The sequence below is a fragment of the Budorcas taxicolor genome, chromosome 17, assembly GCF_023091745.1.
Source record: "Budorcas taxicolor isolate Tak-1 chromosome 17, Takin1.1, whole genome shotgun sequence".
Classification (NCBI taxonomy): domain Eukaryota; kingdom Metazoa; phylum Chordata; class Mammalia; order Artiodactyla; family Bovidae; genus Budorcas; species Budorcas taxicolor.
The window spans coordinates 17480903-17623331 of NC_068926.1; the positions used below are offsets into that span (position 1 = coordinate 17480903).

Consider the following 142429-nt stretch of genomic DNA (forward strand, 5'->3'; position numbering starts at 1 on the left):
CCTGCCAGCTGCCGAGCCGGATCCCGCGGCTGAGCTACACCACTTCCTCCTCCTGCCGCTCTCCTTCCCCTCCTCTCGCTCCTCCCGCTGCCGTGGGCCCCGAGCCGGCGGCGGAGCCAAGGAGCCCGGGAGTCTGCGGCCGCGGGCTCGCGGGAGGCGGCGGCGCCGCGGAGAGGATGCTGCTCGCGGCGCCCGAGTCCTCGCCGTCCTCCCCGGCCGCCCGCGGGGGCTTCGCCGTGGCCCGGGCGCCGCGGGCCGCCCCCTGGTGAAGTCGCTCTCCGCCGCCGCACCTAGCTGGCGGGCAGGCGGGCGGGCGCGCGTGTGCCCGGGGCTGCGCACCGGTGCGTGCCGGACCCGACCCGCCGCCCCATTGTAAGGGAGCCCGCGGCGCCAGGGAACATGTGGGTGAACCCCGAAGAGGTGCTGCTGGCCAACGCGCTGTGGATCACCGAGAGAGCCAACCCTTACTTCATCCTGCAGCGGAGGAAGGGGCACTCGGGCGATGGAGGCGGCGGCGGCGGACTGGCGGGTAAGGACCTGCGGGTGGGGGCCGGGAGCTCTGCGGCGCCGCCCGCGGTCCTGGGCTGCGGGCACCCGAGACGCCGCCCTGTCCCTAGGGGTTGGGCCGCCCGCCCCGCTTTGCTGCGTGGAAAACATCAGGAGTCGTCATATTCAGACTGAATGAGGTGGTTTTTTTTGCTAACCCTGTCGGGCGACGGGGCCCTTCGTGTACCGGGCGCCCCGTAACTGGGTGATGTTGATGAGAATGGGGATGAGAGAGTCTGGGGTGAGAGGAGCATCATTGCTTAGGAACTGAATGCTGTACTTCCCGTACGGGCAGGAGAGGTGAAGGACAGTTAATTTTTGCTTCATTTTCTTTGCTGGTAATGGCAGGATCAGGTATAAAATGCTCTTTTGTTTCCAGGGAAGCAATCAGTAAAGAGCTGGTGTGGTCATTTCCTATGTTAGTTATGACTGAAGAGAACAGGAAGAAGGGAGGAAAAAGGAATATTGTTTTTGTTGCACCTAATTAGGCATAACAAAGCAAGTTATCTGGTTATAAAATAATTAGAAGTGTAACTGCATTTTAACTGTTTTAACTCAATCACTTCCGCAAACCCCCTCACGAGGTATTTTGTATTGTGACTAGTACTAAAACCGTGGCATCTCATTCCAGTTTGTAAAACCAGACCCCTACCCACTATCCCAAGACATCAGAAAGATCTTCCCTTACCAACTAGTTTGGGTGGTGGGAGATGACAGATAATCTTGAACTCATACTGTACTAGAGAAATCAGACCCTTCCCTCTCTCTTTTGGTTAGAATGAACAGAATAAGGATATTTTTTACTATGAAAAAGTTAGCAGAAAAAACAGGAGAGTGATTGCAGAAAAGAGATGAACCTTGATCTCTTCAGAGTTCAGAATACATCCCCCACTTGGAGCTTGTAAATTGTTGCTTTCCAAAATGCCTTGCTATAAACTAAAAATTCTTGACATAGTATGTATTTAGTTATGATTCTAATATATGAACTGGTTTTCTCAAGACTGAAATTCAAGGGTCACACGGGATCGTAGCTACTGGTTTGAAAGATCTTGCTAGTGCATCAGATCACCTCTAGGTAATCTGATTTTTCTGTACTTTTTCTGCCATAAAAGAAGGGCATCTGCAGAGTTCCAGACTGTGTTCCAGAAATTCTGACTAGTGTCCTAGAATCAGAATTTTCCAGTTCATTTTGTAGAACTTGTTTAACAATAGGTATTAATATTAAACTTGCATATTTAATATTGTTATCAGCCCAGATTGTCCTTAAAGTCTAAAGCAGCAATGTAGAGTAGATAGTTTATGGTATTAACAACATCTCCAGCCTGGAGATAACCCTTCTCACACCATGAACTACTGAGTATTTATTTTCTAGAGTCGTTTGCAATAGGTTATAAAAAATAAGGTGCAAAGCCTTCCTTTTCTTTAAGAGTTTGTTTTTGATGTGGACCATTTGGAAAATCTTTATTGGATTTGTTACAGTATTGATTTTGTTTTATGTGTTGGTGTTTTGGCCTCAAGGCTTGTGGGGTCTTAGCCCCCCTATCAAGGATTGGAAGGCAAAGTCCCAATCATTGGGCCACCAGAGAAGTCGCTAAATCTTTTCCTAGTTAACGGTTTTATTGTGTTCCCATTAACTCTCGGAGCTACAATTAACTTCAGTCCACTTGGACTTTCATCATTGATGACTTATTACAGATAGATAAACTTATCTTCTTAACTGAGAAATTATACCTGTTAATAGTTATTGCTAGAATAATTTAAATAATTGAAATCAGTAAAAATATTCCTGTCAATAAAGGTTATTTTCAACCAACATAGAAAAAAGGTTTCCCCAGATAAATTGGTGCCACATCAAATGAAGCAAGGACATTTTAGAAATTCTTGTATAATGCATAGTATTCCGTTTCTAATGTGGGCTTATTCATGCATTTATTAACCCACCATATCATTTAAAACATTGGTTAGTCACTTCTGAAGTACCAGTTTCATGAAGCTCAGAGCCTATTGGGAAAAGACAGATGCTGAGAAAATTATCCTATAAATTAATATAAAACCGCCACCGTATCAGCAGGAAACAATCTAACCTAGTTCAAACGAAGAGAGTTTAGTGAAAAGGCAAGTTGGATGGAGGCAGGGTTACCAGAACCAGTGACAGGCACAGAGAAGGTGGCAGGAATGATGCTGCTGGAGACCAGGTGAGCTCAAGCCAGGCAGGAACAGTTTGGGCCTCCAGAGGAGCTGCCACCCCCAAGAACAGAGGCCCCAGCAAAAAGGGGGTGTGGAGGACATGCCCAGCTTCTGTCTTCTCCCTGCCTCCAAGTTTCTGCCGTTGCCTCTCTTCTGTGGGACCCAGTAGAAACTGGCTGGATGGGCTGTCCTGGTGATGGAGGACTCAGCCTCCCAGGAATGGATCTGGGAGAGAGGTGCAAACAGAATGACCAGCACTGAAGTCCAAGGAGAGGAATACCGTGTCAGTTACCCCTTTCCTGGTGGGAGTGGGAGGAAGCAAAGGTTCCCTGTAGAAATGACACTGGAGCTGAGAACTGAAGAAAGAAAATCAGCCTGTGAGAAGAGGAAGGAAGAGCAAGTGTTGGGTATCAGTTATCGGAGATTTTCTGGAAGATCTCAGGACCCTTATGTAATGTGCATTATCTGGACCAGTGCTGATCAAATGCATGATGGATGATTAGGTAACCTGAACTAGTCAGAAGTGCTCAGTGGTCCAGGGTGCTTGGTAAGATGTCAGCACCAAAGCTATAAAAACAATGGGCCACAGTGAGGATACTCCCCTTCCCCCTTAAGAGTATTCTCTTTTTGATTCCGAACGGTACACATAGGTATTGACAGAATGAGATTTATTTTTTAGATTGTGGATGCGTTTGATGTATTAATCCCCTTTAACTGAAATTTCATATACATATATGCACAAAATAGCGATGCAGAGTGCAGTGGCTTGTCCAAGTAACGTTTTGTAACCAACACCAGCATAAAAACTGGAACGTTGCAGGGCCTCAGAATTCCCCCATGTGGCCTTCTCCCAGTCACTGCTCACCATCCACCAAAGGTGAAAAACGAACAAGAAACCTATTTTGATGTTTTTTTTGGTAACACTTCTTCCTTTTTCTTTATAGTTTGTGTGACAAAGAGCCTATCTCTGAATACAGTGTTTTGGTTTTGCTTGTCTTTTTTGATCACGGAATGAATGATTTGATCACATAATCGTGGATTATGTATTGACATGTATCTAGATTCTTTGTGACTGGAATTCATTTCCCCATGCTGTGTGGAAAACTGTTAGGCAAATTTATCCACTGTTCTGTTGGAGGACCTTGAATGGTTATTTGGGGGTCTGTGGGTAAGGTGGCTGTTGTCATTCTGCTGCACAATGGGCCAGTTAACCAAGAGATGAAGTGTAGAGGCAAGAAAAACAACCTTATTCAGAAACAGTTCATTCTGTGGCTGACAGACAAGATGGAAGACTAATGTCTCAAGATAAACATCTTGTTGGGGTCTGGAATCCAGTTCTTTTATGGGACAGAGAAGGGGAGGAGTTGAGGAATTAAAGACTATTATCTTGCAAATATCTTCTGGAATGGCCAGCCTCTGGATGGGGATGTGTTAATTTCTTTAGGCAGAGCCACAGGGCTTCCTGAGGCGGGTCATTATGTATGATGCTTCCCTAGTGGCTCTGACGGTAAAGCGTCTACGTGCAGTGTGGGACACCTGGGTTCAATTCCTGGTGGAGAAGGAAATGGCAATCCACTCCAGCACTCTTGCCTGGAAAATCCCATGGACGGAGGAACCATGGGGCTACAGTCCATGGGGTTGCAAAGAGTCAGACATGACTGAGTGACTTCACTTTCACTTTCATAATAACAAAAGCAATGAAAAGCAAAGGTTATAGTCAAAGAGACAGATCCATCATGGAGTCCTAAATGGCTCTTCCTTGGAGCAATTCTTGTTTGTGTTTTTTGGGGCCAGGGGAGGAATTGTCAACTTGTACGTTGTATGCCTACAACAGATGGGGAAACAGTGGAAACAGTGTCAGACTTTATTTTGGGGGGCTCAAAAATCACTGCAGATAGTGATTGCAGCCATGAAATTAAAAGACGCTTACTCCTTGGAAGGAAAGTTATGACCAACCTAGATGATAGCATATTCAAAAGCAGAGACATTACTTTGCCAACAAAGGTCCGTCTAGTCAAGGCTATGGTTTTTCTAGTGGTCATGTATGAATGTGAAAGTTGGGCTATGAAGAAAGCTGAGCGCCGAAGAATTGATGCTTTTGAATTGTGGTGTTGGAGAAGACTCCTGAGAGTCCCTTGGACTGCAAGGAGATCCAACCAGTCCATTCTGAAGGAGATCAACCCTGGGATTTCTTTCGAAGGACTGATGCTAAAGCTGAACCTCCAATACTTTGGCCACCTCATGCGAAGAGTTGACTTATTGGAAAAGACTCTGATGCTGGGAGGGATTGGGGGCAGGAGGAAAAGGGGACGACAGAGGTTGAGATGGCTGGATGGCATCACCGACTCGATGGACATGAGTTTGGGTGAACTCTGGGAGTTGGTGATGGACAGGGAGGCCTGGCGTGCTGCGATTCATGGGGTCGCAAAGAGTCAGACACGACTGAGCGACTGAACTGAACTGAACTGAGGTTGTATCCTCATCAACTTTAATAGATAACACCAAACTGTTTTCCAAAGTAGTTGTACCAACATGCTCCCACCCACAGCAAATGGGAATTTCCCTTGCTCCTTATCCTTGCCAACATTGTCAGTCTGTAATTTTAGCCTCTCTCTGGTGGTTTTTTATATTGTGTAGTTACTTTGCTTTTTCCTTACTGATGAGATTGAGCACCTTCTCATTTTGTGACATCATCGTTCAGGTCTCTTGACCACTTTGCAGTCGGGTTGTTTGGGCTTTTTTCTTACTGATTTGTAGGTATTTTAAATATATATATATTCTGAATATGAGCTCACTGTTGGCTGTACATGTGGCACAGTCTTCATTCAGTAGCTTGCCTATTCACCCTTAAAGAGGAAAAGATGTTCTTGATTTTAAAAAACCAAGTCCTTAATAGTCTTTTTTTCTTTATGGTTAGTGTTTTATTGTGTTCTGTTCAATAAGTGTTTTCTTACTCTGAGGTTATAAACATAGACTTCTGTGTTATCTTCTAGAAACTTTTCCGGGTTTTTTTGTTTTTTCTTTTCTGGCTGTACCATGTGGCGTGGGGAACTTCCCCAACCAGGACTCAAACCTGCATCCCTTCAGTGGAAGCGCAAAGCACAGAGTTTTAACGAGTGGGCAACTAGGGAAGTCAAAACTTTTCAGTTTTATCCCCCCAATTTTTATTTACCCCAAATTTATTCATTGGGAATTAATTTTTGCATACTGTGTGAAATAGGGTTGAAGTTTTAATTTAAAAAGTATTTATGGACATCCAGTTGCCCCAGCATGATTTACTGCTAAGTCCATTCTGTTCTCATTCCGTTCTTATGAGATAGCCCCTGCGGGGCTACCGTGTTTGTAAATCACGTGCTCCAATATGTGTTTGGGCTCTCTAGCCCATTTCTTTTGTTTGTGAGAATATTTTTGCACCAATAGCACACTGCAGTTTTATAGCAGGGTTTATATTCATTAGACCAAGTCCTCTTATCTTGTTCTTTAAGAGTTTCTTGGCTATTCTCTTTTACATTTACAGAACATTTTGGAATCAGCTACTAAGTTCCACCAAAACAGAACAACAGCAACAACAAAAACTTACACTGTTGTGATCTTGATTGAGATTGCATTGTTTATAAATAAATGACCAAAATTAATATCTTTATAATTTTGAATCTTCTGGTCCATGAACATGGTATTTTCCTCTATTTAGCTCTTTCAAAATTTCTTTCAAAGATATTTCATAGTTTTCTCTAAAGGTCTTTCACATCTTGTATTAGATTTATTACTAGATATTTTATTCTCTGCTGTATATTGTTTCTTAAAAAATTTTTTTTCTAAGTTCTTTGGTAACCTATAGAAATATATATATATCTTTAATTGACTTTGTATCCAGAACCTAGCTAATTTATGAAATTAATTCTAGTTATTTATATATATATATGTATGTAGGAAATGGTAACCCATTTCAGTATTCTTGCCTGGAAAATCCCACGGACAGGAGAGCCTGGTGGGGCTACAGTCCATGGGTTGGCCAAGAGTTGAATACGACTGAGCAACTAAGCACACATGCATATATATATTCTTTTCAGATTATTTTCCCTTATAGATTATTATGAGATATTGAGTATAGTTCCCTGTGTTATACAGTAAGTCCTTGTTGATTATTTATTTTATATTTAGTAGTGTGTATATGTTAATCCCAGACTGCCCCCTGCCTTTCCCTTTAGTAACCGAAAGTTTGTTTTTGCTGTGAGTCTATTTCTGCTTTGTAAATAAGTTCATTTGTGTCAGCTTTTGGGATTCTGCATATAAGCGATATCATGTGATATTTTTATTTCTCTGTCTTCACATAGTGTGATAACCTGTAGATACATCCATGTTGCTACAATTGGAATTACTTCATTCTTTTTCGTGGTTTAGTAATATTCCATTGTGTATATATATCACATCTTGTTTATCCATTCATCTGTCAGAGGACATTTAGGTTGCTTCCATGTTTTGGCTCTTGTAAGTAGTGCTGCAGTGAACACTGGGGTGCGTGTATCTTTTCAAATTATAGTTTTCTCTGGATTTATGCCCAAGAGTGGTTTTGCTGGATTGTATGGTGAATCTTTTTATTTATTTAACTCATAATTGCTACATCACTTTTTCTTTTCATTCAAAGGGAGTTCTTATCCTTAGTTTGCCAAAAGTTTTTAATTATATGTGGATGCTGAATTGTTTCAAGTGCTTTTCTATATATATTAAGGTAATCATTTGATTTTTCTCTTTTATTCTGTTAGTGTGTTGACTTATTAACTGATTTTTCAGGTGTTAAGTCAAACTGGCATACGTAAAATAATCCAACATGGCTATGATGTTATTTTTTATATGTTCATTAATATCACTTGCTAATCTTTTATTTAGAATTTTTGCATCCTAATAAGTTAGTAGAATAGTCCCATAATGTTTCTTTTTCTTAACATCCTTGTCAAATTTTGGTGTCAAATTTTGGTATCATATTATACTGACCTTAAAAGTAAGTTTTGGAGTTCTGGAAGATTTTGTGTGATAGTAGTATTATTTCTGAGTGAACTCCAGGAGTTGGTGATGGACAGGGAGGCCTGGCATGCTGCAATTCATGGGGTCGCAAAGAGTCGGACACAACTGAGCGACTGAACTGAACTGAACTGAGTATTATTTTACCGTGACATGTTTGGCAAAACTCACAGGTGAAGTTGTCTGGCCTTGAAGTGTCCTTTTTCGGTTTGTTGAATGGTATTACAGCATTCAGGTGTTTAACATTTTTTCTTTTACTGTCAATTTTATAAGTTTATTTCTTGTAATTTTCCATCTTAGATCTTCAGCTATATTGGCATAAGTTTGTTAAAGATATTCTCCTGTGTTTAATGTCTGTAGGATGTACAGTAATAGCCTCCTTTTTTATTCTTGACATTGGTTATTTGTGCCTTCTTTTTTAATCAGTCTTTCTGGTTATTTGTGCCTTCTTTCTTAATCTTTCTAGGAGTTTATCAATTTTGTCTTTTTGTAAAGAATCAACTTCTAGGTCTGTTGATCTTTTTTGTTTACATTTATTTTCTGCTTCATTAATATCTGCCATTTGTTATTTTCTTCTTTCTGTTTCTTTTGGGTATGTATTATTATTTTTCTAGTTTTTGAAAATATTAGTTAACTGATATTCAGTTTTATTTTCTAATATATACATTTCAGATAATTTTCCTTCTAAGTGTGGCTTCACCTGCGCTGACTTCACTGCTTTAGAATTTAGTAAGATTTGTTTTACTCCCTGCTGATGGTCAATTTTTGTTAAGTGTTACATGTTGTGCTTGAGAAGAATAACGTGTTCTGCAGTTGCTGGATAATTGCTCTGTTTGTTCAGTTGGCCAGCTTTGCTGCTTGTGTTTGGGCGTCTTTGGTGGCTCAGCTGGTAACGAATCTGCCTTCAGTGTGGGAGACTTGGGTTCAATCCCTGGGTTGGGAAGATGTCTACACTCCAGTATTCTGGCCTGGAGAGTTCCACAGACCGAATAGTCCACAGGATCTCAAAGAGACAGACACGACTGAGCTGCGTGTGTTCCATTCTTCTACTCTAATTATGGTTTTAGACCATTTGTCTTTGTAGTATACTTCCAATTTTTGCTTTTTATGTTTTAATACTTTATCTTTAGGACTGTATACATTTATAATTGTATATTTCTGGTGGGTTGAACATTTTATCATTAGGGAGTGTTTGTCTATATCTCCAGAATTGCTTTCTGCTTTATCATTATAGTTAATGAGAGATTGATTTGGCTAATGTTTGTATGGTTATCTCTTCCGTATTTTTACTTTCAGCCTTTCCATAGCCATTTATTTTAGATGTCTTTCATAAGTAGTGGATGTTGATTTCTTTTTCTTAATCCAGTTTGAAAATCTTCACCTTAATTGGATTATATAGTCAATGTATTAATACATGTGACTTGGGTTTAAATTATCTTATTTCAGTGCAGTCACTCAGTCATCTCCGACTCTTTGTGACCCCATGGACTGCAGCACGCCAGGCCTCCCTGTCCATCACCAACTCCCAGAGTTTACTCAGACTCATGTCCATTGAGTTGGTGATGCCATCCAACCGTCTCATCCTCTGTCCTCCTCTTCTCCTGCCTTCAGTCTTTCCCAGCATCAGGGTCTTTTCCAGTGAGTCACTTCTTCACATCAGGTGGCCAAAGTATTGGAGTTTCAACTTCAGCATCAGTCCTTGCAATGACTATTCAGGGCTGATCTCCTTTAGGATGGACTGGTTGGATCTCCTTGCTGTCAAAAGGGACTCGCAGGAGTCTTCTCCAAAACCACAGTTCCAAAGCATCAGTTCTTCGGCGCTCAGCTTTCTTTATAGTCCAACTCTCACATCCATACATGACTACTGGAAAAACCATAGCCTTGACTAGATGGACCTTTGTTGGTAAAGTAAAATCTCTGCTTTTTATAATCTCTCTAGGTTGGTCATCACTTTCCTTCCCAGGAGCAAGCATCTTTTAATTTCATGGCTGCAGCCACCATCTGCAGTGATGAAATGTTTTCTATTTTTTCTGTCTGCTCAGTGTTCTTTTTTGCCTTCCTTCCTTGCCTTTGGTAGAACATGGGTTTTTGTTTTGTTCTTTTTAAAAATTATTTGTTTATTTAACTCCATCTGGTGGCATGTGAACCCTTAGTTGGGGCACATGTTATCTAGTTTCTTGACCAGGGATTGAACCCAGGTCCTCTGCATTGGGAGCTTGGGGGTCTTTGCCACTGGACCACCAGGGAAGTCCCATTTTGTTTTGTTTTATATAGTTTTTTAATGCGTACATTTTTTAAGCCTCTGTTAGAAGTTTTATATTCACTTCTCTATTCTTTCAGTGGTTACTATGGAGATTGTAATGCATTCTTGGCTTAATATATATTGTTAACTGATATATTCATTTTATTAAACATTTTTTTAAAATCGGCACTCTTAATCTTTTCCTAGATAATACAAGGACTTTTTGACTTCTTTCACTCCCTTTAGCCCCCCATTCTGCAATTTATATGCCATTGTTGTAATGTATTTTATTTTTTATATATTTTCAACACAAGAACATATCGTTACCACTACTTTTTAAAGTCTGTATTTAGACTTCTGCATATGTTTACCATTTTTGTTGTTCTTTCCTCTTTTCTGTACTTTTTTTTGGAGTCATTTTTATGCTGCCTGGAAAATATCCTTTACTCTTTCCCTTAGTGAGAGTCTACTGGTGACAGATTTTCTCAGGTTTTTTATAGCTGAAAATGTATTCATTATGCTTTCATTCTTAACGTACATTTCTGGTTTGAATGGTTGACAGTTAATTCTTTAAAACTTGGTTAAGATACTGATACATTGTCTTCTGATTTGTCTTTTCTTTTTCTGGAAAAGTAAACTGTCACTCTGTTGATTGCTGCTTTGTAAGAATATGTCTTTTCTTCCAACTGCTTTTATAGTTTTCTCTTTGACCTTGGTTTTCTACAGTTTTGGTAGGATCCAGCTATTTGTTGATTTTTAAAGAACACTGCATGAGGTGGTAGGACTTCTTTGATCCATCCTTATTAGCTTTGTAAACTTCATCCACTGCCTCTTCAAACAGTGCTTTCCCCCTGTTCTCTTAGTCGTTCTTTCTGGAACTCCAATTACATGTATGTTAGCCAGTACTCTTGCCTGGAAGATCCCATGGATGGAGGAGCCTGGTGGGGTGCAGTCCCTGGGGTCGCTGAGGGTCGGACAAGACTGAGCGACTTGACTTTCACTTTTCACTTTCATGCATTGGAGAAGGAGATGGCAACCCACTCCAGTGTTCTTGCCTGGAGAATCCCAGGGGCGGCAGAGCCTGGTGGGCTGCCATCTATGGGGTCACACAGAGTCGGACACGACTGAAGCGACTTAGCAGCAGCAGCAGCTAACATCATTATATCTTCTATGTCTGCTACCTTCTGAATTTTACTTGGTCCATTTTGGTTATTTTCTTCTGATCTGTGTTCAAATTCACACTCTATTTAACTGTATTTAACCTGTTAAGCCTACCCATTCATTAAAGTTTCTGTGAACTGCAATATCTTGAGCCTGTGTGGCCTGTGCTATTGCCTGTCAATGTGGTCTGTTCTATTGCCTGTCACTTCTTCTAATTTTCATTCGTGCTGTTATGCCTGGTTGCATTTCATTATGTACTGGACATTGTACTCTTACTTTGCAGAAGTAATCTGAAATAGAAGATGGTGTAAGAGAATTTTTTTTCTTCCAGTTAGAAACCAAAATAACTGTTTTTAGGTGTTGCTGTATTTCAAAAGTGAACTCTAACCTGGGAAGTTTTGCCTACTTAAGATAGGCATTTATGATTAGGTTGTAGATCACCAAGGTCTCAACCCAAATAGAGAATCATTACTTTCCCAACTTTTGCTGGTGCTGATAGCTTTCCTTGTCTTTCCAGTCTCTACTTCTGCTAAAAAGTGAAAGTGAAAGTGTTAGTCTCTCAGTCGTGTCCAACTCTTTGCAATCCCATGGACTGTAGCCCGTCAGGCTCCTCTGTCCATGGAATTCTCCAGTCAAGAACACTGAAGTGGGTAACCATGCCCTTCCCCAGGGCATCTTCCTGACCCAGGGGTTGAACCTGAGTCTCTTGCATTGCAGATGGATTCTATACCATCTGAGTCACCAGGGAAGCCACTAAATTATGCTAAAAGCATATCCAGACTTTCAGCCACTCAGAAGCCCCTTTGGGAAGAAGCAAATAATAGTGCCCCCTACCCCCAACAGGGTTCTTGTCTCTGAGCTACTTTCCCAGGTGAAATAATTTGTCTCTTTTTAATTCTTTGATTTTTTAAAGTATATTTTTGTCCCATTTGTATAGCTGTCCTCAGTAGTGGGTTGTCATGCGAATTACCTTGTCTACCATTGTAAAGTGGTGCTACTGTTACCTCCATTTTATAGAAAAGGAAAGTAAGGCATTAAAGAAACTGAGTGACTTGCCATGGGTCACACAGCTAATAAGTGGGAGCCTATTTATATCTGAATCTTTCTTTACAAGACTAGCTATAGTGATATGGGTTAACTTTATTTTCCTTATTGTCCCCCTTGAGAATCTAGTAAAAGTGATTGACTCTACCTTCAGAAAAATGAAAACACTGAAAAATTTTACATGCAGTTTTAGGAGCTTCACAGATCCCAGGTGAATTAGAATATAGGTGCTTCAAGTTAGAGGACGTCACGAGATTGTGACAGTTTCTCCAAACCAAAAGTGTGGTATTCTCAACTTCTCATTACCCAAAATCAAAAGCTGTTCTGTCAGAAATGTGTTGAGTACTGACTGTGTTTCCAGGGCTGAACTTTATAAAGATACAAAAGAAAGAAAAGGCAAGTTTTCTTGCTGAGCCATTACTAACCTACTGATCAAACTGGGATGAACAGATTTGGGAGAGCTAAGAACATAGGCATACGGGTGCAGACTCAGGCTGTATCCCATTGTTTTGATCTGAGATTAGCACCAGACTGTCTGGGAATTGGACTTTCTGCATCACATGGAGATCATCACAACTAGGGGAATGCACCATTTAATAAAGGAAGGCAATTAAGAAGCAGTAAACATAGAATCTGCCTGCAACACAGAAGACCCAGGTTTGATCCTTGGGTCGGGAAGATCCGCTGGAGAAAGGAGTGGTAACTCACTCCCGTATTCTTGGAGTGAGAATCCCATGGTCTGAGGAGGCTGGCAGACTACAGCCCGTGGGGTCACCAAGAGTCTGACACAACTGAGCAACCAACACTTTCACGTTCAAATATAGAAAAAGCTCCCCCTTCCCTGCCTAAAGGTAGGAAATAAATTTTCTTTTTGCTAGAAATAGACTCTAATCAGCCTAGAGCCAGCACCAGAGGACTCTGCAAATAAACCTTGTTGAACTAACACTTACCTTCCTCGTTAAAGAATATACAGATTAGCTAGCCCTAGTGGAATTATACCCCTAGTTCAGATCCCTGTGTCTTGCCAATTCTTCACAAATGTATTGTTTGTTTGTCTAAAAGGTATAAGAGCTTCCTCCTCTGGCCCTTCTTTGGATCTTCATTCTCTTGTGTAGGTTCTCATGTACATGTACAAATACAGTTTGCATGGTTTTCCCCTCTTAGTCTGTCAGCTTTAATTTTTAGACCCAGCCAGAGAAGGCCATGGCACCCCACTCCAGTACTCTTGCCTGGAAAATCCCATGGGCGGAGGAGCCTGGTGGGCTGCAGTCCATGGGGTGGCTAAGAGTCGGACACGGCTGAGCGACTTCACTTTTCACTTTCATGCACTGGAGAAGGAAATGGCAACCCACTCCAGTGTTCTTGCCTGGAGAATCCCAGGGACGGGGGAGCCTGGTGGGCTGCCGTCTATGGGGTCGCACAGGGTCGGGCACGACTGAAGTGACTTAGCAGCAGCAGAGACTAAATGAAGGTGGAGGAAAACTTCCTCCCTAGTCAAAGAACTCACAGTAGTGAAGAAGAGATAAGAAAGCAAATGTTCTAGAAGCCCTCACTAGTTAACGAGTACCTATTTTTAGGGTAAACATACTCATCTTGCTAATTTGTAAGTATTAGCAAAGTTGCTCCTTGTTGCACTTAGCAATTAACGTTTTTTCTTGTAGATTAATTATATATAAAAGGCACTAAAGTGTGTTCGTGCCTAATGGAGCCTGATGTGAGCGTGTTTTGGGGTGGGCAGTGTTCTATAGCTGTGTATGCAGTGGCTCAATCACTTACTTAATGAGCAAGTGCTGCTGGCATGGTTAGACAAAAGCAGATGTTGCTTGCTTGTTCCATGAATTCCTCCCCGCTCTGCTTATCACTTCAAGAGAATTTTGTCCAAGAATGATTTAGTCACCGGTTCCAACTTGTCTTGAGACTTTACCTTTTTCTACAAAGCAGCTGTGAGAACAAATGCATGTGGTGTGTGTAGGATTTGAGATGGCTTTTGACATCTTCTGGGTGTTTGTAAATGGATCTCCAAAAGAAGGGAAGAGAAAATGTACCCCAAGCTTCCTTTCAGAAATTTGAGAGAATGAGGCTGCCTTCCTTTTTTAGGGATATTGCGGTTATTTTCTTCTTTGCCATCATCACACACAGGTGTGCGTGTGTGTTCCATTGTATCTGACTCTTTTGTGACCCCGTGGACTGTAGCTGGCCAGCCTCATCTGTCCGTGGGATTCTCCAGGCAAGAGTCCTGGAGTGGGTTGCCGTTTCCTCCTCCAGGGGATCTTCCCCATCCAGGGATCTAGCACACATCTCCTGCGCTGGCAGGCGGATTCTTTACCACTGAGCCACCAGGGAAGCCCCATGTGCAGAGGGGACTCATTTTATTATTTATTTTCTTAATTGGAGTATGTTTGATTTACAATGTTGTGTTCCTGCTGTAGAGCAAATTGAATTAGTTTTTAGATTATTTTCCCGTATACGTCATTACAGAGTATTGAGCAGAGTTCCCTGTGCTATCCACAGGTGCTTTTTAGTTATCAATTTTATATACCAATTTTATGTTGTTGTTCAGTCCCTAAGTCATGCTTGACTCTTTGTGACTCCGTGGACTGCAGCACCACAGGCTTCCCTGTCCTTCACTATCTCCCGGAATTTGCTTAATTCATGTCCATTGAGTTGGTGGTGCCATCCAACCCCCTCATCTTCTGTTGCCCCCTTCTCCTTCTGCTCTCAATCTTTCCCAGCATCAGGGTCTTTTCCAGTGAGACAGCTCTTTGCATCAGGTGGCCAAAGTGGTGGAGCTTCAGCATCAGTCCTTCTAGTGAATATTCAGGGTTTATTTCCTTTAGGATTGACTAGTTTGATCTCCTTGCTGTCCAAGGGACTCTCAAGAGTCTTCACACAGTTTCGAAAGCATTAGTGCTTAGGCGCTCAGCCTTCTTCATCTTACAATTCTCACATCCATACATGACTGCTAGAAAAACCATAGCTTTAACTATAAGGACCTTTGTTGGCAAAGAGATGCCTTTGCTTTTTAATATGCTGTCTAGGTTTGTCATAGCTTTCCTTGCAAGGAGCAAAGCTCTTTTAATTTCATCGCTGTAGTCACCATCTGAAGTGATTTTGGAGTTCAAGAAAATAAAATTTGAAGTCCAAGAAAATAAAATCTGTCACTGCTTCCACTTTTTCCCCATCTATTTGCCGTGAAGTGATGGGACTGGTTGCCATGATCTCAGGTTTTTGAATGTTGCCTTTTAAGCCAGCTTTTTTCACTCTCCTCTTTCACATCGAGAGGCTCTTTAGTTCCTCTTTGCTTTATGCCATTAGAGTGGTATCATTTGCATGTCTGAGGTTATTGATAGTACTCCAAGCAATCTTGATTCCAGCTCATAATTCATCCAGCCTGCCATTTCGCATGATGTACTCTGCATAGACGTGAAACAAATCGGATGACGATATACAGCTTGCTGTACTCCTCTCCCAATTTGGAACCAGTCTGTTGTTTCATGTCCGGTTCTAACTGTTGTCCATACAGGTTTCTCAGGAGACAGGTAAGGTAGTCTGGTATTCCCATCTCTTTAAGAATTTTCCATAGTTGGTTGTGATTAATGCAAAGGCTTTAGTGTAGTCAATGAAACAGTAGATGTTTTTCTGGAATTCCCTTGCTTTTTCTATGATCCAATGGATGTTGGCAATTTGATCTCTGGTTTCTCTCCCTTTTCTAAATCCAGCTTGTATATCTGAAAGTTCTCAGTTCATGTACTGTTAAAGCCTAGCTTGAAAGATTTTGAGCATTACTTTGCTAGCGTGTGAGATGAGTGCAACTATGTGGCTGTTTGAATATTCTTTGGCATTGCCTTTATTTTGGATTGGAATGAAAACTGACTTTTTCCAGCCCTGCAGCCACTGCCGAGTTTTCCGAATTTGCTGACATATTGAGTGCAGCACTTTAGCAGGAGCACCTTTTAGGATCTGAAATAGCTTAGCTGAAATTCCATCACCTCCACTAGCTTTGTTCATAGTAATGCTTTTGAAGGCCCACTTGGCTTCATGCTTAAGGTTGTCTGGCTCTAGGTGAGTGGCCACACTATTGTGGTTATCCAGGTCATTAAAACCTTTTTTGCGTAGTTCTTGTATGTATTTTTGCCACCTGTTTTTAATCTATTCTGCTTCTGTTAGGTCCTTGCTGTTTCTGTTTTTTATTGTGTTCATCTTTGCATGAAATATTCCCTCGGTATCTCAGTTTTTCTTGAAGAGATCTCTAGTCTTTCCCATTCTGTTGTTTTCCTCTATTTCTTTGCATTATTCACTTAAGAAGGCTTTCTTATCTCTCCTTGCAATTCTCTGGAGCTCTGCATTCAGTTGGGTATATCTTTCCCTTTCTCCTTTGCCTTTCACTTCTCTTCTTTTCACAACTATTTGTAAGGCCTCCTCAGACAACTCCTTTGCCTTCTTGCATGTCTTTTTCTTGGGGATGGTTTTGATCACTGCCTCCTGTACAATGTTAGGAACCTGTGTCCATAGTTCTTCAGGCATGTAGTGTTTATATGTCAGTCCCGATCTTTCAGTTTATTCCTCCCCATCCCTTCTCCACTCTCCCTGACCCTGTAACTGTAGAATTGTTTTCTACGTCTGTGACTCTGTTTCTGTTTTGTAAATAAGTTCATTTGTACCATTTTTATACATTCTGCTGCTGCTGCTAAGTCGCTTCAGCCGTGTCCGACTCTGTGTGACCCCATAGACGGCAGCCCACCAGGCTCCTCTGTCCCTGGGATTCTCCAAGCAAGAATACTGGAGAGGGTTGCCATTTCCTTCTCCAATGCATGCATGCATGCTAAGTCGCTTCAGTCGTGTCTGACTCTGTGCGACCCTATGGACAGCAGCCCACGAGGCTAGATTCTACATGTAAGTTTTATCCTATGATGTTTGTCCTTCTTTGTCTTAATTGACTCAGTGTGACAGTCTGTAGGTGAGGGCACTGTGGTACTGCAACCTAATAGTTGAGAGTCATGTTTTATTCCGTGGGAACTTTTAGGACTTCCAACCTGGGAGGCGGTACTGCAACCCAAAGAGAATAGCTTAGAGAGGCTAAACAGAAAGCCAGATGATACAGAAGTTTTGCAACAAGGGGCAGATATCTGAATGTCAAAAAAGTATTGTTAATTAAAGGAAAACCAGATATCTCAACTTAAGGCATTTAGAGCTTTTCTTTGCATAGGAAGGTGCCGGAGTTTGGTCTCACTGCAGTCTTTCCTTTGATCTGTACCTCAGCTATCTGGGGCCAGTTTCCTGTGTTTTTATATCCTGAGTTCCCTCAGGGCTCACCTTAGGGAGTGGACTCAGTCTGATGGCTGCTAAATGGTAGGTTTTTCCAGTAGTCATGTGTGGATGTGAGAGTTGGACTATAAAGAGAGCTGAGTGCTGAAGAATTGGTGCTTTTGAACTGTGGAGAAGACCCTTGAGTCCCTTGGACTGCAAGGAGATCCAACCAGTCAATCCTGAAGGAAATCAGTCCTGAATATTCATTGGAAGGACTGATGCTGAAGCTGAACTTTCAATACTTTGATGTGAAGAACTGATTCATTGGAAAAGACCCTGATGCTGGGAAAGATAGAAGGCAGGAGGAGAAGGGGACGAAGAGTCGGACACGACCGAGCGACTGAACTGAACTGAACTGAAATGTATTATTTCCTTCAGGAGTTCCCTCGGGGCTCAGCAGCTCACCATCTGTGGTTGTGGCAGGGGCAGTTGCTGATGACTGCGACATCCTTGTTTGCTGTTAAGGCAGGAAATACTCCATTTCTCAGGATCCACATTTTGCAGAGATCAAGTTTTAGACAGTGGGATGCTCCTCAGGCTTGCACACAAAAATGTGTCTTGCAATTTTGTCCAAGTCAGGAATTTGTAGTTTGGGACTGGGCAGGCAGTAATGCTGCCGGCTGTGGTGGGGACCACTTTGTGGTCTGGGTCTGGGTCTCAGAGACTGAAGCCCAGGGGAGCTTTCTGGCACCCTGAGTACATGGAATGCCACAGGTAAATTAGGAATCCCCCAAGCTTGCTTTTCTCACCTTTTCTTCTGTGCTCTCTGCTCCCTCCCAGGATTCTACTCTTTTTCAGCCCTTCCCTTCAATAAGCACACATCTGGCTTCAAAACTGGATTCAAACCCCATCCCCATCTGTTACCAAGTGATGTGATTCAGGAAGCGTCTCTTCCTTTCTGATTTCCTTATATAATATAGATGAAACACCTTTCAGCACTGATGGTGACGATTCTGTGACGTAAGTTATGTGGAATGCAGGAAACACAAGGAGCTCTTCATAGATAATGGCTCATCATTGTTCTCCAGGGCCACTGGCTCTGAGTAATTCACACCGATGTGTGAGCAACCCATGTCCTGCAGTTAACAGAGAAGTTGAGTAGGCCTCGCGCGCTTTAGTCCATGGAGTCGCAAAGAGTCAGACTCGACTGAGCCGCTGAACAACAGTAAAGCAAACGGTTATCTGTCCGATATTTAAGCAACTTAAAAACATTAAGTCAATATTCAGGCTTTTGGGTGAAGGGAATTTTTGATCAGCAACTTTAAATCCTTCTGCCTGCATGCCTGCCTCCCTCCCTCCCTCTCTTCCTTCCTGGGGATGTACATTTTAAAAGCTCAGTCAGGAAACACAGACCTCTGTCTCCTGGCATCAGTGACTCTGACTGGCAAACTGGAACCACTAGGGAGAGGATAAAGGTTGGAGGCAGGGGAGTGGCCACCTTTTCTATTTATCTCTCTCTCTATATATATATATTTATATATACACACACACATATATAAATTTTTTTAATTTAAAAAATTTCTGTATATAAAGATATGTGTCATTAGTTATTATTATATGTTTATTATATATATATTATTATATGTTATTAGTTATTAGTCATTCAGAGATTTGTAATTGAGAAATATCCTCACTTGGTAGTTGGTTTAACCAGAGAACCGATGAAGAAATCATTGACCCACTTTCTCTGTTGCTTGGTTTTTCTTTCCTGTCAGGCGATGAATTCAGAGGACAGGCCAGTCATTTTTCAAGTCATTCTGCAGTTGCCTCTGGCTTCTTGTTTGCTCCAAATGGCCTTTCACAATGTGCTGTTGATTACTTACAGTTGCTTTCAGGGAGCCAGTGCTCTCTGGCTGTGGGATCCAATCAAGAGATCCATTAAGGTCCTCCTAACTGCACAGGAGATCAGGATTGCAGACTGTCATTGGGATGAATCAAGTCTTCTTACTTTCTGTTTGAGACCAAGAAGAGGTGAATAGCTATCCAGCCCCTCTGAGGTGAGGTCTGTAAAGTGCGTGCCTGCCCACCTGCCAGCTCCATTATTCTAGGCTTGCTGGGCAAGTATTTGCTAGAGGGAAGGTCAAGTAGGTGAAGGACAGGGGAGTCTGGCATGCTGCAGTCGGTGAGGTCGCAAAGAGTCAGACACAATTTAGCAACAAGATCAAGTAGAACATTAAGGATTTGATCTCTGTTTACACTCTAAACAGAAAATATGAACTGTTTGTTTATCTCAGTTTGTTTAATACCAGGAAACTCTATATTTCAGTAACACAAATGGATTTTAAAAATCTTTCTATTAACCTAGGAACCAGGGCAGTCTCTAATAAAAGTAAGCAAATCTTCACAGATTTATAGCTGGACTCTGTAACTAAAGCTTTTAAAGAAGAAATCATTCAATTACTTTTTTACACCATTGATATTTTATAATATTTGCATATCGATTACTGTCAATATAATGAATAAAGTACATTATTGCTTAAAGCGTCTTTTTAATAATGTTCAGTTTGTGTGGTCTAAAAGCTAATTTTCAAAGTCATTGTTATTATGGTCCTATTGTTCTGTATTTTCTGTTCTTTTTGCAATTAGCGTAGAGTGTGAAGGCAGAGGAGCTAACATTTGCTGAGATTCTCCTGTGGCTCAGGCATTCTGCTGAGACCCTTTCGCACGTCACTAATTTGATGTTCATAACAACCCTGCAGGTTAGTTTATCTCCCCTCTATTACAGATGAGGAAACTGCCTGGAGAAGTTAAGTATCTTACTTGAGGAGACCCTGCTAGTAACAGACAGAGCTTGTATTTGTACTTAGGTTTGACCGCATTTGGAAAGAAAAAAGGATGGAAAGGCAGATAAAAAGGAGAGAAGAAGATGAAATTGTAATGCACACTTTTGATGCCAAAAGCTCAACTTCTCCATTCACTGGTGCCGAATCCAATCTCAGAGACAAGAGTTTTGGGCGAAGTAGAAAAGGATAGGTTTATTGCTTTGCCTGGCAGAGGAGGCCACAGTGGGGTAATACACTCAAAATCCCATGTACCAGCTTAGAAACAATAGTGAGAATTTCACGCTAATTGTTCAAAGAGGGAGCTATCAGGTCGTTCTGAGGGTTGGTGGTGAGGTCAGTAGGAGTCAGCACCATCAACATTCAAGTCCATCTGGCCTGAGTCTGCCTGCTTGTGGGCAGCACACCATTGTTAATCCCCTACTGCTCCCACCTGAGAGGGGTTTCAGTGTCTTCAAAATAGCTCAAAGATATTGTTACGAGTTTAGATTGATTGGGAACCAGGACGTTGCCCCAAGGTTGCGCTGTTGTTTCTCTTGACTGTTTGTTTCTCTCTGGCTTGGATCCTCTCCTTACCTTAATTAAGAACTGCTTGAATCTACCTATGGGAACTCAGGGAAGGTCATAGAGGCTAAATGAAGGCTGTTTCCTATAATCAAAGAAAGGGAGGTCACAGAAAATCTCTGGGCCTAGGAACCTCTCGGGACCTGGTACCACTTTGGAAAGCTAAAGGAAACCAAGGCGAAGTCAGTCTCAGTCTTAGGAAAGCAGCCTTGAGCTTGGAAAGAAGGGAGGCGGCAATGCCAGGTGTTGTCACTGCATAGTGGTTGCCATGGTTACAGCCAACTGACTGTATGCTAGGAGGAAACCTGAAAACTCTCTCTAAATTTTCCTAAAGTAGATCTTCAGACTTTCTCCATATCCAACCTTCCAGTGAAGCTGTCTTTGGGACCATGATATGGAGCCATTCCAGTTTATACAATTGAGAGGGCATTGAACCCTTCCTTGGATGGAGGACCAGGGAAGGAAATACACCTGTGTGTATGGATCCTCCACAAAGAAAACCAGTCTCCATGTTTATTGTGTGCAAGGTCGACCTCAAAAGGATTACGGTTACCAAAGAAGGAAAAATATATATTTGTCATGTTGTATTGATTTTTATTAATGTAATTTGTGTCAAATGTCATAAAGATTTTTTGAATGTAATATCTGCTTCTTTTTTCTTTGTGGATATAAAAATATTGAGTTTTTGTAATAGGATTGTTTTAATAGTTTGGCTCCAAAAACTTTTTTTTTTTTAATTTTGAAGATACTGTAAAAGAAAACAACCTGAAATTATATACAAGCTTAATGGAATTCATTAGGAAGGTGTATTTTTCTGAAACTGAGGTTCCACCACTTTCATTGGCCCCTTAAAATGAATTGTGAGTCAAAAAAAAAGGAAGAGCCTAAAGTCTTACTTTTCTCAACTCTGAATTTCCTAACCAAAGTGATTTTCAAGAATTTATTGCTGTTGCTTGCAGTAGGATTTTAAATTTTTATTGGAATATAGTTGATTTACAATGCTGTGTTAGTGCTTCTATCTTACTCTCATCCTGAAACCCAGATAGATGACCCTTCAACTGTAGTTCTCAGTTTCTCATTGTGGGGAAGGCCCCCGGGGGGTGTGTGTGTGTAGAGACAGGACTGCCTTCGTCTGAGGACTGATGTTGCCCCGGCTGCTCGCTTCCTTGCAAATGCTTCTATCAGGAACGTCTCCCTAGGATGCTCTATAATGTCAAGTACACAGCTCTGACAGCTAAATGCTCTGGTTCTCCCTTAATTCTCCTTCTCTATAGATGAATGGAGAGAAAGTGAAGTGAAGTCGCTCAGTCGTGTCCGACTCTGTGCGACCCCATAGACGGCAGCCCACCAGGCTCCCCCGTCCCTGAGATTCTCCAGGCAAGAACACTGGAGTGGTTGCCATTTCCTTCTCCAATGTATGAAAGTGAAAAGTGAAAGTGAAGTCACTCAGTCATGTCCGACTTTTAGCGACTCCATGGACTGCAGCCCACCAGGCTCCTCCGTCCATGAGATTTTCCAGGCGAGATTTTCCACTGGAGTGGGGTGCCATTGCCTTCTCCAAATGGAGAGAAAAACTGGGTCCAAATACAGAACAGTGAGGAGGCATCTCCCTTTTTCACTGAAAAATGTAGTTATCACTTATTTTGCAAGATGTAGAAGCAACCTAAGGGTCCAGATGAGTAGATGCATGGATAAAGATGTGGCGTAGACAGGCAGTGGGATAGTACTCTGCCTTAGAAAGGAATGAAAGCTTGTCACTTGCAACAGCATGAATGGACTTAGAAGGTATTATGCGAAGTGAAAGAAGTCAGAGAGAGAGACACGCACTGTATGCTAGCACTGAAATGTCGAATCTAAAAAACAAACTAGTGAACATAACAAAAAATAAACATAAGAATAAAGAGAACAGCCTGCTGGTTACCACTGGGGAGAGGGAAATGGGCAGGGCAGGAGGGCGGTGGGGGATTAAGAGGTACAATATGTATCAAATACGTATATATAAAGTAAGTTACAAGGATATACTGTACAACAGGGAATATATACATATAGTCAATATCTTATAATAACTCTAAATGAAATCATAACCTTTAATATTTGTGAATCATTATGTATGCCTGAAACTTATAATATTGTGTATCAGCTGCTCCCTCAGTAAAACCAAGAAAATAAAACACAATTCAGCTATCAACCTAACCGTTGTTCAGTTCACTTCACTTATTAAACAACCCTCATGATACTGACCCCCAGACTAGGAACTGCAAACCCCTCTTCCTTCCTATTCTCTGTTTTGCGAAAGAATCATCTCTTGTCTCCCAAATACGGCCCTGCTTGGGTGTAACCTGTGAGCTTTAGGAAGAGGGTTCCATATGCCCTGTGACTTTCACTGGTTTCTCTGCACCCACTGTCCCTTTCCCATTCATTCTCTCCTTGATAAAAGTCAGTATTCCTCTCTTCTGACAGCCCCCATCTTCATGGCAAATTCCATAGAGCCCTTACAGAGGCACCGTGTGGTTCTGCATTTGAAGAGATTCATACCTTTATGGACTGTTCTTTTCAGAGCCCCGCTAATCTTGTCCATATGATTCCAACTTTGGGGGTGTGTTCAACCAAGCAAGCTCCCTATGACTTTTTCATAACTTAGATAGCTTGGGTTGTACCCTCAATAGAAGTATCTGTAGTGAATTGTGATCTGTTGTCTCCTTTATTAGTGCCTAGAAAAACTTTGGCAGAGGACACCTCTTACTTTTTCACTATTTGTGAACATTTCAGTTTGTCGCAGGGACTGGATACAATTGGATTTGACAGTTGTACTAAATAAACTTCGGCAGGTGTGCTTTTAAAACCACTTTGCAGATTTCTGCTTCTGTGTGCTGATAATCCATGTCTTTTAAAGTTTAGATGAACACAAGGATTTTATAAAGTCCTGAGATGAACACATTTTTTTTCCTTGCTCTCACTCACCATCTAGATCTTTGTCTTACAGAAATCCATAACATTAATACCTAGACAGAATGGGAGAGAGTATTTTCAAAAAAGCTGAGTAGATGGGATCATTCATTTATGGAAGTGCCTTGGAAATGTCCTTCAAATAGAACATAAATGTCAAAGAGAGTGTCTGTGCTTATTTAGGATCGTTTATGGCACATAGAGTTTGATAAAAAGAAATTCTGTATTACCTTTCATTATAAGTTGTCTTTGGGATGAAGGAGTTTAAACATCTTTGGTGGTTGCTGTCTTAAAAGGGACTTCCGGGAGTGAAAGGAGACCCAGCAGTGTCACGGTTTTTAACTTTGAGACTAGTTTTCAACCAAAAGTGGGCATGGTCCCCTCTACCCAACTCACATTTATTGTCAGGGCCAAGTGAAATACTGAAAACCAGAAGTGTCAGTTTAACATGGTATTAGGATTCCACGTTTTCAAATGAAGTCTTCTTTTGTCAGTATCATCCATCTACCCAGCAAAACCAGGAACAACCCAGTGACTGTATAGAAAGTCTCCTGGGCAGCCTATCAGTTCAGTGGGAGCATGCGTCAAGGAAAGGGTGTGTAAATAAAGCTGCCTTGACCACAAAGGAGCAGATGGTCACTGAAAGAAGGAAGGAAAGAATGAGACGAGGAAAAGGAAGGGGAGAGGGAAGGAGGGGTGGAAGAAGAAAAGGAAAAAGAAGAGAACACAAGGGAAGAGAAAAACGTTCTGTTATAGTAACTGTCTTGGAGAAGGCAATGGCACCCCACTCCAGTACTCTTGCCTGGAAAACCCCATGGATGGAGGAACCTGGTAGGCTGTAGTCCATGGGGTCGCTAAGAGTTGGACACGACTGAGCGACTTCACTTTCATTTTTCAGTTTCTTGCATTGGAGAAGGAAATGGCAACCCACTCCAGTGTTCTTGCCTGGAGAATCCCAGGGACGGGGGAGCCTGGTGGGCTGCCGTCTATGGGGTTGCATAGAGTCGGACACGACTGAAGTGACTTAACAGCAGCAGCAGCAGCAGCAGCTTAGCAGCAGCATAGTAACTGTCTGGGGTGGTAAATTGTCAGTTTTTTTTTTTAATTTTCCTTTGGCTGTACCCTGGCTTTCTCTAGTTGCAGGGATTAGATCCTACTCTTTGTTGGGGTGTGTGGGCTTCTCATTGCAGTGGTTTCTCCTATGGAGCCCAGGGACCAGACCACAGGCTCAGAAGTTGTGGCACATGGGCTTAGCTACTTCTCAGCATGGGGAATCTTTGTGGACCAAGGCTCAAACCCGTGTCTCCTGCATTTGCAGGTGGATTCTTAAATCCACTGGACCAGAGATGTCCCAGGTTGTTTGTTTTTTAAAGCTAAGTGAAACTGGCTATTTCTTTTATTTCTTTGGAAGTGGTTTAATGCCTTATTTCTACATCAATCATAGAGTCAAAAAGAAGCGTGAGTAGTTCCCTATACCTTGAGATTTCTTGTACCTTGGATTCCCTGTATGTTGTTTATAGGACAATCCAAGAAGGAAACAGAATGCCCACCTAAGTGTTCTTGGGGAGCTTTTTGCCCAGGTACAATCAGAAGAATCTGGCTTTATGAAAATGAGTGCAAATTCAGGTAGTAAGAATTTGATATCATTTAGTTTAAGGGTGTAGGGTTTTCCTGAAATTAAGACAGGAAATGAAGATCCAAGCATTAAGAAGCATCAAATTTACAATCCCTAACATACCTCCTTGAAGGATCTAGAAAACCTCTATCTGAAAGATTTCCTTGGAAACTTTTTCTTATTTTCCTGGGCAAGTCTGGTCCTGATACCAGCTAAATAAAGGAGAGATTAGTACCTAGTATTTAATAACTCCTGGCATTTAATACTCAAGTAATTATTTTTGAAAGGATTGAGGAAGGATGGAGTGGAGGGAAGAGGCTATTGTCTACCTTGTAAAGGTCAATTTTTAAAAAGCACTAAACATTTAGGAATATTCTTTATTGCACAAAGAACTATCTTTTCCCAAATATTTTGAAACTTGGAGTTTCTAGTTTTGGTGGAGATGTAGTTTATGGCAGGGGCCTCCAACCTCTGGGATCTAATGCCTGATGATCTAAAGTGGAGCTGATGGAATAGCAACAGAAATAAAGTTCACAATCAGTGTAATGCACTTGAATCATCCTGAGATCATGGCCCCGCGCCTGGTCTGTGGAAGAACTGTCTTCCATGAAACCAAGCCCTGGTGCCAAAAAGGTTGGGGGCTGCTGCTTTATGGTTGTAGAGATACATTTCTTTCCTATAAACAGTTATTTTAGGTTCTTTTTAAATACAGTGTGATAAATGGAAACTGGTGCTTGGCTCCAATCTCAGCGGGGTAGGGAGTGATGAAGACCAGGGCAAGTTGGGGAGTCCATGCCTCATCGAAATGCCTAATCATGTAATAAGAACCTGCTGTATGGCACAGGGAACTCTACTCAATATCCTGTAATGACTTATACAAAGAAAGAATCTAAAAAAGAGGTGATGTATTATATGTATAACTGAATTACTTTGCTGTACACCTACAACTAATACAACATTGTAAGTCAGGTATACGCCAATAAACGTTAACTTAAAGAAATAGCTAGTCAAAGGCTGATATTTACACTGGAAATTGGACAGTGTCACCATGATGCATTATCATTATAATTTATAAATAATATGCTGTTGGTTGACTTGTATCAGTAGCAATGTTCATTCCCTGATATTTGTTCAGCATCTTTGAAATTAACTCCGCAGCGTTATAGATTTAAATAGTCACACTTTCCACAGAGAATTGTTTTTTTTTGATAACAGCTAGGGGATTCTGGGGCTTGGTGGATTATTGTGTTTTAACTCTGGAAAGATTTGAGTTCTATGTTGAAACTGGCTTTAACTGGCAATGGTGTGGTTACTTGACCAAGACTAGATTTCAGTTCAGAACTGAGCAATGTTTATTTAGGACTTGGAGAACATGCGTGAATTAACAATAACAATAACTTAATTGGGAAAGGTGTCCTGGTTTTCTCAAAATCTTCATGTGTTTGAGACGTCTTATGTCTGGGGCTTCCCAAGTGGCGCTAGTGATAAAGAACCTGCCTGCCAATGCAGGAGACATAGGAGACGTAGGAGGGTTTGATCCCTGGAACTAGTGGGAAGATCCCCTGGAGGAGGGCAAGGCAACCCACTCCAGTATTCTTGCTTGGAGGATCCCATGGACAGAGGAGCCTGGTGGGCTACATAGGGTCACAAAGAGTCAGACATGATTGAAGTGACTTAGCACGCACACACGTTAGTGTCTTGCTATTAAAGCAGAATGCAGTCACAGATCTGAATATATTTGCAACTGAACAAAGGTACTGTTAGTGTTTGGTTTTCTTGATAAACCAGACCTGTAATCAGTGTCTGACAGGGAAGTCAGCCAGAGAAGTGTATGTTACTCATACATTTTTCAATACTCTTGAGTTTATATTTTCAACTGGTACTGCCTCTGAAGATAGCAGTCAGTTGTTTAAATGTGAATGTAGACTTGTGGTTAAAGAGCATGGCTTTGAAGCCCCTCTGTGAGCAGGTCCCACCCAGGGCCCTGTGCACTTAGAAAAAGAAAGAAGTGAAGTTGCTCAGTCATATCCAGTTCTTTGTGACCCCATGGACCATAGCCTACCAGGCTCCTCTGTCCATGGAATTTTAGATGCACTTAGCTTCTGAGCTGTGCCTCTGTGAAGACACAGCCCCCGGGGCAGAGCTGGGGCTGGATTTCAGCCCCACCCGTCTCTTTTACCAGGTATCTTTGTGCAATGCAGAAACAGCTAAGAGAGAGAGAATAGTCTTGTATTTGAGTTTCAAACTTACTTCTCACATTCAAGTGGTATGATTTGGGGCCAATGGCCTGTCCTTGTCTCAGTCTCCTCAACTGTATGGTGAAGATGAAAGTAGTGCTACATGTTGGAGTTGTCTGGGTGTTGGAGAAGACGCTTGAGAGTCCCTTGGACTGCAAGGAGATCCAACCAGTCCATTCTAAAGGAGATCAGCCCTGGGTGTTCTTTGGAAGGAATGATGCTAAAGCTGAAACTCCAGTACTGTGGCCACCTCATGCGAAGAGTTGACTCATTGGAAAAGACTCTGATGCTGGGAGGGATTGGGGGCAGGAGGAGAAGGGGACGACAGAGGATGAGATGGCTGGATGGCATCACTGACTCGATGGACGTGAGTCTGAGTGAACTCCGGGAGATGGTGATGGACAGGGAGGCCTGGTGTGCTGCAGTTCATGGGGTCACAAAGAGTTGGACGTGACTGAGCGACTGAACTGAACTTTTCTAGAAGGAAATCATTGAGAACAGCTGTTGGATCCCAACAAGAGCCCAATGCATCATGGTGATCATTATGAGGAATGAGTCGGGAGGCCCATTCTATGTCACTGGGCTCTGTTTGTTTTGGGTGATGGTGTCTGTTAGCTGGAAGAAGTGGAAACTCAAAAGGAGTACTGCTTCTTACTGAATTCTTACTGAATTTAGCCTTGAGGTCCCAAGCACCAGTTAAGGAACAGTTTCACTTCACAATATAGTGGGGAGAGAAGAGGATTTGGAATAAGTTGATCTGCCTTTGAGTCCCACTTCTACTAACTTTTTTTTACATATAGGTAGAAGGTGAGAAAAATAATACCTACTTGGGATTTTTGCTAACATCAAGTGAATAATGAATCTGAGCGTACAGAAGCACTCTGCTGATGTTTCATTTAGTTTTACTGTGGGATCACATAGAGTTTTAGACCACGTGTTCCTAGGCACCAGCTTGGAAACCGTTTACTCTTTTATGAATTGATTGTTTTGGTGGTTTCAAAGACTTTTTAAAAAATGGGTTAGTTAGAAGAAAATTTCTGGATTTTTGGCAGCAAGATTCCTCATAATAACTAGTGATCCTAATAATAACAATACATAACATCAGTTGAGTGCTTACCAAGAGTTCGGCACTCTGATTTGACCATCACAGTGATCCCAGTGCACTCCCATTTGATGATCAGAATGACTCCAGTAAGTAGCAGTTAACATTATTCCTATTTTGCAGAGGAGGGTTCTGAACCTAAGGTCACGCACACAGCCAGTAAGTACTTGAGGTGGTGGTGTGGGAGCCTGGGCAGTCTGCCTTGAGCCCACCTGCTTCATTACTCTCAGCCAACTTCCCTTTCCCCCGTGCATTTCTGGTACCTCAGAAGCTACTTTAAATGGCCCCCTGATCTGAGAAAGAATGTGGCTGACTTTCTGCATAAAGGATGGGTGTTGGTGTCATTCAACTTGAGTTCATTGAGGATAGACAAGTACTGTCTCTTTGATTGCTTAGAATAGCAGCTTAGAGCATATCCAGGGTGGAAGTAGTTGTTTGGCAGTAGGAAGGGCTGTCTGCAGTGTTCTCTGTGTTGGGTGGGGAGCACCCACTGTTCATACGTGCTCCTTGTGCTCAGCTGCCTGGCATTGTTTCAGTGTCCTTGAGGTACAGGCAGATATTGTTATTCAATCACTCAGTCGTGTCCGACTCTTTGTGACCCCATGGACTGCTGCACGCCAGGCTTCCATGTCTTATTATCAACTCCCGGAGTTTACTCAAACTCATGTCCATTGAGTTGGTGATGCCATCCAACCATCTCATCCTCTGTCGCCCCCTTCTCCTCTTGCCTCTATCTTTCCCACTATCAGGGTCTTTAACAGTGAGTTAACTCTTCACATCAGGTGAAAGCATCCTGGTGGACCCTTGCAGGCTTACTAGTCATATCTTGGACTGAACTCTCAGACAAAGCTTTTTAATACCTTGACTCAGAATGGACCTTAAGGGTGAAGCTACAGGAAGTAACAGGTGAAGTTACAGGAAAAGACCAAAGTAGTTGGAGGTTTTTGATATCTAATTAGGAGTCCATGTGAGAGAAGACATAATCCCTGCCACTCACTAATACCAAAGTTTTTAGCCCCAGAGAGGCCACAGCAAAATGTCTGGGTGACTTGGTCTTGTTATCCCCCCAAAACAGAGTGCTTGCTCACATTCAAATAAAATAATTGCTCAAAGGGGATTTTCACTAGGGAACATAGTAAGGGAGAAAAACCTGTTGCATCATTGTTTTTTATTCTGTTTTGAAAACCAAGAGGAAGGAGAGTACAGCCTGTTAAATGGAACTAAGTTTACCATCTCTCTGATGCCTTACTGGGCTCTTGGCTGTTGTGATGGACAAGCTGAAATTTGGGAGTGACGTTGAATGCAATCTCATTCCCACATCATCAGAATCCTCAAGTGCTGGTTATAGTAGCAGTCGTGGCAGCCCTTGGTCGCTTAGTTGTGTCTGACTCTTTGCAACACTTTGGACTGTAGCCCACCAGACCTCTCTGTCCATGGATTTTTCAGCAAGAATATTGAAGTAGGTTGCCATTTCCTTCTCCAGTCGATCTTCCTGACCCAGGAGTCAAACCTGAATCGCCTGTGTCTCCTGGGTTGCAGGCAGATTCTTTACCCACTGTGCCATCAAGGAAGCTCTGGTACTGGTTCAGTTCAGTCGCTCAGTTGTGTCCGACTCTTTGCAACCCCACAAATCGCAGCACGCCAGGCCTCCCTGGCGTGTCCCTCACCAACTCCTGGAGTTCACCCAAACCCATGTCCATTGAGTTGGTGATGCCATCCAACCATTTCATTCTCTGTCGTCCCCTTCTCCTCCTGCCCTCACTCTTTCCCAGCATCAGGGTCTTTTCCAATGAGTCAGCTCTTCGCATCAGGTGGCCAAAATATTGGAGTTTCAGCTTCAATATCAGTCCTTCCAATGAACACCAGGACTGATTTCCTCTAGGATGGACTGGTTGGATCTCCTTGCTGTCTAAGGGACTCTCAAGAATCTTGCCCAACACCACAGTTCAAAAGCATCAGTTCTGTGCTCAGCTTTTTTTTATAGTCCAACTCTCATATCCATTAAACATCTTTTAATTTCATGGCTGCAGTCACCATCTGCAGTGATTTTGGAGCCCCCCCAAATAAAGTCAGCCACTGTTTCCACTGTTTCCCCATATATTTGCCATGAAGTCATAGGACCGGATGCCATGATCTTTGTTTTCCGAATGTTGAGCTTTAAGGCAACTTTTTCACTCTCCTCTTTCACTTTCATCAAGAGGCTTTTGAGTTCTTCTTCACTTTCTGCCATAAGGGTGGTGTCATCTGCATATCTGAGGTTATTGATATTTCTCCCGGCAGTCTTGATTCCAGCTTGTGCTTCATCCAGCCCAGCATTTCTCGTGATGTACTCTGCATATAAGTTGTGAAAAGAAAGTGAAAGTGAAGTTGCTCAGTCATGTCTGACTCTTTGCGACCCCGTAGACTATAGTATACCAGGCTCCTCCATCCATGGGATTCTCCAGGCAAGAATACTGGAGTGGGTTGCCATTTCCTTCTCCAGGGGATCTTCCAGACCCAGGGATCTAACTCGGGTCTCCTGCATTGCAGGCAGATGCTCTACCCTCTGAGCCACCAAGGAAGCCCACAATAGAAGTTATCTCTCATTAAAACTGCAGGGATTTGTGTTGAAACCATGCACATCTCTGAAAACTTAGGAAAAACACATTAGCTAATCCATCTTTACCTTTCTTACTCTGATGAGAGCTTAACATTCTAAAGGCCAGTGAGGTGGTTTCACTGTGTTGACATGTGACAATGGAAATGTCAGCTGAGGGTAACCAGTTAATGGCTCTTCACAGCTATGGTGAATGGAGACTGTATGACATAGAGAACACCCAAAAAGGAGGAAAAGGAAGAATTAAGGATACAGAGGGAGGTCCCTGGTGGTCCAGTGGCAAAGACTGTGCACTGTTGCTTCAGGGAGCATGGATTCCATCCCTGCTCGGAGAACTAAAATCCCACATAACTGAGTGACTTGGCCTAAAAAAAAAAATTGGAGATACAGAGGGGAACAGAGCAAAACCAGGACCCCATGGCACTAAATGTTGCTGTTTATTTGCTTTACACATGTCTGCATTCTTGTCAAAGGAAGCAGATTTCTACCATTTCTTCCATGGTTGACTTAAATCAATTGAAAGCTTGGGAGGATTGTTTCTTCTTACCATTTAAAGTAAAAGTAAACAGGGATTTCTCTGGTGGTCCAGTGGTTAAGAGTTCACCTTCTGGTATAGGGGTGCAGGTTCGATCCCTGGTGGAGGAGCTAAGATCACACATGCCTTGGGGCCAAAAAACCCAAAACAAAACAGAAGCAATGTTGTAGCAAATTAAATAAAGACTTAGAAAAAAATGGTCCACATTTAAAAAAATCTTAAAAAAAACTAAAGTAAAAACAGAAGAAATTCTTCGTGTACCTCAGAAACTACTTGAACTTGAGAGAATTGTTTGCTTTTCACCTTGTCTTGGGTTGTAGCCAACATTCCTGACTGACCTTGAACCTGTTTTCGAAAGAATGTGCTTGAGAGATGTAGCCAGTGACCTTTATAACTCACTGTATAAGCTGGATGGGAAAGTGTTTACCATATTGCATTCTTTATTAACTTAAGATTGTAGCATCTACTTGTTTTAGCTTTAGCCTTGGCGACCAGCCCACTGGTAGAATGACTCCTTACACTGCACTTGCAAATGCTTTAAAAGTAAAGACCCAAGAGAACCCTACTACATTTTTCCAGTAGACTGTGATTTTTAAAGGACATCATATGTAAAAAGATTTCAATTAGAAAAGAGCACACTGCTTGTGTGTAAGCAAAGAAAGGCCAGCTGATGTCTCAGGAGCATGCAGCAGTTGGATGAGCTTTTTGTTTTTGCCCTTTCCCTATCTTTACTCTGTAGTTCATCACTCATTTTTATTCATGTATTCATCCATTCACTCCCTCATTCATCTGCTGGACAGATATTAGGCACTTACCACATAGGCACTGAGGATGCAAAAATGTATGACATCATTCCTTTGCTTGGGAGACTGGATTCAGCAAGAATCTGCACAGATGTTTAATACCGAAAACCAGTTTCTTGAGTTTTGCTAAGACTTAATGAGAGAGGCTTTGAAATGCAGATTGAAATGTGTGTGCCCTCCGTGGGGAGTTGTTATTTGTGCTAAATGGGGATTACCCATCATGGATGGGCTATGGGCTATGCATTCATCCCAGTCTATTGGAGACTGTGCCTTAGGCTGGGGTTTGAGAGCCTGCAAATGGGCACCAGACTGGGGCCCGGCTTCCCCACAGCCATGGGCAGTGACACGAAGACGGAGTCACCGGTGAAGGCAGACTCAGGGAGCATAGAGTCTGACCCGTCAGAAGCTTCAGCAGCAAGTCCAAGACAAAGAGCCTTCAGCTGGGCCAAGAATATTCATTAATTTGGCTGCACGGGATCTTTAGTTGTGACATGTGGGATCCAGCTCCCCGACCAGGGATCGAACCTGAGCTCCCTGCATTGGGAGCCACTGAACCACCAGGAAGGTCCCTGGGGTGAAGAACAGAGGCTCTGCCCGTCATATGTATTAACTAATTACAGCTGTGTTTTGCAGCTCGTTTTGTAGCTCGTTTTGCTGCTGTGAACAACTGCTGGGGGTCTGTGTACACTCTCAGTCTGAGTTCTCTCCAGAATTTTAAAATGTGATATTTTCATTTTTATTATGCTACTAATTAATAAGATGAATAAAAATCAATACAAGTTATTATGGGTTACGGGAATGACCACCATATGTCTAACACCAGTGTTATTGCTTAAGTCAACACTTGGATTTAGGATTGTGATGGTTCTGATATCAGTTATTTTGGAGCTGTTGAGAAAGTGGCCCAGGCACCCTGAATGGTACAAGATGCGATGCACTGGGTCAAAACAAGGTTAGATGATGTCACATAAAGGTGTCCTGAACCTGAAGAGAGGAAAATGGTGGTGGAGTCACCGCATTGTATAGCAAAAAGTAATACAGTATTATAGGATTTCCTCTGAGCCTGTACACTGTTCCAAGCGGCAGGTTATTGTCAACAGAACAACCCTGTCCTTCATAATACGTTAATGTGGTTATTTCAGAATTCCAGTGGGTTCATAATTTTGCAGTATTTTGTTTGTAAACATGGTTTGGTTTTATAATTGTAAATGAGGTGAGCATGAGAAGTTTATACTTGGTTTTATGTGTGTATATATTTAAGTCACACCATTTTAAAGAAAGGTGTTGCTGAGGGGGTTTGTGAGAATGTTTCTACTTAAGGTCTATAATTCATGTTTGGGAAACTTTTGAGAAAAGACTACAGTTGATAATACTTAGCAGCTTTCCCTCAAGCCTCACCTAATTCTTCTTTTAAAAAATTTTTTATTTGACTGCTCCAGGTCTTAGTTGTGGACTGTGGAATCTAGTTCCCTGACCAAGGATTGAACCCCGGCCTCCTGCATAGGGAGTGTAGAGTCTTATAACCACTGGCCCACCAGAGAAGTCCCTCCTCTAATTCCTGAGGTTAATACTTTATTAATGTGCTGAGCAAAAACAATGCCTTTGACATAGTCACAAAGACACTCTTTAAAATTTAAATAAATTTTGAATAATAATATATCCATATGGTTCAAAAAAGCCACAGATGATATTATTATAAGTCAACTATGTGCGTGCATACGTGCTAAATTGCTCCTGTCGTGTCAGATTCTTTGCGCCCCTGTTGGGCTATGGACCATAGCCCACCAGGCTCCCCTGTCCGTGGGATTCTCCAGGCAAGAATACTGGAGTGGGCTGCCATGCCTTCCTCCAGGAGATCTTCCTGACTTAGGGATCAAACCCTCATCTCTTGTGTCTCCTGCGTTGGCAAGTGGGTTCTTTACCACTAGCGCCAGCTGGGAAGATCATAAATCAACTACACTTCAAATTTTTTTTAATGAAAAAAATTATTTAAAAATCCAAAGATGTTTAAAGACCTACAGTGGAAAATATCTCAGCCCTGTTACTCTTGGTAACTGCTGTATTCATGTTTTATGTATCCTCTTCAGATACTTTTTGTACATTCAAGCAAATACCAAATCTAGCTTTACCCCACGCTTTCCTAGCCCTTGGTACAGAAAGGTTTCCTGTATTACAAGACCCTTTCAGTGAACATGTATCTTCCTTTAGCAGGACACAGTGGCTTACCTAAAAAGCCCATTTGTGTTTTTCTGTAAAATAGTATGGAAAAACCTGAAAGAACTATTGGTCAGTCCAATAGAATGTTGTCATTCTTTTCTTTCTTTTTTTTTTTTTTTTTGGTATGGCTGCTTATTATTCCATCAATACTATCATTTATTTAACCCCTTCCCTATTAACAAACTTTTTTGATGTTTTCATACATTTACTATAAAACTAATGCTGCTGTAAGTAACCATGTCCATGTCATTTAGCCAAGTAAAACATATATCTGTAGGACAAACTCCAAGAAGTGAAATTGCAAGGCCATTGGGTCCATGTACTTAGAATTTTGATAACCTTGCCAAATCACCCATCCTTGAGTTTAGCTCTCCCATGCACTGTGTGAGGAATGCCTATTTTTCCAGTCTTGGTCAAGGGAATGTGTTATCAGACTTTGGATTCTCACCATTCTGATAAGTAAAAATGGTATCTCAGTGTATTTTTAATTTACATGTCTCTTATGAGTGATGTTGAACATTTTTCATCTATTTACAAGCTATTTCTGTTTTCTCTTCTGTAAACTGTTTTTGTTCTTTGCCCATTTTTTATTAAGTAGCTGCTCTTTTTCTTACCAATATTTAGCAATTATTTTTAGGGACATGAGCCCTTTAAAAGGTCTGTGACTAAGTTACATCTTTCGTTTGCCCCCAGTTTGTCCTTTGATTTAATGTATGGTATTTTTGCCATGTGGAGGTTTGGGGCTTTTATGAATATGGCTTTGAAAAAAAAATGTTTTCTGAATTGTGAGGCATGGCTAGGAAGCCTTCGCACTTGCAGATTCAAAGGGAATTGTGAAAAAAAAAACACAAGAACTTTTAAAGACACTGACTCACCAGTGCTTAGTTTAGTCTCCAGGGCTGGGTTGTATCGTAGCCCCATGACCTTGGCACTCACCATGGCTCATCCTGTGTCATTCTTCTCTATAGCATAGCTTTGGAGACTTAAAGCTGGATAAAGGTATTTTCAGCTATCTATCGAGCCAGTAACAGACCAACTCTGTTCTTAGCCTGTATCGTATTTCTTTTTCTTGGGCATTTTTTTAAGAGGGTAGTAGGAGGGAAGGGTAGGGCAGAAATGGCCTGCTGACCCTGGAAACTGTGGTGACCTTCCACTGATCATGCCTGTTTGCATCAATGAGGCCATTTCACAAATATACCAGCATTTGTTATTTTTGTGATTTTTTTTTGTTGTTGTTACCTGTTTTTTCTTTCTTTCCAGAAAGTCATACTACTTGTGTGGTTAAAAGGTAGCACTTTGATCATTAACCTTGACATTTTTATGGAGCCTATGCATTAATATTCTTTTATTCCAGTCGTTCTAAAGGCCTGTCTAGATTGGAAGGAAGCTGTCAAAGATTGGAAAGTAACGATGTGAATTAGTTAGTTGGAGCCTGACTCTGTTGGTGATGCCTTCTCATATTAAATCCTTCAGAGAAGACCGTAATGATTAAGTTGTAGCCTATGGTGTAGTGTGTGTAGTGTCCTTATCATCTTTTTCTTTATGCCAGCCCCCCAGGACCTGGAGAAGAGAAGCTGTGAGTGTATGGCATAGAGGCGTAGAAGGGGTAATTACTGGGAGTTATTAGAGTTTGTAATTCAGAACGCCATAACCACTGAGACATAGTCAGGCCTTTGTTATTTGAAAGAACTCTAATGAGTAGGTACCATGCTTTCCATCATACAATGTAATTTAATAGTCTAAGAAAATAAAAAGCTCCCCCCCACCAAAGGAGGTTGAAAGAAATAAAGAAGAGGGAGGCAAAGAGGCGGGCAAGGGGGAAAGAGGGAGTGAGACATGATGAGAGAGATCCCCAAAGAGTCATTAGCCATGATTCAGTGACCGGGGAGGAGAGGTAACAGCCCAGTGGTCTGAGAAGGAAGGATATGGGGAGCACACTTAGACAGCATGGTGTTAGGAGGCTTTTCAAAGTAAAATGAAAACAAACAGATAACTCCAGCATGGAGCAGAAAATCAGGGTCTGTTTTAATAACAGTCAAAAAGTGAAAAGAAAGTATAGAATGGTACCACTTTTAAGAATTACAGTTAGGTCAAAATCATAGCATTATCTGTCACATATTATTTGCCATATTCCCCACTAAGCCAAAGGCTTCTTAAGATCAACATAGCATTGCCATGACCCAGCCCAGTACCAGATATATGTTAAGTCACTGTGTAAATGTTTGCTGGGTGAACGAATGATTGGAGGATAAATGAATATTTAGGTCTCTGACCTCAGTTCAGTCTGAATAAATATATTTTTGGTCTTGGTTTTATTATGACCATGATTTACCTGTTTGTAGAAACAGATGCAAAGGTTAATGGAAAGGATTTCAACAACCACACTTGGGTGCGGTTTGCATTGGCCCTGCTTATTCTGTATTTCTGAGGCATGTGCCCATGGTCTCATCCATCAAATAGGGATAAGAGTTGCATTCATGTCATCGGATATTGTGAGGATTAATTTAAAAATGCATGTAAAGTGATTAGGGTAGCAACACCATTATTGGTGTTGTTTAGTTGTTGTTTTAAGGTCAGTTGGGAAAATATATGTATATGCGTGGCATATAGAGTACATTTCATTCCATTTCTCCAACCAGAGTATAAACAAGTCTTCTAATGTAAATGTGAACTCTGTTCCCCAGTCCTTTGAGACCTTTGGAGTCTTTCCCACCTTTTGGGTCTACCTGTGTTGCCAGTTAGGTGTCAGGATAATTCTGGAAACTTCCTTCAAAGCCTGGTCCCTAGTAAGATCATTTATCTCAGAGGGAAAGCACTTTCTAGGAACAAGCTGTGCTGTGGGCAGGCTAACTGGACCACAGTGGCTTCCCTCTGGGTGTTCCCACAGGAGCTGGTCTCCGGTCTCAGTCACAGGGTCCATCACTCCATTCTGGAGAATAAACAGAAAACACTAAACTTGTGAGGCCTGAACTTGCCAGTATTGTCAGAAGCTTTGGGGCCACCTGGGAAACCAGCTCTTGAAAGGTTAGTCCCTTCTGGGAGAAAGTGGATTAAGAAGGCTTCTCCCTAATAGAAATAAAAACAGCAGAAAATGAATGTACCGCTTTCCCTGGAGTGGCCAATGTTTCCACGCATGGAACACAGTGGTACTGAGTTTCTCTTGCTGCACCTACCTGTCCAAGGCCCTTGTCATCCTGTGTGTGGGAAGCAGGTTAGTGGACTTCCTTGGACAGGTAAATGGGATCCTGGCTTCACTTGCTTAATGTCTCTGAGCCTCCACTTGCTCATCTGTGAAATGGGGATTTCACCTGGGTTTCTGCAAGAATTAAAGTGGTGATTTTGTGTAAGGACAATTACTAGTATAAAGGGGCTCAATAGATCACCTTCTCCTCATAGTTTTCTAACTGGCTTTCCTGCTTCTGTTACCCTAACCCTAACAACTACACACTGTCATCAGAAGGGCTTCTACACAATCTGTGTGACTCCCCGCCCCTCCTCCAGTCCCGGAACTTTCACTGGTAGAATAAAGTCCAGACGGTGCAGCACAGGGCTGCCCAGCCACAGTCTGATCTCTATTCCAAAGCTGCTGTCACTCCCCAGACATGCCTGGTACCTTCCCGCTGTGCTGGGTCACCTTGCCACACTCAGGCAGGCAGTCTCCTTAGTCAGGACTATCATGGAACACCAAGTGCCATGGGCTGGCTGAATGTTCCATACGCCCTCTCTGCTTTAATCACCACCACAACCCCATCAGGAGTACTATCATCTTCATCGTATGAATGAAGAAATTGTGACTTTTCGAAAGTATATATTACCCGGCTTCAAGGTCATGACCCTCGGATGCAGTCAAATGGGGATTCCACGCACGTTCTTGGTGCTTTTAAGTGCTGTCTTGTACCAAGCCCAGCTCCAGGACGCTGTGCGGAACATTCTTGAGTGAGCACCCCAGCTCTGGGTGATCACCCTCCAGGTCCGTTCTGTGTACCGTTGAACCAACTGGGCCAATGAGCATTTTACTGGTTGCTGTTCGTATGTGCTGCTTCTGGCTTCCCAGCTGGGTCCTCAAAGACAGCGGAGATCGGTTATATTTCCAGTGGCCAGCCTCATCTCTGTGGCGGCTTGGTGTCTGTTTCATGATGACAGAGATGGAAACCGTGCCTCCAGGTATTCATTGCTTCACCTCTTCTAGGCACTCATAACCGTGATGACTGTTTACTGAGATTCAGAACATAACCATCACCAGCACTTTTTTCACCCACTGCTTAGTCTCCTTCGTAATGGAAGATGGAAGAGCTGTGATCTACAGCCCCTTTCATGCTGTAAAGTTAAAATTTTTAAAAAAAATCCTGCATATATTACATAGACAAGATACTCCACAGTTCATGTAGTGTGTCATCTTCCTTGAACAGTATGTTACCTGAATTTACCCAGCAACCCTGGGAAATGGGCAGGGAACATAAATGATCCCCGACTTAGTGGCAGTTAACTGTAGCTCAGAGAGTCCGAGTGATTTGTCTGAAATCACACAGCTCGTGAGTGGGGAAGTGGGAACTTGAATCCACCGCCTCCAGTTACTTTGCACAACACTGGGTGGGCCCTGGCATGTTAGAAGCATTCCCATTCCCATCAAGGAGATGGACCCATGCCATCTAAACATTCCCTTGTATTCCTGGCACTCTCACAAATTTAAAAGAGCTTAGTTTTGTTTGTTTGTTTGTTTTCCCTAGGAGGTTTCCCTGATGAACTTTTTGGAAATTATTTGAAATAGGTATATTGGTAATTTCTTAGTCATTTGGCTTGCTTACTGTGAAAGCGTTTAGTGATTGTGGTCATTTACTCACTGGGCCTTCTGGGGAGGCACTGGTTACATGGAGGCTCTGACTCACATTTCCTCAGTGTCCATTCAGAGGAACACGGACTAAGGGTCCCAAAACATTTACAAGGAGGGGATTTTTCTGTCCTAATAAAAATTTTCCAAGAACAAGCCCAAAGAGAAGTAAAGATCAAGCGCATGTCCCATGAGTTACCTCCCTATGTACAGAGTGAACATAGCCAGATGTACTATTTTCCTATAAAAAAGAAAACATATGTACATAGCATTTAAATAAAATAGAGCACGTTTAGTGTAACTTTGTAGGCAAATTCTTGTAAAACTCCATACTATCAGTTCAGTTGAATGATGTCAGTATGTATCAAAACTAAATGTATAGAGCTTTTGTAATGTGGTATTAATCTGAAATGTTTATTGTGCTTTGTTTAGTCTAATCGAGAGCTTTCCACCTATTTTCACATCAAGGCACGCTTAGGAAATGGTTCCCTGATGGCTCAGATGGTAAAGAATCCGCGTGCAGTGTGGGAGATCTGATTTTGATCCCTGGGTTGGGAAGATCCCCTGGAGAGGGGAACTCCAATATTCTGGCCTAGAGAATTCCATGGACAGAGGAGCCTGGCAGGGTACAGTCCATGGGATTGCAAAGGGTCAGACACCAGTGAGGAGAAGGCAATGGCACCCCACTCTAGTACTCTTGCCTGGAAAATCCCATGGACGGAGGAGCCTGGTAGGCTGCAGTCCAGGGGGTCTCAAAGAGTCAGACACGACTGAGCGACTTCACTTTTGCTTTTCACTTTCATGCATTGGAGAAGGAAATGGCAACCCACTCCAGTGTTCTTGCCTGGAGAATCTCAGGGACGGGGGAGCCTGGTGGGCTGCCGTCTATGGGGTCGCACAGAGTCGGACACGGCTGAAGTGACTTAGCAGCAGACACCACTGAGTGACTTTCACTTTTCACTTTCTTTCAGTATATGCAGCACACATGGGGCCAGGCCCCACTCAGCCACCCCCAGGGCTGAGGAGCCTGTGTGCTGTCCCTCGTGTGTCACTGTTCCTGGGCACCCCCTGGGAAGCCTTGTCATGACAGGGAGTTGAGGGCTGGGCACCAGCTCGTCCTGAACCCTGCTTTGCTGTCTCAGAGAATGCACTAGCTGCACCCATTGGAAAGCTGCGGTGCATGAAGCCTCCACCATTCACAGAATCTACATGCTTTGACAGAGCCGCGGAAAGGATCTGTTTTCCTGATCTGCGTTCTAGATTTCAGAGGCCCTGGCCCTCAACCAGCAAAGGAGAAGTTCTGAAGCTGGAAGGGCTGTGCTGGGATGCTTCACTCTGCCTGCTTCTCAGCGGGGCCTTGGCCTCACTCAGCACCATGGGTCCAGTATCTTTCTTGCTGTTTCTGGTTGTAGCTGACACACTGCTGGGAAATTAGTCTGCAAGCTGTAAATGAGATATTGTCACAACAGGGAAAGGGGAGTCGTGTCGTAAAGCATAAAGGCTGGTGAATTAGCCATCAGGGAAGAGTCATTAGCATTCTAGAATCATCTATGTACTAGCTCTGGAATAGGAAGCCTGTTCAGTTTGAAGAAGCATCTTTCATATTGTTCATTTCCAACTGGAAATTTTTTAAAACTTGGACTTTCCCCTTTCCTTCTCTTTCTCCCTCTTGTCTCTCTCAAAACAAGTGACAGAAAATTAGGGCCAAAATCTTCTGTCTGTATCTTCTGGTTTCAGGGAACATATGCTGATTCTTTCCAGTCAGGATGTTTAGGGTTGAATAAAAGAATCTAAGGAAGAGAGGGTGGAACTTCTTTAAGTGTTTTCAAAAAGCGTATTGGTTGAGAAAAGGAGATCCTGCCTGTGATTGATTATCTTTTTTCAAAGTTTTGAAATGCTGATTTTCATATAATCCTATTCTTTTATTGCATATTGTGTTTCATTAAATCCAACAATAGAAATCCAGATTTGAAGATTTCTTTTTTAAAAAGCCACCCCTGCAGGACAAGAAGCAAGAGTTAGAACCATACATGGAACAACAGACTGGTTCAGAATCAGGAAAGGAGTATGAAAAGGCTGTAAATTGTCACCTTGCTTATTTAACTTGTATGTAGAGGAGCACATTATGCAAAATGCTGGATTGGATGAATCACAAGCTGGAATCAAGACTGCCAGAAGACATAGCAACTCTAAGCTCATTTTGAGTTGGCATGCTTTAAGTGAGCATGGTGCAGTTAATGTGTGTGCATATATCTGTGTCCGTATGATGTGTGTGTATACATCTGTGTGTGCATGTGTCACTTTTGCTTGGAGATTGAAAAGCTAGGCACAGAAGATGTAATTCTGGGTGAAGGAAACAAAGCCTGACTTTCACTACTTTCATTTTCCCCATGCATGAATAAGATAATAAGGTAAAAAATAATTCCCCCTACCTTTCATATTTCTTCAGTCTCTGCTTGAAGATACAGTGAGCCAGTGACACTGATAAAATTACATAGTTGGTTTGCATCCTTCTCTGTGTCTATTATGTCTGGTTGATAGCGTGAAAAAAGAACAGTATCTTGGAAATGACTTTGAAATCACTTTGCAAAGAAGCCCCCCAACCCCCATCTACTGTTTTTCTTATTGCCAGTGATCCTTTTTTCTTTTTTTGCCATCCATTATTGATATTTTTCAGAGAGATGTATAAGGACTTTTGAGGCCATCCTTGAACTATTTCTGAAGAAATCTTAATTGGGTTTAATATATTCCATAAGGGACTCACCTACATTTGCAGGTCATTTACATATATTGAAAAATACATCAGGTCATAATACACAGTCTGATGAAATAAGGGCATTACTTGCCGCTGCACAACACCCAGCTTTGCAAAGTCAAATCATCGTTGACAGGTTTGTTGGTCTGACTTCTCCCACTTGTTGGTGGGAGATGTTCTGGTGCCATGATGTTCTGTTTATTTTCCAGTCCTCCCAGCTCGGTTTTCTCTTTAAAGCTTTATCTGGACCTCAGGTGAAGATTACTTTCACTTGATCCATCACAAACTGAAATGTCTCTGTGAAATAGCCCTTAGTCTTGTCCAGGTGACTTGAGGCTAAGCTAGAACCGGGATTCTTCTGAAGAGGGCTTGTGGGTGGAGTTGGATGCTCTCAAAGTGAAAAAGTCGAGACAGAATGTCCAGTGATGGAGTCAGGCTGCTGCTGTACCTCCCCCCTGTAAATAGCCTGACTGTTTTAATTACAGTTCTGCAGCCGCTATTTTTATCTGTTCTGGAATATTTGGATGCACAGCTGGAAAGTGTATTATTAAACTGCTGTTAATGCCTTGACATTTTCTTATATAATGCTTGCCTTGCTGTCGTACAGAAGAGAACATTTATTCAAAGTCTGTCTTAGATGGAGCCAGATGGAGTTAGGGTTTTAGTTGGACACTTCTGGTTACAAGGACCAGAGACTCAGGTTACCTCGGGCACCTGGATTCCTTGCCAGGATACATATGACCTGGACCCACGCATGGAGACTCAACAGGAGGCCTGTGACAGTAAAAAGCGGCTCCCCGCCTTCCCCTCACCTCACTCTCTTGGGTCCTGCTCATCTGCCCTCTACGTTTCTGCTCTTTTCTCTTGAGGCTACCTGGCTTCCTCAGCCTCTGCTTTATTATAATATATGTGCATTGTCAATAATATGAGTACAAAGTTTTACAAAGTAGAGTTCCAACAGCATAATTATTACTTTGAAAAATACAGTTATAATAGTCGAAAAAGAATTCCTCGCTCCTCCCCTGTGGAGCATCTCTTCATACTGCTGTCATTCTCCAAAGAGAACCATTATAAACAGTTTGATCCTTCCAGCCATTTCTTGTGTAGGTATAAACACATATTGCCTGATTGTTTGCCTTGCTTGTGTGTAGCTAAAGGCAACAATGGGGATACTTAAAATATAATAAATACTCAGTGATGAAAGTAGCGAAACTAATTTCATTCATTTAACTTTTATGGTTTTAAATTTAGGACTAGAATCTGATTTAAGATAAGCTAGTTGTGAAACACCTAGTCACTACAACTGAGTTAAGCCTCATATGTATGAATATGTATCAGTTTGTTGTATTCTGTGCTTTATATACTAAAGGGAAAACAATGTAGTTTAAAAAAAATGTCTAAAAGGACAGACCCCTGTCCAAGGAGTGTGTTTTGAGAATGCCGTTCATTCCAATATTGACCCCTAGCTGGCATATTGCATCCTAGCAACAAGATTACTAACCTGTGGTTGTGAAGGAACAGCTTTAATGTAAACACAGAAACCATCTGTTTACTTGATGCCTTGATCTCTCTTTGAGTAAAGAAAACCCAGACTAGGAGGTTGGAAGTAATTGAGAAAACAACAAAAAAAATTTTTATATCATAAAAATATTGAATGTACATTTGAGAAACTTTTAGAAACTTTGAAACAACACAAAAGGAAGTAAAATTGTTTTATCCACCAATATGTTCGTTTTTGCAATCTTTAAAAATGTTGCAATTCATAGCATAGACAATATTGTACTTGTAACTTGACAGTTACATATAGACCATATAGGACAAAAATTAGAGCTTTGTGTTTTTTTTTCACGTAGCACACTAAATATGTTTTGCCATCTCATTAAATAATTATTTGAGGATATGACTTTAAATGTCTAAATATTATTTAGGTGTCCTGTAATATAGATAGACATCCTAGATCACTGACTAGGAAGGTAATTTTAAATCCATAACTATTTCTATTGTTGTTTAGTTGCTAAGTCGTGTCCAGCTCTTTTGTGACCCCATGGAATGTAGACTGCCAGGCCCCTCTGTCCGTGGAATTCTTGAGGCAAGAGTACTGGAGCAGGTTTCCATTTCCTTCTCCAAGTGGTCTTCCCGTCCCAGGGATCAAACCGTTGTCTCCTGCATTGGCAGGCAGATTCTTTACTGCACAGCCACCAGGGACGTGATATTATTTCACTGTGGAGAAAAGGTTTGCTGTATTAGGAGGAAAGTGGGCTGTTGTTTTGGGACAGTAAGTGGCTTCTGCAAATTCAGCCCACCTGACAGAAGGGGTCCTGGGACCATCACAGTCAGGTTTCCTCGAGGTGGTGGGTGTGGCTTGTCTCTTAGAAGCAGTGGGCTTCTCACCAGCACCCAAAAGGACTCCTGCACCCTTGCTCTCATGCCTGACCTTGGCTGACCTTGAGTCATCAGTTTCAGGTATTTAGACCTCCTTCTGTAGACAGGATGAGAATCAGTACACCTTCCCATCATATAAATATCATGAATATCCATCTATCTTCCTCTTCCTGGGTTGAGAGCTTATTTGAGGAATTGGATCACCCAGGTCCCTCGGGTGCTTCTGAATAAATCCAGTCCATGGTCCTCATTGGTCTAGATCAGAGTAGACCTGAATCCCTGATTAAAGTCTGAGAACAACAAGCTTGTCTGTGGAGATGACATCACCACTGCACTGCCAGGGTCAGGACCGCTCCCTGGATGTGTGGTCCACGCTGGTGCACAGGGACCCACTCTTAGAAGGGCCCAGGGCTTGGTTTACTGTTCCACTGTGGCTGTCTAGGAATTCCTAAGAATTTTTAACATAGAGTACCTGCATTTCGTTTTGCACAGGGCCCCACAAATTGTTATTGGTCTCAGCGATTGTGTGAAGTACAGTATTAAAGAGATATTTTAACGGTTCCTTCTCAGACACCACCTCCGAAGAGAAGGAAAAATCAATTCCACCTGCACTCCCTTTTCTGCAGGAGAAGAAGGTGCATGTGACTTTAAGAGACTGGCCTGCAGGGTGAAGTGGAGCAACTCCTGTAAGACTTGGCCTTCTAGGGTGCTTGCGAGGTTTGAGCAGCTCAGAACTAATTGGCTACTTGACAGAGGCTCCGCAGGCGAAATGCTCTTCCGACTTCGGATTTCTGTCCTGTTTGTTTAATAGTAAACCAGCCTGTGTTTTATCTTTTGTGGCAAATATGAGCATATATTTTGATCCCTAACTTTTCTGGGTGCAAAGACCCTGCGATCCAGAATTAGTTTGAAACATTGCAGAAGGGGTGCCTCGCCTCTCTGAGCCTCATCATTCAATCCCCTCGAGCCTGCTCCCCTCTTGGTAAAAAATGAGTCAACGGTCTCTTCAGAGACCTCCAAATCGGCTAGTTGAGATCCTTCACACTTGTACTTATTGTTTATTATTTTAAAAAAATGAAGTAGAGTTGACATATGATATGTTAGTTTCAGGCTGGTTCTCCTCACTTTTAAACCCAGGCCCCTTAAGATAAATGTAGGACACAAACCTCATGCCTTTCCTTATTCATGTATTGGGGCTTCCCAGGTGGTGCTAGTGGTAAAGAACCCGCCTGCCAGTGCAGGAGATGAAAGAGACGCAGGTTCGAACATGGAAACCCACTCCAGTCTTCTTGCCTGGAGAATCCCATGGACAGAGGAGCCTGGCCGGCTACTGTCTGTCTGGTTACACAGATTCGGACACGACTGAAGCAACTTAGCACATAGCACATTCTTGCTTTCAAGTGAGAAATGATTTTGTGCACTTTTATTTTAGTTTGCAGTGGCAGAGCGATAACTTTTTTCATTTCCCAAATAAAAAGTTATAGAATTAAATGTACTCTTTATACGTGATTCTAATAAACATAGACCCTCCAGCCTCCCCTTCACCAATGCAGCGCTATTTAAAGTGCCTGTTTTGCAACCTTTTTGTTTCAGCTGCCTTGAACTAAAGAATAGAAATTGAGATTAAGCATTTAGAAAGCTAGAGGCATTTGTCTGTTAAATAATGAAAAAATCGGAGGTTTTTATTTTGTCTCTTTTTATATTCTGTAGCTATATTTTAGTATTTCACGGGCTCTGTACTTTACAAAAGTCTCAGTCCGCAACATACTGGAAACCAGAAACAAACTGATTCTTACCAGGAATAAAGTACTGTCCTAATTGACAGAATCAGCAATGTATTTCCTCCATTAGCAGAATTCTCATTAATTCATCTTTCCACAAATGGTCAAAAGGTCGTGTGTGTGTGTGTGTGTGTGTGTGTGTGTGTGGATGGACTCCCTTCCCTCTAGTAACTTGTCCTGCTGCTGTGCTCAGTCGTGTCTGACTGTTTACGACCGTATGGACTGCAGTTTGCCAGACTCTTGTGTCTGTGGAATTTTCCAGGAAGAACACTGAAGTGGGTTGCTATTTCCTCCTGTGGTGGATCTTCCCAACCCAGAGATTCAGCCCGCGGTTCCTGTGTCTTCTGCATTGGCAGGCAGATTCTTTACCTCCTGAGTCACCTGGGAAGCCCCTGACTTGCTTATTTCACTGCAGTTGTGATATACACCTGGCTGGACTTGTGTCCTGAGGCACAGCAGTGTAGGTGAGAGGGGAGAATCGTGAGGGGCCTGTTTCTACCAGTAATCATGGTTTGAACCATGTTGAGAAACCGTTTTCTACCTAAATATGCTAGAGGAGTTGGAAAATAAGCAACATTTATGAAAACAGAACACTCCCAGACTGTTCTGAGCTGAAAGTAGAATGCCAGCTTTGGACTGGTCTCTGCCTTTGAGCCAGCAGTACTCATGTCTGAGAAAGGCCGTTAGAGTCTTTGAGGTTGTTGACACTGAGAAACACATTGTCTCCATCTCCAGCTGCAGCCACCTCACCCCGCTAAACCTCCAGGACCCGTCCCTCCTTCGGCAGAGACCAGCCATTGCCTGGATTTCTCTCTCACCCACTGTGACTGGCCTGCAATAGCCCAGGTGGGCCATCACACTGGGGGCATTACAAGCTCAGGTGCAGATGTAGGTAGGGAACCAATGCTCACCTGGCAATTCCAGCCTTTCCCTTCCAGGCTGTCTACACACGCCAGTTCCTTCATTTGGTCTCCTGGCCTGTATGGTAGTGCAAACAGTGTTTACCAACCTGTGGGGGGGTGGGGGGGGGGTGCAACAGTTGAAATTGACTGAATCTTTGAGTTTTCTTATGTTTTTTTGGCAACAACTGCTAATCTCTGGACTACTTCCCAAAAGTAGGAGAATGGAAAGACAATGCTTTCCCTAAATAGTAGTAGCTCTAGTCTTGATCCAACTTCATTCCAGATCATTGTCAATATTCATTAAAAAGTGACAATTACTTTCAGAGCTTAGAGAAGTTAATTTCCTATGATGAATTTCAGTTTCAGATCTGAGTTTGGTCTGTATCACCCCGCTCACTCTCTGAGATGGGATTTTCTAGCCTTTTTCTCAAGTCTTGGTCCCCTTTTCTTGTCTGATTCATAGGCAAATTTAATTATTTATGGCCAGTTTACTAGAACTTGTTATATTGGGGCCTGTGGGACAGATAATGAATAAACTCTGAAAATAATTCTTGGTTTCTCCCAGTGTTGAAAACTTTGTGGCCTATTTTGTAAATATTCATCACGATGTGGGGGACGTTATTCCAGGCTTCGGGAATTCCAGGATAAATAAGGCTCTGCCTGCCTCAAAGAACTCACAGCCCAGTGGGAAGAAACCACTTTTTTCCCGGAAGCAGTGTGATAGTTGCCTAAGTAATGTGAAGTGCAAAGTGGTTAGCAGATCACAGGCAAGGGAGTAGTTAATTGTTAGGAGATTTGGGAGTGTTGAGAGGATGGGGAGAGTGTGTGAAAAGAGTAAAACAAATGCTTTAGGTGACTTGACCTGGTTATTGAGGGAAATAGACATTTTCCAGGAAGAAAAAAAGGCATTCCAGATCAAGTAAAACAGCTTGGGCACAGCCTCGAAGGCTTTAGAAACAAACAAGCAAACGAGATTTATTCAGAGAAGTGTAAAAATTATGATGTGGCTGATAGATACGTGTATCTATCAGCAACTGCTTCTAGATAATTGTTTAAGTGTGTGTGTGTGTGTGTGTGTGTGTGTGTGTGTGTGTGTGTGTGTGTGTGCGCACGCACTCGCACGCAAGTCTCTCAGTTGTGGCCAGGCTCCTTTTTCCATCGATTCCCCAGGCAAGAATACTGGAGTGGGTAGCCGTTTCCTTCTCCAGGGGATCTTCCCGACCCAGGGATGGAACTGGGGTCTCCTGCATTGCAGGCAGATTCTTTACCATCTGAGCCACCAGGGAAGCCTTGTTATTGGTTAAGTGCTTTCTGCCTGTTATCACAGTCCACCTAAGTGCTAAGACATACATGCTCGGTACCGGTGACATGGAGGCAGCAGCGGGAGAAGGACAGATGGGCGCCTGTGACCTGTAGAAACTTACATGGGAAGGAAAAAGAGGGCCTTGCAAATACTGATCCCAAGGTCTTGCATTTATATAGAACAAATACAGAGACGGTGGCTCAGATGGTTAAGCGTCTGTCTACAATGTGGGAGACTTGGGTTCGATCCCTGTGTCGGGAAGATCCCCTGGAGAAGGAAATGGCAATCCACTCCAGTACTATTGCCTGGAAAATCCCATGGACAGAGGAGCCTGGTAGGCTACAGTCCATGGGGTTGCAAAGAGTCAGACACGACTGAGCGACTTCACTTTCACTTTCAAATCCAAATGTAACAGAGAAGTAAATCCGAGTATATTGCCTCTCTGGCTTTAAAAATATCTGGGTGTATTTGCTGAAGTGTATTGAAATCCAGTGTATATATGAGTGGAAGCCTCTAAATAGTAAACTCTGAATTTCTGACCTAGAAATTTCAGCAAATGTCAGCACAGTAGGAAAGGTAAGTAACTCAGAATAGGGAACTGGAATGACCAATAAACAGGGAAGAGATACCCAAACTCATTAATCATCAGAAAATGCAAATTTCAGGAACAGAAACTTTCTCACCCTTGAGATGGGTGAAAAAGTTAAACAAATTTCGTAATACTAAGTGTTGGAGATATTAAGGATAAACAGATATTCTCTCCCTTCCTTGGTATAATGTAAATTTCCTGGTATGAGTGTAAATTGGCACAATCACTTTGGAAAGCAGTTTTGTAATAACTAATAAGGTTTCAACAGACATGTGGCCTATGACCCAACAATTTCATTTTAAAGAAAGTGCTTACATACTTAAGGATCATGTACAGAGAATGACTACAGTGCCCATTATAGCCAAAAAAAAAAAAAAAAGATAAACCCAAATGTTCTTTATTAGGAAAATAGGTAAGTTACAGTGTATTTAAACAGCAGACTATTACACAGTACTCAAAATGAATGAATCAGATTTATAAGAATAACCTGGTTAATTTTTACAACCATAGCATTGGGTAAAAAAAAGATTGCAGAAAAATATCAACTCTATCATTAATGTAAAATTTTAAATGTACATCAGTGCTAAATTATTGATAGATTCATGTGTATACGTGGGGGCCAATAAAAGTATAAGGACGTGGATGGGAAGAGTAAAAATACTGGAGGGGTTTGGGTGCCCCCTCGGCAGGGGGGGCGCCGGAAAAATACTGGAGGGTGGTGAATGGGGAGGAAAATAGGATTGAAGGGAACACAAATAGGGGAGCTTTGCTGGGTGTGTGATGTTTTCTTTAAAAAAAAAAAAAAACCAGGGACTTCCCTAGTGGTCAGGTGTTAGGACTTCACCTTCCAATGCAAGGGGTTTGACTCCTGGTGGGGGAGCTGAGATCCCACATGCTTCCAGGCAAAAACCAACCAACCAGCAAAGCATAAAGCAAGCAATATTGTAAAAAAATCAATAAACACTTTGAGAAAGGTTGACATCAAAAAAATTTTAAGCAGATAAGACCAGTTGTTAACATCAGAGTGGTGGGATATGTATTTTGTAATTTTCAGGGTTTTTCTGTCTTTTTGAAATATTTCATGAAACAATGGTGCTCAGTACATACTGGGCACTCTTGTGAGTGGATACTGTCCTTCTTATTTTTGATCGTGCTGGGTGGCTTGCGGGACTTTAGTTTCCCGACCAGGGATTGAACCTGGGGCAACAACAGTGAAAGCACTGAGTGCTAACCACTGGACCGCCAGGGAACTCCCTAGCAGGTGCTATTGTAGCTTCCGTATCAGCAGCCAGCCCATTCCCCAGACTGCTCCCGCAGGGTCTCTGTAGGGCTCTGTCTTTGACAGGCCAGAAGGCTGAGGGAATGAATAGAGGGAGGCCGAGAGAGCTGTGGATCTTGTCCACTTTGACATTAAATTATCCCAGGTCATCAGCAGATGGATTGATTGTTGCCACCGGCACGTCTGTGGGTTTCGCACCCTCCGCTGACACATCCCTCCCTCTGAAGGGCGAGGGGCTGCCCAGGAGTGGAAATGCCTCTTGTCTGCATCGCATAGTGCACACAGCGGGGGGAGGCCTAAAGGTACCAGTTTTGCAGAGTGTTTTCTGAATCTCCTTGCAAACAGCACTTTAATGTTATAAGATGCCCTCGAGCTAATGTAATAGGTAGATGCAGAGAAGAGTTATTTTGAGGGCCATAATTTGACTTAGTTATCTCAGGCGATCAAAGATTGTTTAACACCAGAAATAGCTGAGTAGAACAGCTGCTAAAACAGTGCTTTGTGTGGGAAATGATGAAAGGTTCAGTATTTTGACAGCCATTTCAGAGGGATGAGTAATAAGACTTCTAAGAAAATCCTGATTACTGCTTTTGGAGAGGGGGTGCTCTAGACTAGATTTCATATTTCCCATTATCTAGTGTTCTGTGTGGACATAGAGTGCAGAAGCAGTGTTTTCTCTTTTCCAGAGTCTTGACTCCTTGTCTCAGTACAATTTAGGCAGCACGGTAAATGTTTATGATTTAAGTCTTCTAAAAATACATAACTTGTCCTTTCATCAGACATGTGTTTAGGTCTTACCGTGCTCCAAGCAACGTTTGGGGTCTAGGGGCCCAAAGCGATCCATCAGACCTTGTTGACATGGCAAAATGTGCAACTGATTTTAAATAAATGCAATAGGTATTACAGGAGCAGAACTCAGAGGGAGATCAGGTTAGAAAGAGGTGGCGTGAGAGAATTAGGAGTTTGTCATTTAGGGTGGTGGGAGTTGGGCGTTGATGGACAAGTACACTATCCCAAGTGGAGGGAAAATCCTGGTCAGTGTTACCAAGTGAATGGATATTTTTAAGTGTTTTTATTCATTTCTTTTTCTTTTTAATAATTTTATTTATTTATTTTGGGGTATGCTAGGTCTTCATTGCTTCATGGATTTTTCTCTAGTTGCGGCAAGCAGGTGCCAGTGGATATGGATGTGCCTGTTAAGTGAAAGTGTTAGTCAGTAAGTCGTGTCTGACTCTTGTGATCTCACGGACTGTAGCCTGCCAGGCTCTTCCGCCCATGGGATTCTCCAGGCACGAATACTGGAGTGGGCTGCCATGCTCTCCTCCAGGGGATCTTCCTGACCCAGGGGTCGAACCTGGGTCTGTTGCGTTGCAGGCAGGTTCTTTACCACCTGAGCCACCAGGGAAAGACGATGTGACTATTAGTGTTCATCTAAATCTTCATGGAATTGGTAGTGCCAGCTGTGAATGCACACACACAGTTGGTGAGCTGGCATTTAATCAGAAGCCCTCACTCCACTGGCATCCCCTTGAAGGCCACTCAATGTTCTTTCCCTCTGAGTGATACCAAAGGGTTTTTTATTTGAATAGTGGATGGTATAGATGATTTGTAGTTAGGGACATTTGTGGTCAGGACATGGGGATGGGATTGGACGTTTTCAGAGGTCGTCTCTCCTTGGTGTCACAGAGTACAAGACTAGCGAGACATGGGGAAACTGAGGCTTGGAGGGGCAGGGTCTGGGAGGTGGCCCAGCCAGGACTGAAGAGCTCAAGAATCTGGACTTCCTCAGTGGACTGCTCTGCCTGCCCTTGGAAGAATCTTTATCTACGGTGATGCTCTCTTAGAGGCTCGTTAAACCACAGAGGCTGGGCTTCCCTACTGGCTCAGACAGTAAAGAATCCGCCTACAAGTCAGGAGATGCAGGTTTGATCCCTGGGTCAAGAACATCCCGTGGTCAAGAAGGGAATGGCACCTCACTCCAGTATTCTTGCCTGGAGAATCCCATAGACAGAGGAGCCTGGTGGGCTACAGTCCGTGGAGTCGCAAAGAGTCCGACATGACTGAGTGACTAACACACACACAAACCACAGAGACTCATCCTTGACTGTGAAACAATGGACGTACCACTTCCAGTGTTTGGATTCTAGGAAAGGAGAAGTATTACCAGCGCTTGCCTATTATAAGTGATGGACTTGTATTTCTGGATCACATGTGATTCTAGTTAACATAGAGAGCAATCCAGTTTAGCTGGCGCTCCTTGCTTTTCCTATTAATACACTCTCCCATCTGCAGATAATTGAAGAGTAATTAGAGGTCTGCAGTAAATTCTAGTCACAGTAGAGAACAAAAATGCACACGTGTCGTATTCTATGGAAAATGACTCCTAGGAAAACTCTGCAGACACTAAAGACTTGATTTTTGATGTATTTCATACAAGCCAGAGCAAACACATGAATTCATTTACCCTTTAGTGAAAGTGTGGGCTTCCCTGTGGCTCAGATGGTAAGGAGTCTGCCTGCAATGCGGGAAATCCAAGTTTGATCCCTGGGTTGGGAAGATTCCCCTGGAGAAGAAGATGGCAACCCACTCCAATATTCTTGCCTGGAAAATCCCATGGACAGAGGAGCCTGGCAGGCTACAGTCCACAGGGTCACAAAGCGTTGGACATGACTGAGCGACTTCACTTTCACTTTCTTAGTGAAAGCATGTTGCTCCTGGTGTATGCAAATCAGCTAGTGATCACTGTGGTTCGCAGTGAACCTAGGTGGACTCCTGACTGTGGACAGAGACGGAAAGGACAACTGTGGGGCTTCCCCATGTAAGCCTCCCCAAGGTTTCTTGCTTAATACCTCAAGTTCGGGAAGGCAAGGGCTATTACGGCCACTTTACTAATGAGGGGGTGAAAGCCACCAGAAACTCAACGGCCTGTCCCTGTGACTCAGACCAGGAGGGAGCTCTTCTGAACACTAGGTCACTTGACTCCAGGCTGGCAGAGCAGAAGGAAGCGATGTCAATAGCATCATGCATATTACGGTATTATTCAGGAGGGACGGAGCCAAGCCTTAAGATGTTACTGGAAGACAATGCATCAGGAGACAGGTGGTGACAGTTTCATAAGAACCCGTGGTTCAGATTCAGTAGAACTTCATGAGGAGTTGGGGTCAGGGGGCAGGCACTGGGCTTGGTGCTTCCTGTATCCTAGTTATTTGCAACTGTGGCAGGACGAGGAAGGCTGGGGCCTTTTACTTTCCCCTCCCTGCCTCGACTACCATCAGTTCCATCTCCAAGTTGTTTTTAATCACCATGTGACGAATAGCAAAGGACTTTGCCTTTGAGATGGGGGAAATGCTTGCTTCACAGCCCTTTCACTCCTAAACGCAGCCCTAATATACTGCTTGGCCCTCACCCTGACTGGATTATACATGTCTTAGGGACTCTTGTCTTATTCAGCTTCATGCCCACTGGGTCTGCTTTGCATCTGAAAGTGTGAAAGTGTTAGTTGCTCAGTTGTGTCCAACTCCATGACTGCGTGGACTGTGTCCCACCAGACTCCTTTGTCCATGGAATTCTCCAGGCAAGAATACTGGAGTAGGTTGTCATTCCCTTCTCCAGGGGATCTTCCCAACCCAAGGATCAAACCCGGTCTCCTGCATTGCAGGCAGATTTTTTACTGTCTGAGCCATCAGGGAAGCCCCACCTTGCGTATAGTAGTCTTTTATTGTTTGCTGAGCTGAACTGTACCTGTTCAATACAAAAGAAAGGTGAGAAATATTATTATTATGAAAATAACACGTGGGGCTGCCCAGCACGTGGACTCAGATGTACATGACTGGTTCCTGTGGTTTTGTTAGGTTACTTAAATTAAGGATTTGTTTGCAGGATGAAGAAGGGGAGAAAATACTACACACGTTGGTAATAATGGTAAAGCAAAGACCCCAGAATATCAGTGCTTCATACCTTACTTTTTAGTTTGAAACAGGTGTCGATTATCAATACCACCATGTGTCAGGGACTGAGGTAGGAGCTCTGTTGGTTTTGTTTTGGAAACCAGTGCTGTCTTTCAGCATATGCACCCGAGAGGAAAGTTTTGTCCAGATGGGATGTGATGGGAGAGGGTTTGTTGACAGGCCTACCAGAAGGGGTGTATCCACACTGCTGTCTCTGGGAATTTGGAGGAGACCCCTAAACTTTTCTCCCCGCTTTCTGTCCTCAGGCCTCTTGGTGGGCACCCTTGATGTCGTGTTGGACTCCAGTGCCCGGGTCGCTCCTTACCGAATCCTGTACCAGACTCCAGACTCTTTGGTTTATTGGACCATCGCCTGTGGTAAGTGCAATATTTGGAAATACGGGAAGTGTTATGATTGACAACTTTCAGAAGGGAAGGAACATTTCATTGTGAGATGCAATCCATGAGTCATTTAAGACAAGTTACTATAGCCATTTCAGCAGATAAACCCTGAATCTCAGCAGTTTAACACACTAAAGGTTTCTTCCTCAACCTGCTGAAGTCTTTTTGGGATCCAGTGGCCACCTCCATCTGTAGTAACACCAAAACTTCCAAGATCGACTTCCAAGGAGAAAGCGGGACGTGGAGGCACACCTGTGTTTCACTTGCTTGGCCAAGAGGTGCCATCACCGTCACTCACACCCCATTGGCTAGATGGAATCAGTCAACATGGCCCCAGTCTATCTACAGGGAAGCTGGGAAATGACTACGAACACGTGAAGTCCTGGGTGGACTAAGGAATACCTATCCTTCCTACCGAGTAGGGATTATTTATTTCTCCTGACGGTAATATGTAATAATGTACTGGGCTTAAGGACTTCCCTTGTGGCTCAGCTGGTAAAGAATCCGCCTGCAATGCAGGTGGCCTGGGTTCGATCCCTGGGTTGGGAAGATCCCGTGGAGAAGGGAATGGCAACCCACTCTGGTATTCTGGCCTGGAGAATCCCATGGGGTTGCAAAGAGTCGGACGCGACTGAGCGACTTTCACTCACTGGGCTTAAAATAGTGGTAAACAGTCATGCTGTTATTAGGTCTCTCACAAGAACTGCTAGTCCAAAGTGGCTAAGGTTTTTGTTTTTGTTTTTTTTTTTTAGTTATTTGTTTTTTCAAATAACCCTAGGAAGAGCAGGGGCACTGAACACTTTTTTGTGTGTGTTTTTTTTTTTTTAATTTTTTGCCTCCACATGATTTTTTAAATAATTAATTGATTTTATTCTTTAGTTTTAGATTTATAGGAAAATTGAATAGATAGTTTGGAGCACTTCCATATCCCCTCCATATATATAAGTTTCTCCTGCAGTTAACATCTTACTATGAAACATTTGTTCCAATGGGTGAACCAGTGTTGCCACATTATTATTGAATAGAGTCCATACTTTATTTAGATTTCCTTAGTTTTTACCTGATGTCCTTTTTCTGTTCCAGGACCCCAGCCAGGGTACTATTTTCTGTTTAGTTGATATGTCTCTTTAATCTCCTCTTGGCTGTAGAAGTTACTCAGACTTGCCTTGTTTTTGATGACTCTGCCATTTTTTAAGGATGATGGTCAGGTGTATTATAGAATTGTCCTTCTGTTGGAATTTATCTGATGTTCTTCTCATGATTAGGCTGGGGTGATAGATTTTTGTGAAGAAGATCACAGAGATAGAGTGATCAAGCAAGGGCACCTCCTATCAAGCTGACTTATGACCGATGATGTCCTTGATCACCTGGCTGGAACAGTATTTTTCGGGTTTTCCCACTGTCTTCCTCTCCTTCCCAAACTGTCCTCCTTGGAAGTAAGTCACCATGCACACTTACTGAGTAGGGGGTTTTAATTTGTTCAGTTATTTTTATCACTGTGAATGCATGACTATTTGTTCCTTGTGTTACAATCCAGCACAACTTTATTTTGTTGCTCAAATTGGTCTAGCTTTGACCATTGGAAGCTCTTTCAGTTGACTTTATTTAGGTTTTAAATTGATCTCTGCTCGGTAGGAAGTGCCATGCTGGGATCTAAAGATATAAAGATAATTAGATCCGGCCTCTGCTCTTGAGAATGCAAGGAAATAGTCAGTTACAGCCCAGTGTGAGCAAGTACCAAGCAGTGCCATTGGGCGATGGGGCTGCCAACTGGAGATAGGAACCTTGGCTGGCCTTCTACAAGGGTAGGGGGAGTTCTGTGGGTATGATTTCAGACTGCCGGAAGGCTCTGGTACCCTAGCAAAACACTCTCAAGGATTCAGCACCTGAAATCCTAACATTGTAGTTGCGTCCCTTTAAAGTTATTCTGGTTCAGATGCAAACAGGAATGAAGTGACTTGGCATTTAAGCATTCCAGTGAATGAAGGAATGGCAGTGTGAGTCAGGGCAGGGAGAAAACCAACCAGGCAGGCATGAGGGCTGGGGATTAGAGCAAGAGGAAAGGGATAAGGATAAAGGAAGAGACAAGCTGGACCCTGAGAGTGTCATCCCTCTAAGATAGAGTTGTATTTCACTCCACACAAGGGGCAACACCCGGTAGCCACAGTATAAAGGGAAAATGTCACCTTTAGTTGGCAAACAGTGTAGAATGGTATTAAAATAGACATTGGAGCCAGCAAGTGAAGAAAGAGAAAGGAAATCAGGCAGAACTGCCAGTACCCCTGGACGTAAGGAGGCTTTGACACTCTCATCTTCCAGCATTTGCATCACTTGTTCCGGACTTTGAAAGACCTGTAGAGCCTGCAGGTTCTCAGAACCCTTAGGATTCCTGGCCTTCCCAGGTCATTGCACGCGTACGGGGCTGTGATGAGCTGGTTCCTATCTGTGACTGTTTTTCACTTCCCCTGTTATCTGACATCACTACTGTTCTCTGTTTCTGAGGTTTTGCCGTTCTATGGAGCAAAGGCTCCAAGGAATGCTCGTATGGGGAAGAGCCCAGAGTTACAAAGACCCGTTATTCCCGAGTTATTTGCCAAGCCAGGGCTAAGGAACACAGGGCAGTAAATGCTGATGTCATAATTTATACCTCAAGGAGATGATGCCTGTCATACCTGCATCATCTCATTATACTAAGCCTGGAGCAGTTGTAGCTTTTGAATATATTGATTACCCAGAATTTCCTTGTGGAAGACTCCACAGAAGTGAGACTCCACAACCTCTGTTAAAGTTCATTCACCCACTAATTGCTCCTTCTTATCGATTTCTCTTTATAACCCAAATGCCTGGCTTCCTTTCAGGAGATTGTAAGAGCCAAACTTGCTAGCTTAAAAAGGTTCTTTTTAGTTTGTAATTTAAAAAAAAAATTTTTTTTTTTCCATAAGCTATAAAGTTGATAATTTGGTGGGGCTGTCTGGCACGAGCTTTTTAATATGCTCTTTTTTTTTTTTTTTTTTTTTTCCGGTTGCGCCTTGAGGCTTGTGAAATCTTAGTTTTCTAACCAGGGATCAAGCCTGGGCCCTCTGCAACCTGGGCCGTCCACAGTGTAGTGTGGAGTCCTAACCACTAATTTGCTCTGATTTTATGAATCATTGCTGTAAGAGAAGTTTCAACAGGAGATTGTCTAACTCACTGCCCTGTAGAATCCACAGGATTGCAAAACCTCTGTTTTTATGCCACATGCCTTGTGAATCTTTGATTTGTGTAAAGTGAACTAAGGGCACGTCTACAATCAATGTCTTCCGCTTTCTGTAGGAGAGTAGCTGTCTTAGTGGTAAAGTCTACTCTTGTGACTGTCTTAGATTTGAGCCACATGGAGCCAGGCAGGACCTAGTCTTAGACCTTGTATGACTTACTCCAGTATAATGCTCACTGGGTCATTGACAGTATGAACAGAAAGAAGAAGGGAGCAAAAACCAGGAGTTATTTATTGAAACACTGTTTCCAGATGCTTCTTTTTACTGTGTTCTATCATCTGTATGCAGATTGACTTGAAGAAATTGCTTTATTATGTTTCTTTGGCACTGATACCTTTCATTCGGAAGGGGAGCCAAAAACTGCGTAAATAATGACTTTTTCTTTTCCCTGCTACTTCACAAAAGGAAGCCACTGTTGTTTTTAGCGGATATTCCATTGTGCCACAGCCTGCTGACTTGCATTTTGTTCTGTGGTTTGTGCAGTAACATCGTTTTTGCTATGTATTTTTCTTTCTAAATTGTTTACTTTATTATTATTATTTTTTTACCACAACATGCAGCTTGCTATATTTTAATTCCCTGACTAGGATTGAACCCAGGGCCCCGGCAATGAAAGCTCAAGCCCTAACAACTGACCACTGGGGAATTCCCTGCTATTTCCAAGAACATAAAGGAAGTAGTGCGTTAGGAATTGGTCCAGAGTACTTCATTGAGCTGATTATACTCTGACACCTGCCTGTCTCCCACCAGTGAGTGTGTATTTTACACTTGTGCTCTCACTGGGGCACTAAACAGCTTCAGAGGTTCCCCCAGCAGCTGGTGTCTTGGCCTTGGTGCCCCAGAGGCAGGAGAGAGCTCAGTCCTTTGCCCTCCTCAAACTTCAAGGGTCTTAAGCAGAAGGCAACCCATTTGGCTGTCCCCACAAGAAGAACTAAGGGCTTCCCAGGTGGTGCAGTTGCAAAGAATCCGGAAACACAAGAGACCTGGGTTCAATCCCGGGGTCAGGAAGATCCCTTGGAAAAGGAAACGGCAACCCACTCCAGTATTCTTGCCTGGAAAATTCCAAGGACAGAGGAGCCTGGTGGGCTACAGTCCATGGGGTCACAAAGAGTCAGACACAACTGAGCATGCATGCACACGATCAGAACTGGGAGGTTCAAAGAGTAAGAAACGTTAGACAGCCTCATAAGAATATTCTGCTGTACTGTTTAGTTGCTAAGTCGTGTCTGACTCTGCAGCCCCGTGAACTATAGCCCACCAGGCTCCTCTGTCCATGGGATTATCCTGGCAAGAATACTGGAGTGGTTGCCATTCCCTTCTCCAGGAGATCTAACCTGTGTCTCCCGTGTTGGCAGGTAGATTCTTTACCACTGTGCCTCCTGGGATGCCCTCCAAGAGAATATGGACATATAGAATTGCAGATAATTCCAAGGCCCTGGGACACAAGAGTTACAATTGGAGAGACAGAGGGAAAGGTCGACAGTTCTCTGTGGGTACATCTGACCTTCCAACGGGACTAATAAAGGAAATGGGGTGGAGGTTGTGTGCTTGATGGCACCTCACAGATAACACAGCCCTGAATGGTGCCTTGATTCCCCTGCCCATTGATTTGGTTTCCCTTTTCTTCACCACCTTAGAATCTCATCTGGGCCCATGTAGGCATTCCTTTTCAGAACGGAAAGATAGAGTAGCCACGGCCTTGTCCAGGGCTCTGATTGTGACAGGGTACAGAGACAAAGTAAAGTGCCCGAGTTCACATGGCTGGTTACAGCCAGTTAGTGCAGAGCTGAGGTCAAGTTCTCAGCCCCCTCCACTGCCAGCCCAGGCCTTTTTAAATGCTACCATGCTGGCTTTTATGATTAAACATTCTTTTAGTCAGCAGCTACTGAGACCTGGAGTTTAATGAAAGGGTGCTAATTGGTTCTGCTTCTCCTATTTCTCTACACTAGATAGCGAAATGCTGGGTCATTTAGTTGCCTGTCACATGACATACATGTAATGTGGAGGTTGGCCATTATTCATGTTTGCGTGGCCTGTGTACCTCAGGAACTATTCCTGTATCCTTGGGAACATAGCAGCTTAAATAAAAGAACTTACTTTTTAATGTATAAGCCGTACAAGTTTATTTCAGGAAATTAGAAAATATAGATAAGCAAAGAAAGTAAAACATTAAAAAACAATAATGCGGCTGCTAAGTCGCTTCAGTCGTGTCTGACTCTGTGCGACCCCATAGACAGCAGGCCACCAGGCTCCTCCATCCCTGGGGTTCTCCAGGCAAGAATACTGGAGTGGGTTGCCATTTCCTTCTCCAAAAAAACAATAATACTGCGTTATAAATCTTCACCGTCCAGATGTTATATATATGTGTGTGTGTGTCTATATGTGTCTGTTTATACTTTTGTATATCTATAAGACACGAATATGTATATATATGTATACCTATATATGTATATACATGTATGCTGCTGCTGCTGCTAAGTCGCTTCAGTCGTGTCCGACTCTGTGTGACGCCATAGACAGCAGCCCACCAGCCTCCCCCGTCCCTGGGATTCTCCAGGCAAGAACACTGGAGTGGGTTGCCATTGCCTTCTCCAATGCATGAAAGTGAAAAGTGAAAGTGAAGTCGCTCAGTCGTGTCCGACTCTTAGCGAACCCATGGACTGCAGCCTCCCAGACTCCTCCATTCATGGGATTTTCCAGGCAAGAGTACCGGCGTGGGTTGCCATTGCCTTCTCTGTATACGTGTATACATATGTGTGTGTGTGTGTGTGTGTGTGTGTGTGTGTGTGTATACATACATACATATGTGTATCTGATATACATATATGGCTAGTCTTTCTGTGTCAAGAAAATAATATGTCTATCCTGTCAATTTTAACAGGTAGATAATATTTTATTGTGTATATAATGTAGTTTACCTAGCTGATGTGCTGTTTTTGGGAAATCTAGGGTTTTTTTCCCCTAATGATAACTGCATTTTGAAAAATCTTAGTATTCTCTAACCAAATATTTCCACCTTCCTTTAATTATCACCTTAGGATAAATTTACAGAAGTAGATATGCTGAATCAAAGAAGGCTTTTAGTGTCATTAGCCTGATTGCCCTCCAGAAAGATAGCCATTTACATTCTGTCCATCAAGGTAGGAAAGGACCTTGGCATTTAAGTAAAATAAGCAAAATAATGACATCAACCACTAATTCTTACTGCCCAGGTTGAATGAGTTACCTGAGCCTCTCTTTTCTCAAGTGATTATAAAGCTATGAGCACACTGTTATGACCTGTAAGAGACTGTAAGCGGAGTTATGTAAGAAGCTTATAATAGTTAGACAAGGATTGCTAGGCTTGCTTTACTTCAGTCGTACGTACACTCTGCAATCTAAACATAATGGTGTCCGGGCCAGAGAGATTTGTGCTGAATGTGCGCTAGTCAGGCAACAGTTCAGCAGCTGGTTGTTAGTGCTCTGACATCAGAAATGAGAAGTATCTTCAACATCAGAATATCTTCTACATCACATTTCAAGATGAGATCTTTGTGTTTTCTTATGATGGTCATAACAAAAGTAGCTAGTTAGTGATTTGTATTGATGTATTCTAGACCTGTGCTAAGCACTTTACACGTATTATTGTCCTTAATCTCCAGCAGAAGCTCTTGTGGTAGGTGTTGTTACCCCCATGTTACAGATGAGAAATCTGAAGCACAGAGAGATTAAGTAACTCTTCCATGGTCATAGAACTTTCGTTTGGTATGGAGGGGTTTGAAACCAGGTGTACTTTTTTGACATCAAAGCCTGTGGTCTGAGCTATTACGTAATATTGTCTCACTGATAATCAGGCTGTGTATTACTCCAGATAATCTAACCTCTAGGGATATTTAGCCTCACTTCTAAAATATGTCAGTAGGTAGAACTGTAGCAATTAAGAGCAAGCATTTGCAGGCAGAAAAAATCTGAATTTGATTTCATAGGATGTGGAAGTCTCAGCGTCCTCATCTGTAAAAGGAGGGTGATTGGATCTACTTGTAGGAGTGCGGTGAGATTACATGTCTATGGTGAAATCATGGCACCTGGTCTTGGTAAATAAGCACAGATAAGTAATAGAAAACACATCATTATCACTGTTTAACTTGTTTAAAATTTTAGCTTTAATTGGATGTAGGTTTTTAAGTTTTTATTTAATGTTGGAATATAATCAATTAACAATGTTGTGATAGTTCAGGCAAACAGCAAAGGGACTCAGCCGTACATATACATGTATTTCCTCTGCCCCAAAGTCCCCTCCCATTCAGGCTGCCATGTAACATTGAGCAGAGTTCCCTGTGGTATACGGTAGGTTTTTGTTGGTTATCCATTTTCGATATAGCATGGATGTCGATACATGTCGATGGATGTGGATTTTTAAACCATAAATTTCCCTTTTGTTTCTGCTGCTGTGTCACTTCAGTCGTGTCCGACTGTGCGACCCCATAGACGGCAGCCCACCAGGCTCCCCCATCCCTGGGATTCTCCAGGCAAGAACACTGGAGTGTGTTGCCATTTCCTTCTCCAATGCATCAAAGTGAAAAGTGAAAGTGAAGTTGCTCAGTCGTGTCCAACTCTTAGCGACCCCATGGACTGCAGCCTGCCAGGCTCCTCCGTCCATGGGATTTTCCAGGCAAGAGTACTGGAGTGGGGTGCCATTGCTTTTGTTTCTGAAACTGTTCAAATCAGTGCATTATTTTGGGGTTGTATCTCTTGCCCTCTCCAGAGGCAAGTTTGTCCTTTTTCTGGCTGTAGGTAGTACAGTGGTGGCTTTGTAAATCCTACAGAGACAGCAAGTATCACTCAGGCATATTGGGTATTATCCTTTACTTTATTTTGTATTTAAATTACAACATTATCATCTTTGGGGCTAAGGTTGCATGTGTCTGAGGCCATAAAATAGATGGTTCCCTTTCACCTTTATTTAAGTAGCTTCAAGCACAATTCTTTTGAGAACTGGATCAGTTTTGGGATCCAAACAGCCTGTTCTGGTATCTGAAAATACTAGATTGGTTGCTTTTTAATCCCTGGGAGGTTTAGTGAGTTTGTTTTACTTGTTTTTTTTTTTTTTTCTTTTCTGCCTGTCACAAGAGGTTTTTATTTTTGCCTAGACACAGACATATGTATCTGTACATGTGCATACATACCCTCTTGATCAGAGGAAATATACCATCTTAGATACAGTTGAATTCAGGTTTTTAAGTCAGTGCTACAGTCCCAGAACCAAATTTTGTTAATATCAGTCATGCACCACAAAAGATATCCACTGAATCACCATCAGTGAAATTGTACGCCTTTGTTCTTAATCCTCAGAGGCCAGATACAATTGAATCCATTTTTTGGGTCCATTTTAATACCTCTGTCTTTTTATTTCAAGTGGACTTCCTGTACTCTTAGGTACATCTCAAACCAGATGAGAAATAAGACTAGGCTGATTCAGTATTTTCCATCATCGTAGGTAGTTTAAATTTCGCCCAGATAGATACACGGGGCCTGTGCATAGTATTCTGAAAACAAAACACAACCCTGCAAATGATAAAAGATTCTCATTTTTCCAAAATTAATTTCTAAATTCTCTCAAGGCCCTCAAGTGTTGATCCAGTTTTTCCAGTAGCAAAAAGCTTTATCTTAGGTTTCCTAAAGGCTTCTCCTACCCGACACAGCTTTCTTTGTTGTTTCAGCTGATTGCACATCGGGTCAGCTTGTTGTTCCTGCTGTATCTCTGTCGAAGCAGCCTTGCCAGAAAGTCGACTGCCAAGTCCTTCCTTTCTCTTCTGAGTGCCTAACACTTCTTGCCCAAATGGTTGGGCAGATAGACCAGCCCTCTCTGAGAGTCATAGCAGAAGAGCTTCCTGTTATCTCACTCTACACAGTAACAGAAGCAAAGTTCCAGGCTCTTAAACATTGTAGCCCTTGTTCTTACTTTCTTGAGAAATGAAAGAGCCGTGTGTAAGGAACAGTCAGGATTCCAACGGAGCCTCCCGCTTTCCTAAAGGGTGATCTGGCAACAGTGTCCGTTGCTCTCAGACTGTTAGCAGGACATTTGCTCTGTGGTCTGAGCAGTACCCTCTGTTTGTTCTGAGATGGGAAGTGGACACCTGCTTTCAGAGAGAACTTTTATTTGATTGACATCTTCAGAATGTGCCTTGTCTGCTGGGGGAGGAATCCAGCCCTGCCTTCTATGTAGGCATCCTCCTATTTCCTGTCTCCAGAGCCTGGAGCCTTAAACACCTGTCCTCACTTATTTTTTGTGCCTTTAGGAAAGTGATCAGAGAATATGGTGCATCTGCAGAGTAAATATAAATGTAAAAGGTATATTTCCCTTCCTCTCCCTGGCAAGTGTCTGTTGGGTATGGATCAGAATCCATAGTTAATTCCTGAAACTACTGTTGGCTGATGGCATCTGTGTCTTTTTCTTTTCTCATTTATGCTGATAATGGTTTCTTATAATGGTATGCAGAGTTCTTTCTTATCTATAACCCTGTTTTCTGGAACTTTGTAACCTTGCTCCTGGATATAGCCAGAAGAAACCTGAAACCTCCTTGGTAGCACAGAAGCAGGCCCAAAGCATCGCGCAAAGAACTGAAGACCTAAAGATACTGAGATTTGGAATTGAAAGAGACACATGTACCCCAGTGTTCATTGCAGCACTGTTTACAATAGCTAGGACACGGAAGCACCCTAGATGTCCAGCGGCAGATGAATGGATACGGAAGCTGTGGTACATATACACAATGGAATGTTACTCAGCTATAAAAAGGAATGCATTTGAGTCAGTTCTAATGAGGTGGATGAAACTGGAGCCTATTATACAGAGTGAAGTAAGTCAGGAAGAGAAACACCAGTACAGTATATTAACGCATATGTATGAAATTTAGAAACACGGTCACAACAACCCTATAGGCAACACAACAAAAGACACACAGATGTAAAGAGACTTTTGGACTCTGTGGGAGAAGGCAGGGGTGGAATGATTTGAGAGAATAGCACTGAAACATGTATATTACCGTAGGTAAAAGAGATGAGCAGTACAAGTTTGATGCATGAAGCAGGGCACCCAAAGCTCTGGGACAACCCAGAGTGATGGGTTGGGAAGGAGTGGTGGGAGGGGCTTCAGGATGGGGGGACACATGTACACCCGTGGCTGATTCATACCGATGTATGGCAAAAACCACCACAAAAACCTCCAATTAAAATTAATAAATTAATCTAAAACAAACAAAAAGTAAAGATACTGAGATTTGCCGTCTCAACACTTCTTCCATAAAGGGAGCTGTAAGTGGCTGGTGATGACTCCAAAAGGCCAGCCTCTTCACGTGACAGTGACTAGAATGAGAGAATCCGCAGGAGGTGAAGGAACACAAGCAGCAGTGGGGGGTGGGGAGGGGACACTGGTGGTGATCACAGACAGAAATGTGGGGAGTTACATCCCAGGCAGTGAGGCGTAGAGAAAAGAGCCAGTGGTGAGAATGGCGTCAGGGGGTGGCAGGCAGAGACTGTGGAAGTGACGGAACAGTGGGGCAGACTGACGAGCAGGAGGCCGTAAAGCAGCAAAGAAGGCGATAGAAGGGAAACAATGTGGATAGAGACCCTGAACTCAATATAGAAGTGCTCAGACGGCTGCTTAAAACCGAGGGTCAGTCGTGAAGACCTTCCTGTAGTACCTGTGAAAACTGGAGGCAGAAGTGCACGTTTGTTGAGTGAGTGTGCTGATGCATATACTGCTTCCACCGTGGCTGAGTGTGTGTGTGTTTCGGGGGGTGGTAGGGTGGGCCTAGAGGAATAAGCACACGAAAACTGCAGGCGGTGTGTGCAAAGGTGAAGGCACAGCTGGGCTGCCCCGGGCCTTATAGCTGATGGGTTCTGTGCAGGATAACCAGGGAACAGGGAGGCTGACTTGCGGTCAGTTGCCACCACAGCCTAACAGTGACTCTCAGGTCAGGTACCTGGTATGACCACCTGGTAAAGGGCAGCGCAGGGCGGTATACCGGTCCACAGGCAGACTGTCCCGGCTCAGCCGAGGGACGTGTGCAAAGCAGCCTCTGGAAGGCACATATACTAATGACATGGGCAGGGTCAGAGGAGGGGCAAAATCAGAGGCTGGGAACTGCACCCGGTGGGTCTGCAGAAATTCTTTGATCCCCCGAGTCCCCAGAAGTGCCTGTGTCTTGAGGTGTGAACATCTGACAGTTGCCAGCAGGCACAGATGGGACGGCGGGGGGAGGGCACGTGGCCAGCATTGACTCTGGATTGGGCTCTGTCTGTATCGCCCAGCCAGCCGCAGCTGGGGATGGTGGTGACCTGTTTACAGGCAAGGAAGGACACAGTATATTTTAGAAAATTTTCCAATGCCTATTTAAAATTTTAAAGTCTAAAATGTTCTCTCTGGCTAACTCCAGAATGACTCATTCCCGACATATTGCAAATGAGCATTGTATTTTGCATTTGGACAGTGTTTTCTACTTTACAAAGTGTATCTATAGACATTATTCCATGTGATTTTCTATAACATTTCTCTGAAATGAGTAAAGTATTTTTTTTTAATTTGTCTGCATTTTACATGTAAAGAGTTTGAGACAGAAAAAGATGAAACAGACTGTCTACAGGCACCCAGTTGGCTGCTGGGGGAAAGGGAGGGGGACCCAGGTTTCATGAGCTCTAGCTCTTGCCGTGACAGCGTAGTGCCGAGTCGTCGATTGCGTTTCCACGTGGTTGACTGTGACCCCGAAAGAGTGAGCCGTGGAAAGGGCCTGTGAAGAGCTCCAGCCTCTTCATTCGCGTTTCCATACGACTGCCTCCTAACTCAGAGATTTAGTCTTTATCCTTTACAGAACCATTCCACGTGGGCAGTTTTGGTGTTTCGGCTCAGAGTGAAAGAAAATGAATGTGGGTTTGTTTTGGTTTTGTCTTTCCTCGACCAGTGGATCTGAAAACCCTCCAAGTGTGAAAGTGTTTGTCACCCAGTCATATCAAACTCTCTGCTACCCCATGGACTGTAGGTAGCCCCCAGGCTCCTCTGTCCGTGGAATTCTCCAGGCAAGAATACTGGCGTGAGTTGCCATTTCCCTCTCCAAACGTGCCTCTTATTCCCCAAGAGATTTGAGTCCTGTTCCTGACAGTTCTGAGTATCACAGGACACATTTCTATCTCCTTCTTTTCCCAGTCAGTTATCAGAGTGAGATTCTGAGATATATACAGTTACTGGTGACAAAGAACAGAGAGAAGCTGTTTTTAAGAAATCAATTAAAAGGTAACTTGGAAATCTTAAGGAGACATTTGAAGGAATCAATCAGTAGAGGTGCAAAATCTTTCTTTAATTCTGGAATGAATGGTACGTACAATTTATAAACTAGGGATGGCTTCTAACAAACTGTTTTGCAAGGTCATTAACAATTGCAGGGCAAGAAAAAAACAAAAGAAGGGAATTTGTTCTAGTGTCTCGACAAGGACATTGCCTTGGCATCCCTGTTTTACCCTGCAGCTGTGGGCAGAGAGCAGGGTACCTGTTATCTACTCTCCCAGGCTTGGGTTGATTCAGTTTGCAGGTTGGCCGGCGAGATGACTCTCGCTTCTTGTTTCTGACTTGGATGGAGGCTGTGAGGATGACCTCATCCCATTACGATTCAGAGCAACGGCGCTGGTGAGGACAGGGCTGCTATTCCCTAGTGATAGTCCATTTTCACATCTCATTCATAATTGAAGGGAGGGAGGATCATTTTTTGCCCATTATAGGAGGTGGTTACATCAGATCTCCAGGGGCATACTGAAGGCCTCGTATTGTTGCAACTTAACAATTGTAACCTAGTCTCCTGACAAGATCTGCCTTCCCCTGAAAAGTGCAGATTCCCAGAGGGAGAAAAGAGGATAGGGATAAGTTCCCAACCCAGAGAAGTGAATGGGAGAAACGTTGTTGCCTTCCCTCCCTAAAAGACTGTCCCCAAAGTTTCTGGACTCACCTGGTCAGACGTGACCATACACTATACTTACTCTTGGATTTTTAGTACATCTTTCATCGTCTTCTGTGTGATTTCCTCTGACAGAGAAAAAGTATTAGAAGGCAGAGCTGATGGCGGTACATAGGGATGGGGTGAGCCTGGTTTGAAGGTATCATTTACATGCTGACGTTCATTATTACCATTTTATGTTTGTGCAGGTGGTTCCAGAAAAGAAATCACTGAACACTGGGAATGGCTGGAGCAGAATCTGCTGCAGACACTTTCCATCTTTGAAAATGAGAACGATATCACCACATTTGTGAGAGGAAAAATACAGGTAGTGTTTTATTTATTTTATTTATTTATTTTTATTAACATATAACTAACTTGCTGCACTGTGTTAGTTCTAGGTACACAACACAGTGATTCAGTATTTCTTAAGTTAGGGGAATTTAAAACAACAACTTTTCACTAGAAAGAATTTCAAACTTACAGAAAAGTTGCAAAAGTAAGAATTGTATAAAACATACCTGGAGATCCTTTACTTACATGCTTCTGTTATTAACAGTTGACCACATTTAAATTTATTATTTGTGGGAAACATTGAAAAGCATCAGTAAGCTTAGAAAAGATGGCGGCTCCCAAATTAAAAAAAAATATATTATTGAATAACGGAAAGCTTGGACTATAAAGAAAGCTGAGCACCGAAGAATTGATGCTTTTGAACTGTGGTGTTGGAGAAGACTCTTGAGAATCCCTTGGACTGCAAGGAGATCCAACCAGTCCATCCTAAAGGAGATCGGTCCTGGGTGTTCATTGGAGGGACTGATGTTGAAGCTGAAAACTCCAGTACTTTGGCCACCTGATGTGAAAAGCTGACTCATTTGAAAACACCCTGATGCTGGGAAAGATTGAAGGCAGGAGGAGAAGGGGACAACAGAGGATGAGATGGTTGGATGGCATCACCAGCTCAATGGACATGGGTTTGAGTGAACTCTGGGACTTGGTGATGGACAGGGGGGCCTAGGATGCTGCAGTCCATGGGGTCACAAAGAGTCGGACACGACTGAGTGACTGAACTGAACTTATTGATAAAACCAAGCAGATTTGATAAATCTTCCTTTGGTTTAAGTCGTGTGTCTGAATTTCTGGGAAGTAATATAAGTGGGGGAGTCTGAGGACTCCATAGAGGGGCTGGGTGAAAGGGGGCAGTGGTTGGTGGGGAAACAGAGACAGGAGGGGTCTTCTCCTTCCAGGAGTCACTGCTGAGGCTCTCAGTTACCTTTTTGTCTTCGTTGTTCAGTCTCTCAGTCGTGTCCAGCTCTTTGCGACCCCATGGACTGCAGTACGCCAGGCTTCCCTGTCTTTCACTATCCCCCAGAGTTTGCTCAAACTCATGTCCATCAAGTCAGTGATGCCATCCAACCATCTCATCCTCTGTCATCCCCTTCTCCTCCTGCCTTGAGTCTTTCCCAGCATCAGGGGTTTTTTCCGATGAGTCAGCTCTTTGCATCAGGCGTCCGAAGTATTGGAGCTTCGGCTACAGCATCAGTCCTTCCAGAGAATATTCAGGGTTGATTTCCTTTAGGATTGACTGATTTGATCTCCTTGCAGTCCAAAGGACTCTCAAGAGTCTTCTCCAACACAATTCAAAAGCGTCGATTCTTCGGCACTCAGCCTTCCTTATGGTCCAGCTCTCACATCTGTACATGACTACTGCAGAAACCATAGGTTTGACTGTGCAGACCTTTGTAGGCAAAGTGATGTCTCTGCTTTTTAACGTACTGTCTAGATTTGTCATAACTTTTCATTGTCCTCCCTCAAGTGTTACTGTCTTTGGGAAATAGGCACAAATCAGAAGTGGTAGGAAGAAACTGAAGCTTAAAAGTGATAAGAGATGGCATGGGGAGGGAGGTAGGAGGGGGGTGCAGGATTGGGAACGCATGTACACCCGTGGCGGATTCAAGTTGATGTATGGCAAAACCAAGACAGTATTGTAAAGTAAAATCTTAAAAAAAGTAATAAGAGAAATAAAGCAGGAGCAAATTATGGGTCAAATAGCCATTCTTTTTACCCTTTTCATTACATCAAAAGTGTCAGGTTTCATTCCCCTGAAACCAGTTATGAAGAAGGAATTGCTATTAATGCAATTATGTGTGAAAATCATTCATGTGCAAATAGATGGTTTAAGCACTCACAGATTGTCCAGTAATGAAGGGAACCAACACACTTACTTGTTTTGAGACCTAATTCACTTTTAAAAATTATAAATGTTATAATTAACTGCAGAGGCAACCACAATCCAAACACCATAGATAACTTTTGTTTTTTTCTTTTTAGATTTCTCGTATGCTTATTTATCCTAATAGTAGTCTGGCTATACATATAACTTTATAGCATATCTTTTTTCTCCAGTATCTACTATATTGTTGTATAACTTTAGCTGTTATTATAATAACTGAATATTATCCCATAATTGACCTTACTATTCCTCCTTAAATAAATCTCCCTAGCTTTTAGACTAGTGAGAATCAGGTACAAACAATAATACAATGAATTGTTCTGTTCATATGTAACTTTTCTTATAGTTTTTCTCCTCTTTAGGACAGATTACAAAATGTTGGTTAATGGGTTAAGTTTAAATGCTTTTAATGGACGTTAGTAGATATTGTCAGTATGTTAGAATCCCTGTGTGATTATAATGTTGCTTACTTTCAGCATTATAATTGTTTAAGTAGTTTTGCAAGTTTAAGTAAAAGTTGGTGTCTTATTGTTTTCATTTTTGTCTTTGATTATGAAGTTGAGTATTTTTTCATGTTTGCTAAGTTAATGTTCCCCTTTTTATGAACTACCTATCAATGTTCTTTGTACTGGATGTCCTGAATGTTTGGACTGTAGCAATTTTACAAAATTACATGGAGCTGTTGCCTAGAACAGGGGTGACCTATTTCATATTATGAAGAACCTATAGAACATATATACCCTGGTGGCTCAGTGGTAAAAATCCACCTGCCAATGCAGGTTCAATCCCAGGATCAAGAAAATCCCCTGGAGGAGGGCATGGCAAACCAGTCCAATATTCTTGTCAGGGAAATCCCACGGACAGAAGAGCCTGGCAGGCTACAGTCCATGGTGTCGCAAAAGAGTCAGACATGACTGAGTAACTAACCAGCAAGAACAACATAGAACATACAGAAAGGAGATCATTCCATCCCTTTGTTCCATCATCTGGTCCACCTGGCTAAAGTTACAGTAATCTGAAGAGATTCTGCATTGTGAACCCTCTTTTTTTTCTTGAAGTTGGGAAAGTTGGAAGTGGAACTTTAGGGATTATTATCCTTATTGTTGAAACTAGTTGGTGAGGCCTGGTCTGTAATGTGTTTTAGTGATGTTTTTCACCTCTATGTCCTTATAAATCCTCTCATATTTAAAGAAATTTTCTTTTAAAAATTTCAACGAGCCTTCTAGATATGTAGTACTTATTAGCTCTTTGATAGCATGAAAAAGTGAAAGTGTTGGTCTCTCACTCATGTCAGACTCTTTGTGACCCCGTGAACTGTAGCTCGAAAGGCTCCTCTGTCCGTGGAATTCTCCAGGCAAGAATACTGGAGTTGGTAGCCATTCCCTCCTCCAAGGAATCTTCCCAACCCCAGGGACCGAATCTGGGTCTGCCGCATTGCAGGCAGAGTCTTTGCTGTCTGAGTCACCGGGGAAGCCCCTTGGATAGTGTAGTTTGAAGTTAGTGTTCCTTCTCTCTAAACATATGGGCGTCATTTGGTTTGTTCTGCATTGCTCTTTTCTAGTATTCTTCTGACTTCAGGGCAGAGCCTTGCTACAGGACAGCGGACATTAGGCTTGAGGGTCTCCATGCGCGCTCGGAGTTGATTGGCCGTTGGCATTGCCTAAGGACCCAACTGCAACTTCCTATTAGTTGTTCTCATTCTGTCCCTTTCACCTATTCACTCATTCATTTCCTTTCTCCTTCTTGCATGTTTTTGATTCCCCTACTGTGAAGGTATTGATAGCTCTGAAGTGTCATATAGGTCACATCTCTACACCCGTGTCTCCATCCCTGCCCTGCGAATAGGTTCATCTGTACCAGTTTTCTAGATTCCATGCGCTGTGCTGCGCTTAGTCGCTCAGTTGTGTCTGACTCTTTGCGACCTCATGGACTGTAGCCCACTAGGCTCCTCTGTCCATTCTCCAGGCAAGAGTACTGGAGGGGATTGCCATGCTCTCCTCCAGGCGATCTTCCCAACCCAGGGATCGAACCCAGGTCTCCCACATTGCAGACACAGTCTTTACTGTCTGAGCCACCAGGGAAGCCCAAGAATACTGGAATGGGTAGCCTGTCCCTTCTCCAGGGGATCTTCCTGACCCAGAAATCAAACTGGAGTCCCCTGCATTGCCTGCAGATTCTTCACCAGCTGAGCTACCAGGGCAGTCCCTAGATTCCATATATATGCCTTAATATATGATGTTCACTTTTCTCCTTCTAACTTACTTCACTCTGTATAACAGACTCTAGATTCATCCACATCACAGCAAATGACCATTTGTTTCTTTTTATGGCTGAGTAATGTTCCCTTGTGTATATATATTGCACATCTTCGTTACCCATTCATTTGTCAATGGCCTAGAGGGGTGGGATGGGAGGGTGGAAGCGAGGCTCAAGAGGGAGGGGGATATATGTATACCCATAGCTGACTGGTGTGTTGTACAGCAGAAACTGATACAGCCTGGTAAAGCAATTATACTCCAACTGAAAAAAAAGACATGTCACAAAGGCTACAGATATATCTGCCAGTTCTAACAGGTGTTTTCATCCCGCTTCTCTCAGAACTGGATTCTCCTCCTCCCCACCCAGACGTCTAGGGCCCTCATGCTCCCTGCTGGTTGTCTGCAGTTCCTTGGAATAGCACGCCACCAGACCCTGCTTACCCCCAAAGCAGGTCCAAAATGTGTCTCCCCTGGCTTCCCCGAAGCAGCCTCTCTATTCTCTTGGTGGAGTGGTACCAAAAGTAACTAGAGGGAACAGCCTTACCTTAAGAGCCTCTGAGGGAAATGCATTGCTACTTCCGACGCCATTCAGCCCTCCCATGAAACAGAAGAATAGGAGTCGGCAACTTGGTACTTAGTCTTCCAAATTGATTTTGCTAACTCTTAAGCAATTTTAGACTTAGAAATCTGTGACTCTGGAGGTCACAATGAAAACTAAGATAGGGCCCCTTAAGATACATGTTTATTTGGAAAGACAGCATGTACTGTTAAAAATCTTATTTATTTATTTAGTTTTGGTTGCACTGGGTCTTCACTGCTGTGTGCGGGCTTTCTCTAGTTGAGGCAAGAAGGGGCTACTTTTTGTTGTGGTGCGAGGGCTTCTCGTTGCGCTGGCTTCTCTGGTTGCTGGGCATGGGCTCTGGGTTATGCGGGCTTCATTAGTGGTGGTTTACAGACTTAGTTGCCCCTCGGCATGTCGGACCATGGATCGAACTGGTGTCCCCTGCATCGACACTGAACCACCAGGGAAGTCCCAACATATACTCTTTTAATAAATTTTTTTAAATTAAATATCTCTTAGGTGCTAGCTGCTGTCGGTAAAAACTTTTTGAGACATTGTGTTTGAAAAGCATATTTAGTGGTTGGGGGACATATACACAAAATAATTTCAGCCAGCAGAGAAATTAAGAGAATATAAAGACGAGAATGCTGGTGCTTATGCCAGACTTGGTTAGTTTCATAGAAAATGTGATGTTTACACTGAACCTGGAAAGGTGGATTTGGGCAGATCAAGAAGGGGTTCTTTGTCACAAGGTGAAGATTGGATTTTTCCCCTCTTACACTGATAGACTGTGGACATTTTCATGGTGGAGATGCTGTTGTCAAATCTCTGTTTCAGAAAGTAGCTGTATAGAATATATCACAGTGTAGAAACACTCCTGATGGCATGCCCATTGGGAAGCCACTACGGTAATTGCTGGACTATGCAAAGGGACTAAGAGGTGGCAAGAGGCTGAAGACCTGTCCAGGGCTGTGTTTGCTGTTTTGATTGTTGTTTACATGTTTGTTTTCCACTAGAATTGAATGGTGATGGAGAGGATGGAAGACAAAGCCCTCTCCCCCTTCCCTCCTGCCATCACTCCTTAGTATCACAGCTGCTGGCAACTGGAGTGGACAGTCTGGCAATGAAAATAAAATTCAGGACATCATCTGTATTAAAAAATTTCACTACATCAGGCACAGAGGATCAGCAGTACTTAATGTGAGGAAGAAGAGTTATACTTGGGAGAAGCGTCTGTAAAGAGCTGGGAATTGGACTGGATTTTGAGATTAGGTAGGATTAGTGATGGGTGATACAGTGGTGAAGAATCTGCCTGCCAATGCAGGAGACTCGAGAGGCGAGGGTTTGATCCCTGGGTAGGGAAGATCCCCTGGAGGAGGAAATGGCAACCCACTGTAGTATTCTTGCCTGGAAAATTCTGTGGACAGGGGAGCCTGGCAAGCTATAATCCATGGAGTCACAAAGAGATCGACATGACTAAGTACACACAGAATTAGTGAAACAGACAGCAGTCTTACTCTAGATTTTATGCCCTCAGAATGAATGCCAGGACCACAGGCAAGAAGGTGAAAAGCCTACAGATGACGTATCCAGGCCCTGAATGTGCTTTGGATCTTGTCAAGTGCAGTGCAGTGAGAACAAGTGTTGCATTGTTGGTTGGATCAAAAATGTGCATGGTCTAGAATATTGGATTTTACATGGTGATTGTAGGGAAACAGAATTTTGATAATAAGAATTTTGTAGTTATAAGATTTGGGAAGATGTACTTATAGGGAGCATCCAGAATTCACTGGAAGCCCAAAGGCAGGAATTCTAGGTATGAGGCTGCCCAAATTCACAGGGAACTGCAGTGACAGCTTTGGGATCAAAACTCCAGGCATTCATGCTCCAGAGCTCATGTTTATCTCACCGTACCTTGTGAACAGAGGAAATGGAGATGAGGTAAGAGGGATTTGGTGATTACAAAGTCAAAGGTGGAATATCAAGGAACATTTTCCTGCAGGAGACATATGTAGAAGCCATTTTTCATTGAATTGTGGAGGAACTGGGTAACAAACAGCCCCTTAAGCTGCTAAAATGATTAAGCAGTAGGTTAAGCCAGTTACTTGTCTTGCAGAGATCTTATTTCCTGTGCAACTGACCAAAAATGGTGTGCTTATATAATTTCCACTCCAATATTCACCTCTTTTCTGTTCATATGGTGGCTTGTTCCTTTTATCCAGGTTCCTGGTATTTTTCGTGGCCGAGAGACGGTGGGTCTGTGGCCAGTAATCAGTTAATGACATGTGTTTTGGTCTTTCTTTGCTCTACATTGATCTGTGTTGCTCTTCAGAAATCTTTTAGGACAGAAATGCTGCTTGTTACGTGGCTTTGGTTTGGGGAGTTGGCTTTGAAAATAATTCAATTTTTTTAAGTGTCCCTTAGAAGAAAATGTTTTCCCTTGCCAGTATGTACAACACACGGGAAAGAAACGGTTCTGGTGATAGTGATACAAGTTGTGCGTTTGTGCTTTATGCCTTCTTAGGGCATCATTGCAGAGTATAACAAAATCAACGACGTGAAGGAAGATGATGACACAGAGAAGTTCAAGGAAGCCATTGTGAAGTTCCATCGGCTGTTTGGAATGCCCGAGGAAGAGAAACTCGTCAACTATTACTCCTGCAGCTACTGGAAAGGGAAGGTCCCCCGACAGGGTTGGATGTACCTCAGTATTAATCACCTGTGCTTTTATTCTTTTCTGATGGGAAGGGAAGGTGAGTCCCCTAGAATTTCAGAGGTAAGCTTTTGAAAGGCTACTGAGGTTTTTGCCTGTCCTGAATGTAAACCATATCTAAACATCAACAGTAGTAAATCTGCAGTTGTAACTGATTTGTGATGACTTAACAGTTGAATTCAATCATTTTTGGCTCCGTTGCTGTAAACTACTTGATTGTGAGATAATAAAAATTGATCAAAGGTATAATTCATTGAGTAGACAGGGACTTAAATCTGTAATAATCACAACTCAGAATTTTTGTGGTCTAGATTTGTCTTTTGAAACTATCAAGCAGAATATTAATAAATATAAGCACATAAGCTCATAGGAGTTCTGTGAAATTGGAGGAGGGTGGTGTGAGATTTCCAGTACCTTGAAAGGATTTTAAGGAGCCACGTATTGACCCAGCCTCGTTCTCTGTGCTCAGCCAAGCTGGTCATCCGGTGGGTGGACATCACTCAGCTCGAGAAGAACGCCACGCTGCTTCTCCCCGATGTGATCAAAGTGAGCACGAGGTCTAGCGAGCATTTCTTCTCTGTATTCCTCAACATCAATGAGACCTTCAAGTTAATGGAGCAGCTCGCCAACATCGCCATGAGGCAGCTCTTAGACAATGAGGGCTTTGAACAAGATCGATCCCTGCCCAAACTGAAAAAGAAATCTCCTAAGAAAGTGTCTGCCCTAAAACGGTAGGTGACAGAGATCTGAAGTCTTACAGACTTTAGAAACAAGAACCCATCTGTTCATTTATGAAAGTTAACCTTTTCTGAACAGCTTCAAGGGTTCAGAACACTTTTCTGGGTATAGATACAAAACTGAGAAAGACTGCCTAAAGCACTCACTGTTCAGCAAGTGAGGTAGACATGACCAGCCCCAGCACTATAGGTTGGGACCTATTTTGGTGCTCAGAGCAGAGCACCTTGAGTACACAGACAGGGAGATGGGCAGAGAAGGACCTCTCCATGGAGCTGCTCAGAGTGGGGCTCTCAAAATTACTCAGTCAGTAGGATGAGTATTACTTTAGACATATTATTTCAGGCAGAGGGACAGTATGGTAAGGGAAACACTAGGGAAAAGCACAGAGGAAAGTAAGCTCATCAACATTTATGGAAGGTGGCTGGGCATGGGATGAGGCTATGCTGCAGAGAAGCCCGGAAGTCTGGATGTGAGAGTGAAGGCTAGAGAGAAGGCAAGGGGAAAGCTGACGTTCTAATGTGTGATGGTATGCATGGAATCACCCCTAACTGAGATGGGGATGAGGGAAGGGAGAGCGTGTCCAAAGGATATGAGGATTCAATTTTGATCATGTTGAGTTGAGTTGCCTGCAGGGCGTCTAACTAGACATCAGTTCAGTGGGATAAATGGAATTGGCCATTGTTGCTGTACAGCTGGTCGTTGAAACCTGACAAGAGGTCACTGTAATGAAAACGCCTTTGGTGATTTGAGACATGTTTTGATAGAGTGATAAGAAGATGGGTTACTGTGGTGGGTTGAATGCACGTGAAAGGCAAGGCAAGGGAATTAGGTCAGTACAGACTGCTTTGTCGAGAAATTCAATGGTAAAATAGGGGGTTTGCTCTTTTTTAGAATGAAAACATTTGAACAGAAGGTAGTATGAAGTAGGCAGGTGGGAAGAGTTTGTTGATGAGGGTAGCACAAAGACAGAAGGGAGCATGGAGATAAAGCCAGAAGAAAATGAGTAATTTCAAAAGTGGCATCTTGGACTTCCCTGGTGGTCCAGTGGTTAGGACTCTGTGCTTCCCATGCAGGGGACTTGGGTTCAATCCCTGGTCGGGGAATTAAGATCCCACATACCAAGCAAAGCGACCAAAAAAAAAAACAAAAAAAGGATCTCACAGCATGCAGAAGGATGCTTGTGTGTGCTGATAACCTCTCCCTTCAAAACAGGCAAAAGAAGAAGGAGGAGGTGAGGGTGGAGGCAGTTTTAGAGATAGAAGGGAGGGAATTGGAGGGCCTGTCTTTGCCTTGTGAAGCCAGAAACTGGATCATCAGGGGCTGAAGTGGCCTAAAACCTTGAGCAAAGATGTGTAAATGATGAACAGGAAGAAGGAACCCATCAGAGAAAAGCTCATGGTCACTGGAGGACCCAGCTGGGCTTAGACACTCTGTTTGTCCAGGAGGTGGGCTGTTCTGTGTTTCAGGCAGTTTTGTTGTTTATTCAAGGTGACCACCGACAGCCTGCAGGTTCATGCGGCTTATGTGCATCCTCATTAGGTCATTCTTAAAAGATAAGGCCCCGAGAGTGGCCGTGGATGAGTATAAATGTCATCATCTCTTCAGAAATTACTGTATTCTTTTAGAAAGGGAATTATTTCCTGTCTAGGCCTTGTTTTCCTAAGATTCTTTGACATTTACAGATACTGATTGTAAAATGACTACACAGGGGACCTAAATATATTAAAATGATTTCATTATGCTTTTGGGTCATCATTGGCGTTAACTCCAGCAGAAAGCCAAGAAGGTAGAAATAAGTCTGACAAGGTGGAAGGGAAAGATGGGCCGGGAAATCTCTGTTGCCGCGTCATTGAGAGGTACTCAAACTTTTCTCTTGTGGGGAGAGTTATTACTGTTGTTTTCCAGTGATCTGGACGCCAGGGCCAAGAGTGAGAGGTACCGTGCACTCTTCCGGCTGCCCAAAGATGAAAAATTAGATGGCCACACAGACTGCACCCTCTGGACTCCATTCAACAAAATGCACATTTTGGGGCAGATGTTTGTGTCCACGAACTATATCTGCTTCACCAGCAAGGAGGAGAACCTGTGTAGCCTCATTATCCCACTGCGAGAGGTACGTGGAAGGTGGCAATGGGTGTTTTAAGAGTTTTATTGGTAATCCTTTTCTGGGTATCTTACCATCACTGAGTTGGCTTTTAACCATGGGTGAGCGTTCCTAATTCTTTGGTGCCATCTGCCCCTCTTTTATGTGTTGTCATTGCTCCGAATGACCATGGGACCTGCGAGGTTTCTTCTTCCAGAAGCAGACTGGTGTTTTATTCTTGTTCGGGTAAGGTGAGATCAACAGAGCAGGAAATGACTGTCATTGAAAAGACACTTGTTATACTCATGGATCCCATCAGGGGGCGCACGCCATGCCAGAGGGCCCGCAGGGGGCAAGCAAGCACCAGGTGGGTCAGCAGGCCGAGGAGCAGGGAGGGATGTGGACTGGAGTCTCAATTGTGATGCCTTGGAAGGAAACAGGTGAGACAGGATAAGCAGGCTTGGGATTGGCAAGTTGAAAAATTCCAGCAGGCTCTAGGGCAGAGGCCCTGTCCCTAATTGCCTGGTTCCTGGCCCTGGGGTGACGAGGGCAAGATGAATAGGGGCCCTGAGTGTGAGAGGAGGTGAAGGAGGTCCTTGGGGTTTGGACTGGTTGGTTTGCTTGTGAAAGGCCTTCTCACAGGTGAGTCCTTTACTCTCTCCAGGAGTTGGTTAACTCTGGGTCAGCAAGGCCCCGAGATGTGAAAACATCAAATAGAGAAACTAGAACGTGTAGTTACTACTCCTGGCCCACAGCCTGAGCATCTGGATCTTTAGGGAGTAGTCTAGGTTGTGAGTCAGAAAGTCAAGATCTGTCTAGTTTGCTGGTTCCCTCTGTTAGAATCACTGGGACCACCGGCCACTGTGGTGTAATCTCTGCAAATTTTGGAGTCTGTACTTTAATAAGATTCCAGGCTGAGGCCCATGGACGATGGAATGAGGAATATTATTATTATACCTGGGTTGGCAGTGGGCTCTCTTGTGTCTTCACAGTGACAGGTTGTTCTGGTACTTGTGGAGAAGCCTTGCTGTTGGGGGTTGAGAAGAAATTCCAGGTTAGGATGTCCAGGGCTGGCAGATCCGCAGTTTCTAACCTGGCTGCTTTCAACCTACTTTGGTCCTTTCCTAGAAATTAAGATGCTTAGAAGCTTTGGCTATTTAATCAAGGTTGGGCCTTTGTTAAGATTTCCTGTGCTAAAGGATTCAAGTTTCTCTTTGCCTTACTTTTCTCTTTCTAAAAAAATAATCATTTATGTCAGCAAATTTTCTTGTTTTATTTTTTCTTGTTTGCATCATTATCACAGAAAACTATTAAAATACAGACAAACAGAAAGAAAACAAAACTCACCCCTAGTCCCACCATTCAAAAATGACCACTGTGAACATCCTGCTATGTAGTTGTTCAGGCTTTCTGTGCATTGCTGTGTATATGTTGTTTATATTATTTAGGTTTAAGAAATAATGAATTTTATTTTTTGCCTATTTCTCTTAACAGTGAGTGCACACTAAACTTATTTCCATGTCATAAAATATTCTTGTATAACTTTTAATGACTGCAAATTATTCCATTACTGGATATGTATAATTTATTTCTTCTTATTTAGGTTACCTTTGGTTGGACCTTTGCATTATTTTTTTGTTTGTTTCCTCCCAAGCATATGTATAATTTTCCTTAAATTATAAATTCCTAGAAGTTTGCTGCTACTGCTGCTAAGTCACTTCAGTCGTGTCTGATAATTGGTGGATTAAAACGAATACAAAGTGTTAGGCAATGGAAAAATCTAGTTTTCTTTCTTATAGGGTGAGCTCATTGGTATTGTAACACATTTGGAGACTAGAATTATTGGGGGTGAATTCTGAGATGGATGGTTGATCGGTACTTACAGTGGCTCTGAAATGCATCTCATGGCTTTTTCCAGCAAACTTACCCTCTTTATCTTAGGGAGTTACTAAACTCTGTGTGTGTGCGTGTGTGTGTGTGTGTGGTAATTGACATCATGTACTAGTTTCAGGTTAACATAGTAGTGATTTGATATTTGTATATATTATATGATGATCACTATGATAAGTCAGTTAACATCTATCACCATTCATAGTATGCTATTAAAGTCTGCTATTAAAAATGTCCTTCGTCAGGTACTACCTGAACAAAATAAAGCAGAGTGACCTGGACCCACAAGGGAACCCATCCTGACATTAAGAATATACTGAGTGTATCATTTCTAAATCTGAGTGAGTCATCACTTTGTTTATCCAAAGGTAACTGAGGAACAGAGGGGCTGGAGGCTGCCATCCCGTATCTTCTCTCCTGTTCCCCTCCTTCGGGTTCAGTTCAGGGGCTCTGTGTACATTTTAGTGTGATCTACAGTAGGATCACGTGAGCTTGGCAGAGTTAGGAGATTGATGGTTAGTACCCTCAACCCATCTTGTGCTTCCCAGTTTTCCCTAACAAGTAGTAGGGCAGAGATAATTCAGGCACATTTCAGGATAAGTCAGAAGGGGGAGGATAGTATAGGTGGCATTTAGAAGTAAAGTGTGTTGTGGTTGGAGGGTACGGCTTGAAAGAAACCCCCAATGAGATAGCAGTGCCCTTTCTTTACCCCAGTGAATCACTGAGGTATATTAGTGGTAAATCCTAAACCTCAACTAATGGAAGAAGCAAAGGACTTGTGTTTATTCCTACTCTAGGTTATATAATGACAAAAATGCACTAGGGCAGGGCTCCCACCTTCCGTCAGAGTCTGTTTGAGCAGTGATCTCTCCATGAACTCAGTTAAGCTGATTGATCAGTAGGAGCCTCAAGGAACCTTGCATCCCTCCTTGGAACAGCTCCTTTTAGAATTCTGTAGATTCAGGATTGCTGTTGAATTTAATTTTTTATAAATAAGTGAAAATATTGACTGGAGATTGTTAATATACATTCTGCATGCAGACTTAAGGTAGAGTAAATCGACACATGTTAAATGTTTACACAGAATCATGTTGCTGTAGATTTTAAAGAAAAGTCTGAACTCGCAGCAAGAGGATAAAGAGTGATAAGAGTCCTCATTAGGATTCCTAGATGCAGTCTCTCTTCTTTTTTTCAGTTATAAATTACCTTGTAAAATGTTCCATATGAAACACCAAGATTTCATTAAATTCAAGCTATCTTACAATTGTAGTTGGTGATGAAAATGTGTCTCATTATTGTGTAGAACATTCCTGGGGAGCTGTTACCCTTTCCTGGAGGCGCAGAGTTTCAGGGCTGGAATTCTACTAGAACTCATTTGTCAGTGAAAAATACATGCTAACCTGTGGGAAGCTTTCTAGGGTTTCTGTAGGCGCTTTCTTGCTGTTGCTTCATGATCCTGCCAGATACTGGACTTCATGCTTGATTTCCTCAGGAGCACATAGAATCTATGTTTTAGGTGCAGAACTTGAACCCTTTCATCCTCTTGGCATCTGTCATTAATTGCAGATGCCTGGTGACTAAAAGAATCAGAAACAATCTGTTGGGAGAAAAGAAGTTTTTTTCAGTCTTTTAAAATAAGCATTCTTTAATATGTGTCTGACGTATCATGGGAAAATCCTTTTTATGGTAAAGAAGTTGGTTTCCCCCTCTTCCTGCCAATTTCTCTAGCTTCTGTAGCATTGGAGGGAAAAACTCTTAGGTACAACTCTAGGTATCTCAGAATATTCCTTTAAAAATGTATGAATATATATCTAGCTTGTACATGTTTATAAAAGCTGAGAACAGAACTCAGGTCCTACAGTTTTTCCCTTTATGGACCCCAGTAATACCTGTTTTGCACCTGTGACCATGCAACTTTTTAGGCAATTCCAATAGGTTACTTAGCCTTGAAAGGGAGAGAGGTTTTTAAAGTTCTGCCCTGAGGAAATGTCTTTCACATGAAAATGCTGATGAAGAGGTCGAAGTTGAACCTGTCTAGACTGCTTACCTGTGGAAACGAAGACGGGAAAGAAACTAAACTCTTAAGTACACAGTCATCGCCGCTGCAAATAAACCATTTATCTAGAGCTGGTCTTGAGATTTTTCTTCCTAATGTGCTAAAGAAAAGAGTTGTAATGCATTTATCTTAGTTTCCAGTTGATGAAAATCCTTTTATAAACCAGCAAATGTATGCCATCATTTCAAAGCTGAAACACATGCCCCCTGTTTCTGCTTTTCTCCTGATGTGGTTGACTTACTTTACTACACACACTAGTACGCACAAGTGCGCACGCACACACACACACACACACACACACACAACAGTCAGCCTGTGCAGATAGGGTTGCAGTTAAGCTGTTTACGTCATGTCTGCTCAGAATCAATCCTTTAAAACTTTGAAGTGGTAAGAGGTGAGGAATGCAAAGCCCTGGAGTCTAAACGAGACATTTGAAGGATTGGTAGTGGTTTAAAAGCCATGTCCACATTAAGCTGATAAAAGGACCCAGTATCGTGGGTTGTTTCTTTCTCTTACAGATGAAGCACCAGCTAAGAGTCCTCCCTCTTAAAGTTCCATGAAATTTTAATGAAAGTCAAAGAATTCCTTCACAGCAAGGTTTCTCAACCTTGGTGCTGTTGACATCTTGGGCCTAACTGTGTTGGGGGGTGGGCTGGCTTGGGTCCTGTGCCCTGCAGGATGTTTAGTTTCATCCTTGACTTTCACCTGTGAGATGCCTGTGGTACCCTCCACTTGGGACTACCGGAAGTGCCTCTGGATGTTCCAGATGTCTCCTGGGGCTGGGATGGGGACTCACTCTCGATTTATAACTACCAGCAAGATAATTCCGGTTCCAGTTGTCACGCGAGTGTATGTTCCCCGGTTCTTTGTCTCGTCACAACAAAGATTTGGAGTGACGGACATTAAAGGCCTCGGCGCGTCACAGCTCTCGGGTCTTGGACAAACCGTGTTATAGCTCTTAGGCAAATCAGTGTTACAGCTCTATTTTATTTAGAAGATTGCAGGAGAATCCATCCTCAAAGCGTGAGGGCATGCCAACCCCAAGATTTGAAGGGAAGAGAGTGGAGGAGCGCGTGGGAGAGGCGGAGAGAGGGAGAGAGAGAGAGCGCGCGCAGGAGAGGAGGAGAGAGAGCGCGCTTTGGCTCCTCCTTTTATATGTTTCGCCTCCCCCTGGGCCTGCCCTGTGCAAATTGGGCTTAGCCAGGAGTGCTGTTTGTTCTTCCTAAAGTCTTCACTCTGGTCCTCGGACCTTCCTTTGACCTTCCTTGTTTTTCAGCCACCACCATTTTGGACTCCTTTTCCCTGTTCTGCCTACCTAACACAGTTTCATTTGTTCTGAGCTATTTTTATTGGGACAGCGTTCAAGAATCTCAGCTTGCCTCAGTAAAATACGGAGGTTCCTGCCGAGATTGAAAAGCATGGTCTTCTTCCTTCAGTGCTCAGCATCTTCAGTGCTCAGAGGTTGCTGCCGGGTGATCCCTGGGAAGTAATGCTCTTGGTGGCCTGTTTCTTTTCAGGTGACGATTGTGGAGAAGGCAGACAGCTCCAGCGTGCTCCCCAGCCCTCTGTCCATCAGCACCAGGAACAGGATGACCTTTCTCTTTGCCAACTTGAAGGATAGAGACTTTCTGGTGCAGAGGATCTCTGACTTCCTGCAGCAGACAACCTCCAAAATATACTCAGACAAAGAATTCGCAGGAAGCTACAACAGTTCGGATGATGAGGTCGGTGGAAGGCACCTGTGGGGTTGGTTCATCCTATTTCTCTTCCCTGGGGAGTGTTCACCTCCTGGTCTGTTTTGTTTGATCTTGAAGCTTTGCAGCTGTGCTGAGGTGAACCAACTACTCTGATGTCCAGAGAAGACATCTCATTTAAACCTCACGGTGTTTGTATTTAGAAAGATCGTAGAATTGGACATCTAATCTCACCCTCTTCTTTCACCGTTGAAGGCATTATGAAGTGATTTGTCCTGATTACATAGCAAGTGACTCTGTTGAGAATTATACAGAGATCACTCAGTAAAGTCTCAAACCTGAAATACAAGATTATTAGGATGATTTTATTAGGATACAATACGAATTGTGTCCCTATTGAATTAGGCTCTGAATCCACATCCAGGGAAACTGGGCCCTGAAAGATGCGTGATTAGCTCCAGTGATAGAGCGACTTGCAGCGAAAATTCGTTGTAAAGCTGGCGAGCTCCTGTTTACCTGCTCCAAGCTTCTGTGGGCATTTTTGAGGAGCCAGAAACTAGATAGAAGGCGAGGGAGGCGGTCCCATCAGCAGTTGAATCAACCACGCCACGTTTTGCATGCATACTAATCAGAGAGATAAGTGTCCAACCAGCTTGTTGTAAAAATGAATCTAAAATACGGAGGAGGTATTTCCCTGGTGATCCAGTGGTTAGGACTCCATGCCTCCAATGAACGGGATGCAGGTTCGATCCCTGATTGGGAAACTTAAGGTCCTTCATGCTATGGGGCACAGCCAAAAAGTAAAATACAGAGGAAACCTGTTGGGAACATCGAAGCCCTGTGACCCATGATCCCATCTAATTCTCACCAAAATGCTGGCTTGCCAACTTCCTCCTGCTACATCACCTAGCAAGACACCTCTTGGGAACCATGGTGAAGCTATTTGTGTCTGTCCAGAGGACAGTCAAGTGGCTCGGTGGTAAAGAACCTGCCTGCCAGTGCAGGAGACACGGGAGACGTGGGGTTTGGTACCTGAGTCGGGAAAATGACAGCCCACTCCAGCATTCTCGTCTGGAGAATCCTGTGGACAGAGGAGTCTGGTGGGCTACAGTCCATGGGGTCTCCAAGAGTCAGACACGACTGAGCGCAAAAAGGTGGAGGAGAGGATGTGGAAGAAGTAGGTTCTGCAGCTCAAACCATCCCCGCCTCGTGTTGCTCTCTGCGTTGGCAGGTGTATTCTCGGCCCAGCAGCCTCGTTTCCTCCAGTCCCCAGAGGAGCACCAGCTCCGATGCCGATGGCGAGCGCCAGTTCAACCTCAATGGCAACAGTGTCCCCACGGCCACACAGACCCTGATGACCATGTATCGGCGGCGGTCTCCCGAGGAGTTCAACCCGAAATTGGTGAGTGCCGCCTCCTCTTGCCAGGAACTTTCTGTATTAGAACAGGAATGTTTTTAACAAATCTTTTAAAATAAACTCATCAATACGTCACTGGACAGTTTCCTACAAGTGAAGGATATTTTGTTTAAAAATACAAAGGACATATAAATATAACATACAATGACATATTTGTATGTCATCGGGTTTCAGAGTGGCTTCATTGTGAAAGGAGATGGGTCATATACTTCTATATGCAGGTGACATTTTTTTAGTTTTGTTTTTTAACTGTTGTTTAAGTAGCCAACAAGTAAGTACATCATGTCTCAGGCCGCATTTAACAACATCCAGTCTGTTTCACTTGGAGGAGTAGATACAAAGCCGTAAGTAACATTTGCACGCTCCTGACCATCTCAGGTAAGTGGCATTCTGACTCTGGGCCAGAAGGTTTCACGGCAGATCCACAGGCTCTGATATATGGGTCAGGTCACAGAAGGTCTTCAGAAAATCTGAGTTCTTTGTTCTCATGAATTCTGTCCAGAACTTACCAGCTCCATTCTCCAGGGAAAATGTTCTGACTTTCCATCAAACTTGTCCTTACCAATCTCGAAGTACTTTGGGTGTAATGATGCTACCTCATCCCTTTCAGGCCAAAGAGTTTTTGAAAGAGCAGGCCTGGAAGATTCACTTTGCGGAGTACGGGCAAGGGATCTGCATGTACCGCACAGAAAAGACCCGGGAGCTGGTGCTGAAGGGCGTCCCCGAGAGCATGCGTGGGGAGCTCTGGCTGCTGCTGTCAGGTACGGCGGGGCTGGAGCGGGAGCACGCCTCCAGAGTGGGGAGCCCCAGGGCTGCCCTCAGCCTTCCATCGTGCCTCAGGGCTATTTCAAATATGTAACCCCCACTTCAACCCAGGGGTCTAATCTCTAATCAGTGAAGTACACATCAATTTACCCTCTCATTCCATATGTGTGTGTCTGCACATATGCACGTGTGCTGGGTCGCCTCAGTCGTGTCCGACTCTTTGCAACCTCATGGACTGTAGCCTGCCAGGCTCCTCTGTCCATGGGATTCTCCAGGCAAGAATACTGGAGTGGGTTGCCATTTCCTACTCCAGGGGATCTTCTGGACCCAGAGATCAAAGCCGAGTCTCCTGTCTTGGCAGGTGGATTCTTAAAACACTGTGCCATCTGGGAAGCCCATGTGTATATATACACATATTTAACATAAAAGCACCTATTTAATTATATAATATGTACATAGATATGTGTGTGTTTTTATATGTACATATTTGTATATATGTATATGTGTGTGTGTACATAAACCTTATACTTGCATAAATTATATTTAACTAGATTTGTAGTTAAGTGCTTGCATCCAGGGTTTGTCTGTCTGTAAGAATCATAACCTGCAGCTATGTCACAGCGGTGGTTCTCACCCACCTCTGCGTCCTCCCGCCCAGCACCGAGGAGCTCCCCTCTATAGCAGCGGCTCCTCACTGCCAGGAATATGCTCCCTGCCCCCTGAAATTCTGAAAATCCCTCTTCATCCTTCCTCCTACTCTTCAGTATGGCTCTTTGTGAGCTCTTCATAATTTCAGTTTTTAAACTTGTTTTGAGAGACAAAGCTTCCTTTTTTAAGTTAAATCAGAAGGAAAGCCCTGATAAAATGCAAGCAAGGCTGCTTGGTTGGAGAACTGAGACGGCTTCAGCTTCAGCTTGACTTTCTCTGCCCACTTCCCTGTTCTTCTCTGAGCAGCCCATTTGGGTTATCTGTGGAAGTTCCTTGGAACACAGTTTCTAGGTTGGAAGCCTCTACATTTAGGGAGAATTTTTTGTTTGTGTGTGTATAAGGAGGCTTGTAGGGAGGTTTTTAAAAAATTCATTATTTATTTTTTTAAATTGAAGTATTGTTTAACAGTAACTGTTAGTTTCAGGTGTACAGCATAACCATCCAGTTGTCTTCTTTTCTGATTATTTTGCCTTTTAGGTTATTAGAGGATATTGACTATAATGCCCTGTGCTATACAGTAAATCCTTGCTACTTATCTGTTGTATGACTAGTAGTTTGTATCTGTTAATCCCATACTGTAATTTGTCCCTCTCTCGTCCTCTTCCCCACTTTGGTAACCATAAGTTTGTTGTCTGTGTCTGTGAGCCTGTTTCTGTTCTGTATCTAGGGTCATTTGTACTATTCTTTAGGCTTCACGTATAAGTGATATCATAGAGTGTGTGTGTGTGTGAGAGAGAGAGAGAGAGAGAATCACTCAGTCGTGTTTGACTCTCCACAATCCCATGGACTGTAGCTCACCAGGCCCCTCCATCCGTGGGACTCTCCAGGCATGAATACTGGAGTGGGTAGGCATTCGCTTCTCCAGGAGATCATAGTGAACAGGGGAGTTTTTAAGCTGCTGGCTTCCAGTGGAGCGGGAAGAGGGGAGGGGGCCGGGAGTAAAGTTACAGCCGGGCTGTGGCTGTGACACACAGGTCCTCACAGGAGGAAGGTGAAGGTGCCGGGTCAGGCAGCCAAGGCCGGGACTTCCACTTTCTGATGCTGGCTCCATTCGGTGTTTCCCAGGGGCCATCAACGAGAAGGCCACCCACCCCGGCTACTATGAGGACCTCGTGGAGAAGTCCATGGGGAAGTACAACCTCGCCACGGAGGAAATTGAGCGGGACCTGCACCGCTCCCTTCCGGAACACCCCGCTTTCCAGAACGAGATGGGCATCGCCGCTCTGAGGAGAGTCTTGACAGCTTATGCTTTTCGAAATCCTAACATAGGGTATTGCCAGGTGAATGTCACAGATGGGTAAGACTTTTTAAAAAAATGTTTTCTGCCAGCCGGTAAGTAATAAGAAAGGCTTTATGGGGGACTTCCCTGGTGGTCCAGTGGCTAAAATTCCACACTCCCAGGGGGCCCGGGTTCGATCCCTGGTCAGGGAACTAGATCCTGTATGCTGTTGCTAAGACCCGGTACAGCCAAATAAATAAATATTTCTTTAAAAAGAAGAAAGGCTTTATGGTTAAGAGAGCAATTACTGTACCAGGGTCTCTCGACCTTGGTACTATTGGCATTATGGACTGAATAATTCTTTGTGTGGGGCTGTCCTGTGCTTTGAAGAATGTTTAGTAACATTCCTGCTTAATAACATGATTAATAGCATCTTCTCACAAAATGTCAGTGCTCCCCACTTGTGACAACTAAATGTTTTTAGACCTTGTCAGATGTCCTCGGGGATGCATGCTCTCCCAGAGCAGAGAAACCCTCCACTGAGCAGAGGAGCCAAGGGATAAGAGTGCCTTTTCTGGATCCACCACCGTCTGGTGGCCTGGCTGGTCACTAACTGGTCATGAGCGTATCTGGACACCAAGCCTTTAATTCTGCATTCTGGGTTTCCCAGTGCTCCTCCCCTTGGCAACTCCTAAGCAGTTAATGTCCTTGAGAATGTAGCTCTTATATGCTATGGCTATATTTTAAGGCCCACTAAAATAAACGTGCAGTTCAGTATTAAAAAATGTTGGCCATGTACCAACCGCAGTGATTGCCTGTATAAGTTAGTATGGATAGCACAATTTGGAAAGCTCTAAGTGTCGTTAGATTGAAAGGCTACATATGTACCCAGAGAAACCTTCCTTGACCATCTAGTTGAAACCTAAAGCAGGCTTACTTTCTTGAAACCTGTATACCGTGTGTGCAGATGCACACAGACACACAGACGTGCATATATCACAGGTCTCCCTGTACATTTTACCTTTTTGATAGCAGTTTATTTAAAATATACCTCCAAATTGATTAATCTACTTTCACATCTCTTTTCTCTCTCTGACCCCTGGATTTATGCCCTGTGAGATTTGTCACCCCTGTGCCCCTCCTTTTCCCCAATACTTAGTCCAGAGCCTGTTACCTAGTAGAGCCTCAAAAGAAACGTACCTTGACTGAATGACGAGGAAACCAGCCATGACCTTGATTGTGTAGTAGGCAGGTTAATTCTCAAGTGGAATTTTAATGATTTCACTTGGGAACCTACCGAGTCAGGCTTACAAGGAAGAGCGTATCAGACTTAAATTCCTTTTTTGACATTTATATTGTAGGAATCTGATGGACACTTACTTACCGGTTTCTCCGGGATCAAAAGAAGTACAGGCAGGAGCTGGCTTCTAATATAATGGAGTTCATATTTATCTTTTGATCTTCTTCTTTTTAATTAAGAGGACTATTAAAGTAGTTGAGCCTGGAGTGCTTATGAGCTAGCTGATGATATCTTTTAATAAAGTAGATTACTTTAGAATTAAACCCCTGTTACTTATCACTACCATCCTTATCCAGATGAAAATAATGGGCGAGGACTCCAACTTTGAAAGGTTTCATTGTTCCCTGAAGAGCACCTCAAGCCATGTGTACTGGGCGATAGAAACAATTATGGAAGATTAAAAGGGAAATATTCACCTCACCGAATTAAGTTTTCCAAACACTGAGACTGATAGGTTGAAAGCTTTGTCACATAGGCTTTGGACACAGTTTTTGAATGAGGATTTGTGGTCATGGTAGGGCTCAGTCCTTGGTGCATATTGGTGTTCATGGAGCCCTTTACAGTTACCAGGCAAAAAAAAAAACAACCCACGAAACAACAGCAAGCAAAAGCAAAACACTTAGCAGGCTGACGTTCTAAGGGTTTTTACATTTTTCAAAAGTTGTAAACAAAACAAAACTCAGAAGAATGGGTGTATGTAAAGCCTTTACATATTTATTATCTTTTTTTTTGTGGAAAAAGTGTGCTGGCTTCTTTGGGACTAACTCAGTCGTTTCTCAGGTTAAAATGTGTCTGATGTATTTAAAATGTATCTGCTGACGTCTTCTTTCATCCCTTTAGGCCATGAACATTGTCACATCTGTGCTGCTGCTTTATGCCAAAGAGGAGGAAGCTTTCTGGCTGCTGGTGGCTTTGTGTGAACGCATGCTCCCTGATTACTACAACACCAGGGTGGTTGGTACGTGAGGATGCAATTAGTTTATGACCCTTATCTCATCAGGAAAATGTTTCTAGAACCAGGAAACCAGCTGTAACCCCATTTCCAGTCACTATTAGCCAAAAGAGTGTCAGACAACTCCAGTTTCCCAAAATGGGAATGAGAGGGCTTGAATCAACATAGATTATTACACAAAGGAGCACCATGGAGCTTCTCCCCATGGAAAGAATATACATCTCACTGTTTTAGAAAACACTCAATGTGGGTGTCTGTGGCACGTGAGAGCTACACCAGGCACGCAGATCACCAGTCCCCAAAGGTTTAATGGTGCTTTCCTGAAGAGCTTGGAATCTGTGGAAAGCAGAAGGATTCAAAAAAGGAGTGGGCAGAATAGCATATAAAAATATATTCAGAGCTCAGTTTCTAAGGTATTTTTCAGAACTGGTTTCATTGCAAAGCAAGCAGCGATGGTGAGCATTTAAATAAACTATTGGTGTCTCTCCATATAATCCCCTCCAGTGTTAGACATTCACTTTAGCAAGACAAGCTTTTCCTTGCTAGTACAGCAAAAGGTGTACTTTATGCTCTCCTCTTATGTTCTGTCTCCATTTCTAAACTTTTGCATAGTAACTTGATTCATTGGAAATACTCTCCAGAAATGTCAGGAAGTTGATCATGAATGTGTACAGCTGGAATGCTTATACTTTGGGGGAGGGTGGAAAACCAAACAATTATTTAAAGAAACAATTCCTATATGGGGACCAAGCATCCAGAAGAGTGATTTTTTTTTTAAGAGTTTGCCAAGAAATGAACCTACTTAGATGTATATTTCATGTCTAGCCAAACATCATGTTGCCAGCAAAATAATTGTGTGTCAGGAAAATCTTGTAAGTTGACCTTTTCCTCAGCTCTTAGAGGTTTGATGTTATTGCTCTTTTATGATAAACAAGCAGGGGAGGAAGGCCCCAGAAAGAGAAGATGCAGTCAGAACTCATCTGGTGACTTGGCTGTGCTGATGATACCTTTGTCTAGTGACGTAGCGATTAGAGTTCTGTCTCAGTAGCAGTTGTCAACTGGATTGTTTTCGTCAAGCTGTTGGCTTGGGTTCATTTGCGAGAAGGTGCTGTGGGTTAACACGTGACCTTTTGCGTCCACCCCCGCTGCAGGTGCTCTGGTGGACCAGGGTGTCTTCGAGGAACTGGCCCGGGACTATGTCCCGCAGCTGTACGACTGCATGCAGGACCTGGGCGTGATCTCCACCATCTCCCTGTCCTGGTTCCTCACCCTTTTTCTCAGCGTGATGCCCTTTGAAAGCGCAGTGGTGGTTGTCGACTGTTTCTTCTATGAAGGAATCAAAGTGATATTCCAGTTGGCCCTAGCTGTGCTCGATGCAAACGTAGACAAGCTTTTGAACTGCAAGGATGACGGGGAGGCTATGACCGTTTTGGGAAGGTATTTCTCACCTGGAAAACTACCCCTGGGCCGCCTTCTCTGTACCTTCCATCTGCCTTTCTCCTTGGTTCTGTGAGTCTTATATGCCCTGATGGTTATCATAGAGCCCACTTCTCTGTGTGATTGAGGATTTTTTTTTTTTTATTCTTTGTCTCTAGAAGTGAAGACGATTAACTATACTTCAGTTTAAAAAAATAATAAAATTTTAAAAAAAAGTGAAGGGATTTTAGTCTTCTGATATGCAGAGTTTGCAGAAAATAGGTAGACAACTGTAAAGAGATAATTCCAGATTCGCCTCCCAGTGACTCCGGATTCTTTCTTCTTCAGGTATTTGGACAGCGTGACCAACAAAGACAGCACGCTGCCCCCCATCCCTCACCTCCACTCCCTGCTCAGTGATGACGTGGAGCCCTATCCTGAGGTTGACATTTTCAGACTCATCAGAACTTCCTATGAGGTAGGTCTGCCTGGGGTCACAACACTGCATGCTCAGAGGGCCTCTGCTGGATGTGTGCCACACACTTCCACTGCTAACCCAGGATGTCCCTGCTTCCCTCCTGGTTCTGAGAACTGGTTGTCGAAGCAGGCAGCTCCCCACCAGCTGACAGCTTCAAGCTCCAGAGAGGGCCACTGAATGAATGGGCCAAACACCACGGAGCAGTTGCATGACCCGCTCGGGCCTCCGACGCTTGGCTTTGCCCACCTCATTGGCTGATCAAGTAGCAGCTCAGTTTCAGCTCTGGGTGGGTTGAGGAGGGGCTGTTGAAAGGAGGCATGGGGAGGCTGACCCTCCTGTGCTCATGCCAAGTCCTTGGGTCTCCTGGGAAGCAGACGAGACAGTCCTCTTATGTGGGGGACACATAGAATACTCCCGCCTCCCAGACAAGAACCAGACTCCCAGGACTCCTCTCAAATTGCTCAGCCCAGGTTGGGGAAGGTATGTTCTGGTCCACAGTGACCTCAGATCTGGTCCTAAATTCCGCAAAAGAACTAGTGGTGCTGTGTACCTCATAGCACTTGTGGTTTTTGGCATTCCGGGGACTCAGGACCGGAATGGTTTGTTCATTTCCTGATCATTAAGGATAATACCTGTGGTTTGTTCATTTCCTGATCATTAAGGAAGAGTGTGAATGTTTCGCTAAGCACACCAGGCCCTCTCCAGATGTTTTGGGATTGTGTTCCTGGTGATTGTCAGCATTCCAGCTAGCAGCAGCCTGGATACTGGAGAGATGGTGACCTCTGGCTGAGGTCAGAAAATCTCTCTTATAGAGAATGAAAAAAAAAAAAAAATAGGTGCGTTTAAAAAAAATTGGTATGGATCCAGACACCTTTTCAGAAATGTGTGCCCTTAACTCAAAATAGAAGAAAGGCTGATAATTTATTATTTCAGAAAAATTTTGTTAGCACGCATACCTATTAAAAACAAAACATTTGAGGTATGTTTTAGCATCATAAAAGTAAAGCATGCTTGTTGTAAAATAACGTAGAGACTGAACACATGTGAAAGAAAACCTGTATCCTGTGAGCATCTCACCGTATCTCCCTCCAGTATGTTTTTATATCTGCAATTTATACTTAAGTACAAGTATCTGCTTAAAAGTGCTTTGTAACTTTCCATTTTTGACTTAAAATGCATGATGAACATTCTCTGATATTTAATATATTGTTTGTTTGCAGGTTTTCATAGATTCTTAATATTCTGCTTTAATGAGATGCCAAAACTTATTTAGCTGGTCCCTTTCTTTGGACATTTACTTAGGTTGCTTCCAAATTTTCAGTACCATATTGGCAAATTTGTATGATATTTTTATGTGTATATAATATGTATGATACTATATATTATATAAAAGTGTCTATACAAATAATACATCTCTGACTTTTTTATTAGAGTCCATTCTTAGGAATAGATTTCCAGTAGTAGATCAAAAAGTATGAATTATTTCCAAGCTCCTGGCACACCCTGTGCAGTTTCTGTATAGATTTTTCTGATTTAAATTTTCACTAGTAGAGATTAAGGATGACTGTTTCACTTCACTCTCTCCAAAACTGGTTATTATCATAATGCATTTTTTTTAAAAATCACTGCCCCAGGACTTTTAATAGTCCTTCATCAGAAATGTTGAATGATTATTTTTCCAGAAAAAGAGCCCCTGTGACTTGAAAGCAATAGTTATTATTATAGCTGTGGGTTGTTTTTCTAAAGGCATCCCCCGAAACCTTTACTGTAAAGAGAATTCTAGACCCAAGTAATAAAGCTTGGTATGTAGAAACTCAGCTTTGTTCTGCACAACAGATAAGCTAAGGTCTCGCTGAGGTCAGCACGTGGCCCGTTTTTAATGGGAAAGAGAGAAGAATGGAAGTAAGACCAGAGCTGATGTCCGTCTCCTTCCTGTCTGTCTGGTCGCTAATGGCACCCCTCAGGCTGCCAAGAGTCCTATCGCAGGGCACAGCCATAGTTTCCTTCCTCTGCCTGGGAAGACGACCTTGTTTATTTTTACCAATGCCTACATCACCTCCTCTTTCAGTGCACAATGATTTGCTTTTGATTTTCTCTGCTTAGTGGCATAGCCTTACTAATAAGCCTCCAGTGCCTTCCCAATGCCTTATCTGTGTGCTCTTGCTAAGTCGCTTCAGTCATGTTTGAGTCTGCAAGACTCCATGGACCGTGGCCCGCCGGCTTCCTCTGTCCTTGAGATTCTCCAGGCAGGAATACTGGAGTAGGTTGCCATGCCCTCCTCCAGGGGATCTTCCCGACTCGGGGATCGAACCCGTGTCTCTTAGGTCTCCTGCATTGGCAGGAGGGTAATTTACCACTAGTGCCACCTGGGAAATCCCCATTACCTTAATGGGTCATCCTGCAGACAACACCACAAAGTCTTGCCTTTCCTTTTTTTTCTTTCTGCCTCCTATTAGATTGGTGGTCCTCGATTCTGCCTGAGCATTCAAATCCCTAAAAAAAAATTTTTTTTTAAGCCAAGCTTTTAAAAATATAAATTCCTAGGCTCCCTTCTAGACCAGTTACCTTTGTATCTTGGTATGACACCTAAGAAGAAATATTTTTCAAAAGTTCCCAGGTGATTCTGGAGCCGGGTGGGGGCCAAGAGTCACTGCCCTAGATGCAGAATGGGGCCACTAGACGCCTAGGAGGATTTTAACCCGGTTATACGACAGACACCAGTGTTCTGAAGCAGGTGACTCCTTGCTTTCCGTGCTTCAGGATAGTTAGCCAGGAAAATAGATAAGTAGGAAGAATACCGAAAGCACGTTCAGCCTTGAGATCCCAGGATGCTGCAGGTCAATCACCTTTCTCCTGATGAGTAGATGTGATAACTGTCTTCATAAATGTCTCATCATGGAAATCTCACGCATTGTGAAGTTCTCCCAAGCCCCTCCTGGAAGGAGGGGGCAGTTTGAGAGACAATTTTCTTCTGTTTGGGCCCTGTGTGCCATTTTGTTAGACACACAGACACGGCCGACAAAGCCCCAGCCTTCAGGTTTAATCCATAGACTGTGATGAGCCTCCTGGAAGACACAGGGCACATTAATAGCAGACTCATAGCAGGCACGTGACCACCATAGTTTCTTCATGTTCAAGATAGCCCACCCAGAGCGTTTGAGAAATGTTAAGCAAGGGGATGACAGAGGATGAGGTGGTTGGATGGCATCACCGACTTGATGCACATGAGTTTGGGCAAGCTCCAGGAGTTGGTGATGGACAGGGAAGCCTGGTGTGCTGCAGTCCATGGGGTCCCTAAGAGTCGGACATGACTGAGGGACTGAACTGAGCTGCAGTGGGGAAAGGAGGTGGCTGATCAAACATGAGGAGGAGTTTGTGCAGAAGGACAGACAGTTTGAAAGTTCAGATTAATGCCAGATTAATGTGTTGGGCTTATTAATTTTGGTGATAACAGCTGTCACTCGTGGAGAACCCACCTCGTGTGGGACAGGTGCCGGGTGCTTCATCGATAGCCCCACTAGGTCCATGTTCACACATTTCAAGGTTAAAATGTAAGTTGAGAGAGGTTGAGTCAGTTCTCCCAAGGCACACAGAAAGTGGCAGAGTCAGGAGGCAACCGCGAGCTCTCCAGCGTTAAAGCCAGAGCCCAGGGGCTGTGTCTGGATAGAAGGTGGATGGACTTGTAGGTGTACATACGGACAGGAGGCCAGTGGGTCCAGTAGAGGCTGGTTAGTGGGAAGTCTTGAAACCATTAATTGATTTGCAAGGCACCCAACAGCCACTGCGAAGAGAGAATCTACTCAGCCATTGTTTGTTTGCTGTTTTCAGAACTCCATTCTGTCAGAGCCCCTCCAAAAAGGTGAAGGGGCAGGGGAGAGGAGATCACGGCCCAGTCCTCCTCATAACCCATCTTCCTTTAGAAATCCTCCGGAAATAGCTAGGCAGGAACTTGGGAGTTCATGGTTTCCTTTTAGGTTGGGATTGTTAGCTCCCAATGGAAGGGCCATTGTATGTGTTCCATTGTGTCTGAGTATGGCCAGTCCCTGGACCTGCCTGGCAAACTGCAGGGTCCATTTCTAGTTGAGGAACAGATATTAATTAAATAGAAAATGTAGAGGGCACTTTGAAGGTCAGGCTTGGGGGAAGTAACTCTTTTTGTTGGTTAGTCACTAAAGCATGTCCGACCCTGTAGACTGTAGCCCGCCAGGCTCCTCTGTCCATGGGATTTTCCAACAAGGATCCTGGAGTGGGTTGCCCTTTCCCCCTCCAGGGGGGATCTCCCTCACCCGAGGATAGAACCTGTGCCTCCTGCACTGGTGGGTGGATTTTTTACCGCTCAGCCACCTGAGGAACCCAGCTTGTTCTTTAGCAATCTGCAGAGATCACCAAGCCAATGTTTACTGTGAGTTACTGTTACCCGTACTTTATATTAATGTATCTTTATCTCTAAGGGCAATCTACAAGGACAATTTTGGGGTCTCCTTGTACAGAGGAAGAAACTATGATTCAGAAGATTTGACTGAATTGCCCAGAGTCACACAGATAATTAGTAAAAGAAAATGAATTTGAGTCACATTTTGTCTAGCTCCAAAAATTCTCTTCTACCCAAAGACGGAGAAGAACCTATCTGGAACCCTTTTCTAGAATGCTGGAAAAGTAGGTGGTGGGAGTTATAAAACCAATGACTGAACCTTAAATTGCAGTGCAGCCCCTGTGGGACTCTGGATAGCTTATTGAACCTCTCTGAACCTCAGTTTTCTCGTCTGAGAAATGGAAGTAACAGTACTAACTCAGAAGGTTATTGTAAGGATGACCAGTGACACGTCATTGTTAATGTCCCTGCCGGTTGTAGGGCAAGAATAGTTTCCTTCTGTCTCGTAGGTAATGTTTCCTGGTTGATCAAAGGCAGACTGTGTGCTGGTTTGAGGTAAACCCACCCCTCCATCTTCAGCATGAGCTCTGTAGTAGATACTTTCCATTCTTCTGTGAGGATCAAAAGAGTTACCTTTCTTGGGAGTTTTAATCCCACCCGAGGATTTAACCCAGAGGGAATTAAGTATAACATTTTCCGTCACTAGTGGCAGCTCCTACTAACAACTTTTGAATTCTGACTTCTAAGTGGCAGTAATTGCCATATCTTTCTTTAGAGTGGAGAGGATTCGGACTCGGTCTTGAGAAGACACTTCTCTGGAGGTGGGAAAATTCATCCATAAACCCTGCATCTGTAGATCAAGACCCTCCGGTCACATTAAGTGATGAAAGTTCTAAGTAACTGGTCTAAGTTCTAAGATGTCAGTGTACACTTGTCTTAACTATCGGGAAGAAACACCTGAGTCAAAACGCAGTTCTCATTCAAAACAGGAAAAACACATTGAATAGATAGAAATAGAAAGCATTAGAAGGGTAGGGTTTTTCACTGTTGACTCCAATTTGGGGAAATTATAAATTATATGGTTCAGAGTCCGCCATGTGGGACAGCCTGTAGAGAGATGCCATTGCTGGTGTTGTCAGATAAGATACAGAAAAGACTGACATTGCATGGGACATACTGAAATGATGATCACTCTTGTTTATCTGAGTTAAACGTTTAACTGGACATCCTGTATCTCCTATATTTTATTCACTGAATCTGGGAACTCAAGGCCTTATTGAACACTGACTGCTCTCTGCAGCAAGTCAGGGAGATGAACCCCCTGGGGATTCTTCCAAGGGTGCAAATTCTAGAATCAGACAGCCTGTGTTCAAACTGGGCTTTACCACCACAGCTCCATGAACTTGAGCAAGTTGATGGTTTTTGTTAAGCTTCTGTTCCCTCGTCTCTGAAATGGAGCTAGGAAGAGCACTTCCTGAAATTATCCCCAGGATTCAGTGTGTCCAGTAAATACCTGTTGAGCACTTGGTGAGAATCAGTATCTGTCCTCCATTCTGGAGGACACAGTCTGTGCCCTCATAGTGAGGGGTGAGAGGCAGGCCATGTAAGAAAGAACACAGCAGGTTAAATGGGTGGGCACGTGCTGTTTCTCTTGGGTTTATGTGTCTGTGAAGTGACGTCTAGCAGAGACACAAATGACCTCGGGGAGCCAGCGAGTTGTGTCCGAAGGAAATGATTTCCAGGCAGAGAAGGGGCTGCTGCACAGGTCCTGGCTGGCAGTGGAGCTGCCATAATGTTCACGAGGAGCAGTAAGAGGCCACTGTCCTGCAGCAGTGAGGAAAGGGCAGCTGACCAGAGAGGTAGCTGAGGGAGGGGGAGGGGTATAGGGCTTGGAATCATCGGTGAGACTTGGAATTTGACTCCGAGTGAGCTGTGAGAGCGTTGGAGTTGTGAGCAAAGGAGTAGTGTCAAGGCTCAGGTTTTAGAAGGACCATTTCTAAAACCACTTCCCAGGTGGCTTAGTGGTAAAAAAAAAAAAAAAGAAAGAAAGAAAAATCTCCCTGTCAATGCAGGTGATGTGCATTCAACCCTGGGTTAGGAAAATCCCCCAGTGGAGGAAGTGGCAACCCACTCCAAAATTCTTGCCTGGAGAATCCCATGGACACACATCCTCGTAGAGGCTTGCCATCCGCCTCTACAAGGATTAAATTGTGAGCTGCTGCAGCTGCTGACCTTCAACACTTGAAAGGAGTTCAGGGTGGAGAGCAGAAATGAGGCACTCTGTGCTCTGAGAAACTGGCAAAACAGGTCAGATATTTTCAGGAGCTGATTTTAGAAGCCCAATTCGTGCATCTCATATCTAGAAAAGCAGTAAATTCCATCATGGTGATGTCTACTCCACATGACTTTATCACCTTTATGAGACTAGCAGAAACTTCCTGCAAAAAAATATATGCTTGATAGCATGTACTCTCCCTTCACCAAAATCAGATATACTGACCTTCCCCCTACCTCTTAGGAGCAGTTTCTCAGAGCTATCTGAAATGTTGTCTCCCAGGCTATATATATATCTAGCCCTCATTTTGTACCCAGTTAAACGTAACTCTCAACTGTCACCTTGTGTTTTTTTTAAGCCTCTGAGAGAGACAGTAGTGGTTTGGACCAGGGTGTGAACAGTAGAGGTGGTAGACAGTGAGGGGAAGCCCTAGGATGTAGGCGTGTAGAGGTCTAAAGACTGAGCCCCGGAGCTGCCCAGGGATTGAAGATAGAGAGGATGTGCCCAGGAGACAGAAAAGGAGTAGGCATAAATAGAACCAGGAGAAAGGGAGTAAATGGAATTTAAGCAAAACATGTAATTTATGCCGAGCACTTAATCAGTTTGTAAGTTTTAGCTCTTGTGTTTGTTAGAACAGAGGTTAGGCTGTTCTAACCATAGACCCCCAAATAGAGTTAAGACAGAAATTCGATTTTCTCTTGCTTTGAGTTTGCTTATGGAGTTCAGGACTGGTGTGGAGCAATCAGGGAGCATCAGTGGCATCAGGGACCCAGGCTCTTTCTAACCCACTCTTTTTTAAAATTTATTTTTTAACTGAAGGATAATCGCTTTACAGAATTGTGTTGGTTTCTGCCAAACATCAACATGAATCAGCCTAAGGTGTACATATGTACCCCCGTCTCTTGAACCTACTTCCCACCTGCCTCCCCATCTAATCCACTCTTGAGAAACGTCTTATCCACACAGGAAGGAGATAGGATGGGTGTGTCTCTTTCCTTCAATGGGCACTGAAGAGCTTACTCATTGGAAAAGACCCTGATGCTGGAAAAGATTGAGGGCAGAAGGAGAAGCGGGGGGACAGAGGATGAGGTGGTTGGATGGCATCATCGACTCAATGGACATGAGTTAGAGCAAACTCCGGGAGATAATGAAGGACAAGGAAACCTAGAGTGCTGCAATCCATGGGGTCACAAAGAGTCGGACACTACCGGGTAACTGAACAACATCACTTCTACTTACATCTTATTGGCCAGAATCTAGTCACCCAGCACAAGAAGCTGCAGGGGACACTGGGAAATGTAGTCTTTTGCTGAGCATCTGGGTACTTGGCTGAAATTTTGAATTCTCTACATGCAGGGAGAGCAGACATGTATGGGTATTGATGAGCCAACTTCCAGTCTGTGTGACAAGCATAATTTCAAAACTCAGTGCTCTCTGTACATGCCAATAGTATTCTTAAACTCAAAGGGAGTTTCTCAGGCCCCTGATTGTCACTTATTTTTCAGATTGCTTCATCTTTTTCTGTTGTAAAATGTTATACCATAAGTTCCAGAAACAAAACAAATCCCCCAAAACCACTTTTATTTTGAAATCATTATAGATTTATAAGAGGTAGCAAAGGAATGTAGAGGGAAGTTATATGCATTTCCTCTCCGAGACTTCTCCCCAATGCTAACGCCCCAAACATTCACGCAGTGTTAGGCTTCTTGGGTTAGGAAAGGTGGCTAGTCCTGAGTGTCTGCCATCGAAAGACAAATGCTATTGAACTAGAGGTCAGAACAGGAAGCTACACTCCAACATTTCCTACAACCTCCCAGCCGAGTAGTTAGCCTCATACATTTCCTTTCTTCCCGTCAAGAAAGTTCTTCCTTGAATGCACTATTTCATCCACAAAGGGTCCCTATAGCCTTACTTCACCCTCTCCTTTCTTATGAACTGGGCTTCCCTGGTGATTCAGATGGTAAAGAATCTGCCTGCCATGCAGGAGACCCAGGTTCAATCTGTGGGTCAGGAAGATCCCTGGGGAAGGGAACGGCTACCCATTCCAGTATTCTTGCATGGAGAATCCCATGGACAGAGGAGCTGGCGGGCTGCAGCCCATGGAGTCACCAAGAGTCAGACACAACTGAGCAACACTTTCACTTTTTTTTTTCCATATGAACTTCTGATTTGAGAAAGACTAATTTGGCTTTGAGATTTACTTCAATGTTAAGAAGCATGAGAATTTTCTATTATTTAAGATTGTTAAATGGCTTCAAAATAAACAAAGGACATACAGTAAATGATGGTATAGTCTAAGAGCCCTGTCATTTGGCAAGAAATTTCTCATGGTGTCAGGATTTGTCTCCATCGACATGACACCAAGTATTTCAGCAGATTTCTCAGAAATACCAGTATTGTTTTTTTTTCCAGAAATTTGGAACTATCCGGGCGGATTTGATTGAGCAGATGAGATTTAAACAGAGACTAAAGGTGATCCAGACGCTGGAAGATACTACAAAACGCAATGTGGTGAGTCTTTTGAGAAATGGCATGTGGCCTTCTGTTCCCATCCTTCCTTATATTCCCCTGGACTCCCAATTCCTGCTTGACAGACTAAGCGGATTGAAAAGAAAACAATCGGCAAGTTTCCCATTATGGTATTTTTGAGTTTGTGAAAGTCACGGTGTTATTCTTTTTATATAAGGTACGAACCATTGTGACCGAAACTTCCTTTACCATTGATGAACTCGAAGAACTTTATGCTCTTTTCAAGGTGAGTTTCAAAGAAAACTCATGTACGTCCAAGGGAGTAAAAGAATTCCCTTTTTTTTTGGTGATTTTCAGCTGCGCTGGTCTTCATCGCTTTGTGGGCTCTGCTTTGGGTGCGGTTGGTGGGGCCACTCTCTCGTTGTGGAGTGTGGGCTTTCCTCTGTGTTGGCGTCTCTCGTGGAGCACACGCTCCTGGGAACTTGCACTTCAGTAGGTGCAGTTCCCAGGCTCTAGAGCACAGGCCCAGTAGTGGTGGTCCACAGGCTTGGCTTCTCTGAGACACGTGGGATCTTCCCGGACCAGGGACTGAACCCATGTCTCCTGCATCGGCAGGCGACTTTCTTACCACTGAGGCACCAGGGAAGCCCAGGAGTTCACATTAATCATTCAGTTAGTTTCCAGATTTTTCTGTTAAATTGTGAAGGGGTAGCATGAGTGTCAGCAGCCATACACAGGAAGATGGAGTTAAGAGTATAAAAATAGAGTGCTTAGTATGAAAAATAAAGATGTAATTCATTTAAGTTGATGTTTTAGCCTGCTTCCACTCCATGTAGTATTTTCACTGTTTCCTTGGACTTAAGCAAATAGGGTGTTCCTTTATAATACTCATTGGAATGATGGCAATCGAGTTTAAATTCTTTCTGAAACTACTGTAGATTTTAATTTCCTCTTTAATCTATATTCAAGCACCCTTAAAAGGAGATACGTAGCTGGAATAAAAATAAAGCTGCTTGAATGTCTAAGGGAAAGCCTAGTTGTTTAAATTTCTGTGATTTTTGTATTTCTAAGTCAGCCCACACCAATCTTGATCCTCAATAAGGAAATAGTATCATTAAATGAAGCAATGTAGAATTGTTTTTTTCCTAGGAGAAAAAAAAAAAGACACTTTTGTTTTAACTATCATTACCAACATCATAGGTAAAAATGTGACAATTGCCAGGAAAAACTTTTAAAGGATGCCTCTTATGCAGGTACCAATTTTATCACAATCTCTAATTGGCTAGTTTTTTGTTTGTTATAGAGCCTTTCATTTCCAGAAATGAACAGAAGGGGGCAGACATAAAGATCTGAGTTGGACACTAGTTGATCTTAGGGTCAGACAGAAAATGTGAGAGCTGGGAATATTTTTGCTAATATCCCACTTACCTGTTAGCTACTGGAGGCACCACCGTTTTATTTATTTCTGATTCTCTAGTATCTAGTTTCGTGTCCCTGCCCAATAGGTGTTCCATACATGTGTGTTGAATACATAGGTGGTTCAGTGATCCGTTTTGAGTCTAGTTCAGTTTTGCATGCTTCTGAGGCAGGCGCAGAGAGGTTGCTGGAGGCTTTGTGCAGTCCAGCAGTGTGGGCAACAGTGCCCCCAGCAGGCTTCATTTAGCACTTAATGGTGCAGCCTTAAGCGTGTGCCGTCTCATTCATGCTTTATTCAGGTATGTAAAGCACTGTGCCTAATTGCTCCATGTTAAGTTGGTTTTCCATAAGGAGGGAGTCCCTCTTCATTTCATATAGAGGGAAAAATGCAATGATTCAATTTGGATTGAAAGAAAAAAATACAATGGTTCAATTGAGATCAGATTTTAAAAGGATATTGAGGACTGAAAGAAATCGGCTTCACAGAGTTGGGGTGGGAGACAGGTAGGAATAGGATTTAGGGCAACTACGCAGAAGTGGGGAGTGGCAGCTGGAGGCAATGGGGAGGGCTGTGACATTCAAAGGAGGCTGACTTGGGGCACACCAGAAGAGCAAGACCAGGGCTGGCTGTGCAGAAGCCCAAGATCCTGAGATCACTGAAGCCGTATCTTCTTCCCTGGGTGCCCCTGCCCTCTGCAGTCTGTGCACCTCCAGGTTCCAGGTGTGTCGTTTGTACACCAAGGATATTGCCTGAAGAAAGCTTTCCTTACACTCCAAAACCCTGCCCTCAGGTATGTTGACAAACAGGAGTTCCCCAAGTCTTCTGAGCGCCCCAAGAGAGAACCTGACGTCCTCGATTGGTGTCAGGGATGGGAAGGAGTCTCGGGTACGCAGTTCGGTTCAGCCACTCAGTCGTGTCCAGCTCTTTGCAATCCTGTGGACTGCAGGACGCCAGGCTTCCTTGTCCTTCACTATCTCCCGAAGTTTGCTCAAACTCATGTCCTTTGAGTCGGCGATGCCAACCCAAGACAAAGACTTCAGATAAGGACTCTTGAGTTTTTTTGAAGACTTTTCATTGGCTTCAGTTCACCTGAACAAACATTTATTGAGGTATTATTGTGTCAAACACACTGCCAGACTCTTCAGTCTTTTATAAAGTCAATTTCTGGGGGATTTCCTTCAGATACAAAGGAAAGAGACATTTGTTTCCCACAGTTTTCTGCTTGGGCTTTGGGCTAAACTTGAAAGAAAAAGGTGAAAGACTGCCACCCTAAGGCAGGTTTGGGAGAAAATGTGATCCACAGCCCCTGGGCCTTATTTGAACTCTTTCTAAATTAGTCCTTTTTCAGTCTTGAGTCCCTAGTGCCCAGATGATGGAGTAGGCGGTCTCAGCAAAGGAGAGGGACATGGTCTCTTTGACTTGTTTCCTGACGGCTGTGAGCACCATGAATGTGCTTGCTCCACACTCGGGGCCAGTTCCAGAGGAACGTGGGTGCTTTAGGTAGGAGGAAGTGCTTTGGGTAACCTTTATCCACTGATGGAGCTCGGGTAAAAGGGGACCCTTCCTGTGGGGCCATATCACTAACTTGTTCCCACCCACGGGGTTGCTGGACATCACATTGGAGTATAGCTCCACCCGGGGCACCCCTTGAACCTCAGCCTCTGCCTCCCTCCCCCGACCCCATCACCATCACCATGCTCCTCCACTCCGCCCCACCCAACCCCCCACCATCCAGCAGCACTTGAGTGCAGCCCCCAAGCCTAGTGGACCTGACACACGTCCTTGATTCTCCCAAAGCTGCCCTGAGACACCGCTCCTTCCTCCTCTCTTGCCTACTCCCACTCCTCTCTTTGCCGGATTATTAGCTACAGTTCCCAGTAAACAATGAGGACAAAGACACTGGTCTTCTTTGCTCTGTTCTAAATAAGAACAACACTGAAGTACTGCACACTCAGCGCTGACTCCTCCTTCTCAGAACCCCTAGGCAAGGGGGAACGATCTGGCATGAGAGTGCTTTTTGCTATTGCAATGTTTATAGATGCTTATACTGAAACAGACAGTACAGCAGGAAATAAAGCAAAAATAAAGTCTCCCTTTGGATGCCCCTCTGTCTCCCCAGCCTACCATTCATTGCTAACTGTAAACCTCTACCTAGGGAGACTGGAGGCTTCTTACTGGCCTTTCTGTTAGATGCTTCATCTTTGTGGTTTTCCTAGAATGGGCGTGTGTTTCTGCCAGAATCAATATGACCTCCTGAATAAAGAGGCTGCCTTGTTTCCAAGGACAGAAACAGGAAGCCTTCAGCTGGATCTCTGTCCTCCTCCACCCTAGTGGTTCCTGCTCATGATTTTCCTGGCGCTATTTTCAGATGCATAAAACAGGAGGGACTGCATACTTGTAGCCTCAGGACTGGATGACTAGGATAATCTTTGGGCTTCCCAGGTGGTGCTAATGGTAAAGAACCAGCTTGCTAGTGCAGCAGATGAAAGAGACACGGGTTTGATCCCTGTATTGGGAAGATTCCCTGGAGGAGGGCATGGCAACCCACTCCAGTATTGTTGCCTGAAGAATTCCACGCACAGAGGAGCCCGGCAGGCTATGGTCCACAGGGTCGCAAAGAGTCTGACATGACTGAAGCGACTTAGCGCATATGCAGGGTAAGATGTGTGTGATCTAGGTGACCAGGAGGCAGGGGTTTACAGGACACTAAACTAGAAGTTTGGAAACCCAGAATCACATTATGATTCTGCTTTGACTATGATTCTGGTTAGCTGACTCGTGGAAGCCACTTACCCTCTGGGCTGTACCATCCTCACAGCGGACAGGAGGTGATCAGACTGCCTGAATTACAGATCCTCTTCAAGTTAACACTCTTATGTATTTCTTTTAAAACAGAGTATTTGTCTTTATGGTATTTCTTTTAAAACAGAATATTTGTTTGTCTTTACGGGAGTTACTCCTTAAAATGCTTGTGAGTGTGGGAGTAGCAGCGGGGGAGAAAATGGTGAAGGGGAAGTTCTTTCTTTCTTCACCTACTCCAGTAATTGAAACGGGTTTTTCATGCCAGATACAAACACAGAGATGGTTGCCATGGAATTGGTGGGAGGTGGTCAGGTGGAGATAAATGTAAAAGAGAAGCTGAGGGTGCCCTGGATCCAGACCACTGCCCCAGGAGATGCAGACTGGTGACCTAAAGCCTTTTCCCAGATTTGAGGAAGGCCTTTCTTGCCAGTATTTGCTGTGAGATGCAGCCTGCCATTTCATTCTGTCCTTCAATTCTGCAGGCGGAACATCTAACCAGCTGCTACTGGGGCGGGAGCAGCAACGCGCTGGACCGGCATGACCCCAGCCTGCCTTACCTCGAGCAGTATCGCATCGACTTGGAGCAGTTCAAGGGCATGTTTGCGCTGCTGTTTCCCTGGGCCTGCGGAACTCACTCTGACGTGCTGGCCTCCCGCTTATTCCAGTTATTAGATGAGAATGGAGACTCTCTGATCAACTTCCGAGAGTTTGTCTCGGGGCTGAGTAAGGACACGATTGCATGAGTTCGGGGGTCGGGGTGGGGAAATCGGGGGAGATGGGGGAGCGGCGTGGTCTGCCTTGCTGCCCTCAGGACCGCAGCCCTGCTCTCCTCGGAACACAGGGCTTACAGGACAGAGGAGCATGTTTTAAGGTCTGCTAGCTGATTGTGCATTTGTTTTAGTTAATGGATATATTGTATGATTAAATCATTACCTTCTACATTAGTTAGTCTATCAGTCATATCCAGCTCTTTGTGACCCCCATGGACTGTAACCCACCGGGTTCCTCTGTCCAAGGCATTTCCCAGGCAAGAATACTGGAGCGGGTTGTCATGCCCTTCTTCAGGGGATCTTCCCAATCCAGGGATCAAACCTTGGTCTCCCACATTGCTGGTGGATTCTTCACCATCTGAGCCACCAGCCCGCAGATAGTCTTCAGCACTAGTTAATATACTTAGTCATGGAACTTGCAAGAATATCACCTTAAACCCTAAATTCACAGACCACGATAACTTTATGAGGGAAGAAGAAATGTTTGGATGTGGATAGCTTTTACTTGTCCCAACATATATTTATCCTACATATGATATATTTCATAAAATTTTATGAAACATTTCATAATTTAATAAAAGGCTAAAAAAAAATGAACAGCTCTGCAGTCTAGTGGAAATCTTTTCTCTCCATTTTGTGGGGAGGAAACGTGTCCATTCCTGAGAATGCACAGCAGCACCCAACAAGCATCACGGCTTTCTGCCTGTCAGCCTCACTGTCTGACCTGTTTACTGCCCTATATTCCACTGGGCTTGTTGCATTAATATTTGAACAGAAAAGCTATGTGGTGGTCGAGCTTCACCTGACATGAGGTTATGGATGTAGCAGGCATTATGTCGGGCTGCCAGAATTAAATAGGAAAAATCTTTTAATTCGAATTGTGCTACACTCTGTGACCTGGTCCATGCACTTGAAAGTGACATGTGCCCAAGGGAAGATGAAGGCATCAGGTATTGAGCCAACAATGATTCCAGAACGCACCCTAAATCATACAGAATAATGACTTGGAAGGCTTAAAGGCCAGAGGAAACTGATGGTTGTTAAAATAAACAAAGGGGAGTAGGTGAGGCTGCCTTAGATAAGTAAAAACTATTTGTAGAAAGCACTCAGATAGATCATTCAAAAGGGCTACATGGAGGAAACTAGCCTTTATTAAGCATGCTTTAGAACTTGTACATTATCACTTAATCCAAACAGACCTTTGAGGTAATAATAGTATTGATCTGTACTTCCCAGGTGGCTCGGTGGTAAAGAATCTGCCTGCCAATGCAGGAGACACAGGAGACATGGGTTCAATCCCTGGGTTAGGAAGATCCCCTGGAAGAGGGCATGGCAACCCACTCCAGTGTTCTTGCCTAGAGAATTCTATGGACAGAGGAGCCTGGCAGGTTACAGTCCGTGGGGTCACAAAGAGTCAGACACAACTGAGCAGGAGCACAGAAGCACACAATAGTGTTGATAACTAACATTTATACAGCACTTACTCAACCAGGCTTTGCTCTCAGACTTTATGTGCATTTAATTTACCTAAGGCACACCACTGCAAAGTTGGTGTTTGAACTCAAGCACCCTGGAAGCAGGGTTGTACAGTTACAATGATGCTTTATTATCTGTGCGTTTACTGTTAATACCCTCATTTTCAGTTAAAGAGATGGTGGCTCAGAAAAGTTAAGCAACATGCTGGAACATTCATTTTTAGCAAGTCAGAATATATCTGTTATTGAACTGAAAGGCACTTTGTCCATGCTGGACCCAGGATTCAGACAAAGTTTATTTCAGAAGCACGTCCTTTTTCATTATTCTGTGCTTAAGGACAGCAAACAGATTTTTTTTTTTCTCTTTTTTTAGGGAAGAAAGAGGTATTGATTTTTAATTACACAAATAATGCATAAATACATTCTGCTTTTTAAAAAAGTGAACAAAGGAATTTGCACGGTGGTCCAGTGGTTGAGACTCCAAGCCTCCACTGCAGAGGGTGCAGGTTCAATCCCTGGGTAGGGAATTAAGATCCCATATGCCATGCAATATGGCCCCGAAAATAAAAATATAAAAGCAATAAAGTGTTTTTCTGTAATTTTTTAAACATAAATTTATTTATTTTAATTGGAGGCTAATTACTTTACAATATTTTATTGGTTTTGCCATATATCAACATGAATCTGCCACAGATAAAGTTTTTTAAAAGTGAGCAAAATAAAATAAAAAAATGAAACAATCTAGACAAGGCTAGAGACATTTTGACCCTCTCGTAATCTTTTTTGTTCCAAAGTAACTACTTAGTATCATTGGTATCTATCAAAAGGGAGATTTTTTTTTTTTAATGACCTTTGGACAAAATAAGGAGAAGAAAAAGAAAGACAGATTCTACTTATAGAAAGGGGTCAAGGAATTTTTGCTGTAAACATCTTTGCTGCAACCAGTTTCACTGTACAACTAATTGGCCATAAGGCCATTTTAACACGAGAGATTAAAATACTTAGTTGACAATCACGACGCTAGAAAAGGACAACAAGTCAGTGTTTGTAAATCCTTTGGTGAGCATGGCATCCAGTCCCATCACTTCATGACAAATAGATGGGGAAACAGTGACAGACTTTATTTTCTTGGGATCCAAAATCACTGCAGATGGTGACTGCAGCCATGAAATTAAAAAACGCTTGCTCCTTGGGGGAAAAAAACTATGATCAACCTAGATAGCATATTAAAAAGCAGAGACATTACTTTGCCAACAATGGTCCATCTAGTCAAAGCTATGGTTTTTCCAGTAGTCACGTATGGATGTAAAAGTTGGACCATAAAGAAAGCTGAATGCTGAAGAATTGATGCTTTTGAACTGTCATGTTGGAGAAGACTCTTGAGAGTCCCTTGGACTGCAGGGAGATCCAAACAGTCAATCCTAAAGGAAATCAACTCGGAATATTCATTGGAAGGACTGATGCTGAAGCGGAAGCTCCAATACTTTGGCCACCTGATACGAAGAACTGACTCATTGAAAAAGACAGGGGATGAGATGGTTGGATGGCATCCCTGACTTGATGGACATGAGTTTGAGCAAGCTTCAGGAGTTGGTGATGGACAGGAAAGCCTGGCGTGCTGCAGTCCCTGGGGTCACAAAGAGTTGGACATGACTGAGCAACTGAGCTGAACTTAATGAGCATAGTCATCCCTCTCACTCATCAAAACTAGAAGTTTACCAAGCTATGGCAGATATAAAAATGAAGTGAAGTTGCTCAGTCGTGTCCAACTCTTTGCGACCCCATGGACTGTAGCCTACCAGGCTCCTCTGTCCATGGGATTTTCCAAGCAATAGTACTGGAGTGGATTGCCATTTTCTTCTCCAGGGGATCTTCCCGACCCAGATATCAAACCCAGGTCTCCCACATTGTAGACAGATGCTTTACCATCTGAGCCACAAGAAGTGGCTGCTAATTCCCAGTGACCTTCAAGAGCACTAATAATCAATTCTTTAAGTAATTTGGGTAGGACAGCTTCTCCTCTCAGGCTCTTTACCAGATTCGTCACTCAGTATTAAACCTTGATGGCAAAAGGAGAATCAAGCTCCTCCTGCCCCATGGAAAGGAAATGGTCATGTGATCCCTGATGGGTAATAAGTTTCTTGAAAATGGTGAAAACATAGTCTGGCTTAGATTAGCTTGCTGAAGGATTTGCAAAAATTGATATCTGTTTTTCCAGTGTAATGTAACCATCAACCAGTAATTATTTTTATCTTTTATGGCAGAATGACCTTATGGTCAGTTTGTTGTGGGGTAAATCTGCTTGTGGCAAACATGTTCAGGATGAAAATACCAATGTGTAGAAAGTGACAGGAATCAATATAAATATATAATTTATTTAAGCTTAGTCAAACCCCAACAAGGCAAATACTCTTCAAAATCTTGGGAAAAGGAAAGAGAGGCTTGCAGTCCATGATAGTGAAAATACTGGAGAGGGGTACTTAGGCTTCTTAAAATGCAGTTGAGTTCTTTGAGCAAAGTAAACTCTACCTAGATTGCTGGGAGGAGGCTCAGAGCTGTGGTCAGTCATGCAGGTCGATTACAGCTATGGAGATGGACAAGTTGACTACAGAAGAGAAATTCTGTTCAAGTCTTAAGAAACTTAAGAAAGAATTCTGGAAAAGATGGGTCAGTAATTTCAGTGTCCATCGCCAGAAAGATCCCCCCTGAAATCAGTGACCAGATGAGTCTCTATGGAGTTAGAGATAAGAGATTACTATCTGAAGGCACAAAGTAGCTGGATCTCCTTTTTCAGTGGTATTGCTGGAAGGCAGCTTTTCTAAACAACCCACATATGCCACAGAGCAGCTGGTCATTGGACGTTGGAGAGTTGGAGGGAAATGGAAGCTGGTGATTCCATGACTAACTGAACCCTGCTCCCAGAGCATGACAGCCAGCAGAGAGTTTTCTAAACACTGGGCTTGATGTTTAACCTCTGGGGTTGTTTCCTCATTTACAAAGTAATGATTGTCGGGACTGAAAGAAATAATTCAAGTTACGTTCCTACAGCAGTGCCTGGCTCAGAAAGTGTTAGTTGTTGTTGTCTCTACAATGACTAGGAACCCCCTCTACCTGACTCAGATAGCGATTTAAACTATCAAGGTGGAGAAGGCACACTAAATATGTCAGTTACACAAAGCTAGAAGAGACAGTCAGCATGTTGGAGGACAAAAACAAGATGGAAAAAAATAATACTAGAGGAGGGAATGATTGGTAATAACAAATTGATAGGGATAAATCGGAAGTCTAACATTTTTAAAAATTGTTTATTTATTTGCTTATTTTTGGCTGTGCTGGGTCTTCTGCTGCAGGGGGCCCTTCCGTAGTTGGGATAAGCAGGGGCTACTCTTGTTTCAGAGCGTGGGCTCTAGGGCATGTGGGCTCAGTAGTTGTGGCCCAGGGGCTTAGTTGCCCAGAGGCGTGTGGAATCTTCCCTGACCAGGGATCGAACCCCTTTCCCCTGCATTGGCAAGCGGATTCTTAACCAGTGGACCACCTGGAAAATCTCCAGAAGTCTTAAATTTTAAGAAATGATTGTAAAAGGACTGTATGTCTGCATATACATACATATAGTGGTTGCAGCTATGCTTTCTAGAGTCAGACAAATCTGAGTTCAAATCCTGGGTCTGCCACTTGCTGTTAATAGCTTATGGCCTTGAACATATTACCTGAGTAAGCCTGGCCTTTTTCATCTGTAAGGTTGGGATAATAACGGTGCCCATCTCATAGAATTCTTGGGAGAAGAAAGTGAAATGCACATGGAAAGAAGTGAACAGAGCGTTTGTTGTTGTTCAGTTGCCCAGTGCCTGCGGCATGTCAGGCTTTCCCGTCCTTTACAAAGTGAATGGTTCACGAATGTCTGTCATTATTTTCATGATTAGTATGAGTCAGTGTGCAGATGTCTTGAGGTGTAGTTGGCTGTGTAGTCCAGCTCCAGAAAGAGGAGTATAAATGGCTGAATGCAGACTTAGGCTATATTAGGGGAAGAGTCAAGAACAGTTCCACTCTTTTCCACAGTGGACAAAAGCCATCTGGAACTCGCTGTCCAGAGGCAGACTGAGAGACGCATTAACACATAAGGTAGATGTGAGTAAAAATAAAAGAGAGTATACAAACCATGTCATATGAGAAAGTTGAAAAAGACTTACAGAGGTGTAGCCTGGGGAGTATAAACTTGCCTTGAGAAGATAAGCTGGTGGGAAACAGGACCTTAAAATCTGAAGGGTTGTTGCAATGAAGATGCGGTAGACAAGAGGCAGGAAGAGGAATCGTTCTACATCTTCTGTTGAGTCATAATCTCTGAGATCTGATACGGACTGTGGAAATTTTCTTCCCCCAAAATGACATTGGCATGTGAACACATTTGTATGCAGTTCATGAATGTGATGAACCTGAGTCTGCAGGTTAAGGGTCCTGACTGAAGTGAATATGACAGGAGCACTTTCAGTGTCGCAGGAGTTCCCTGCTGGGATGAGATGCCTCTGGTTGGGATGAGCTGCCCATCTCTGACTCTGAGGATGTTCAAGCGGGCGCTGGATCCTCTCCTGTGTGGATGTGGACGTGGGAGGTCGGACGAGATAATCCCTGCTGTCCCTGTCGACCAGTCCAGATCCTCTGGTTCCTCTTTCCCCAAGTCTGATTCATCTTGAACTCTGTGCTCTGAGAATATGTACTTAGAAGTATTTTCTGGCTCCTGAAATACTTATTGACTTTAAGGGAGAAAGTAACAAGATTCTTTGGACTGAAACACTGGTGATAGAATGGCAGCTGTGTGCATGCAAAGTTACTCAGTCATGTCCGACTCTTTGTGACCCCGTGGACTGTAGCCCACCAGGCTTCTCTGTCCATGGGAATCTCCAGGCAAGAATACTGCAGTGGGTTGCCATGCCCTCCTCCAGGAGATTTTCCCAGCCCAGGGATTGGATCTACGTCTCCTGTGGTTCCTGCATTGCAGGCAGATTCTTTACTGCTGAGCCACCGGGGAAGCCCTTAATGGCAGCTAGGTTAGGCTAAATTGGACTGAAGAACTATTTAAGAGACCAGAAGCAACTAAAAAGGATTTCTAAAATGAATAATTTGAAGCACTCTCAAACATGTATTGGTCCAGTGGTTAAGACTCCATGCTCTGAGTGTAGAGGGCATGGGTTCAATCGCTGGTCATGGAACTAAGACCCCCGCATGCTGCAAGGCATGGCACCAAATAAAATTAAACTTTTTAAAAAAGAGGCTTTAAAAACGTGTATCAAGATTATTTCTGAACTCTAGCAGTTATGATACTGAGGCCCAGTCACTGGGCATTTCTTATCAGTAGTGTTAGTCGCTCAGTCATGTCCGACTCTGCGACCCCATGCGTTGTAGCCCCCAGCTCCTCTGTCCGTGGAATTTTCCAGGCAAGAATACAGGAGTGGGTTGGTATTCCCTTCTCCAGGGGATCTTCTTGACCCAGGGATCAAACACACATCTCCTGCATTGGCAGGCAGATTCTTTACTGTCTGAGCCACAAGGGAAGCCCTTTGTATCAGTAACACTCATTTAATTTGTGCCAGCTGCTAATCTAAGAACCTTTAATTCTCACCTTTCGTGGGTCCTGATGTCAAGACCACTGGTAGAATCTTCTAGTTTGTCATCCTGCCTCCTAGAGGGGAAACTGAGATCCGGAGAGGTTCACTCTCCCAAGGGCACATGGTATCTATACAAAGACTTAGAAACCAGACATCCTCATTTCAGAGCTTTTAACACCAATCCCATACAATATCTGGGTTTCAGCTTGTAGGTTGATGCTTCAAGGGGACACCAAGCCTCAGGGTGGAGTGGGACTGTTGCAAGCACAGTACATTTCATATTGGTACTTATGTGACTTCTAGGTGCCGCGTGCCATGGGGACCTCACAGAGAAACTCAAACTCCTGTACAAAATGCACGTCCTACCTGGTAAGTGAGCCACGCAGAGTAGCACAGGTACCCGTGGCCCTGGCCTGGCTTGATGTCTTTTTTGGTGTGCCCTGTTTGCCTCTTCTTTGATATACAAAAATCACTCATGGATCACTAGGAACAAACTGAACAGTATTATTGCCAGGAGTTCCTGAATTAGCAGGTGCTTGGTTCAGTGGTCATTTATTTGTCCAAAGTGTGAGCTGCTGTAATAGAGCAGACTTTTGCAAGAGAACAAATAAATAACACTTGGTAACTCCTGGGATTCTGAGTCTAGGGAGAGCAGTCTTACCTCTGACAGAGACAGTGGGAAAGATGGTGAAGTTTTTTGAGTTCAGCTTTAGACCGGGTTGGCCACCAGTTGGAAATATCTAGCAAATACTAAAAAAGAAAGAAAGAGAGGAAGGGAAAGAGAAAGAAAGAGGAAGAGAGGGAGAGAGAGAAAGTAGAGAGAGAGGGAGGGAGAAAGGAAGGGGGATTAGCTCTAAGGATAGAAATAGAATAAAACTATAGATTTGGGAATAATCTAAAATTTGGTTCTTTAAAGCATCATTCCATAGGATTTAGGAAAGTTTCCAAAAAAGGAAAACGTGAAGGGACTCTTCGGTGAGGGGTTGTTATAAAGGAAGATGGAGTGAGAAACGGGGGGAACCCCCCTCCCATAAGGTTTTGAGGCTGCGGGTATTCCAGGCCCCTCAATGCTATAAAGGAAGATGGAGTGAGAAATGGAGGGAACCCCTCTCCATAAGGTTTTGAGGCTGCGGGTATCCCAGGCCCCTTAGAGCTGTGATCCCCCTGTGTCACTTCTTGAATTATTAAAGCACACTGAGTCGTGGCCCTGCCAATGTGAGAATTGTCTCTTCTCTCTCTCCAGAGCCATCCTCCGATCAAGACGAGCCCGATTCTGCTTTTGAAGCGACTCAGTACTTCTTTGAAGACATCACCCCAGAATGCACACATGGTAAGTGGCTTTCTCATCAGGCCTGCTCTGTTTTTGTTCTCCAGAGCCCTCTGTTGTTGGAAACCAAGTTGCCCCTAAAGCTAGGCAGCCAAGGAAGTATATGAATACAGTTGCCTAATATGCTATTTTCTTTTCAGATTTTTGAACTTGAGTAACTACTGGGGTCAGGAAGATCCCCTGGAGAAGGGCATGGCAGCCCACTCCAGTATTCTTGCCTGGAGAATCCTCATGGACAGACGAGCCTGGTGGGCTATCGTCCATAGCGTCACAAAGAGTCAGATACGACTGAAGTGACTTAGCATGCATGCAACTGCTGGAGAGTGGGTACTTTAGCCCATCAAAAGGACCATGTATGACTGGGACTTCCCTGGTGGTCCAGTGGCTAAGACTTTGTGCTCCCAAGAAGAGGGCATGGGTTCAATCCCTGGTCAGGGAACTAGATCCTATATGCCACACCTAAAGATCCTTCATGCTATAACTAAGACCCAATTGCAGCCAAATAAACAAATAAAAGAAAAAGCCTGACCTGTAGTCAGATATGCTGCTTTGTAACAGATGTCAGCAAACTTTGGACCAAATCTGGCCCACCACCTCTTTGTATGGCCTGTGAGAATATAAAATGTATATTAAAAAATTAAAATAATATGAAATGTAAATGTTACTGCCTGTAAGTAAAGTTTTATTGGAACATAGCCAGGAACACAGCCAAGCTCATTCAATTATATTTTGCCTATGGCTGTTCTCACACTGCAGTGATAGAATTGCCTCAGATATTTGCCATCTGGCCCTTTACAGAGAAAGTTTGCTGACCCCTGCTCTGTATGGTTGTTAGGTTGATCCAGACATGATCTGGCTCATTGGGAATACCTGCAGATTAATATGTGAACTTGTTCTGTTTTGCCATGTGTGAACCTCAGCAGCACCTTCCCACTTGCTGCTGCCATGCATTCTTTACTTCATCATTATGGCAGCTTCCTGACTTCACCTGTTCGAAAATCAGTGTGAGTTGTTCCTGGGTCCTTTTGCCTCTTAAATCTTACAGTCCCTAAGTAAGCACAGCTCAGACCTGCTTTTGAACTGTGAGCACCTAAGTGATTGAGTGGAGAGGAGTGAGAGGCAGACGCAGTCTTCTTATTGACGCGTGTGTTACGGGCAGGAGCTCTGGTCAGGATGCTGGCTCTGTCTAGATGACCTCCAGCAGCTTCGTGTGTCTGGGAGCCTCAGGGTCCTTGTGGGAACATGGGAGATGAGAACTGTAACCTTGGGTACAGTAAGGCTTTAGTGAGATAATGTAGTAAGCCTTCCAGCATAGTGCTTTATCCGACTGTAACCCCACCTAGAGGTGTTTCTGCTTTCTCTTACATGCGCTAATAAACCTGTGGGTTTATCATGTAACACCCTCCTTCTTTTCTTTTTAACTCTTTTGGCAGTGGTTGGATTGGACAGCAGAAGCAAACACAGCGCAGATGATGGCTTTGTTACAGTGAGTTTAAAGCCGGACAGAGGTACAGACTTCCTCTTCTCTGTGTTTCCCTTCCTGCTGGTTCAACAGTTGTTTCTTGACCTTTGAACACTAATTTCTTGGCATTTGGATTTTAGGGAAGAGGGCAAACTCTCAAGAAAATCGTAATTATCTGAGACTCTGGACTCCAGAAAATAAAGCCAAATCAAAGAATGCAAAGGATTTACCAAAATTGAATCAGGTGAGTGCTCAACAGCACAATTCATTCATTTTAAACCTTGAAGCTCTGTTCTCAGTCATAGATAAATGTAGAGTAAGTATCCCTCAAGGATAATGGTAACCTGGAGCACTTATTTAGTACCTGTTTGAATGTATTTTGTGGACGCTTTTGTGCATTTAAAGTATGCGCTGTTATGAGGAAATGACCACCTCAGAAAATGGGAACCACAAAATATTGTGGTATTTTGAGAGTACATGCATTCTCATCCCTATCATTAAAAATACCCTCAGAGGAAAGGGAACCCTCCTATGCTGCTGGCAAGAATGTAAGTTGGTACAGCCATTAGGGAGAACAGTATGGAGGGTCCTGAAAAAAATTAAAAATAGAACTACCATACGACCCTGCAGTCCCACTCCTGGGCACATATCCAGAGGAAAACATCATCCATAAGGGTATATGCACCACACCAGTGTTCACTGCAGCACTGTTTACAGTAGCCAAGACATGGAAGCCACCTCAATGTCCATCAACATAGGGATGGGTAAAGAGGATGTAATCCCTATATACAATGGAATATTGCCCAGCCATTAAAAATAATGAAAGAATGCAGCAACATGGATGGACCTGGAGGTTGTCATCCTGAGTGAAGTCAGTCAGACAGAGAAGGAGAAATATCATACGGCATGCCTTATATGTGGAATCTAAAAAGAAGCGACACAAATGTCCTTACTTACAGAACAGAAAGAGACTCACAGACTGAGAAAACAAACTCACGGTTGCCGGGGTGGCGGGGGCAGGAGGCAGGCAGGATAGTTAGGGAGTTTGGGATGGTCTTGTACACACTGCTATATTTAAAATTGATTATTGACAAGGACTTACTGTATAGCACGTGGAACTCTGCTCAAAGTTTTGTGACAGCTTGGGTGGGAGGGTAGGGGAGATTGGATTCATGTATATGTATGGTTGAGTCCCTTTGCTGTTCACCTGAAACTATCACAACCTTGTTAATCAGCTATACCCTAAAACCAAAAAAAAAACGGTGAAAAAATAAAAACCCCTCAGAGGGATTTTCCAGACAGTCCAGTGGTTAAGACTCTGCGCTTCCTATGCAGAGGACACAGATTCAATCCCTGATAGGGGAACTAAGACCCATAAGCCTCATGGTGTGCCAAAAGGCATTTTAAAATTCCATCAGACATTCAGAAGACAAGCTCATGCCATTTTCAAACCACTGTACTTAGCTATAAATAGGTGTCTGACTTGTTTCCCTTAAACAGCTGAAATATAATGAGGAAGATACAACCATGTAAATAATTTAAAATACAGGATGAAAATGCTTTTTATTAACAGAGAAGAGATAAATTATCTGGGTGGAGGTAGAAAACATGACTTCTGGCCAGAGAAACCAGCAGATGTGTCATGGGAGAGAGGATTTGAGCTGAACTTGGAAAACTTGGGCCAAATGCTGAAGTGTATAGGCATGAAATAAGATGAGGTCTACGATTTACTTAAAAGTCAGCAAGAAAGGATAAAGGAGTTAGTTAGACATTTGTATAACAAAGGAACCGCTAATAAAAAGACCTGTAGTTGTGACCAAGAGGACATCCATTTGCATCTCCCCGAGCCGGTTCAAATCCTGCTTGGCTACAGTCGTAAAGCTAGTGGTAAAGAGCCCACACGCCAATGCAAGACACAGGAGATGCAGATTCAATCCCTGGGTCAGGAAGAACTCCCGGAGGAGGAAACGGTAACCCACTCCGGAATTCTTGCCTGGAGAATCCCATGGACGGAGGAGCCTGGCGGGCCACAGTCCATAGTGTTGCAAACAGACATGACTGAAGCGACTTAGCACACACACAATAAAGAGACTGAATCCACCGTCCATCCCTTTAAACCTGCACAACAGGACTTTCTTGCAGGAGTCCTGATATTAAGTGGCTTTGCAGTCCACTTGGGTCCTGGCTCTGTACTCCCTATGAGGTGGTCATGTTCTCGTGTTTTCCCCGATCACTTTTCAGGGGCAGTTTATTGAGCTGTGCAAGACGATGTACAACATGTTCAGCGAGGACCCCAACGAGCAGGAGCTGTACCACGCCACGGCGGCGGTGACCAGCCTCCTGCTGGAGATTGGGGAAGTGGGCAAGCTCTTCACCCCCCAGCCTGCCAAGGAGGGCGGGGGTGGGGGCAGCGGGCCGGCCGGCCACCAGGGCCTCCCTGGCAGCGTGCTCTTCCCCAAGAAAGGGCTGAGCCAGCCTTACGTGCCCGAAGCGGCGGAGCCCCTCCCTGCCAGCTTGGCCGGCGCCGGTGAGGAGCACTCCCTGGGCGGACAGATGGAGGACATCAAGCTGGAGGACTCCTCGCCCCGGGACCACGGGGCCTGCTCCTCCATGCTCATCTCTGACGACGACACCAAGGACGACAGCTCCATGTCCTCCTACTCGGTGCTGAGTGCCGGCTCCCACGAGGAGGACAAGCTGCACTGCGAGGACATTGGCGAGGACACGGTCCTGGTGCGCAGCGGCCAAGGCACAGCGGCGCTGCCCCGAAGCACCAGCCTGGACCGGGACTGGGCCATCACCTTCGAACAGTTCCTGGCCTCTCTCCTGACCGAGCCGGCCCTCGTGAAGTACTTCGACAAGCCCGTGTGCATGATGGCCAGGATCACCAGTGCAAAAAACATCCGGATGATGGGCAAGCCCCTCACCTCCATCAGTGACTATGAGATCTCAGCCTTGTCCGGCTGAATCGGGCACCTTCTCTGGGGACCGGGAAGTTGGGGGGTGGGGGGCGGGGTCTTTTTTATGTTCTGTGTTGGGGCTTCAGTCTTCCTTTTAAATTAAATATTTATTAGTACCCGGCCTGAAGCCTAGTGTTTTCATAATATAATTCAATGAAAAGCTGTTGGAGAAATACTTAAAACACCTCCATGTAGGTACAGTACCGCTCTTTTGTTGGGGGGAGGGGGATTTACCAGAATGCAGTGAATTCCCAAAAAAAAAGATGACTCTGTCTGTGATATGTGTGCATTTATAACTTCTTAATCTTGCTGTTGAGCTGTATACATAGTGCTGTTTAAACGCTAAATAAGGCAGCAGCCGTTGTGTATTCGGGCTTTTTGAATAAAATTAGAGCTGTAAGGAAAGTGAGATGCCACAGAGAGAGAGAATGTTCTTAAATGGCATAGGCATTGTCAGCTGGGATAAATTCTATACCACTTAAAGGGAGCATTAAAGCTATTTTTTAAGATTTGAAATGTATTTCATAAAAGTCCTCTATTCAGAAAGCATATTCTGCAGGCATTCCCATTTGAGGTTCTAAGCAGTTAGGAAAGTATAAGTGATTTTTATGTGATGCCAGAATAACACCTCTATTTGATCAGTTTGGGCAAATACCAGACCAAATTGCATTGAAAAATCAATTGCATTGATTTAAGTCAGCTGGCCGGAATTCAGGGGGAAAATGAACAGTCTTCTGTGACAGAGAATCTGAAAGCAGCAACAAAAATGATAAGAGGGCTCAGAATTTGGGGGGTAGGGTGGGGGTAGGGGAAGAGTAAAAGTACTGATGCTTCTTATACTGAATTTTCAGCTTCTTGTTACTCATTGCAAATACAGCAAAAAAATAAAACAATAAACTTTGCCATTTCCGTGCTTTCCATAGGTTCAAGAAATCATACCATGTATCACATATGACCATCTTTCCAGTTTAATCAATGTAGAGATAATGTAAAATGAAAAAAAGTCTGCAAGGTCACGTCACTGAGTGTGTAAAGCGGAACTTGACACTTTATATAAGAGAATAGTATGCTCTATTTACTGAATGGACTTGGAAATGAAAACTGTCGCACCTGCACTTTGTATTTTCGCTTCTTTTTTATTACTGTTACGGTTTTGTCTTTTACAGATGTTGGAGTTTTTTTCTTCTTATTGTTGAATTCATAATCATGGTCACATTTTCTTAGCATATTCAGAATATTCCTTCCAATACATTCCTTTATTTTAGAATCCATTGTGTCCTTATTTTTAGCTGTTGCTGCTGTTTTTAATTTTGTTTACAGAATGATTTTTTTAAACTGTCCAATGATGTAGTGTTAACCTCAAATAGGATAAATGTGAACAAATAAAATACATGGATACTCAAATGTGGCTTTTATCTCAGTACTTCAGTTCCTGTTTATGGTGATAACATTATTCTTTTGAAAACTTTGCAGGGGAAATTATGTTTGACAACCATTTTGGCTAAGGAAACAAATTTTTATAGGCAAATATTTTGAGATAAGAAATACACTTTGGGGAATTCCCTGGTGGTCCAATGGTTGTGCCTTGGTGCTCACTGTGGGGGCATAGGTTCAATCCCTGGTGCGGGAACTAAGATCCTTCAAGCTGCACAGCATGGCCAAAAAAAGAAAGAAAAGAAATATACTGTGTAGTGGTGTGCACATGAATGTAAAATAAGGAAGAGAATCACTATTGGTCATCTAATTTTCTAACTCATCCTGCATAAGTGATGAAAGGGTGAAAATCCCTCTGTAACACCATTTGGTATGTATTTCATTGAGTTGTCATTTGATTTGACTCTTAGGTTGTTATACATTATTCTGTCATTGTTTCTATCACCTAAAGATGCCTCGGGAAATACATTTGTAAAGTCTGATACTCTTATCTCCAAAAATCAAAGATGGGTATCAGAGGGAAATGAGCATGTGTTTAAATGTGTAACCCTAGATAAATGAGTTTAATTGAGTTTTGCCAAGAGAATGCGCTGGTCATAGCAAACACCTTCTTCCAGCAACACAAGAGAAGACTCTACACATGGACATCACCAGATGGTCAATACCGAAATCAAATCGATTATATTCTTTGCAGCCAAGATGGAGAAGTTCTATACAGTCAGGAAAAAAAAGACTGGGAGCTGACTCTGGCACAGACTGTGAACTCCTTATTGCCAAATTCAGACTTAGATTGAAGAAAGTAGAGAAAACCACTAGACCATTCAAGGTATGACCTAAATCAAATCCCTTACGATTATACAGTGGAAGTGACAAATAGATTCAAGGGATTAGGTCTGATAGATAAGAGTACCTGAAGAACTATGGGCAGAGGTTCATAACACTGTACAGGAGGCAGGGATCAACACCATCCCCAAGAAAAGGAAATGCAAAAAAGCAAAATAGTTGTCTGAGGAGGCCTTACAAATAGCTGTGAATAGAAGAGAAGCGAAAGGCAAAGGAGAAAAGGAAAGATAAACCCATTTGAATGCAGAGTTCTAAAGAATAGCAAGGAGAGATAAAGCCTTCCTCAGTGATTTCAATGCAAAGAAATAGAGGAAAACAATAGAATGGGAAAGACTAGAAATCTCTTCAAGAAAATTAGAGATACCAAGGGAACATTTCATGCAAAGATGGGCTCAATAAAGGACAGAAATGGTCTGGACCTAACAGAAGCAGAAGATATTAAGAAGAGGTGGCAAGAATACACAGAAGAACTATACAAAAAAGATCTTCATGACCCAGATAATCATGATGGTGTGATCAACAAACTAGAGCCAGATATCCTGGAATGCGAAGTCAAGCGGGCCTTAGGAAGCATCACTATGAACAAAGCTAGTGGAGGTGATGGAATTCCAGTTGAATTATTTAAAATCCTAAAAGATGATGCTGTGAAAGTGCTGCACTCAGTATGTCAGCAAATTTGGAAAACTCAGCAGTGGCCACAGGACTGGAAAAGGTCACCTTTTTTTTTAGTTTGAATGGCAATTTTTATTTTATTTTTTAAATTACTTAATTAATTAATTTTACTTTACAATAAAGGCAGTGCCAAACAATGCTCAAACTACCACACAATTGTACTCATCTTACATGCTAATAAAGTAATGCTCAAAATTCTCCAAGCTAGGCTTCAACAGTAAGTGAACTGTGAACGTCCAGATAAGCAAGAAAGTTCCAGAAAAACATCTACTTCTGCTTTATTGACTATGCCAAAGCCTTTGACTGTGTGGATCACAACAAATTCTGGAAAATTCTTAGAGAGATGGGAATACCAGACCACCTGACCTGCCTCTTGAGAAATCTGTATGCAGGTCAGGAAGCAACAGTTAGAACTGGACATGGAACAACAGACTGTTTCCAAATCAGGAAAGGAGTACATCCAGGCTGTGTATTGTCACCCTGCCTGTTTAACTTATATACAGAACACATCGTGAGAAACACTGGGCTGGATGAAGCACAAGCTGGAATCAAGATTTCTGGGAGAAATATCAACAGCCTCATATATGCAGATGACACCACCCTCATGACAGAAAGCGAAGAAAAACTAGAGCCTCTTGATGAAAGTGAAAGAGGAGAGGGAAAAAGTTGGCTTGAGGCTCAACATTCAGAAAAGTAAGATCATGGCATCTGGTCCCCTCACTTCATGGCAAATAGATGGGGAAACAGTGGAAACAGTGACAGACCTTTTTTTTTTTTTTTTCTCCAAAATCACTGCAGATGGTGACTGCAGCCATGAAATTAAAAGCCGCTTACTCCTTGGAAGAAAAGTTATGACTAACCTAGACAGCATATTAAAAAGCAGAGACATTACTTTGCCAACAAAAGTCTGTCTAGTCAAGGCTATGGTTCTTCCAGTGGTCATGTATGGATGTGAGAGTTGGACTGTGAAGAAAGCTGAGTGTCAAAGAATTGATGCTTTTGAACCTGGTGTTGGAGAAGACTCTTGAGAGTCCCTTAGACTGCAAGGAGATCCAACTAATCCCATCCTAAAGGAAATCAGTCTTGAATATTCATTGGAAGGACTGATGCTGAAGCTGAAACTCCAATACTTTGGCCACCTGATGCGAAGAACTGACTCATTTGAAAAGACCCTGATGCGGGGAAAGATTGAAGGCAGGAGAAGGGGACGACAGAGAATGAGATGGTTGGATGGCATCACCAGTGAAGAACTGACTCATTTGAAAAGACCCTCATGCCGGAAAAGATTGAAGGCAGGAGGAGAAGGGGACGACAGAGAATGAGATGGTTGGATGGCATCACTGACCCAATGGACATGAGTTTGAGTAAACTCCGGGAGTTGATGATGGACAGGGAGGCCAGGCGTGCTGCAGTCCTTGGGGTTGTAAAGATTCGGACACAGCTGAGCAACTGAACTGAGGTAAGTGAGAGGAGCCAGACTTTTCCATTATCATTGAGAACAGAATTATAAATGAACAGTACCTCACCCTGAAAACATGTTTCTCTTGATGCTCTGTTGTAATACTGTCCTTATTTGTTCAAACAGCTCACAATGATTTTATCCCAGTGTCAATATATTTTACAATGGCAATTTCTAGTCTGTTTGCTTCTAAAGGCTGCATGTGGAGGAGCCCTGAGCCTTTGAGTTGGTTATTGCCAGTTCAACCTATGAGTCCATCTTGTTAGTGTCTTCCTTCTCTGGCCTCCAGAAGGCAAAGGGTATTTCAAACAGCATTAAACTTCCTCTCAAGTTTCTAATGGATGTGTTATGTCTTTTTAGTATTTCTATGGGTTTTTCTCTTTGATTTCAGTGTATTATGAGTGACTGTCTTTTTTGAATGGTCACTTCCCCTGTGATGCTAATAACTACTACACCATCCCCAATGATGGGCTCAATGTCTCTATGGTAATAGACTTGATTTGGCATCCCAGTGGGCTTCCAGCTCCAGAGCACTGGGACACCGGCCTTAGTGAAGCTTTCAGATTCACATGTGTGTGCTAAGTCACTACAGTTGCGTCCAACTCTTTGCGACCCTATGGACTATAGCCCACCAGGCTCCTCTGTCCATGGAATTCTCTAGGCAAGAACACTGGAGTGGGTTGCCATTTCCTCCTCCAGGGGATCTTCCTAAACCAGGAATCAAACCTCATGTCTCTTTCCTCTCCTGCATTGGTGTGTGGGTTCTTTACCACTAGCACCACCTGGGAAGCCCAGAGCTTTCATATATGAAAACTCAAAAAAAGAAATTTACTGCTGGGGGAAAGAGAGAGAGATCATTTGGAGCCTGAATGCTCAGGAAATGAACGCCCCCAGAGAAACCACAGATCTAGCCACATCCTCCCATCCTGCATTACTTCAAGTCTGGGTAGGAGGTGGGTAAGCTGTGTGCGCATGCCACCATGGGAGCCGCGGACAACGAGAAGGTTCACTGCCAACAGCATCCTCATCCCCACCAAAGGATGCAGACCGGGAACCCTGGCGGCCACGCAGAGGGCAGCTCCCGGTACGTTCCTGCCCTAGTCAGTAGCGAGGGTGGCTGGACTTCTCCTCACTTCCCTTCCCTGTCCCCAGACATGGAGCAGCTCGGCCTGGTTTCTGACAGAAGCTTTGTCAAGGCGACTGCAACTCAGAGTTCGCTCAGTTCAAGAATCTAACAGTGAACCTCGTGGGGAGTCCTGGTCACTGCCTCATTCTATAACTCGTCTGCGTGTTCTTCATGACCCATCCTATAAGACGGCTCTTTTGTTACAGCATCAACTTCTAACCCGAAAAGAATAGCAATTGATGTGGTGAGTACAAAGCATTTCATACTGTTTTCTGGTTTAAAATGACTCTTTTACCTAATGTTTCAGGCCCCGTGTCTTTTGTTTAACATATTCTTGACAGTTCAATGCTTTTTTTAAAAAAAAAAAAAAAAAAAAGCTTTTACAGCCAGACAAAGGAATTTATAAGGAGACGCAAAGTGAGGAGAGGAGGTGGGGCCTGGGAAGCTGTCCCTGTGAGCTTAAGACTGGCTCAGATGGAGACATCTGGGTCTGCTCAGTGTCTCCGGGAGTAGACGGCTGAGGGCCAAGCTGTGGACTATTTGTGCTTCCTGGATTCAGAACTACTTCCCCTCCTCACCTTCACAGGGAGACCAAGATCTGTAAACAAAAATCCTGTAGCTGTTCTTAGAATTCCTCAAGGGCAAAGTATTGGCTAGACTAATACCAGGACCGGGTTGACGATAATCAATTGTTTAGCGAATTCACTTATTTTATGACTGAATACCATCTATCGTATATCAGATCCTGTCACACTTCAAGAACTAGACTTTCTCCTCATAACCTGTCCCCGTTTGTTATTTCTTAGTTTACTTGGTAATGCCAATATCCATCCAGTACCTGAAGCCAGAAACATGAGTCATCTTTGATTCCTCCTGCCTGCCTATGACCCACCTCCAGTTACTGAAGTCAATCCATTGTTTCTTTCTGAGCACCTTTTAATCTCTGTTCCTCTATCTATTCTCAGCTATACTGTCTTAGTTCAGCTTTGTATTCGTCTGAATGTCCAAAAGGGTTTTATTAGACTCTTATATTAATATTTGATCTATCCTCCTCACTGCAGTGTGGGAGACCCAGGTTCCATCCGTGGGTTGGTAAGATCCCTTGGAGAAGGGAATGGCTACCCACTCCAGTATCCTTGGCTGGAGAATTCCATGGACAGAGGAACCTGGTGGGCTACAGTCCATGGGGTTGCAAAGAGTTGGACATGACTGAGCGTGTCTTGCATTGATTGGCAGGTGATTCTTTACCACTAGCACCACCTGGGAAGCCCAGATGGAAGATTATCTGTGGATTTATAGTCCCTGACTCTGGCAGCTCCAAGGTGTCTCTCCTTAACTGGGGTCTATTTCCCCAATGACTTAGCAGTAAAGAATCTGCCTGCAGTGCAGAAGGCACAAGAGACACGGATTCAATCCCTGGGTTGGAAAGATCCCCTGGAGAAGGAAATGGCAAGCCACTCCAGTGTTCTTGCCTGGAAAATCCCATGGACAGAGGAGCCTGGCAGGGCTACAGTTCATGAAGTCGCAAAGAGTCGGACACGACTGAGCATGCTTGCATATATTCTTTTACCAGTCGGAAGGCAGCCATCAGAGTAGACCTCTTTGGCTATCAGTTAGTCTGAGTGGGATAAAGATTTGATTACTGTACAGGTTGCTGGATTGTAGCCACTCTATCTGCCCTTCACACCCTCCAGTCATTCTTCTAAGCTGATGCTTACACAGTCTTTCTAAACCTTCAGTGTAATCACATTTTCTTTGACTTCAGATCTCTTCAACTTCCTACACCATAATATGTGCTCATATTGCATCTGACTCTTCGCAATCCCGTGTGCTGTAGCCTGCAAGGCTCCTCTGTCCATGGGGTTTCCCAGGCAAGAATACTGGAGTGGGTTGCCATTTCCTTCTCCAGGGAATCTTCCCGACCCAGGGATCAAACTCATGTCTCCTGCACTGGCCGATAGATTCTTTACCACTCAGCCGGTAGGGATGTCTGATTTTTAAAAAGCATATAAAAATGTTTATAATTAAGTTACTGCTTATTTCTCCATAGACTAACCTCTCAGCACTTATTGATATTCCAAGGGGCAAGGAACCTAAAATATATGAGGGATAACAGTTTATTTATTTTTCCCATTTGCTGGTTTTTGTATGTGATTTACAGCTTCCTTTGCATACTGTCAACATCTATAAACCATGTGCAATATTTCAGTCCCTCCAACAACTCTTGCCCCAAATTTAGACCTAAGAATGAGAAATAAAGGATAGCGTAGACATTTGAAGTTTTGCACATCTTGATATGAAACAATATATGTTATGAAATTTCATCAAAAGACAAAAAGAGGGTTTAGCATCACATATTGGGACATTCTTCCTCTATAATTTGTATTGAAACATCAGCTATTTCCAGTGTAATAAATACAACACAATATCTCTTCTCAATATGAGAAAGACCTGTATGTCAGAACAAGGGGAAAATAAGGGAGAGACATTTGAATTCACTGGATCCTTCTTGGAGAAATCAAAGAGATGTTCATTTAAGTTGAGAAGACCTTTGAGAGAGTCTATGAGAAAAAAAGCATAGTATATTTTGGGGTGCATCCCTGGGTTATTTCTTCAAGAGCTGGTAACATAAAGAACATGCAGCATGCAATAAGGGAATTTGTGATGCCTGCTTAAGTGCAGTTATCAGTCAGGTATACTGACTTCTTTAAGCAACACATGTGATGCCTTTACAAATGAAGTAGAAGATGGAGTCGCTTTAAAAATACACACAAGTTGACATGGAGGTTTCAGAATCTCCTTTGGAATTCCATTTTCTTTCCAAATGGGCAGAGCGAGAAGAATGATTTTTAGGGACTTCCCTGGTGGTCGGTGGTTAAGAATCCACCTTCCAGTGCAGGGGACATAGATTTGATTCCTGATTGGTCGGGGAACTAAGATCCCATTGTGCCTCAGGGAAGCTAAACTTGTACACCACAACTGGAGAGAAGCCTGCACGCCAAATGAAAGATCCTTCACGCCACAACTAAGACCCAGTGCGGCCAAAGAAATTCCTGAATATTTTTTTAAAAACTGGGAAAGTCCTGGTGCTTAATTTGCTGTTGTTGTTTAGTCGCTAAGCAGTGTTCGACTCTTGCAACCCCATGGATTGTAACCCCCCAGGCTCCTCTGTCCATGGGATTTCCCAGGCAAGGATACTGGAGTGGGTTGCCATTTCCTTCTCCATGGCATCTTCTCGACCCAGGGATCAAAGCCAGGTCTCCTGCATTGCCAGGCGGGGTCTTTACCCCTGAGCCACCAGGGAAGCCCCTCCCTTTATTAACAAACTTCTGTTTCCCTCATGGTAATATTATTGTGAGATTGAAGTTCATTTGTCCTACAAAGTTTTACACACATCTGTGTATATAGACATAGATGTATATGTATATACACACACTTTTTTTTTTCTTTTTAAAATTCTTTTCCTATTTAGGTTATGGCAGAATACTAAGCAGAGTTCCCTGGGCTGTATAGTAGGTCTTTGTTGGTTGTTTATTACATACACACATTTAAAAAAGTAGATCAAACTGAAAGTATTCCTTGATTTCATTTTTTCTAAGTGTCAGAGAGATCGTTCCATATCAGTGTAAATTTAATTCACTTATTTTAATGGCAGGACAGTTTCCATAGAAAGAGAGTGTTCTATATTTTATACACAGTCCTCCTCCCTCCCAGCTGATGGACTTTCCACTATGATAGATGCTTTTTATTATAAACATTGTGTCCGTGAATATCATTGCAGAGAGATTTGGATCATATGTAGGAATATTTATTTGGGACAGAATTGAAGGAGTAAAAACATGGGATTGAAGCATATACCCATTAACACTGTAACAAACCCTGCCAAGTTCCTTCTGAAATAATTCACTTGTTCACACTCCCATCCACAACCAGGGCTCTCTTCTCACACGCGTTCACCAACATTTGAGGTTAACCATCTTCCAGTTTTTACTAATCTGATAGATAAAAGATGATATTTCATCTCAATTTGAATTTCTATCATAGTAGGGAAGTTGAATATTTTTTTAAGTATCTACTGGTTCTCTCAATTTCTTTTGTATTTCTCTTCTACATTTTGGTGTCGTGCGTTCTATAATAGTGTGTCGTTTTCTTAAGTACCAATTCTGTTACCTGTTTTATATCTGACTTCTGTTTTTTATTTGTCTAGTTGTAAATGCCACTCACTATGGCAACTATGAGAGAATACAATGAAAGACAGTGAGCAGGTTATTAAGCATAATGAATTGCTTCACTCTCTCTGAAGACCAATGACTTTCGAAATAAAGAGTATTTTTTAAATTTCTTTCTTCTTCTTTAGTCTTAATAGCCACTTGTATTTGCCACAGAGCAAATCTGATGCAAAATCTCTGCAAAGTTGCATCCCACATAATTAATAACTATTCTACTGTATCCCACTAGAGGGTAATGTTGGGCTAAAGACCAATCCCTGTGACTAACTTTGAGGCCCACATTCAACATATTCCGGTTAAAGTTTTACATCTCTAGTGAAAACTAAAAGGATACGTTGCCCTTAACTGCTCAATACAGTTAGGGCAGAAAAAGAGGGCAGAGCTGTGAAGTGTAATAACTCAAAGAATATCAAGAAAAGCTTGATAGAAGCATCTGCTCAGGTCACACTCTGCCGAGACAATGTGCTTTACTCTATTATAGACACAGGAAACCAAAGGATCAAAGGAAGAAAAGATTACGTGCAGGAGAGATGATGTCCTCCAAGAGGCAAACATTACCTAACATGAAATATCTCCAGAGGATTTTCTTTCTGCTTAGGATGTAGTTTCCTCTCGGGTTCGTGGCCTTAAACTGGCAACATTCCCTTATACAGCCATGCCAGGGCCAGGCGGTCCCCAGGGGCTCAGCGCCCTTGGCTAGCATGCCTGTACCACCTCCCATCGGGCAGGCTGGCCTGAATCACAGGTGACTTTTGCTGGCCTCCCCTGACAGTCAGAAGCTCATGAAAAGCGTGTACAAAAATCACGTCCCAAAATGCAGTCTAGGCCAGATCCCGTCATCCTCCAAAAGGTCCTGCCCCTCTCCAAAGGCACTTCCGTCTACTGCACTTTGTATTTTCTCTGAAAAAGAGATGCTTGCAAAAGCTCCGTTAAAAACATGAAAGGTCTGATTGAAGAAACAAAGGGCAAAACGATCCACGTGCAATGAGACAGCCATTCAAAAATTAAACGGTGCTACTTCTAAAATAATAAAACCTTAACCTTGACAGAGGGCTCAATGCCAAGTGGCCCTTCTACCAAGAAAGCTCACAGACAGCGACACCTGCAGACAAAGCTGGGTAATGTTCTTGCTCAGTTTGGCAAGGGCAGGCGGGGTAGGGGACAGAGAAAGAAACAGGAAAGACGGATAAGTTCACTGTGTGAAATAGCTAGGCCAGGTTTCAAAATCAGTGAGTCTAGTCCCCTTGGAAATGTCCACATCCTACTTCCGATTGGCACCTCTGGCTGTGATGGTCGGGGAAGGGGTGGCGCTGACTTGAGTCAGGACCAGCAGGTGGGACGACCACCCGCTTAACTTCCCTCATATATTCTCTGCTGCTCTCTCTCCCCCATCTTACAGACAGAGTCTTTGGAAACCAGAGGAGATCCTCCACTCCCAGTTTAAATTCTCTAACCTGAGAGCTTGGGGGAAAAAAAGAAGAAGGAGTCGACAAACCAGAGGGTGGGTCAGTGGAACCACCTCTTATGGGAAGAAGCATCTTCCCCCCGACACAAACCTCTGCCCTTTCCTACTGACTCCCTTTTCTATCTTCCCTCTCTCCCCCCCCTTCTGATTGCAGCTGCCATGGAAACTCTGTGGGAATAAAAGCAAACCTGGAGAGTTTAGAGACCCCTCTGGTTCCTGAAAGAAGTGAATTAAGGAATTCAGTAAAACCACTCGATGAAGCTAAGCTTGTGGGCAGACTTGGCCCCAGTCATCTGTCCCTTCCCCCTGCCTGTATTTAAAAATATATATTATTTAATATAACACCACCTTAAAAATGTCACGAATCAGAGCCATTTGGGTTCAGTCCTGTCCCCAGACATGAGCATTTAGTGTCCTGTCTTGGGCTCCAGGCTTTGTCCACCACGTGAGTCCTAGAGCTCCCTACCCACTGTTCCAGGAGGACCATGGAGACTGGTGTGTGGAATTACATTACCTTCACCATCTCCATCACACTCCAGACCTGACCCCATTATTCTCGGCTGAATCTTTTTCCCATTCTGCTGAGATGTGGGCACCCTAGAGCACCAAGGTGCCTGTGAGTTGCTGTTGGGAAGACTGTTTACAGAGCTATGATGAATAAGCTGAGGTGTCACACCATATGCACAATGCCTCTCCCGTGAGAAATGGAGGGGTGATAAGTTGTGTTCTCAATCTCCAATTCATGTCCCATTGACTGTAGCCCACCAGGCTCCTCTGTCCATGGGATTTCCCAGGCAAGAATACTGCAGTGGGTAGCCATTCCCTTCTCCAGGGGATCTTTCCCACCCAGGAATTGAACTCAGGTCCCCTGCATTGCAAGCAGATTCTTGACCATTGGATACTTTGCAATATGTCGAGGCATGTGTTAGGCATAAATACTGAATCAGGGTTTCCATTTGAGAATTGCTAGTATTTAACGGTGCTTTTTTCTACAGCCCAGATGGGAGCATCTCCTGAGGCAGCCTTCCATTCTCGGCTGCTTGTGTCCTGAGTATTTCTCCTTATTACACACTAGACATATGGGGGCGAGTGTCCCCCTCTCTCCTCCCTGTGACCACAGGCCACTTCTCTCTCAAGAAACATCAGAGTTCATTTAAAAATGGAAATTTAAACTTCTCTGCTGCTTCTCACTATTTACAATAAGAAGAAGCCATTTTGTTTTTAACTGGCAGTAATAGTGGCTCAATTTGTACCAATGATATTGAAATACAAGCTTATGGCCAGAGCATACGGTACAGCCTAATTAGTTTCACAGAGATTTTGATTTAGAATGCCTCATATATGAAAACCAAAAATTTTAAAAGTGTATGCAAAAGATGCTTTACTTGTTTCAGATCATTTGATATTCATAAAGATTTCTAGTACAAATCAATTTTTACAATCCAGATAAACTAATTTATGTTTAAAGGTATGAATCTATTTTAATTTTTCTAGTTAAACAATGGAGAAGGCAATGGCACCCCACTCCAGTACTCTCGCCTGGAAAATCCCATGGACGGAGGAGCCTGGTGGGCTGCAGTCCATGGGGTCGCTGAGAGTCGGACACGACTGAGCGACTTCACTTTCACTTTTCACTTTCATGCATTGGAGAAGGAAATGGCAACCCACTCCAGTGTTCTTGCCTGGAGAATCCCAGGGACGGGGGAGCCTGGTGGGCTGCCGTCTCTGGGGTCGCACAGAGTTAAACAATAACTTCTAATACCATAAGGATCAAGCATCTGCTCACCCTTCTTAATCTTTAAAAAAATATGTTGTTAAGTATATGATTCTACTTCTGGGTACAATAGATTATCTGTGTCAGACTGACTCTATTCCAGAACAGCTAGAAAAGCTGGATAAAATACCAAAAATGAAAACAAAACAAAGAAACGAATGCATAAGGAAACAGCTAGGACTGCAGGGACTTAAGGTCCTGGAAGGAGGAACGTGCATGGAGGTGATCCCAGTGTGCATGGAGATGTTCAGCTTTTCTCCTTAGAATTTGTCGTTATTTACCAGTGCAGGGTAAAGAGGCTGAGAAGCCAAGCAAAAACCAGTGGTGGCAAAAAGGCAAAATGCTGGGCAGAGTTTTCGGTAGTCTCCCTCAGGCTGGAGGGACAAAAACTGGAGTGTAGGAATGACACAGCAGCAAGGCCTTGAGGAGCCCAGACCCTGCAGAGGATATGAGCAATGGGAAGTAGATTCTATGCTGGCTACTCCTTCTCCTTCGCGGTTTCTTCTGATTCCCAAGCAGCATGTGGGTGACGTAAATCAAAGACAAATATCATATCACTTACACGTTGAACCTATTAATAAAAAATGATAACGGGACTTTGCTGATGGTCCAGTGGTTGAGACCTGTACTTCCACTGTGGGGTGGGGGCAGGGAGCGGGGGGCATGGGTTCAATCCCTGGTCCAGGAACTAGGATGCTGCATGCCGAGTCGCACAGCCAAAAAATAAATTTTAAAATATTAAAAAACTTTCAAATGATGAAAACGAAATTATTTACAAAACGGAAATAGACTCTGAGATGTAGAAAACAAGCTTATGGTTACTCGACGGGAAAAGTGGGGAGAGGGATGCTAATAAACAAGGACCTAATATATAGCACAGAGAGCTGTATTCAATCCTGTAATAATAATGTGTAATGGAAAAAAATCTGAAAATGATTTTTATATATATATATAGGTGAATCACTTTGCTGTATACCTGAAACAATGTAAATCAATTATACTTGGATTTAAAGAAAAGAAATATTGAACCAGAGAGTTTAGCAAAGAAGCTAAACAAACAGGGCACATCTCAAAATGGCAATGGTCCAGAAACCTGGAGTAGAGCATTAAGGGACAATTTCTAAGTAAACCTCCACACAAGCTATTTCATTATGAAATCTAGAAGGGCAAAGAAAGCCCCCCTGGAGAGCCATCAAAAGGTCATTCTAAAGAATCTCCTTAAAAAAAAAAAAAAAAACTAGGAATAAAACCACCATATGACCCAGCAATCCCACTACTGGGCATTACCCCAAGGAAATCAAAATTGAAAAAGACACATGTACCGCAGTATTCACTGCAGCACGATGTACAATAGCTAAGACTTAGAAGCAGTCTAGATGTCCATTAACAGATGAATGGATAAAGAAGCTGCGGTACATGTATACAATGGAATATCACTCAGCCATAAAAAAGAAGGTGTTTGAGTCCTTTCTAATGAGGTGGATAACCTAGAGCCTATAGTACAGTGTGAAGTAAGTCAGAAAGAGAAAAACAAATGTTTTATACTAACACATATATATGGCATCTAGAAAGATACTGATGGAACTATTTGCAGGATAGCAATAGAGAGACAGATATGGAGAACAGACTTATGGGCATGGGTGGGGTGGGGATGAAGGAGAGGGTGGGACATACAGAGAAAGTAACATGGAAACATATACACCATCACACGTGAAATAGATAGCCAGTAAGCATTTGCTGTGTGACTCAGGAAACTCAAACTGGGTCTCTGTAACAACCTAGAGGGGTGGGATGGGGTGGGACTTGGAAAGCAGGTTCAAGAAGGAGGGGACATATGTATCTCTATAGCTGATCCATGTTGATGTTTGGCAGAAATCAACACAATATTGTAAAGCAATTATCTTTCAATTAAAAGTAAATTCAATTAAAAGTTCAAGAAGGAGGGGACATATGTATCTCTATAGCCATCCATGTTGATGTTTGGCGGAAATCAACACAATATTGTAAAGCAACTATCTTTCAATTAAAAGTAAATTTAAAAACAAAACAAAAGGTCATTCTAGAGATCCCTGGAAAACGGTGCAAATGAAGCTTTATTCTCTTGTCTGTGAGATTCTGGCATCTTAAAATCGGTCACATGTGTCTCCAAGTAATCACCGTAACCACACAAATAAAATGTAAAAAGAGAGCACTTTTACGGAATTTTAAGCACACAAATGTGCGTGCACATGACAAAGTCTGTGTATACCCTGAACTCTCCCTTCAGACACGGCAGCTTCAGAGGCACGAGATGACAAATTTCCCTGGGGAATTCCCATTCCCTGCCCCCTTAGCATTTCACACTCCACACTGACACAGCAAGGTGAGAATACATAGAGGCAGTGTTTTATTTTACCCTGTTGTATCATGCTGTGGATGAAATAAAACCCGTTGCTTCCCGAGTGTCAGGGTTTCCTCTCCCAGATACTCGGGATTAGGGGCACATCACACAGGCCTACAGTGGTTCTTTCTCAGGCCTCACACGGCTGAGGGGCCTCCTGGCCTGTCTCTCATTTCCTCGTCGTTGGAAATAGGCAAACCATGTTTGAAGCAACAGATTCAGACATTATAAAGAATGTTTCCAGCATGGATGAAACTAGAGATCATCTTACTAACTGAAGTAAGTCAGGCAGAAAAAGATAAATATCATATGCTATCACTTACACATGCAATCTAAAATATGACACAAACGAACACATCTACAAAACAGAAGCAGACTCAGACATAGAGAACAGACTTGCGGTTGCCAAGGGGGAGGTGGCGGGAGAGGATAGGAGTGGGAGTTTGAGGCTAGCAGATGCAAACTGGTGTATATAGAATGGACTGGGCTGCCCGGGTGTCTCAGACAGTAACGAATCCGCCTGCAGCGCACGAGACCTGGGTTCCATCTCTGGGTGGGGAAACAGCAATCTGTTCCAGTATTCTTGCCTGGAAAATTCCATAGACATAGGAGCCTGGTGGGCTACCATCCACGGGATCCAAAGAGTCAGACGCGACTGAGCAGCTAACAAGGTCCTACTTTATAGCACAAGGAACTATATTCAATATCCCGTGATAAACCATAATGGAAAAGAATATGAAAAAGAATGTATGTATGTATATATGTATGTATGTATATATGTATATATATAACTGAGTTACTTTGGTGTATAGCAGTAATTGACACAATATTGTAATTCAATTTGATTTCAAGAACAAATAATTTTTTTTTTTTTAAAGAACGCTTTCAACATAACCTCAGTTGGTTTTTGTTCCTGTCCCCAGTGTCTGTGTCACAGTCACATGAGGCTGCAATCCCTAACCTTTGGCCGAGTTGTCTCTGCCAGGCAGGACACACCAATCTGAAGTTTCCCCTTGTCCAGGAGATTAGGAAGAGGAGGAATGAGGGAAGGAGAGGATCCTGGAACTGGGCTGTGACCTCTGACCGGGCCACCATGTCCCCATCAGAGCACTGACCCAGCACTTCCACCCCATGTACCAGGAACATCGAGGTTTTTTCTCAGCTGGAATGTCCCCATTTCACCCTCATGCCACTCTTGGCTGATCTCAGTATAGAGATCTGGGATCCAGCCCTGCTTCTCCTCTGTAATAACTGCATCCCAGGGTGGGTTACAGAGTCATGGACTCAGGAACTCAGAGTGTGAAGCCACTTTTCACATCTTTCACTAAAACCTTTAGTTCAATGCTTTGGTTTCTGACGACCTGCACAGCGGGCATCAAACTACATTCATAAAAAATGTAATTGTTCTGATCACTTCTTATGCCCTTTCGAGGTGCCACGTTGCAGTTACTGAGCTAAGATCATTACTTGGTGTTATTTACTTGTGACCTCACAATATCACTATAATTATGATTCTGGTCCCCATTTTATAGACAGGAAAACAGAAGTATAAAGAGATTAAATACAATGTATATGGGACTTCTCTGGTGGTCCAGTGGTTGAGAATACATCTGCCAAGGCAGGGGTCACAGGTTTGATACCTGGTCTGGGAAGATCCCACGTGCCATGGAGCAACTAAACCTGTGCACCACAAGCAGTGAAGCCCGCATGCCTAGAGCCTGCGCTCTGCAAAGAGCGATGCCTCCGTGATGAGAAGCCTGAGCACCCCAACTCGAGAAAGCCTGTGTGCAGTAATGAAGACCCAGTGCAGCCAAAAAACAAAAAGTAAATTAAGAAAAACGATGCCTGAGGTCACACAGATTGCAAATGGTAGATTCAAATCCAGGTCCTTCTGAGAATAAATGTGATGCTCTGAATTAATGTTATACCCAATTACCTGAAATTTAATACCGGTAGCGAGAGAGAACTTATTACCCAAAATAATATCACAGTCCATCTCTGATCACCCCAAGTAGAACATTTTTTACATTTAACCCCAAATCTGACCACCTATACTTTCCACTCCTCAGCATTAATTCTTTTCCTTAATCATATACAGAACAACTCTAACTGTCCACTGCCTTCGAGTATCTGAGGACAAGAAGGTCCTGTTCTCTCAGTCACCTCTTCGTTCTCTGCTCCCTCCGACTCTTTGCAACTCCATGGACTGTAGCTGGCTCCTCTGTCCATAGGATTTCCCAGGCAAGAATGCTGGAATGGGTAGCCGTTTCCTTCTCCAGGGAGGTCTTCCAGACCCAAGAATTGAACCCGGGTCTCCTGAATTGCAAGCAGATTCTTTATCGTCTGAGCCACCAGGGAAATCCCTGCTCCCTTTACTAGGCCTCAATCCCTGTAAATCTAATTTTTCCAAATCTCATATATTACCTTCCCCAACTCTTCCACCAGGTTCAACTGAAAATGACAAGAAATCAAGTGATTTTTAAAGCAAAAGTGTTATTTTTGTCTTTGTAAAACTTTCAATAATGTATATAAACTGAGTAAAGGAATGTTTGTTTCATGTGATTTGGGGGTAATTTTTGATGTGACTTATAGAAAAAAATATATCTAGCCATTACACACCTTCAAAACTTAGCAAAGTATCGTGTCACAAATACATTTGGGATTAAAATATGCACATTACTATGTATAATATAGAACCAACAAGGACCTACAGTACAGCACAGGGAACTGTATTCAATATCTTATAATAATCTATAATGCAAAAGAAACTAAAAAAGAATATATTTTCTATGTACATATATTTGGAATATATATACTGCACACCTGAAACTAATACAACATCACATCAAGTATTTTTCAATAACAAATTTAAAACAATAAATAAATACATTGGGAAAGCATTTTGGGCCTCATTTAGAGATTAAGAGTCTAGGGGTCAGACAGATTCCAAGTGTACCATGAAGTGGTTATGTGACCTGGAATTCCTTAACTCCTCTGAACCTCCGCGTTTCCACCTCCTATGAAGTGGGTAATGGTAGTACATCAGTCCATACCTCAAGGGGCAGCAGTGGGTAGCGTGAGATGTGCCCAGTCGTGTCTGACTCTTTGTGACCCTGTTGACTGTAGCCCACCAGGCTGCTCTGTCCATGGGGATTCCCAGGCAAGGATACTGGAGTGGGTTGCCATTTCCTCCTCCAGGGGATCTTCTCCACTCAGGGACTGAACCTGTGTCTCTTGCATCTCCTGCATTGGCAGGCGGATTCTTTACCTCTGCTCCCTCTGAGAGAGCCATGAGGACTAGATGTGTTAAATGTTGTCAAGGGCTTAGAGAAGCTTCTGTTAACTTCTCATTAAGCGCACAAAGTGGATCTTTCGTAGGGTTATAAGGATTACGTTCATTCAGAGCTAAGCGTAAGGAGTGATCTATTAGTAAGAATAACCTAGTGATTCATACCTATCACAAAACTGAAGGCTTCGAGGCTCAGAGAAGTTAGGTAATCTGTCCACACTCACCCAGCTGAAAGCATCTTAGAATTGAACATGGGCTGCTTGTTCTCTTAATCACTACGCTATACCATGTTAATCAGGATGAAAATGGAATATTTTCTCCTTAATGTGGACCTCGATAGACTCCTTCTCTTTGGGCTGGACTGGACCCCATCCTGTCCTCTCCCTACCGTTTCCCTGTTCCTAAGGGCAGGCTCTGTCCCTCCTCACGCATCAGTGCGCAGAGCAGACACCTGTGGATAGAACATGCCCAGCCCTGCAGGCACATGCAGGCGTGCAGAGCTGGATCTCAGCTGAGGCTGGCACTGCCTCTAGGTTGCTGCTATAAATATTTAACTGTCATAATCTTCCTACATATTGACTTTTTCATATACTGGCTAATGATTTTTTTTTTTAATTTTTACTTTATTTTGCTTTACAATACTGTATTGGTTTTGCCATACATTGACATGAATCAGCCACAGGTGTACATGAGTTCCCAATCCTGAACTCCCCTCCCACCTCCCACCCCGTATCATCTCTCTAGATCATCCCCGTGCACCAGCCCCAAGCATCCTGTATCCTCTATCGAACATAGACTGGCGATTCGTTTCTTACCTGATAGTATACATGTTTCAATGCCATTCTCCCAAATCATCTCACCCTCTCCCTCTCCCACAGAGTCTAAAAGTCTGTTCTATATATCTGTGTCTCTTTTGCTGTCTAGCATAGAAGGTTATCATTACCATCTTTCTAAATTCCATATATATATTTCTCCAAAGAAGAATACGGATGGCTAACAAACACATGAAAAGATGCTCAAGATCACTCATTATCAGAGAAATGCAAATCAAAACCACGATGAGTTACCATTTCACACCAGTCAGAATGGCAGCGATCCAAAAGTCTACAAGCAATAAATGCTGGAGAGGGTGTGGAGAAAAGGGAACCCTCTTACACTGTTGGTGGGAATGCAAACTAGTACAGCCACTATGGAGAACAGTGTGAAGATTCCTTAAAAAATTGCAAATAGAACTGCCTTATGACCCAGCAATCCCACTGCTGGGCATACATACTGAGGAAACCAGAATTGAAAGAGACACATGTACCCCAGTGTTCATCGCAGCACTGTTTATAATAGGCAGGACATGGAAACAACCTAGATGTCCATCAGCAGATGAATGGATAAGAAAGCTGTGGTACATATACACAATGGAGTATTACTCAACCATTAAAAAGAATACATTTGAATCAGTTCTAATGAGGTGGATGAAACTGGAGCCTATTATACAGAGTGAAGTAAGCCAGAAAGAAAAACACCAATACAGTATACTAGCACATATATATGGTTAATGATTTTAAAGTAGCTATCCAGAAGTAGAATCGTTAGAGGAAAGGATGTGGACATTTCTTGGCTCAGGACATGCTGCCAAACTGTTTTCTAAAAGAATCATGTAAATTTATACTGCCATCACTAATATAATGCTGACAAGATAATAACCACATTTTAAATATGCATAATTTACACCACTCACAATTTATATTTATGATAGTAAATTTAAAATGTACATGTAAATGTTAAAATAATTATACTTTTTATAGAGACATTGTATTAATTTATTAAGTGAAGTACATTTTTTTATTAGTGATGGTAAATATATCACTCTTTTAAAGGTTGTATTTCTTCTTTTATAAATTGTTTCTTCTGTCATTTGCACACTTATCTCTATAGTTATCATCTAAAACTACAAGATGATATTTTCTACTGGTGGTTAATGAGAGAATTATGGGAAAGTGCAGAACATTTTTCAAATGTACAGCATTGTTATGCTTATTTAATATCAGTACAAAAAGACACTTTGTTCAGAGGTTCCTGGTCGACCACAGTTTGTTGTTCTAAATTTTATTTTATTTTTTATTAATTTTTGTTGGCATATAGTTGCTTTACAATGTGCTAGTTTCTGCTATACAGCAAAGTGGATTAGCTATATGTTTATATATAGCCCCTCTTTTTGGATTTCCTTCCCATTCAGGTCCCCACAGAGCACCGAGTAGAGTCCCCTGGGCTACATAGTAGGTTCTCACTGGTTACCTATTTTCTCCATAGTATCAATAGTGTATATATGTCGATCCCAAGCTCCCAGTTCATCCCAGCCCCCTTCCCCCTCAATGTTGTTCTAAATTTTAAGAGGGAAGTAGGCATTTAGCACAGTGGGAACTCGCCCCCATCCCGTAGCTACATCACGAAAGCTCTGCTGCCCTTGCTCACACTGCCCTGTTCTTTACCTCTCTACTTCTTTGTGCCAGAAGAGCAGACGGCTGAGCCTTTGGGGACATGGCCCTCTCCCCTACTGTTCTCTCCAACCTGAGGCTAACTTTCCCCTACTTCCCAGAGCCTCCCTAAGGGGTAAAGGAGCCTGGTCCTTGGAATCCAGAACCAATTCTGAATCTGGAACTCCTGTGACCTCTGATGGGTGCCCCACATGAGGCTTTAACTTTTTTTTCTTTTTAACCATACCACGTGGCATGGAGGAGCTTAATTCCCTGACCGGGGACCAAACCCACACCCCTTGCGTTGGAACTGCAGTCTTAACCACTGGACTGCCAGGGAAGGCCATGGAGGCTGTGACTTCTGCTTCTTCTGGACCCTTAGTATTGGCTTTCTGGCCAGCACACCTCAGATGCTCACTCGTCACTGAATAAACCAAATCTACCTCCTGGAGAAGTCTCTTAAGTGACCACACCTACCCAGCCAGAAGTTAACATTCCTGAGCTCGAGCTGTCCTTCTTCTCATCATCTCAGAGCAATTGCAGTTCTCCGGTCACAAATCTCCTTTCCCTATCTCTCCTTAGCTGGTTGGGACCACAACCTTTCCTCGTTTCTAACAGACCCTTTCTCACATTCCCTTCTTTTCTAACAGCTTTCATTTCACCCCGGTCATACCCTGCCTTTTAAAAACATGAGCCTAAAGGAAACAAAATGACTTTCCATTTACCCTGCTTCTCCTTCAGAAATGTACTGTGACTTCCCTTTATAATCATAATTCCAGAATTCCACTCCATGCACTGCATCCAACTCATCATGAAGGTAGTGCTGGAGGAAAGTGTAAAGAGAGTGGATGCCACTCCTAACTTCTCCGAAAAGAAAAGGTGGTTTCAGCTTAAAACCGCAACCACTGCATTATGTCTCACAATTTCATGGATCAGGAATTTGGGCAGAACTCAACTGGTATGGTATGGTCCCATCACTTCATGACAGACAGATGGGGAAAAAGTGGAAACAGTGACATTTTATTTTCTTAGGCTAAAAAAATCACTGTGGACAGTGACTGTAACCATGAAATTAAAAGATGCTTGCTCCTTGGAAGGAAAAGTAAAGTGAAAGTCGCTCAGTCGAGTCTGACTCTTTGCGACCCCGTGGACTATATAGTCTGTGGAATTCTCCAGGCCAGAATACTGGAGTGGGTAGCCATTCCTTTCTCCAGGGGATCTTCCCAACCCAGGAATCAAACCCAGGTCTCCCGCGTTGCAGGCGGATTCTTTACCAGCTGAGCCACAAGGGAAGGAAAGCTATGACAAACCTAGACAGTGTATCATAAAGCAGAAACATCACTTTGCCGGCAAAGGTCCATATAGTCAAAGCTATGATTTTAGTAATCATGTATGGATGGATGTGAGAGCTGGACCATAAAGAAGACTGACCTCTGAAGAATTCATACTTTCGAATTGTGGTACTGAAGAAGACTCTTGGGAGTCCCTTGGACTTCAAGGAGATCAAACTAGTCAATCCTAAAGGAAATAAACCATGAATATTCATTGGGAGAACTGATGCTGAAGTTGAAGTGCCAATACTTTGGCCACCCGAT

General features: G+C 43.2%; 1 protein-coding gene across 1 annotated transcript; it reads left to right on the forward strand.

Annotated features, from left to right (window-relative positions):
• The first annotated feature begins 399 nt into the window (after nucleotides 1-399).
• Nucleotides 400-119702, forward strand: TBC1D9 (TBC1 domain family member 9). The gene is made up of 21 exons (XM_052655050.1): nucleotides 400-529; nucleotides 54934-55044; nucleotides 68494-68612; nucleotides 75862-76090; nucleotides 76520-76781; nucleotides 78694-78901; nucleotides 84335-84541; nucleotides 85743-85913; nucleotides 86539-86689; nucleotides 88467-88681; nucleotides 90761-90878; nucleotides 92024-92309; nucleotides 92637-92766; nucleotides 101826-101924; nucleotides 102100-102168; nucleotides 106584-106824; nucleotides 114250-114315; nucleotides 115190-115276; nucleotides 116707-116781; nucleotides 116876-116979; nucleotides 118977-119702. The coding sequence occupies exons 1-21, from the start codon at nucleotides 400-402 to the stop codon at nucleotides 119700-119702; spliced, it is 3804 nt and encodes a 1267-aa protein (XP_052511010.1).
• Nucleotides 119703-142429: the final 22727 nt, after the last annotated feature.

Coding starts and splice junctions, on each gene's coding strand:
- TBC1D9 (XM_052655050.1), top strand. CDS start 400: ATGTGGGTGAACCCCGAAGAGGTGCTGCTGGCCAACGCGCTGTGGATC. Junction 88,682..90,760: donor CTAACATAGGGTATTGCCAG/GTGAATGTCACA, acceptor TCATCCCTTTAG/GCCATGAACATTGTCACATC. Junction 114,316..115,189: donor CAAAATGCACGTCCTACCTG/GTAAGTGAGCCA, acceptor CTCTCTCTCCAG/AGCCATCCTCCGATCAAGAC.